The sequence below is a fragment of the Saccoglossus kowalevskii genome, chromosome 2 (genome assembly GCF_978046115.1).
Source record: "Saccoglossus kowalevskii chromosome 2, keSacKowa6.1, whole genome shotgun sequence".
Lineage (NCBI taxonomy): Eukaryota > Metazoa > Hemichordata > Enteropneusta > Harrimaniidae > Saccoglossus > Saccoglossus kowalevskii.
This window is the reverse complement of record NC_140642.1, coordinates 181,521-325,699: the sequence shown is the minus strand read 5'-3', so window position 1 is coordinate 325,699 and position 144,179 is coordinate 181,521. Positions and strand designations below refer to the sequence as shown.

Genomic DNA, 144,179 nt, shown 5'->3' with positions numbered 1-144,179 from the left:
ATTTTAACTTCTTAGTATATCTGTTAGGTGTTCATCGTCCGTCCTAAAGTTGATTTTATTGTATTTAATATTTTAATCATGATTATTTCGTTCCTCCATGTATAGATTACAATTGAGAAGTTGTTTTTCGTTCTCAATTTTCTAGTTGTTACAAACTGGGCAAATTTAGTCTTCAGCTATAAAGTTATTATATCTACCCCTTTCCATTTTTAGGGTATGAGCCCTTATTCCAAGTTTCGCCTTAGCGCAGCACTATGTTTTAGATTTTTGATTGTGGTGATATATTTTTTTATATGCAAGTTCTGTTTTAATTTTTCTGTAAGTTCGTAACTTGTTTTTATGATGTGTACTTTTATTTGCATCGTGTAATGTTTCTGTGCTATGAATTTCTAAAGGATTGTTCGAATTACCTGTCAATATTTCAATGATTTTCTTTTTTGTCATCCTGAGATTTATGTGTATTCCAAAATATTTTTTTTCCATAGTCAAATTGTCTAAAATCTGATTCATGTCTTTTACAAGGATATTTTCTCAACTCTAGCAGGCTTGCCAAATTTCTTGGTTTGCTATTTACTTTGATTCATGTCTTTTACCCAGTTGTCTTTTCCCTTTTCGTCAATATGTATTCCAAGTTTGTGAGCTTCGTGAACTAGCGAGTTTGGGTTAGAATTATTTATTTTGATCCAATATTTCAATCTAGTTGCTATGGGGGAGGATATTTTCCCAACTCTAGCAGGCTAGCGAAATTTCTTGCTTTGCTATTTAATTTTAGAAGGTATTTGCAGTAATATATTTTCATTTTTTTTCCATTGGTCTAGACAGATTTGCCATAAGACGGGATTTTGTGTGTGGATGTTCTCCCTCGTACAAATTTCATTTTTATGAAGCGAAATTTTATGCTGATGGGGGAGAACTTGAATATACAAAAACCTACATATACCTACATACTAAAAACACACAAATCAGGAATATTCATCGTAAAACAAGAATGGAATACATATTGACGAAAAGGGAAAAGACAACTGGGTAAAAGACATGGATCAAAGTAAATAGCAAACCAAGAAATTTGGCAAGCCTGCTAGAGTTGAGAAAATATCCTTGTAAAAGACATGAATCAGATTTTAGACAATTTGACTATGGAAAAAAAATATTTTGGAATACACATAAATCTCAGGATGACAAAAAAGAAAATCATTGAAACATTGACAGGTAATTCGAACAATCCTTTAGAAATTCATAGCACAGAAACATTACACGATGCAAATAAAAGTACACATCATAAAAACAAGTTACGAACTTACAGAAAAATTAAAACAGAATTTGCATATAAAAAAATATATCACCACAATCAAAAATCTAAAACATAGTGCTGCGCTAAGGCGAAACTCGGAATAAAGGCTCATACCCTTCAAATGGAAAGGGGTAGATATAATAACTTTATAGCTGAAGACTAAATTTGCCCAGTTTGTGACAACTAGAAAATTGAGAACGAAAAACAACTTCTCAATTGTAATTTATACATGGAGGAAAGAAATAATCATGATTAAAATATTAAATACAATAAAATCAACTTTAGGACGGACGATGAACACCTAAAAGATATACTAAGAAGTTAAAATGACAAAATAATCATTGAGCTAGGAAAATTCGTCCACATCTGTTTCAGGTTACGACAAGAAAAAAACTAAAATACCAGATGCCTAAACCAACCACAAAATAATTTTGTTTTTCTTTACATTCAAATGTTTGTGATTTTATTATTGTTACACATTGCTTATTTTTCTTACTTTATTGTATATAATCTTATAGTTGAAGACTGAATTTGCTCAGTTTGTGACAACTAGAAAATTGTGAACGAAAAACAATATCTTCTCATTTGTAATCTATACAATAAGAAACAAAAAAATCATGATTAAAATATTAAATACAATAAAATCAACTTTAGGACAGATGATGAACACCTAACAGGTATACTAAAAAAGTTAAAATGACAAAACAGTGAACGAAAAACAATATCTTCTCATTTGTAATCTATACAATAAGAAACAAAAAAAAATCATGATTAAAATATTAAATACAATAAAATCAACTTTAGGACAGATGATGAACACCTAACAGGTATACTAAAAAAGTTAAAATGACAAAACAATCATTGAGCTAGGAACATTCGTCCACATCTGATTCAGGGCACGATAAGAAAAAAAAAATCCTAAAATGCCAAATGCCTAAACCAACCACCAAATATTTTTTTTTTGCTTTACATTCACATGTTTGTGATTTTATTATTGTTACACTTTGCTGGTTTTTTGTTACTTCGTTGTATTTCCAACCAAGATCCCACGCATGAATACGGTTTCAATTTTAATTATTATTGTGCAAATTAGATGGTTGGATATTGACATCATGGTCAGTTTACCACCTCAGTTATCACATCGTGCTTTGTAAATATTTGAAAAGCTCAGTGGTCACAGATAGTGTTGCTAACGCAGCACACGCACGCACTCTTTCGAAGGGGGAACTAGCCATGTTGTGTACGGCCGCAGTGAGTTGAATTGAAAAGCCCGCTTCAAGTTGTGTACGTAGAGTAATAGATTATTATAAATTATATTAGACATAATCATAATCGCAATCAAGAAGCAGACCTTTCCTCACCGATAAAATAGCTACTTATTGCTGACCCGTGTTTACCATGTTGTTAGGACAATTTGATTCATGGCATTATTCAATACAGGAGTTATGAAACGCGATCAGACCCCATTAAAACAATATCACGCGTCGTGCGTTACTTCAATAATAACACCCAGCTGATTTGAAGACTATATAGTTGTGTCTTCAATTATTATTTCAAAGGCGAATATCTTTCACGTATACACTATAAACATTACAAACGGTAACATCGGTGTAAAGTATTTATTTCGAGAGCAAGTCAACACTGTTCATAATGAAAGAATCGACAAAAATGGCAAAATAAAAGAAATATCTAATCATTCGAACTACAACGTGCATACATACATACAGTATTTTGAGGATCGTCGATTGATATTACGCCATATTGCAAGTGATACTATTATGAATGAAAGTGTTAACGAAATGTAATGTACACGCACGCATTTCTCGTCCACCGGTGCCCCAGTCACGTCAAACAGTCGATTTACGAGAGTTTAAACAATGCGGTCAGGATATTATAATTGTATAGTGGAATCTGTCTAATGGATAAGCGAGTGCTCTCTGTACATCTTGGGAATAATCAAAACTTAGCGCATTTTATTAAACATGAATTAGCATACAAAGTGTATGCCATTATTACTGGTCGATGTTCGCCATTGAAAATGCGTACGTGTTTACCGTCAAAGAACAAACTACGCACCATCTCTATAATATGAAACATTTACGATTTCTTGACCCGCTTCCAGTTTGCTTATTGAATCTACAATGATAATAATAAAATTTCATCTCATTCTTTCCAATATAACTGTTTATTTTAAATTAGTGGTAAAGACATAATCGAGTATAATTTATAAGCGGAGTCTGAATTTGTCAATGGTATACGTTATTATACGTACTGTGATTCAGTAGTTTGTTGGTAAAAATAACAAGTTTGGTATTAAAATATGTATAATTTCAAAATTTGGTTAATTTTGTCTTAGAAATATGGGTCAATTTCTCGAGCTAGTAACTACAATTGTCTCTTTGTAGCCAAGCCAAGGCCGTTACCTTGAACAGGAGATCGCCTATAATGTTTCTTTTTTGTCGTTGATCGTGGAAATTTGAATCTGGTGGTGAGGTTAGTTGAGTGATTTCTTTTGCCAGGCTGCTAAGGATGTCAGCGTAATTTGTGACGAATCATAGTGCTTCATTTAATTTGGTTTTGAACCATTTGAAGAGAAACTCGTTGTTTGAAGCATCGGCTATGGCTCTCAATGTTTTGAGGTTGACTCTGTTTTTCAAATGGGTCAATGTATTTAATACATTCTGTTGCACGTTCGAGCGGGGTCAGCCCCTTGTCATTTGACCATTCAAATGTAACGTTCGTTCTTGCCTCTTCTAGTATTTCGAAATCGTGGATACTCGAAATGATGTTTAAAAAAACGATGAATGATAGTTTGCTGAGTACTGCCATTTTATTAGTGAAGAGAGAATGAACTGAATACTTAGTTTTGATGTTTGACTGAGTAAAGATTGAATCCTAAAATTTCGCGATTTCGGTCGGTTTTCCAGTTATTGTAAAATAAACCTTCAAAACTAAACTATTGATTGATGCATTACATTCGAGCGGTACACTGAATTACCGATGATATAAAAACGATCAGAGTGGTGGAATGTTTCTCGTCTACATCGATCACAGATATAGATCGACGGCGTGCACAGTCTTTGATTCGGCCTGAATTGAGACAAGGCGTCATACACCCTTGGGGTGTGCCTTTTCAGACAAGTGAATTGGTGACGGACTGGAATCATCATACTGCCTGGGTCAGATTCATGTTGACTGAATCAAGTTGACCCAGTTTTTATCCCCCAAATAGTCAATTTCGAGTATAATCGTAACATTGACACGGAGAACGCGTCATTACGAGATTGAACGTGTTTTATTTCAAATCCCTCCGCTGCGGGCCATGTTTTTTTAATGACGTGGAAAATGACGGTTGTATTTTAGCAAAGGCTAATTGATAAAAATAATTTAAGCACAGTCACTCTACTAGGAGTCACTCTACTAGGACGGTTAGGAAGCTCTATTGGTTAAAGGTGTGAACGAGCAGCTTCTGAGAACCTATGCTGGTCTCAAAACTATGACGTATTTGTCATTGGAATGCACTATTTTTCACCATTATTTATTGCGTTCGATGTTGCTCGAGAAGACCCTCGAGAAGACCGTGAACTTTTTTAAATTGTACTTTATTTTTACATCAAACTACAATCTCAACTGAACTGTGACTAGGAGTGATATTGTATTTTTCAGATGAGCATTCTTTTGCAATCTTGAAGATGCTTTACTCGAGAAAAACGGTGTTTTGTTGACAGTCTCTTTGTCTTGATCTCTAACAGTCTTTCGGTCCATAAAATAAACCCCTCACTCAGTTTAGAAACAATTTTATCGCTAAAAACATTGATGTCTGCAAACCTTTACAATATTCCTTTGTCCATTCTCGTATTTTTTGTGTGTTTTTAGAGTCACTTTATGGCGAAGTTTTGCATGTTTTCGTCTATGGAGGTGGTCGCCGTGTTGCTTTATTGCATAGTTTTCATAGGAGGTAATTGGACAAAAGAGATTTTTGATTGTCGTGCTTTCATATCCCTCCATTCGCTTTATTTGACGACTGATACAAATCCCGTTCAACATGTTTTGATTCAGTCGAGACAGGGGCGATTTTTGGGGGAAATTCACTAATATAGTATTCTATTAACTATTTATAATTTCAGAATGCCATACAAGACAGCAAGATTTTCTCGCGAAAAACGTGTATATACAAAGCATGTTCATTTCCGCATTTGAGACTGCTCTTCGTTGAAAGGTCAAAGTGCCATGTATTGCAATGCTTTGTGGGGGAAAATGACGCAACTCTCGCACTGTCTCATGATTTATCGCGTGTTTTCCGTCGCCTGTTTAATGCTAATGACTTCTTAACTCGTTAACACCTCTCTTGTTTCAATGTTTATGGAGACAAGGGTGGGTACAATAGAATGACGCGGCGCTTCCTAACCGTCCTAGTAGAGTGACTGTGGTTTAAGTCAGTGAATTGACTGATAGTGCCGGGGTCAACAGAATGTCGAGTCATGTTATCAGTATCCCATACACGCAGGTCGAAATTCACGCTTTCAACTTGAAACTCGATATCCCTCAGGCTGTTTGTGAGTGTTCATGTTTTAGATAACATAAATATACCAACATCTGTTGTTTATCATCTACGTGGGAGGTCTATTTCACGTTGGGAACACTTAGGACTAGACACGCCTTACATTTAATCTTGTGATTGAGTTCAGACTGGCATTCACAAGTGTGCTTCGGAATGATACACATCGCTTATATCAAACACCGTTGATATTCGCGAGTGGAACGCGTTGGGCCACTTTCTGTCTGAAATACCCTTACCACGAAGACTATTATGACTCGTACGGTAGTCATGTCATGGAATTTATAAGATTTCACGTACGTGGATCTACAATCATCAAATACTTTCAAGCCATGTGTTGCCAATACGTCCTGTATGACTCGTAGTGTCCATGAGATGAACTTTTCACGGAAGGTCAAACTTGGTCTACCGCCTTTGAATCTTTGGCAAGAAGCGAGGACATATTTTCTTCGTCGAGGGAAAAACGAAAATCGCTACGTTACACCGTAAACTCATTCCGTGTGATGATTATGTATGTCAAAAGTTATTCTGTGAAACGATCAGGTAATTATACATTTTAACTCATAGTAGCGTAGTCCGCCATTTTTTTGAAAAACAAACTGTACGTCGATCAACCGATTTTGCATACTTTGCATTTTAGCGGATTGATGACCGCAGTTTTACGGGATAATTCATACTATTAAATTTTCAACACATAACTTATACTTTCTTTATATAACTATCGGTTTTTAATATTATCCTCTCTCTCTCTCTTTCTTGTACGACAGATGAGCGATTCTGATTATAGTGATGGAATAAAAAAAAAAAATGTGTACAGACTGCTTGACTCATTGAAAGGAAGTAAGAAATGTAAAAATAAACAACATATGTATATATAGAATGAATTATTTTTTATTGATCAATGTTTACTATTATTGGCTTTTCTCGTTTCTGTGTTTTAATCGAATCGTTTATGTACTCGTATTTTTTGTGGCATTAAAAATAAATTTAACCACGCCGCACATTTACATGTATCTACGTATTTTTCGAGGTGTTAACAAAGAAATATTTAATCACGCTAAACATTTATACACTACGCAACTATTTTCCTTACTCACATCGTATGTTTTTTTGTGACGTTAAAAAAATACTCAACCATGTCATAAATATATACTCCATGTCAATATTTCATTCTTGTTTACTTCTTTTGTGCAATAAACTCCATTAGTTTTCAAAATGACGTGTATTTATTAACGTGTGTGTGTGTGTGTGTGTGTGAGCGCCCTCTACGAAACATTCTGAAAAATCTTTCGTCCACGCCTGTCCAATTAAAAAATAATTAAAAATAATTAAAAATAATTAAAAAATAATTAAAAAAATGATGGTAATTTATGCAAATGTATTCACGATGACCTCGACACGACCTCGTATTCACATCAATTTTATGTATGCAAATGTATTCACAATATCCCATTGTGACGTCATCCTCATGAAAAATCTTTCGTCCACGCCTGTCCAATTAAAAAACAATTAAAAATAATTAAAAATAATTAAACAAAATAATTACAAAAAAAATTGATGGTAATTTATGCAAATGTATTAAAATATCCCATTGTGACGTCATCCTCATTCAAATGATCCCCTTTACGGCATTGGTCCTCATTTATGCTAATTTATGCACGAATTCCCATTGTGACGTCATTATTTATGCTAAAGCTGGACTATAGGTACGACCATGAGGGCGCTGTTCGTATGACGTCATCGCATCCGATTATGAACAGCGCCCTCATGGTCGTACCTATAGTCCATCTTAAACTACTAGTATAGAATTTAAATTATTATTGGCCGTACCTGGGTACTTGATTTTTCAACGAGACACGGTGCGGTATAATTATTTTCCAATGTAACAATAGCCGGAATGTAACTATCGTAGACGTGAGCGAAAATATCGCGTCGAAATAAATATCGGAACGCCCATAACAACAGTTCGTACGCGAACACACACTTCATTAAATTGGTACCACTGTAAGATCCGTTCGGCTTAACTAAATCCGTTAAAACAGGATAGTTTTTCATCATGAAATGAACGTCGCACGTGTGAGATATAACCCCAGTTAAGTTTAATAATAATAACGCCAAGTCGTCGTCGTCGGTGGGAATTTTCCCACTACTATAGATTTCAGATGCTACGAATAAACAAAAATCTAAATGAGACAATAAATCGTCTATCGTCCACCTCATTTGGGATCGTATCATTGCCAAATACGGAATTCCCCACGACGGCCAGATACCGGATGAATGAGTCGGATAGTATTGATTGCATCCGCTCAAGTTTTTTTCATCGTACCATTTCTGTTTTTGTTCAATTTTACGAATACATTGAAGAGCTAATGTTTTGGATTGTATCGTAGATTTTTTTTTTTTCAAATGTATACCGGAACCTACAAACAAAATAGTGATTTCCTGAGTATTCACTCCTTCACGATCTGCTGCTGATGCTGATAATATCGACGCATTAGTGTTATCTGAAGAGTAGGCTTTCACTACACCATTCTTAACAAGTGTTAAGTTGTCTAAAATAAAAGAACCTTCACATTTCATGATGTGCTCATCGGAATATAAATCGCAGTATATGGCTAGTCTGTAATCGAATTTGAATCGCATATCTACGTCGTAGGCATACGGTAATTCCTCAATCCCTCTTTTAGAGAAGGATGGATTCAACGCGTACATAACAGGCAATGGGAATTCTGGACCGTAAGTTGACATATGTGACAGTGGGGTACGAGATGCTACGCTTAATCTGATTCTACGGCAACACATTTTCGTTATGATCATTCGAATGAATATAGATAGATAGATAGATATACGTGTGTGTGTGTGTATATATATGTATTTAAATACCTGTAAAATCTTATTTGCTGCAATGCTATATCATTATTACTGTAATGATTTCAGAGCTTTTCTGATCGAAAAAGCGAGACCCGATAATAACCATCGACGTTTCCAAATAATAGCTGAAAATAAATGTGAAAATTGGGAACGCCCTAACAAAAATAACGAAAACATATACACGAGCACTACGGGCTGTATTAACCATGATCATCATTTAAATGGTGATGGTGGTGGTGTGATAATTATTACATGTACTGCAGATTTTCCTCGCAAAGGTCATTTACGTTACACGGGCATATGTAACGTACGTGGTTTAGACCGACAGTTGATTGACCAGAATTTTTACGATGCTTTAGAAAATACCATGATGATATCGCCGTCGGACAATGAATTACTACTGCTACTGAATAGTACTAGAGAAGAATTGTACCGTAGACAAAAACCGGTGCATGTATTTTCACCCATCGCCGCCGCGGCCGAGGCTGAAGTGAAGAAGTTTTCCATACATTTCGAAGACTCGTCCATCGGAAAGGAGACACCACTACTCGACATGTTTTCCACCACTGACGACGACGAGAATAACAGTTGTGCTAGTAGTAGTCGTCGTCTACTAAAAATGATGGCTTCCGGTAAACCGGTAGCTAGTACACCGATTAAAGATAACAGCAACGTGACCATACATTTCGACGATTCGTCCATCGAAAATGAACGGCAACGGCCGAAGGACGTGACGTATATCAAAACGCCAATGGAATTATTGTTTTGTGAGTTATACTTCACCATTTCAAACCTCCTCGAAGGAGTACAACAACGCCGTGGCGGCGGCGACGACGACGATGACTCTCTCTCAACTAATTTAAAACGCATTTCAGATTGCACGAAAAACTATTTCGGAGAACGTTTTCAAAAAAGTATTGAAGTTTACGAGTTATGTGGCAACGAATTAAAAAATCAATTCCATAACGAGACTACGATTGATTATGTCGTATTTGTTGGGTTGCGGCGTATGTTAGTGCAGGCAGTTACTGAGCAAAATAACGATTGTATAGTATTCGATAATGAATTGACTTGTTTGCATACAATCATCACGAGTCTTACCTATCTACAATTAACAAATACGTGTTCACGTTTACCCGATGGCTACCTCGAGACGGTGAAACATCGACTCCAAACTAAAAACCCGACCCTCTTACACAATCTGAACAATGTGAACGAAGATTCTTCCCGCTTATACGAATATATCGACAGAACGCCTATCGGTTTAATATACCTAATGAAACTATTACTCGATAAAGTCAAACTGATATTCGAAAAACATTTGAATTATCGACAACTATCATCCGCTAACAGAGTAAAGAGAGTATGGATCCATTCATTCAATGCGTTTTATACGATCGTACCAATTTGGAATGGATTTAAACAGAATTGCGTTTATGCTTATTTGGAAGCGTTAGTCGCATTAGAAAACCAACTGCAACTTGATGTCAGCAGTCATCCTGACGGTAAATGTAATGACGAAATGAGTGTATGGACGGAATCCCTGAGTAAATTTAAATCTCAATCGACGAACTACCTAAACCGTATACAGATGAAATTTCTAGATTCGGTGCATACATTCGTAAATGCAAATCCCAGTTGGTGGTCAGTAGAGATCCCTCTATTAAAAACAGATCCCGCGGCTGTGTCTTCCCGCGTAAATAAAACGAGTGACGAGGAAGTTAATGAATCGTGGTGCACGGACGTATTCAAATCGTACGTGATGTTATTTCCCAAATTACTTTACGCGTTTTGTCATCCCATCGAAAATGGAATTTACGCATCTATTTTCATGAACGCTTTCGACAGTGTAGCTCGTGAAATGATGCTATCTCTCCCGCTGGACTTAAAGGTAATGAAATTTGCTGAAGACGACATTGTCGGAACCAGCGAGGAACAACAAGAAATTCAATATAGAATATTAGTTCCAGCATGGATGGCCTATCAGAATTTATTAAACTATTTATTATACGTACAGAAAGTATACAAGAATATTCATACGTGGGTGATAACGTCTTCTAGGCAATTAGATTATTTGCAGGCGTTAACAAAATATGATACTCATATGGGACGGCTGCCGGTACCCCACTTAGCGACAGACTTATCATCGGAACAGGCAGAACGATTAATAACGGCCGATTTTAGAATAGGTGTCGAGTCTACGAAATATGATATCGGTGGTGAAGAAGAAGATGTTTATGAGACGTTTACATCGTGTCTCGATATGGTTAAGATAGTCCATACGTCGCCCATTTTCGGTTCGTTGCCTTTATTTTTTCATAAGCAACTTATGATGTCGTCGTCGCCGTCCTCCTCCTCCTCCTCCTCCTCCTCCTCTACATGGTATAACTCCGTGATAACATTATACCACCACCACGACCACCACCACCAAGACGACACGATCACAACGTGGGAAGAAACGTTACAGATATTTTCAGTCTACGTTTGTAAAAATATCACGTATATGTCTCGACAAGTACCAGAAATTTGTTCAGAGAATGTAGTACGGGTGTATGTGCCTTCACTTTTAATAAAGAATCAATTACAAATAGAAACCACGAACGAGAGAGCTGTGTTACAAATGTTTTATTTGTACAACAGAGGATTTCCCGGTATGAACGACGATTTTGCCAACTGGTTACATACTCTATGGGAAAACGTGAATCAATCAGTTACATTTTAAATAACAATTATCTCTGCACCATTTGTTCGGTTTGTGTAGAGCCTGCGTGAAGTAATAGTGCAATTCATGCTCGCTTCTTTTATCGTGATTACGGGATGGACATCTTCTCGCTTTGTGACCCATTTCTCCACAGTGCCAACATACGTCCAGACGTCTGCATGTATTTGCCGTGTGCCCATGTTTTCCACAGCATCGACAGTATTTCTTCTCTCGGTATGTACGTCTATTAGAACTGCGTCTCGGTGGTGGTGTCAGTGGTGGTGTTATCGGTGGTGGCGAAACTACGAGTGGCTGTTTATCGTCGTCATCTTCATCATTATTATTAGACTGTAGATTGACTATTTCTCCTTCCTCCACCTCGAAATGGTCACTGATTTCAAGGTCCATCTCTTCCAGAGGCTGATACGCACAGTTCAAAGACATGACTCGAACTGAATATAAAATTCATTGACGATCGGACGTTTATATACACTCTTGTTCACCGTCGTCAACGAGACTTAATAACTGAGATATGACATCGTCTGAATCAAACGGAGTGACTGTGTCTTGTAGCGTCGACGTAGACCAGTCTGTAATCGAATACTGATGCGTCGTAACGACGTTTTTCATTTCAACCACGTCTTGAAACAGAGAAGTATATCCATATACATCATATATGAACGAATCGAGATTCTCCGTAGTCCAATTTGTCAGTGACTCGAAATTTGACGGACAATTGAAGTACTTTGAAAAGTATGTGGGTAAACACTCCCTGATCTTAATGAAAGTCGTACCATCGACGGGTGGTATGTATCCCTTAGTTTCGATTAAACCGCATATTGTTACTAAAATTTCAAACTGATTCATCGGCGAGGTTCTGGAAAAATCGCAAATGTCATAAAGTGCGTTTGAAAAAAACAATCCGTCGTGCATAGCACGTTCGAAATACACTCCGTCGATGAATATATCGCCACCGGCACCGTTGCTACTGCGGCTGCACATCAAGGATGCAACAAGTTCTGGTGTTTTTTTTAAGTGTGCTAAAATTAACGTTTTTTTGTAACTCTCCGTTTTCACGAAACAACACAGGTACGAAGAACATTCGACATCGCCGGCAATCAGATTGACTTTTGTTGGCGAAGAGACGTAACAACTGTCGTCATCATCACCGTCTCTGTATTCGACTAATGCACTCCACCAACATAATTTTTCTTGAATAAATTCTTGGAAAGCAATTGTTTCTATTCGTTTTAAACATTCTCCCCGGGTATCGCTTAAGGCCATCTCGATTTTGTTAAGAACTAGTCTGAGAACGGGTTATTCGTCTATACGACCACAACCAAATTTTTGATAGGTCGAATAGATGAAGGAGGTTTGTTGAAACGGCAACAGGCTACCCCAGTAGTGCGAAGCTACGTGGGCGTAAGAAATACACGCAAAAGCATCTTCGAAACATTCGTCTAATTCTATACTTTCCATATAGACTGGATCACCGCTCGTGCATGGTAGTCTTTGGGTGACGTAATCTAGATGTTGATCAAACTCGAGTTTGTTGTTCACTGCCGCATACGATTCTGGTATGAAGTTGAGTGATTGACATCGGCCAGTCAATCTAGAGATGGCTTCGTACAACGAGTAAAACGTGACACCGTTCGACCGATCTAAGCACGTCAGTAGACGTGGGAAAGCCCCTTTACACCAACCGTACATGTACAGCGTACACACTGCGTCGCATATATTTGTGGCGTAAAGAACTTCCGTTTTATCTAATCTGTACGTTAGATTTTAATTCGATCAAAACGTAACCGCATCTGCCACCGATGCACGGATTTTTCTCTTCGTCGTTATAGATATGAATTGAAGTTTGATCACCTCTATCCAAAATCTCTTTTTCAACCGTGCACCAAGTTTCGTTTGTCAAACGATTTAGGTACATCATTTCGACATCGGTAAACCACGTGAAATCGGTATTTAAATGACATTTCTTAGCCAGAGCGTCTTTCCAGTATCGGTCTTGCCCTAACCCAATACATAAAATATCACGAACTGCACACACTTGTTGAAATTGATTCATTTGTTGTGTTTCGTTTGGTGGTGATGATGATGCAACGTCCAACCATCTAGTAGCGTGATTGCGAAAAGTGTGACTTTCAATAAACGTGGGTAACCTTCCCCCTTCGTTCGTCGTCGTCGTCGTGGGAAGATCTATTTGACATATGTAAATGGGAATAAAACTCGGTGGATCGCGTGCGTAAACTGACACACTGGTTCCGGCGTCGGCTTCGTCGTTGTCGTCACGAATACAACAACAACAACCCATGTCGGATAATACAATTTTCGCACCCGATGTCAAATAGGCATTTCTATTTATTTTATTTTCCACTAGCACGCTAGCGCCACCACCACCACTACCACTTCGATGATAATCGTCCATTATATTATGCAATACTTCAGTCGTCGTCATTGCCGCCCTTCCCCTTCCCCGCATCATATGTTTTAAACATTGTCCCCGGGCGTACGCATTGACCGGCCAATGTAAAAACGTGGCACTTTGTAATAAAGCGCTCGAAAGAAATAATTCATTTCCTTTCGGTAAACACGATCTGATAGTTTCTGTAGCTCGTATCGCCCATAATAAATAAAAAATATGTGGATTATCTCTATCCACGGCATACACGAGTAATACATTCGAGGTTTGACGACATCCCCATTCGGACACTGCTCGATAGTTATTGTAGCGTCGGTTTTGATCGGCACCTTTAATTAGTATCCGCTTGGCGTTAACTTTTATCAAAACACACCAGTTATTTTGATTACACGCGGCCGTTTTAGCCTCGTCTTTGTTTACTGCCATCGATACGATTAGGGACGGTCCACACGAAGAGGCATTAGGAATTCCCGACATGCACGAAACGTGTCTAGATATTGGCAGAAGACGTTCACTATCCTCTCTATCGATACTACCTGCAATTTCGTCAAGAAGTATAATTTGAAGGTCGTTCTCGATTAGATAGTCTACTTTTTCCTGTATCAACACGTGCAAATGACCCAACCTTAAATCGAAACCTTTCTGGTGATAAATGTAAGCTATTGCGAACACAGCTTGAGTGTAAGTCATTTGATTCGATTTGTTTTGTTTTTCTTTAACAACAACACCACCACGACGACGACGACGACGACGACGACGACGACGACGACGACTGTGACTATTGTTTTGCCATTGGGCTTTCGTTTTAAGTGTATTTTTCGATATCAAAACTTGACCGGGAAACGTCGGGTGAGTATAAATATCTTTCGGTGACATACACACTTTTGCAAGAAGTCTTGGTACGGGACACCACTCCACCACAATATACGCGTGACAAGCGTCGTTGCCGCCGCTACCCCCCAGTACGGCGGTGGACCCTTGATTTATCGAGTAAAGCACGTTTAAAAAATCGGAATCGTCGCGGACGATTCCCTGTATTTAATTTGTTGCGAACGGTATGGCAATAAGATGGACCAATTACTTTCAGAGGTATTAACCGAAGACATCGTTTGTAAAATATGAGCAAAAACTGTATTCACTATACTAATTTATATAGTACGTTTATTATTACGAACGTACATTGTTGCTTGGCGGTTATCCAGCCATACAGAATTGTTCGGGAAGTAAAACCTTCATGTATATTTTATCGTATTTATACAATTTAAATAACACACCCCACCCCCACCCCCCACCGAATGAAAACTACTGTAATAGTACAAATCTCCGGAATGTTGTGCACGACCACTCATCAGTATATCGATGATAAACACTCGAGACGTTCAAGACTATGTGATTTGTTTTTTTCTATGCGATGCATGATTTTATTGAAATTATAATTGAATACACTCGTGGAATTAATTCGTAACTAAATCGCTGTCTATCGGTTGTTCGTCGGGATTACTGCGTTCTTCCGAATCTTCTAATAGTACGCGTGTTAAAGTATTCGTGAGTTCAATACGTCGACGTCTTTCTTTGTCCAGTTCTTTTTTGTATAATTTCAGTTCAGTCAATTTACGTTCTACAAACTCGTCGTATTTGGATTCCGTATCAATCTCGTAACATTCGTAACAGAAGCCTTCCGAGTCTTCAAAGCCAATTCTTTGACAACCGGTCGTTTTACATTTACTAAACCGTTTAGCTACTCTAAATCCGGGACGACAGCTAGAACAAAAACCGAGATTTTCTCGGGATCCGTACAAGTCACACCCTTGACGTTTACATTTCTGTGAGTTCTTTTTAGTCGCAGCGTGTAAACTTGCCGCGTAACAACGTGTACAGAATCCATCCGTATTCGATGATCCGAAATATTCGCAGCCTTGTCTTTTGCACGTTCGCTTCTTTTTCTTGGAAGCTGAACGTTCGTAACATTCGTGACATAACGAACCCGTTGCTATAGATGTGAAATAATCGCAACCGTTAGTAGAACACTTCACGGGTAAGATAGAACTCGCCATGATGATTTCGTTCACGAATGATTTTGTGTTGTTAATACGAGTTCTTTTTTATACGTTTTGTTTGCAGATACGACATCGACGACGATGCATGAGTTCATCGTGACCGCACGACAGTGATTTGAAGCGTTCGTAATCGTGCAGACCGGTCGCCTGCACACATCGGAACATAAAGAATACCACTTCTTCCATGGGATCAATGTACTCAATCCTCCGACGACGACGGCGGCTTCTCACGGTCGTCTGTAGACGAAGTCCCGGGAACTCTTCGTTAAACCAATTGACAAGATCGTGATGTAATTCTAGAAGGGATGTATTGCCGTGTAAACTGCGCCTACATTTCAGTATCGCGGCTACAGTTCCTTTCATGCGCGAAAAATCACGCAATAAGTCAGTTCTCGTGGCCAGAGATAATAAGAGAGTTGCCACCAGAGTTACACGTTCCACGTCGTCGTCGTCGTCACTATTGTTATCGCGGCGATCTATCTCGACGTGAACTATTTCACGGAGAGCTGGATAAATTGTACCGTTATCTGTCATGAGTCGTATTAAATCGACCGGCGGAGAATGCTGCGACAATATCTTGTTCAATAAAAATCTCCCCTTCTCTAAGGACATCATCGTGATCTATAAATATCCAACCAAAAAGTGAAGTTAATATTCATTCACGGGATGGAACGCTACGTTACTCCCCCAATAAAAAATTCGGATCTTTACGATCTGTGGAAAAAACACGTACGTTGTTTCTGGACTAAAGATGAGATTAACATAACTTCTAGCGACTTGCGAGAATGGAAAGATTTAACGCCCGACGAACGTCATTTTTTTAAATGTATATTGGGTTTCTTTGCCAGCACCGATATTATAGTAAGCGATAATTTAGCTCTTCGGTTTTTAGCCGATCCAAATATTTCGCGAGAAGCGCGATGTTTTTATAGTTTTCAAATCGCTATGGAAAACATACATTCAGAAACTTACATCGAGCTGTTAACGGCCTACGTACCGGAAGAGAAGGAACGTAACGAGCTCCTGTATTCAATTATTTCGTGGCCGTGTATAAACGTGAAATCTAGATGGGCTGTCAAATGGATGAATGACGAGTTTGCGACTTATGCTGAACGACTAGTTGCGTTCGCTGTAGTTGAAGGAATAATGTTTTCATCGTCATTTGCTGGCATATATTGGATTAAGCAACGTGGACTGTTAGCCGGTCTCACACAAGCAAATGAATTTATTTCTCGTGATGAAGGTTTACATTGCACGTTCGCTTGTACGATGTATGGAAAAATAAAACCGCGTTTACCCGATACCAAAGTTAGAAAGATAGTCTTAGAAGGATGTGAAGTTGAAAAATTATTTGTTAAACACGCTCTGCGTAAACCTCTCTTGGGCATGAATTCTCATTTGATGGAAACCTACGTGAATTTCGTCACGGACAACTTATTGACAGACTTAGGTTATGAAAAAGAATTCGGTGTCAACAATCCATTCCCATTCATGGATAATATCTCTATGCAAGGCAAAACAAATTTCTTTGAAAGGAGAGTCACTGAATACACGCGTCTGACTGGCCATGGTTTTACCACTTCAGTCGAATTCTGATATATTTGTTTCTTTCTTTCTTTCTTTCACCATTTACGAGTAGTATGTGTAACGATTAATGTCACATTGTTAACATGATGATGATGAAATATATTAAAAGGTTTCTCGCAGCGCCGGTGACTTGGTGTTTTCGATCAAAAATACTCCGAATTGTAATCGCACTTACCCTGACATACGCGATACTAGCGTTCATATTCGCTAAATATTATACTGTAGAACGATGGCAGATATACGGTGGTTGTCATAAACGGTACTGGGTTGTGGGATTGAACAAATGTAAACGTAGAACAGAGGGTGTGGACATTTACACGCGATGGTTAATAGCTACGGGTATACTGTCGACAATTATATCTATCGTCGTTCCGTGTGTGGCGGAATGGAAATGGGGAAATATACATTCCGTTCACGAATTGCTTTCATTGATACAATACCACAAAAATATATGTCCGACCAAGCTCGACTGCGTTGACGAACAACGGGTATTAGAATTAATGTTAGATTACCACGACGACGTCGTCGTTGTACGGCGACTAGATCATAAGTTTTCGAAATCTATGCAAATTAGAGCGAGGAGATTGGAAATCGTCAAACATGTATGCTCGTGTCTAGTTGTCGAACTATACATGGCAAAGAAAAATAAACGCTACGTTCTATTTGCGACATTATTGTTACTCGTATTAGTAGGCGGGATATTATTACCTTCAGTATCCGCTGCGATAATTATGCGAGACGCGATGTGGTTCTTTCCCGTGTTCATAGCTACAATTGGAATGTACATATGTCCTCTGCACGCTCTCTGTATAATTATTCCATCGTCTGTTACGTTTAGTACCACATACTCAATAATGTTTCTGTTACCGACTATTTCGTGGGTATCGTCATCTGTGATGGCTATTATTATTTCATACAAACGTGAATGTATAGACGAAATTTCTTTCTTAAAAAAAAATGCAAACGAAATGTTTCTCAATTCGTCTTGAATATAAATATCGTAATTATTTTTCTTAAATTTGATGAGATTCTCATAATCTCGTTTTGTATCCTTGTACAATGCCAAATCATGATTTGTACCACTTTCTCGAAAGCGCCGGGGGCTAATCAATTTGCATGTTTTTGCATTACGACATTCCTGGTCAAACCAGGGTTTATTGCTGCGTTTTTGGTTGTGTATTTGATTTATTCTAGTAGAATGGAGCATATTCTCCCCGGTCGAATTCAAAATTTCAGTAAAACTCTGTACAATTTTATTAATGTTGTCATTGCCAATTTCTTGGTTGGTTAGATTTTTTATGTCATCAGCTCTACCCCAAATTTTTGCACGGAAAGTATACTTATACTTATCTTTTTATTATTAAATGCTTCCTTGCTTTTTAATGGTACCGCATTTACTTCTACGGTGTAGCACAATGGAAAATGGTCAGATTCTACCCGAACGGGGATTTCCAAATTATTCACCATTTCAAATAGATCTAGCGAGACAATGACATAATCAACCACACTTCTACCGTCGTTTGCAACACATGTAAAATCACCAACAGGCACATCTGTTCTGCCATTAATAGTGACTAGAGATACAACTTTACACATTGATAATAGTGACTAGAGATAACACTTACACATTGATAATAGTGACTAGAGATAACACTTTACACATTGATAATAGTGACTAGAGATAACACTTTACACATTGATAATAGTGACTAGAGATAACACTTTACACATTGATAATAGTGACTAGAGATAACACTTTACACATTGATAATAGTGACTAGAGATAACACTTTACACATTGATAATAGTGACTAGAGATAACACTTTACACATTGATAATAGTGACTAGAGATAACACTTTACACATTGATAATAGTGACTAGAGATAACACTTTACACATTGATAATAGTGACTAGAGATAACACTTTACACATTGATAATAGTGACTAGAGATAACACTTTACACATTGATAATAGTGACTAGAGATAACACTTTACACATTGATAATAGTGACTAGAGATAACACTTTACACATTGATAATAGTGACTAGAGATAACACTTTACACATTGATAATAGTGACTAGAGATAACACTTTACACATTGATAATAGTGACTAGAGATAACACTTTACACATTGATAATAGTGACTAGAGATAACACTTTACACATTGATAATAGTGACTAGAGATAACACTTTACACATTGATAATAGTGACTAGAGATAACACTTTACACATTGATAATAGTGACTAGAGATAACACTTTACACATTGATAATAGTGACTAGAGATAAAACTTTACACATTGATAATAGTGACTAGAGATACAACTTTACACATTGATAATAGTGACTAGAGATAACACTTACACATTGATAATAGTGACTAGAGATAACACTTTACACATTGATAATAGTGACTATAGATAACACTTTACACATTGATAATAGTGACTAGAGATAACACTTTACACATTGATAATAGTGACTAGAGATAACACTTTACACATTGATAATAGTGACTAGAGATAACATTTTACACATTGATAATAGTGACTAGAGATAACACTTTACACATTGATAATAGTGACTAGAGATAACACTTTACACATTGATAATAGTGACTAGAGATAACACTTTACACATTGATAATAGTGACTAGAGATAACACTTTACACATTGATAATAGTGACTAGAGATAACACTTTACACATTGATAATAGTGACTAGAGATAACACTTTACACATTGATAATAGTGACTAGAGATAACACTTTACACATTGATAATAGTGACTAGAGATAACACTTTACACATTGATAATAGTGACTAGAGATAACACTTTACACATTGATAATAGTGACTAGAGATAACACTTTACACATTGATAATAGTGACTAGAGATAACACTTTACACATTGATAATAGTGACTAGAGATAACACTTTACACATTGATAATAGTGACTAGAGATAACACTTTACACATTGATAATAGTGACTAGAGATAACACTTTACACATTGATAATAGTGACTAGAGATAACACTTTACACATTGATAATAGTGACTAGAGATAACACTTTACACATTGATAATAGTGACTAGAGATAACACTTTACACATTGATAATAGTGACTAGAGATAACACTTTACACATTGATAATAGTGACTAGAGATAACACTTTACACATTGATAATAGTGCCAATGTTTTTGTTCTTTTCACTTGAGGTAACTTTGCAATTTTTCAGGAGGGTTTTTCTTTCATTTTCAAAATATGAGCAGCTCAAAAGAAAATGTTTTTCATCTTCAATATCGCCTTGATCACATTTTTTCTGCTGCCGCTGCTGCTTTCCACTCTTTCTGCTGCCGGTAATTTTGGTTTTCTCCTTCTCCTCAGTTTAATTTCCAAAATGTGATCACTAAGCCTGAATTTTGATAACATTTTACGTAAGCTAAAGTTATTTATTTCATTTAGGTAATTTTCAAGTTCATAGCTATTTTAAATTGTTTATATGTCCTAAGTTTATTGCCATATTACTACTAGTGGATGAGTTTAGCTGTCCTTATCAAGACTGTTTGTATTGGTCTCTTAATTTCACTTTCATGATGTTTGATACCTGGCTAATATTATTACATTGTGCTGTTGCTTTGCTTCATCCAGTTCCTCGTGACCAATAATATTTTCAATAAGTTTTATCCACTTTGATTTAATTGCTTTTTTTTCATTTAATGTACATTTTAGAATATTATTGTCAGCAAACATGCTAAGTCTATACCAATATTTAATTTTTGCTAGAGTTATTTTTATTTTAATTCGAAAATATACCTAACTTTGCTCTTACACCAATAATCTTACACCAAGTATAAAGCGGTAAAACTGACTACCCACTTGCTATAACACATTGTTGTCATTTGATATCTCGTCAGATAAATTTCAGCACCATACATGTTGTCTATTAGGTGTAATCATTATACTCAAATAGCAAAATTCTGTTACTGCTGTTATGTTTTTGTCATCTAGTGTGATATTAATTTTTGTATCATTCTGTTCTAGTGTTGAAAGCCATTACTTTTGTTTTATTTATGTTTACAACACGATTCCATTGGTTACAGTAATATGACAGTTTGTTCAAACAATGTTGTAACCCATCTTGAGTTTCTAACAAAAATACAAGGTCATCTGCATACAAGATTGAGTTTAGAGGTATGTCGCCAATAAAAACAGATTTATCAGTGTTTTCCCTGGCAAGTCATCAGGAATATATTAAACAGGGTTGGTGACAGATTTCAGACCTGTTTAACTCCGCATGTTGATGAAAACCCCTCAGTTATTCCTTCTGGCAACTTTACCTTACATTGTGTATCCTTGTACATTGACTTGATAATATCATGGAAATTACCGTTTATGCCTGAATTTTGTAATTTTAGAAATAGTGCATCTTGCCAAACAAGGTCAAATGCTTTTCTGAAGTCGATGAAGCAACTGTACAAGCATTTCGGATTGTTTTCTACATTCTGACTGTAAAGTGACTTAACAATTGCTGTTCTTAATGGAAGGATAGCATCAGTTGTTCTTTTTTGCTTTCGAAAACCAAACTGTACTTGGGTTAGTAAATTATTACTTTTTAAATAAGAAATCAGTCTTTCATTCATTACACTTGTGAACAATTTTGACAGACAGCTTGACAGTGCAACAGCTCTGTAATTATTCGGATCACATTTATCACCTTTTTATCTAATGGTATCAACATTATTGATTTCCATTTTTTCCGGAAATTTCCCAGTTTTCATGAAATTTTTTAAAGATACAGCAGATTTGTTGCACTCATTATTTCCTTTTTTGTAATGTTTAAAAGAAACATACTTCTTTAAAGAAACGTGGTGGCCGATAACAAAGCCGGCTCAGTTTAGTCCTTATACACGTATGAACACAGGACCAAATAAAACCACTGATAACGATTGTGGGCACACGTGTAAGCAGGCCCGTAGACAGCACTTTTGAATAGGGGGTTCGAAAACAACAATTATATATTTGATGTGAAATGTGTGAATTTTATAATATTCAAAAAGTGTTTTTGAGTTCTGTTACAGACATTTTTATATTATCGGTTTTAAATTAAATTTTATTGGTAAGATATTTCACATAACATCTTTGAACTATTTTACCATTTTAGAGAAGGGGTCCTGAGCCATTCCTCACCTACAGACAAACACATCCACAATATTGATCCACTACGGCAAAATGTTGTACACAAAAAAGACAAGACTGTATTTTAAGGCTACTTACGAGTTTTTTCGCTCTTCGCAGATGTCGAAATCTGTCTACAATTATTCATTTTAGTATTAGTCAATTTTGTATTATGTAATTTTATTTCTGTACAGGGCCTCAGCCTATCGTACAAAATGTAATGGGTAGAAAAGTGCGTAGCACGTTTTAAACACAATACAACATCCATGTAAACATATGGTACTAAGTTAAGCTGAATTCATATTCATCTCGTCGCTTGAAAACTTTTAAAAGATATAGAGCTATTTGATATATGGTGTGGCAGTTTGTGTAGCGACGACGTAAGCCTGGATTGTCAGTATTTGCACAATTGCATAGGGTTATTGACAAAAGATCAGCCCTTAGATCATTATAAAATGGACATATAAAAACAAAGTGAATTTCATTTTCTACCATGCTAAATTCGAACGTATCACTGCAAAAACTAAAAAAATATTGATCTAACTGTATTTTTGTGTGTCTGCCTAATTCAACATTATGTTTATGGCCAAAACAGCGAAAACTCGTCAGTATATATTTTGGTCTATAATTGCTTGACAATAAATCTCCCAGGTTATAATACTACTTTGATTTTTCCAAAAGTACACAGCCTGGATGATTGTGAAATTGAGGCATGCCACTATTTTTTTTTATTTTTTGAGTAAATATCCCTAAGAAATTTGCAGTATCTCCAACTTGTTTTTCAAAGCAGACAATGCCGAAACTATATTTGAACAGTAGATTTTTATGTGGGTTTCCCAAGCAAGTCTGTCGGTCTTGTCCAGTCGTTTAAGCATGATATAACATGTTTTGGAGTTTCAGTAATTTCAACCAATATGAGATACAACGCTTGAAATAATGGCAGCCCTCCACATTCATTCGTTCCTTTGTACAACTATTAATGCTAAGTACCGGGTAGATATCTGCAAAATGTTATCTGTACCCTCTCGATTTCTGAATTTACGTACCCGCATATCGCTACCATAAGAAATAGTTGGCACAATGACTGCATCAAACAAATTAAATGCACTAACCAATGGCATACTATCAAGTTTCTTACAGTATGTAAATATATTTGGTTCACTGTAAATCTGTTTTTAGAGGGCGGTAAAATAATATGCATACAGTGGCAGTTTAGCAGCGGTCTCAATAGACTTCAATGACTTCAACTCCTTTTATGAGCCCACTAAAAATATAGTAAATTTTCTGAGACATCAAAAAAAAACGTGTAAAAAAATATGTTTGCAATTTATGATTGATCGCATAGTTTCAGTGCTGAAGCAACACTGTGCGGTACATTGTTGGCTGTATGATGAAATTATTTGCACATATCTGTTAATCGACTTAATTAGCTGACTACTAACGAATGGCTGTGTTATGTCTGTCATCGTTTCGGCCCATTTGAGGTTCTGGATGGAACTCGACTCAGTGATTTGGAACTAATTACGAGATAACCGTCGCTATTTGGACTACTATTTCTGACAGTTAGTATTCGCAGATATTAATGTAGTGAACGATTAATCAAAATATATGACGTGTTCAGTACTTAGTGTGATTGGCTGTATGATTGAAGGTTACGCTCTAGAGTCTGTTTACTGCTTTGTAATTGGTTAAGGTTTTGAAAGTGAATAAAGTTGTTTGAGTTGGTCTTGGCGAGTACACGAGGAGAGACGCAGTCCTGGAGAGTCTTGGGGTGAGTCTTGAGACGCAGTCTAGAGAGAGTCTTGGGTCAGCCTTGCGATAGTCTTGGGGACTTTTCCCCAGGGCGCAGTGTCTTATAGAGTGCTCGACTGACCGACTAAGACGAAAGCTGAAATGTATTTCGTTGTGCGTGTCTTATTTTACTGTAAAGTTTAAGTGACGTTCCCGATCCCGTACCTCAAGGGGACGCGATAGAGAGACGAGACGATATTCCCCCCTGGCACGTGTGGAGAACTCCTAGGCCGAAGAATTACCCCCTGATAGCTGCAAGAAGCTCTTCGACCTATACAACTCGTGATAATAAATCTTCGGCATTTTTTTAATGATATGTTCAACCCGTAGCTGTACACTATTGCCAATAACACAGGCTACACGTACTAATACAATAAGTTAACTACATTTGGCTGATACACTTGGAACAAAACAGTATATATGCCATCATTAACTTGAAGAATACAAAACTAATGAACCAAACTAGGAAAGTACAGAGTTGTGTTGTCGTGTCAATCCCGTTCGATCCCCACACTTTACTAACTGAGCGAACATTAGCACAAGACAAACTGCCCTATTCAGAACCACCCCATCATTCAGAAAGTGACTATCATTACATTATTGTTTCAATGTTGTTTTAATATTTAACATCAGGTGCTTGAACGCGATCTTCATTACACCATCGCGGAAAAAAACGAATAAAAGCTAGCCTATTTATAACAACCTGTTTGGGTTGGCTGCTGTTGAGCTGAGACGGCATAACTTCACGATTGACATTTAAAGCTCGTTGCCACCTAAATGCTCATTACTATGCATTACTCAGTACATTACTCTGATAGTTACCTCACAGAGTCAAGTGATTTAAACAATGATAATTATTTTAATTAATACTGTTTGTTTTATTATGTTCTAATCTACGATCACAAATCTATTCACTTCCAAAATTTAGGGGGTTCGACCGAACCCCCCCCCCCCCGCCCCAAACTACGGGCATGTGTGAGCACGATCTACTTTTAAATTATCTCGTCTCAGCAAACCATCTTTGAAATGGGAATCTTAGAGTGCATGGACCCGGCCAAAATTTTAAGTCGGGGCTGGCAAAAGTTAACTGTTCAGTCAAAACCCAAGCAGTTTGCCGATTCGCTGGCGAGTTTCCAAATTGACTGCCTTACATTTATTTATTTATTAACACACAACATCCCCCCCGGAGGGGATGAAAAGGGTTACAAATAAAATATTAGTAAAAGAAAAATAACTACATGAAAAGTAAGGGAACAAAAAAGCATTAAAAAAAAGAAAGATAAAATTGTATACGAGGAATGTGTTACTGGCTTAGTTTATGTAGGTGCTGCTGTCTTGTATGAAAACAGTTTTTTAAATATTGCGCTAAAGGAATTGACATTTTCTCGTTACTTAGTAATGATATGAATTTATTTTCATTACAATGTAAAGTTTTGATCTTATTTCGTTGTAATGAGGACAATTTATGACAAAATGTTGTTCATCTTCAACATGGTCATTGTCGCACATATTGCAGACTCTGTCTTTAAAATCCAAACCTATATGCCGGCCTGTTTCAATTTTCAGACAGTGGTTGCCAAGTCTAAATTTTGTTAAGGATTTGCGAAGTTCATTGTTTTTCATAATTGTTAAGTAGTTTTCTTGTTCGATTTTGGTTTTAAAAAGTTTGTAGGTTCTTAGTTTATTTTTAGAATTTGATTTTTTCCTATTGTCATTATTTATTTCATTTTTCCACTCAGTTGTAAACTCTTCTTTTAATTTCTCATCAATTGTTTTTAGTTTTGATAATGAGATAATATTTGTTTCATTTAAAAGATAAGAATGGTTTATATATTTTAATATCAAATCAAGTCTTTAAAACCATTTACTTTTAATAATTTTATTGACATAGTATGCTTCTAGAAGTAGAGTATTTGTGGAATTTGCAATACGATTGGCATATTTTATCATTTGTTTCTTAATAAAAAAGTCAAGAGGTAATTTTCCCAATTCACTATAAATTGCCATAATTGGTGTATTTTTTGAGATACCAAGCATGTACCGATATTATGTAAGCTGGACATCCTCTACAATTGATTTTGTAGAACGTTCTTCTCCCCAAATGTCACTCCCATACACAATAACTGGTCTGATAAGTTTATCAAATAGTGACAGTAGTATGGACACGTCCAGATTACCAGATCCAATTTTGGTCTTTAATGAGAATAAGGCTTTTATTCCTTTTCTTTTCAGGTTTTTCATGGCATCTTTAAATTTACCATGCCTTACAATGTAATACTTCCGAGACTTATAACTTGACCCGGCTAATTACACCCTGTGTTAGTAGAGCGTATCGAACTATCATGAGTGCTGGGTTGAAAGTTCAGGCCAGGTCTCATTCGCTATTTGATGCTTGATGGCGTTCTTCAGTCTGGTTTTCTTTGGGTGACCGGAGTGAAGTCATCCGCCAGTCGCCATCCGCCAGCCAGAATATCTCACAGTAAAATATTTGTTCTGTTCATACAAAATAAAAATGTTACCTACATTTATAATCGCTGTTTTATACGGAAGCCTAATAGGGCCACGCTTTGTAAAAAATTAAAAAATTGTATCTCGTTATTACGATGTAGCGAAGTTCGTCATTGACGCTGCAGGTCGGCGTCTTCTACACCGATCTGACGCATATCGCGCTAGGTGTGCCAGGAGTGTGTTCGAAATTTCGAACGTTTCGAAGTCAATTGTCGATTGCCACGTATTTTACGGATATATTAAATCGTTTCAGAGACCTATTTACTAAATAATGATAAATGAAACTTAGAAAACTTGTAAGAACAAACTGGGCCCAAATTGCGCAAATTGCAATAAGTTTACGCTGCTAGAGTCTGGTTCGAATGGAGTTTTACGCGTGATTTTATTGCGCTCAAGGACGTTCTATTTTCGAACTAGTTGAAACCGGAAATAACGCAACTACTTTCGAACTTCAAACCCAAATTTGATTATCGTTATTATGTGTTAGTTTCTGTTGTTTCAAAGATTGAATTATGTATGACAATAATATTTCACTCTATAAACAATATTTTACTAAAATATGTGATTAAAAGGCAACCCAAATTGTAAAAAGCAATATCAAGTTCCGCGTATAAACACTGTTGTAAAGAGGCGGCGGAGCGGAATTTTAGCCAAAATCGGCTAGTAAGGCGTCATATGACACAGGTTTGTGCGAACTCCGCACAGTTCGATGCGCGTTACTTATCATCACTGCACAAAGCAGCTTTGCATAGAACTCATTTGCATATTCGAATATGTTCTAACTACAAGACCCTGTCGGTTAACAAAATTATGCGTAAGTCACTGGGTTACTTTAATCACTTTATTAAGAGGTTTCACGCCCTGACTCTAATAAAATGTTCAGTTATTTATACAAAATATACATGATTTGCGTTAGAAAATTACAATCCTTTCCTACATGCCAAAGCACTAGTTTCTACTATAAATGACTAACTTTATAAACTTACTAGAACCTGTGTGTTCTATTGCTGTTAGACGCGCAAAATCGAACCCGTTCAAGCCAGAAATAGTATCCTCGGGACCCGCCCCCCCCACTCCCTATATTTAGGGGGGGGCCTATGCTTGTTCCCTCATTTTTTTGACCCCCGTTATCTAGGGAAAAGAAGAAAATTAAACCCCCCTTTCACGGGCTTTTCCGATGAATTTCACCCCCTATCTAGGGAAATTTTCAGTCTAGAACTCCTTTCTAGGGAACTTTTCATTCTAGACCCCCCCTATCTAGGGAACATTTCAGCATAGACCCCCTTTTAGGGAAGTGTGTTTTTGTGCACTTGCAGTGCAATGAAGTATGTAATCAAACAACCTATTTGTAAATAAAGCTCATTGCACATTTAATTACCACAAAATACCCCTTGAGAGTCAATTCACCATTCCATTAAGAAGGTTTATAAGCAGGTTTTTTTTGTATATCTCGGGAAGTGTTTTGAAATACACCCCCTATTTTGAGAATCTCGGGAAAACAAGCAAAAAATACCCCCTTTTCTACGATTTTCTCGGGAAAATGTTCCCGAGACAGATCGTCAAAAAGTACTCCCTTTCCCGAGAAAATGGGAACGCGCATGCGGCCCCCTATGGATCCTGAGTGGGGGGGGGGGGGGCTCGGGGGCGGAGCTACGTCACGGACGTTCTGCGTTGCTAAGACGCGCACCACTGTACCACGTATTTCTATGGGCTTTGTGCGCGGTACTGTGGAACGCCGGTGGAGCCGGTGAAAACTCGAGAAAACAACACAAACTCAACTTTGAAGTAATCCTGAACAACCAAATTTATATATGTTACACACGTAGGACTAATCTTGTTACACTGTTCAGGGGAGTCTCAACAAACATCCCAAAGTACCGTTTTCTGCGAGTTTGTGGTCTTTGTTTTCACCGCGAGGGTTGCCAGGCGGTAGAAATTGCCCGGATGTCCGCACCCCCGAGGATTGATATATTCACCAGAATACAAGATGAACGGAAATGTTAGGAAACCCCTTTCAGTGAAATTAGTCTTTAATGTTTCTTTCCCAACTATATTCGTTAACAGAACGTTTCTTTCCTCCAAGTTTTAGTGTATCACGTGCGCCATTTCACCACTATAACATTACCTCGCAAAACATGCATAGTCCGCGATAAAATGGTTCGTATTTACGTTTTTACTGAAGTCTGACATTAATAAATAGTTCGGATGTCACATACGTTTTTTTCCCACTTTTTGTAGTACGTTTTTTTCAGATGTAACAGGTACAAGAAAATGGCCGTGCGTAGTGAGGTGATTGGCCACAAAATATGAAGGCTGCCTGTGGCAGAGGCACTATTGCGTAAAGCGCAAAGGCCTCTTGGGAAGGAGATTGAAGTTTGTGCTGGGACAGCGCTTCCGGTGACGACACAACGGAAGTTCGTTTTTCGAGAAAAAAAAAAGGGCCAGTGTGTACCGTCATGCATTTCGTGTGAGTAATCCGCATGCGCACCATTGCTCAGGCGTGTTGGTGGCGGTTCGTCCAAACCTGGTTCTGTTTCACTTGTTGGCAAGTTTTAATTGGTAAGTATTATACCTACATGATTCACGTTTGACTTTGACAGGTTGAGAATATGAAAAAATACGTCTATATGGCAACTGACGGAAAAAATAGCAGTCTCGATTGTCTGTTTCAAAGCACAGGCGCTCGGAACGTTTCTTGGCTAATAAAAAATGATCTAAAGTGGGATCGGCATATGTCGCACCCATAGTTTTCTCTTGTAAACTTTGGGGCAACAGTCGCTTCCTGTCCCTTGTTGTGAGATTGTGTAAGTTGTTGCCACATTTTTTGTAAGTTTGTATGCTGTGCTCAACCTTGTGTGATAGTGACATCCCCCGTTTTCATGAATGGTCTCGCCCATCATCGGTTGTTTACTTCTAGAACACTGTCATGTGATCATGGCGAACCTCGTAGGAAACAGTGGAATCTGTACAAATAAGCAAATAACACCGAATAAACGGCAAGGTAAAGACTATGTCTAATTATAGTAAATACGTACTGCGTGCGTGACTCGAACCGGCGCTCGCGTACGGCACCTAATCGCCTAGCTTCACGCCACTACACGTCTTCCCCTCGGCCACCGGGCATCCCCAAAAAAGGATGCCTAATAACCGAGCTTATTACGTGCAGAGAACGTGAAACCCGTCCACGCGATACGCGCCACACAGCATGGCCAGAATGCGGCAAAGGCCTTCAGATCTGGCTGTAGTAGGATGGTGAAAGTAATGGTACAGCATTTTAACAGTGAATAAGTACTGAGAAATAATTTTAATCTGTACGAAGTTGTTATGAATGATGTGACTCGCGCATAGCAATGGGCTGAGTACGCTTCAACGCTAGATCAGAACTTAGCGAGAGGGACGAACAGCGCGAGAATGAAGGAACGAACATCGCGAGGAGGAGGAAACAGGAGAAACAGCGCGAGGAGGAAAATACTTGAACAAAAAGGAAGGACGGGGAAGCAACGGAAACGCGGTGGGGAAGAGTGAGTGTTGGACAGGCTTATCGTGACACGAACACTGCGCAGTACATGATTTGTATAGCTGCGGTTCCGTAGCTCTTTGGTGCGACCTACAATCGAATTTCGCCCTAACAATTTCATTTGGACGTCTTTTTTTTAATTTTGTAGTTGTACGTCGAACATAGAGCTACGGGATCTATCACAGTTTAATAACAGAAATCTGGCATACGTAAATTAAATCGCTTTTGCTTTCGATTACTATGGTATGACGTACCTTTATTGTGAATTGATTGCTGGATGAATAACATACAAACTTTTGTTTGCAATTTGTGTTTATAAATAAGCAATAATTTGTGATATTTTACAATTACCGCGGAAACCAAGCAAATTACGAGAAAACGGCAGCCATTGACATCCCACACTCCCTAGCACAGAATAAATGTAATCTCGTTTGGCGGTCATGTGATACAGTGGTGGAAGAATAAAACTCACTCTTCCCATTATTCTAATTGTTCCAAGAAAGCAATCACATACAGTATTTATAATTGTATGATTTTTGTTTAATAATAGAAACTACATGTAGTTGCATAAACGCAATTTATCTACTGATTTCGGTCACGTGGTACAAAATTATAGGTCTCGCGTAATTTGCTATAAACTCTGAAATACAAAATGGCGTCTTTCGTCTTGTTATTTTCCTGCGACTCGGTGTACGGTAAATAAAGTCAATTTTTTATGACCACCGTCATCATTTCACAGCGCAAATAGGTTCTGGTCATTGTTTGGAAGTAAATAAACATAGTGAGTACTTTCGAAGGTCTTAAAATGTGATTTTCGCGACGACCAAATTTGGCATGTGGATTTTAACCGGTATTCAGTCGCACAAGGCCCCATAGCCCTATGGGCCGGCCAGAGTCAGTCACGTAAATAATGCGGTCGGCAACATAGGGCTATGATTCCACAGCTAATGATTTGTATTGTTTGCGACAAGTGCTTGTAGGAAATTGAGTCGGACTTGGTTGTAATACAGCGCAACGTATGTAAAGTACTAGCTGCAGTTCTGTAGCTCGCTTGGTTTCGCTGTCGGTTATTTTGTTCGTCGTGGTGTTAACGCGAAACCAGGGAGCTACAGTTCCATCCTATGCGAGTTACCATATTTTACCGACCTGAAATCAGGTCGGGCGGTAACAGCCGTTATTTTTCATTATTTTCGCCTCAAGTTTCTACTTTTCTACTGTCGATGGGTCCCGAAACTGTTTCATCAATTATTTTGAGGGCGATTGTCCGAAATTGGTCGATTTCACGACGAAAATCGCGGAAAACTACAGCGAAATCCCCGCGTTTGCCGCCATCTTGAATAAGTTATCGTGACGTCACAAGGCGTCACAGTTTTCCAATTTCACGCAGTTTTCGTCGTGAAAACGACCAATTTCGAACAATCGCCCTCAAAATAATTGATGAAACAGTTTCGGGACCCATCGACAGTAGAAAAGTAGAAACTTGAGGCGAAAATAATGAAAAATAACGGCTGTTACCGCCCGACCTGATTTCAGGTCGGTAAAATATGGTAACTCGCATAGGATGGAACTGTAGCTCCCTGGTTTCGCGTTAACACCACGACGAACAAAATAACCGACAGCGAAACCAAGCGAGCTACAGAACTGCAGCTAGTAAAGTACGTGTGTATGAAGTCTAGTGTGTGAAATCTTGCTGTTCCTGTGGTGCCGTATATTGTTGTTTTGCCTCGCTGTGACAGAAATCCCCCAGGAAATCGCCGTTTATGTGTTCTGACGTGGAAAAGCAGCTAAAGACCGAATAGTGAACATTGACTTGTGAGTTATTTATCAGTGCACTTATTTCTGTTTATTCAGACTTTTCTTGGGTTGTTTCCCCTTTTTTATTTGTCACTGTGTGTATCTGTGTATGCGCGTGAGAGACGTCAGTGTCTTGTTAGCTCAAATGTCAGTTTGTTGTTTCTTATTGCTTGCATTTAGACGTTGTACTAATATTTGGGGTCACTTGTGTTAGGTGGTGACAGTATTTGAGGAAATTTTACCCATTTGTGTTTAGTTGGGTTTCTCTTAATATATTTCTGTGCCGCGCGAATTTCCTTTTGCGTTTATCGATTCTACTTTTAGCCAGCTGACATTATACGTAGCAAGACTATGCGTTTGTGTGAGTGAGTGGCAACAGGTTGCACGCTATTCTAAATAGTGTGATTTTCTTTATTTATTGACACAAAAGTAATTGTATTTCATTCGAGTGTGGCAAGTTTACTAGTTTGAACATAGCCTATTTATGTGTACCTTGCCTACATTGATATTATTGAATATAGCCAATTTATTGTGTATCTTTAGTGTGTATTTCTTATTATATTGTCACCTGTGTTATGTACTTATAGCAGTGCAAGGCTTGTTGAAGTGCATTTACGGTGATATTGAACTTGGATAGTTGTTATATTATATTGCCAACATAGTTATTATTGACTGCTGCATAGTATCTAGCTATGAGCTGAGTTTTGCTGTGCATTTTTATACAACGTTTGTGTACTATTGTGTATGAAATTTAACACATTTTGTTGATATTTTGCCTTATTTATTAAATGCTCATGTTGACTTGTAACTGAGACTTTGTTGTCAGCCTATTGCTTCCTGTGCTGTCCTGTATCTGTTTTGAGTCATCACCTCAACCCATCAAAGCATTTTTGAACATAGCCTATTTATGTGTACCTTGCCTACATTGATATTATTGAATATAGCCAATTTATTGTGTATCTTTAGTGTGTATTTCTTATTATATTGTCACCTGTGTTATGTACTTATAGCAGTGCAAGGCTTGTTGAAGTGCATTTACGGTGATATTGAACTTGGATAGTTGTTATATTGTTATATTATATTGCCAACATAGTTATTATTGACTGCTGCATAGTATCTAGCTATGAGCTGAGTTTTGCTGTGCATTTTTATACAACGTTTGTGTACTATTGTGTATGAAATTTAACACATTTTGTTGATATTTTGCCTTATTTATTAAATGCTCATGTTGACTTGTAACTGAGACTTTGTTGTCAGCCTATTGCTTCCTGTGCTGTCCTGTATCTGTTTTGAGTCATCACCTCAACCCATCAAAGCATTTTTGAATACCGACTCGTGACACCACGAATCGCCCCTGAAGATAAAATTCTATCGTATACTCTCACCAGTGGGGTCCCAGAGCTAGCTGGCCCTACACCAACAGCAGAGGAAAGAAACGAGAGGTGCAACACATAGTTAGTCAGTCGCCGGTAAATTCCCCTACTACTCATATAATAACACAAGGTAGGAAAGCGTTGACACCATGACATCGAAACTTCCCGAAAATAACACGATTTTCCAAATTATATTTCGATCCGCTTCACACAACTCAAGCATGATATCGGTAGAAACTATCGATCGACTTACATTTCCTTTATTCGAACTAAAATGGGTTAAATCCTGTGAAAATCGAAACACCAGAGCAATATGAATCAACCCGTCTACGCGGATATTTTGAAGCAGAGGCCCGAGCATGCGTAAATGTTTGGAACTGCGCATGGGTGGAGCTGCGCATGCACGAGCCTCTGCTTCAAAATATCCCGTAGACGGGTTGATTCATATTGCTCTGGTGTTTCGATTTTCACAGGATTTAACCCGTTTTAGTTCGAATAAAGGAAATGTAAGTCGATCGATAGTTTCTACCGATATCATGCTTGAGTTGTGTGAAGCGGATCAAAATATAATTTGGAAAATCGTGTTATTTTCGGGAAGTTTCGATGTCATGGTGTCAACGCTTTCCTACCTTGTGTTATTATATGAGTAGTAGGGGAATTTACCGGCGACTGACTAACTATGACGATCCCACTTTAGGTCATTTTATATTATCCAGGAAACGTTCCGAGCGCCTGTGTTTCAAAGCACGACTGACTTGCAAGCGAGGCGTCTGCTAAGTCTTGATGGCACAAAATACATTTCAGTCTGCTGGTATTCGGTAGCAGATGGTCTTATTTTTGTCATGTCAATTGGTACATCCACAAGTACAGCATCACGTCATGTAAGTTTTTGTTGCACCCCATATCTGATATGCCTGCCCATGTAAAACGTGTTGAGGATCTTCGACTGCCGGGAAAGTGGTACATGTAGAATGCTAATGTATGCTGGCCCAGCTATGACTTTATATAATTTTATAATTGTGTGTGTGTGTTCCACGGATATGAAGAACCGATCTACGGATTTCGATGAAACTTGCTACATTCACAGTTACTCTTTTTTAGTGACATTGCTGCTTGGGGACAATGCACAAACCTTATCGCTTTGGGGTTAAAATCTGAATTTTAATTGTCTAATTTGCTTAATAAATAGTCAATATTTGGCTTTTTCACTGATATCTAATATATTAATCATCACATTTAATGAAACTTGGTACATATATGCTCAGGGACTATGTACAGACCTAATAAGCTTTGGGTTAATATTTTATTTTATAATAATAAGTTAATTTTCAGCTATTCCATGAATGCTAATCATCAAGTACTAATCAACATCAACATATTAAGTACGAATCATCATATTCCAATGAAACTTGGCACTAAGATGCTCAAGGACAATGCACAGATCGGATTGGTTCAGGGGTAAAGCTCAGACTAGTAATACAATATTATATTGTATTACTAGTCTGATATTATATTGTATTACTAGTCTGAGGTTAAAGTCTGCATGTACTTATTAATCACCTAATTTGCCTAATAATTAGTAAATTTTCACCTGTTCCACAGATATCTCTAATACTAATTCTATCCCAATGAAACTTGGTACATAGGTGTCCATGGACAGACCTGATTAGTTTTGAAATCTGTACATACAACACCTAATCTGCATGATAATTGATCAATTTTCCACAGTTATCCGTAAAACGAATTGTTACATTTCAATAAGACTTTGTAAATAACTGCCTGGGGACAATGCTAACATAATTAGTTTTGGATTGAAATTCAAGCATAATAATTTGCATACTTATCACAGTGCAATGAAACCGTAGAAAGAAGGAAAAAATATATTATCAAAAAAACTATTACAAAGGTTGTCCAGGGAAAATGCCCAGAAAAGGTGGTTAGGTACAGTAAATTGTTCAATTGCCTTTGAAGGCTAAAAATTCATGTTCTGTCATCTACTGCAACGGGCAATTTGTCATTGTACCGGTGGTACTGACAAGTTCTTGATCATATTTTCTTGCACATAACATGGCCAGACGTGTACCATCTAGATTGTCATTAAATTGTTTTATTTCAAAATTCCACACCACCACCACCACGTCAAAAAATATCAGTTATTGGCGAGGATGATATCAAGTGTTGATGAGCTGTGAGAAAGTGGCAGTTTCTCGCTCTAGTATAAATTTTTACTCTACAGGCAATATTCCTGTACATTATATTTTGCCCAACAATTCATGTACAACTCAATAAAATTGACCAAAAAAATTATTGCCAGATCAATTGCCATGTGTTCCAAATAAGAAGAAATATTTTATTTCAACTCAGTTACTTAAAGCGAGAGGGTCGTCACCTGCGCATGCCCGGGAATTGAGTCCCAAGCGATGATAACAACACATGCTAAAAACGCAAAGGCTCATGGGTATATGCTTGTTAGTAAACAATGACACGTTATGCCATCTGATGCATGTGCTGGTTACGACTCCCCAGCTATAAATATTATTTAGTTATTGTACATTATGAATATTTACAGCTACGGCTTTAATACTGTAGACTATCACCCGTCTCCAGGGCAAGCAACCGGAAAAAGTTACTGGTGTTCAGTACAATAAAATTTATATGAGGTATTATAGACTTCAATACTGTGGATCACATTGTTTTCATGTTGTGTATCTGTCATAATTCTCAATTTTTACTTTTAAGTTTTTTTCCAAGCTTCTTAAATTTTTGTCTGATACAATATCACCAAGTCCGGTTTATTTTGAGGCATATTCATCCAACGCCACTATGTGTGTTTATTGTATTTACGATCATGTTAACGCCCTCTTGTGTTCGCTTTACATTTTGCTACGCATGCTCTGTTCTCATGTTGTGTTTTCCCCGCCATGTTGGTTCTGTTTTCCCGTTGAGAAATAAACAGAGTTACTCGCTCATTAGCGCTCCAACCGAAGTGTCTGGTTGTAGTCCAAGCTCTGTATACAACAGGTGTGTGTCCATACTGGCGTGGTGGCAGCATCCTTCGGATCTACATGTCATTGAAAGGTAATACGGACATCGTTAACTCGCAAGCCTGCTATACATGTACGAACTTTACACACGCATATTGTGTACAGCCAGTCAGTCATTATATCGACTGGATAATACCGACGTTGATTTTGTTAATCAATACTAATCATTATGGCCAACCAACAACGGGCGCCCAAACAGTGGTGTCTGTCAAAATCAGAAACAATTACTTCGTTTGAAAGCTGGCGTCAGAACCTGGTCTACACACTCTCATTAGACTCAAATTTTGCACAGTTCCTCGGTGAGGGCGTACAGTGGACAAAGCGAACCAAGGCTACACCGCTGAGAGGTTTCACAGATGATGGGGAAGACATCCAGGCCGGCAGAAGACAAACTGCCCAGCAGAAGGTCAGTGCCCTAGAACTAATGTTGGGGCAAATAGCCAACTTCTGCCCAATCATATCTCGCAACATGATAGTCAAAAATTCGACATCTATGAGCAATATTTGGCAGGTAATCCGTCTCCATTTTGGGTTCCAGTCCACTGGTGCACACCTGCTAGATTTTTGTAATATACACCTTGAACCAGGTGAACGCCCAGAAGATCTCTTCCAACGCTTAACAGCATTTGTTGATGATAACCTGTTACGCAGCGACAATGGTATTTCACACCACGGTGAAACAATAACTGACGATGAGGAAATTTCCCCTTCACTTGAGAACTACATTGTACTCACTTGGTTACAACTAATTCACAGTGACCTCCCCAAACTGGTTAAACAGCGGTATGGGACTGAGCTGCGGACACGGACTCTAGCTTCTATTAAGGTAGAGATGCAGGTTCGTGGGCATTTTTCGTGATTTTTTTTTTTTTTTGCTTTTTCTCACCCAGACAGTCTTGGCTAGATAGTGTTAAAATTTCGGAGCATTGTCATTGTTGGAACATACTCAAAAATCAATTTTAAAATATAGGAAACCGAGGCACGCGTATGTGATTAAAAGTCCCGAAAGTTTGTTTGCGTTGCTCTTTGATTGACAAGTCACTGTTGATGTTATATGCAAATGATAGCTGGCCCCAGTTACGGAGCAGCCGGTGTGCGACTTCCTGTCCTGGCTCTCTGTTTACTTACCTCAAGCGCGATCAACTAGCAAACTACAAAAAACAGACAAGACGTAGACGCTTCCAGCATGCAAGCGGAATGAAACAAAACATACACTTGTAACTGATAAGTAAACTTTTTCACCCTTAAATAAATTGGTTTTTCATTTATTTTCATGTAGGAGGTAGCGTCGATAGGGCGATTTAATTTTCGCGCAAAACAAGGCCACAATTTTTCTTGTTTTCTTGGTGCATAGATTTCAAGCTTTTTCGCATTGTGGGCGAAACTAAAAAATGTTTCCACAAATTTTTACTCCAACGGCATTTCAAAACTGAAGTAAACATTTTTCGTTTCGATGTAATGATTATCGTGCTGATAGAATTGTGATGCAATTGACAAACAACATAGCTGTTGCTGTCATCGATAACTAACCTTTCAGTGTCAAAATACACAAACATAAAATGCTCGGTCAATTAAAAATAAAAAATAAATACCCAGGAAATTACCGAAAAATGCGTCATACAAAGTATTTTTTAAAGGTTTGAGGGAAGGTAAATTTAGACTCAACCCACCCAATGGCGATCGCTATGTTTATATAACTGTATGAATAAGTCATCGGCTTTACGTAATCCATTGTGTCCCTCCCTCAGTGGAATTGATAACACGACGCCATGACAGTTTTCACGCTAGGTTGAGATTTCGCGGACGATTTTTTGTCCGTTTCCCTCGAATTGTAAATGTTTTTATTAGCTCCGCTGTCGACTTTGTCGAGCGGAGCTTATCATATGAGTGATTGTCCGTCGTCGTCGTCGTCCGTGGCAATGTTTTACTTTTTCGACTTCTTCTTGAAAACTACAAGCCTAAATGCTTTGATACTTGGTGTATATGTACCTTGGGTAGACCTCTCTTAGGTTTGTTCATTTCATGTTGATATCTTTAATTCTCTAATTTTGGTGAATATTTTTGTCATTTTTGGTAAAAACTGATATTTTCGACTTCTTGTTAAAAACCGCAAGTGCAATTGCTTTGATATTACATATATAGGTACTACATGTGGACCTCTCAGATTTGTTCATTTCGTGATGATATCTTCAATTCTCTAATTTTGGTGAATATTTTTGTCATTTTTGGTAAAAACTGATATTTTCGACTTCTTGTTAAAAACCGCAAGTGCAATTGCTTTGATATTACATATATAGGTACTACATGTGGACCTCTCTCAGATTTGTTCATTTTGTAATGATATCTTTAATTCTCTAATTTTGGTGAATATTTTTGTCATTTTTGGTAAAAACTGATATTTTCGACTTCTTGTTAAAAACCACAAGTGCAATTGCTTTGATATTACATATATAGGTACTACATGTGGACCTCTCTCAGATTTGTTCATTTTGTAATGATACCTTTAATTCTCTAATTTTGGTGAATATTTTTGTCATTTTTGGTAAAAACTGATATTTTCGACTTCTTGTAAAAAACCGCAACCGCAAGTGCAAATGCTTTGATATTACATATATAGGTACTACATGTGGACCTCTCTCAGATTTGTTTATTTCGTGATGATATCTTCAATTCTCTAATTTTGGTGAATATTTTTGTCATTTTTGGTAAAAAGTGATATTTTTGACTTCTTGTTAAAAACCGCACGTCCGATTGCTTTGATATTACATATATAGGTACTACATGTGGACCTCTCTCAGATTTGTTCATTTTGTGATGATATCTTCAATTCTCTAATTTTGGTGAATATTTTTGTCATTTTTGGTAACAAGTGATATTTTCGACTTCTTGTTGAAAACTGTAAGTCCGATTGCTTTGATACTATTCATATTGTTCATTTTCTAATGATGTCTTCAGTTCTTTAATTGAAATGTGCATTGCTAACAGCGGAGCTATCTCAGCCAATAGGCTGCTTGTTTTATTTTTTTTACCCGACGATTTAACATCGGCAAATTACGGTGTATGGTGTATTTCTAGGAGTTTCTGTTACACATATGAAGCTAATGATTTGTTTTAAAACTTTTTTTTTTACAAAATGGCGATTATCTCAGTTTCATTTTTTACTCCAAATTTCAACTTTAAAACTATTTAACTTCTAGACATTTCATTTGTTTTCGATGAAATTTTCAGGGGTCATTATTCAGGTCTATCCTAAGTAAATGGCTTTGTATGGTTTCACTGTCTTTACTGGAACAGAAACAATAGAGCTGCCAATTAGCGGCTCTGTTAACTGTGGACGATTTATACAATGTGAATGTTTCAAAGAGCACTGTGTAAAAACTTTTCAATGGAAGCACTAATAAATAAGCCATTATGTTCCTAGTAAACAGAAGTTTTAAATAAGTGTTCTTAAATTAAAATCAGGGTATGCATTCAAAAGTTAAATAGTTTTAAGTGCACTTTCACCTAAAATGCATGATTTTAACCCAAAATCAACACCACTTAATATGGTATCATAGTACATTATTGTAAACCATAAAACTCAAAAGTTTAAATAAAACTCTTTCGAATGATATATAACTTGATTGGTAAAAAGTATATTTTACTCATGTAATTACAGTAATTAGAGGCAATTAGAAATATAGTCTCCCAACCTGCATCTCTACCTTAAGCCCGAGATCTCGCAAGCATTGAGCTCACTTTTAGATGAAATCCACATGACTGAGGACGCCACTGTCATGCTCTCTGCTTCTTCAAGGCCTCAGAGGGGATGCATCACACCCAAACCAGTGAGATATCAAAAGTATCGGCCCAGGGAACGCAAAAGCCGCTTATGCCCATTATGTAAGCAGGCCAGCCGTCCAGACAACCATTTCCTCAGCGAGTGTGACTTCCTGCCGGACCAAGATTGTAAGTTCATGACCATGGCCCGACAGATTGTTAATATACTCGATGAAGTTCCCCAGGACACCCAACAGGGCAATGATGATCTCAGTGACTCCGACACTGCGGACGTCCCTACTGCCCTTAGAATACAGGTTCGTCAGTCACCATATATTGATACATTTTATGGCCACCAGGTTACACGTCTTACCATCGACAGTGGTGCCACTGGCAATATGATTCTACTGGCCACCGCAAAACGTCTTGGCATCCCAATAAAGTCTACCGTTAAAATCCTATTATAAACCGCGGTTTATATTACAATGTATCAAATAAAATGTATCAACAGCTCAAGTTGGGGTGCGGTTTCTATTACGTACATATTGCAATCACTAAATGGGCGTGGTCATTTTTTCCCACATCACTCGCACAAAACAAACAATACACCGTACAATCTTTTGAATATAAGCGTAACTCCAATTTAGATGTCGGGGAAGAGTGATAAGCGTCACGTCACAAAAAACTGTTCACATGAAAAAAAATACTCAGTATATTTAATGTAATAAGCATTTTTTTTTATTTTCTGACAGGAGTTTCAAATAAAAACAAACATTAATGCATTGCTTAGTAGAAAATGATCATGGTACGGCACTAAAAAAGTACGGTACTTTGGGTACGGTAACGCAATCCGGCCATGCTTCGGCTCACAAGTGAAACTTACTTGTTTTCGAACTGTAGAACTTGTTGATTATTACTCAGTAGTGATTATAACAACGCACGAAAAATAAACACGCTGAGTTATCAAATGCAAGTAATATTCAACTTAGTTTCACCGTAAGCGAATTATTTCGGTCACATGTAAACGATCGATGCGATGGGAGACAACACTACATATACATATGGTTCATCGCCAAAGGGCAGCCATCGCATTCGCCGGACACTCATACTACGCGCACCACCAAAGTCAACAACAATTTGGCCCGGTGATTTCATTGAACTTGACTTGCCTAGTACAGAAATCAAAGACTCAAGCAAGGCATTTGCACTTGAACCACGAGTAGAATCTCGCTCGCTCTCAGTCATATCATCTGACAAGCCATGGCCTGCTCCAAACATTTATTCAACCATATCGGATAAAATTCGGATTCCGAACCAGACTAACACACCCCAAAATTTGAAACGCAGTGAACATTTTTGCCAAATATGTCCTGTCTTCGTACCACCGACAAACAAAGACAGCATAGACACTACACTTCATGTAACATCACCACGCAAATCAGTTCTTTCAGAAAAGAGCTACTCAGATTCGGTTAAAATTGACCCCGACCAACTCCTCTCTCCGTCTCACCGAGCAAAGTTCGCAACATTACCCCATGAATATGATGATGTCTTCAACACTGCAATCAAGGGTTATAACGGTGCTTCTGGCCCATTTCAAGCAGTCGTCAATATGGGTCCTGTCCAACCACCGCAGCGCAAGGGCCGTGTTCCCCAATACTCCCGTGACAGGTTGGCCGAGTTACAACAAAAGTTTGATGAACTTGAAGAGCTAGGTGTTTTCGCTCACCCGGAGAACCTACATGTCAATGTGGAATATGTAAACCCCTCATTCTTAGTCAAAAAACCAAACGGTGAATTCCGTCTTGTCACCGCTTTTGCAGACGTTGGCCGCTACAGTAAGCCACAACCCGCCCTCATGCCAGACATCGACAGCACACTACGCACAATGGAAGAATATCATCACTACCGATCTCACTAAGGCCTTCTACCAGATTCCCCTTTCACACGAGTCACAAAAATACTGTGGCGTTGTAACCCCATTCAAAGGTGTCCGCGTATACGTGCGTTCAGCCATGGGAATGCCAGGCTCTGAGACAGCGTTGGAGGAGTTAATGTGTCGCATACTTGGTGACATGCTTGAGGATGGTAGCATTGCCAAACTCGCAGATGATCTGTACTGCGGTCAATCGAGGACCTTCATGTAAATTGGAGACGTCTCCTGTGTAAGTTAGCAGCCAATGACTTAAGACTGTCACCATCAAAAACCGTCATCTGCCCTGCAACAGTCACAATTCTTGGTTGGGTATGGAATGAGAGAACCATTCGCCCAAGCCAACACCGCATCTCTACATTGTCATCATGTTCTCCACCAGAAAAGTTACGCAACCTACGATCATTTATAGGCGCATATAAGGTCCTAGCTGGAGTGTTACCAGGCTGTGCTTCTCTTGTTGCTCCACTAGAAGATGCAACTATTGGACAACAATCCCAAGATAGAATTCAATGGTCGGATGAGCTTCACGATTCCTTTTGTGTTGCTCAGGCAGCATTATCGTCAAATCGCACGATCACACTCCCCAGACTCACAGATAAGATATGGATCGTCATTGATGCAGCCATTAAAAAACAGTGTTGGGTCCACCATGTATATCTCGCGTGGTGACAAGCTCCACCTTGCAGGTTTCTTCAGTGCCAAGCTTCGAGGCCGTCAGGCAACATGGCTTCCATGTGAAATTGAGGCCCTTTCTATTGCCATCGCAACAAGGCACTTTGGTCCATACATCATTCAGTCCCACCATAAACCGTGTATTCTTACCAACAGTAAGCCATGTGTGCAAGCATACGAAAAACTTTGTCGGGGTGAGTTCTCAGCAAGCCCACGCGTAACAACATTCCTCTCTTCTGTTAGTCGTTACCAGGCCAACGTGCGCCACCTGGCGGGCAAGGACAATATTCCATCAGACTTTGCCAGCCGCAATGAGTGTACCACCCCTACCTGTCAGATATGTTCGTTTGTAGAACGTGTGGAAGACTCGGTTGTCATGAACACATCTGTTGAAGACACATCATCAGGAAATAAACGCCTACCATTCACCAATAGGGCTGCGTGGCAAACTATCCAGTTAGAATGCGCTGATTTAAGACGCACACATTCTCATCTCACCCAGGGAACTCGTCCATCTAAAAAGCTAACTAACATCAGAGACGTCAAACGCTACCTCAATACCGTACCGTCACTATTGCCAAAGATGGTCTACTTATAGTCAAGCGTACTGATCCATTCGCTCCATCTCGCGAGTGCATTGTTGTACCTCGACAGGTGTTAGATGGCCTCCTGACAGCAATTCATATTCGTCTCAGTCACCCGTCTTGTTACCAAATGAAGCAGGTCCTCCATCGTTATTTTTTCGCACTGGACATGGACAAAGCAATCCAACACGTATCCACCTCTTGTCACCTCACACAAATGTTAAGCAATCAACTTCAGATCCACCAGAATCTGTGGGCAGTTTATATGCAGCAGATGTAATTAAACGTGAAAGACAATTAGTCCTGATCGTCAGAGAATGCGTCACGTCATACACCACAGCGTGCCTCATAGAAGACGAATGCAGTGAAACATTGCGCAACGCCCTACTGCGACTTTACATTGACCTGAGCCCCCTTGATGGTCCACCCGCAGTTATATGGACAGACCCAGCTCCAGGTTTTGTAGCTCTATCTAAAGACAGCCTTCTTCAAAAATACCGTCTGAATATTGAGGTTGGCTGCATCAAGAATCGCAACAAAAACCCTGTCGCAGATAGAGCAATACAGGAAGCTGAGGATGAGATACTCCGTCAGGATCCACTGTGCGCAGCTATTACACCACTCTCCCTCTCCATAGCAATCGCTCATGTTAACTCTCGCATACGTTCAAGTGGCTTATCGGCACGTGAAATGTGGACCCAAAGAGACCAATTTACATGTATGTAAATGTGTCGAAATGGGCATAGTGCGAGTAGCTAGTGCTAGTAGCACTAATCCGAAAAAGTACTAGATCTAGTGCTAAAATGGCACTAGATCTAGCGCTAAAATGGCACAAGATCTAGTGCTAAAATGGCACTAGATCTAGCGCTAAAATGGCACAAGATCTAGTGCTAAAATGGCACTAGATCTAGTGCTAAAATGTGCACAGTGCGAGTGGCATTGTTATCGCATTGTCAACGACGTCGAATAATAGGAGGGGCATCAACAACCACTTTCATATGAAAACTACAAACAGTATAAAACATCGGCAATATGCGCGAGATGTCCATAATAATACTTTTTTTATATAATACGGGATTCTGCCGTAAATTCGGCCATCCGAAAAATTGCCCTGGGGATTTCACGGGTGATGGGCGCTTATTTGGGGTTCAAAATTTAAAAGAATAATTATCAAATATTTTGCTGTGAAATTTTCATTGTATCCAACTACACAGACTTTCTATGCTGTTGGTTGGGCCACCCAAGACGAAAACTATTGCAGAATTAACAATAATTAATAATTCTTGCTGAATTAAAAAGTAGGCCACCTAGAATGTCATTAGTGTCGCCCAGTGTCATTTTTCAAATACATTTGTTTTTATTTTATTGGTAACAAAAGTATATTTTTAAACTACAAAAACGAACACAACTGCATTGCGTAGCAGCAAGCGATCACAGATGCTCAATCCGGACATGCTACGTTTCACAAACGTTGAATATTACTCAGTAGTGATTAAAATAACGCACAAAAAATAAATTCGTTGATTCAAATAAAATTCAACTTAGTTTCATCGTAAGCAAATGATTCCGATCGCATATAAACGCTCGATGCGGTAGGGTATCCGCCATGTTTCTCTTGCGTGAGTTGAGCTAAAAGGTCAAACCGCTAATTAACCAATCAAATTGCTGCATGATGCCAACGCGTTCAAATCACCATAGCTCATTTAAATATGTTAATGTTATTGAACGCAACACGGAAGAGATTTGCCGATGTTGTAGTACGCTCTTTTGGCTTGGATTTTGAAGGGAAAATGGCATGATTTTTTTTAAATAAAAAAATAGTTGTTTTCAAAGATGAACTTAGCATAAGAAAAATACTTTAACATTGTTTACAGTAATAACAGCTCTTTGTCCAAACAGAGCTTACACTAGTCACAATAAACACGCTCTTGAATAAAAACTTAAATAGACAGATTTAGGCGTCAGGAACGATTGAAATGTCCGATAAATTACGACAAAATGTTTTAAAAAATAAATTTAAAAACTGCCGAAAAATCGCTCTGGACGATTTCTTGGTCCCATTTTTTTTAACGCGACCATACACTGGGTTTGTTTAGCTGTGAAGGGTTAAAATACGTCTTTCAGAACCGGAAATTCAACAGACGAACTTGTTACTTCACATGTTTTAATTATTAACAACTGTAACAAGAACAAGATTTCGAGAGTCTACAACAAAAAATCCTAAGGGCTCCTAAAAAATTTTATTGCAGAGAAAGTGTCTAGACATGTATAATATGGTCACGTTAAAAAATCTGCGAGGTTACATCATATTCCGTTAGTTCCTCCATGATACAAAGTACAATGTAACAACAGGATTGCGTGAATATGTATATGCCCATTCACAGGTCGCAGTACACACAACATCCACCGAGCTTTACAGGGACCCGGGACTTAGACTAGGAGTATACCAATTTTTCATTTAGTTCACATATGGCATCATAATTTCATTTTCGAAGATCTATTTTCATTAAGTGTGGCGCCGACCAGAAATAAAACGGCACATCAGCGATTTAAAAAAAAAATCAACGCTGACCTCCACCATTTACATAAAGTTTCCATTCGCCAAAGTTGAAAACACAAACTTCCTCACAATACCATTTCATACAGTACAAATGTATATCTATTCACAATTTGTAAAAATTATGAAGTTCGACCTGCAGTTTAACTGTTTCAGCTAGTTTCCCGGCCGATTGCGTTCCAACGGTCTATTACGACAAGCGTGGACAATGACATTCTTATTTTTCCCACTGTAGCACATTTCCAATGAATGAAAGATACAACAATTTTACGTAAATATTAATTTATTTTCAGAGAATTACGGGATGTCTTGACGTCGTTGACAACGCGGTATCAATGCCACTCGCACTATGTACATTTTAGCACTAGATCTAGTACCGTTTCAGCACTAGATCTAGTGCCATTTTTGCACTAGATCTAGTAGTTTTTCGGATTAGTGCTACTAGCACTAACCACTCGCACTATTTCAAAATTCATGAAATTTATAGTCTTTGTGAACTCATTCTAAGTCGAAAGCCAATGTACAAGTAAATGACATGACAAGGTATTTCATCTATCATACTTTTTTTAGATATATACATAGGAAAGTTTTTCTTCATTGCCCCAAGTTACTAACTAAATATTCACTGTAGTACTTACCAATCGTTTTTTTTGTTTCTTCAAATTTTAATTTGTTACCATTGTTTTTTTATCAGCTGCATTTCCAGTTTATTCTTTTTTTTTTCTTTTTTTTATTATATGCAGCTTACCTATTTTCCTTTTTCCAACTGTTATTTACAAAATGTCTAACATCAGGTTAGGCAGTTGGAATATTAATGGCTTGAGCAACAAATCGCAAGATATTGATTTCAGAAAACACATCACGTCACTTGACATCGTGTGTGTTCAAGAAACATGGCTCAGCAGTTGCAGTAGTTTTAGTTTACCAGGTAGTTTAGATGATTTTGACATGATTCGCCATGACAGAAATGAATGTGTTAAAAACCCTAAAAAACAGAGGGGAGGGGTTGCTGTTTTATTTAGAAATAGATATAAAAAACACCTGACTGAAATTAAAGGCTGTACAAATAACTTTATTTGGTGCAAAATCAACAAAGCAATACTCAATTCAGACAAACATCTATTTGTTGGTTGTATTTACACTCCCCCTGAAAATTCCTTTATTTATAAAAACAAAGATCTTGACCTATTTAGTCTCTTAGAAAAAGACATCTTAAAATTCTCATCTGAAGGTGACATCATCCTATTAGGTGATTTTAATAGTAGAATTGGCAACTTAGATGATGTAGTGGATGACAGTAAAAACCAGCATTTCCCCTTACCAACTCATTATATCAATGACAATTTTCGGAAACGAAATAACATGGATGTCCACTCATCATACAGTGTAAACAAATTTGGCAGGAAACTAATTCAATTATGCATTGACTGCAACCTAATTATTTTAAACGGTAGAAGTGTGGGTGATTCAATAGGTAAATACACATGCCACACACCAAGAGGTAGCAGTACCATTGACTTTGCTATTACTTCTAAACCATTATTTGATAAAAGTAATTACTTTAAAGTGCATGGTCTCTCATTAATTTCAGACCATTGTTTAATAACATTGTCCATACACGCAATAAAAGATAGTCTTCTCAAAATAAATAAAACACCAAAAACAAATATATTAGACCCCCTGCCATCTAAATATATATGGGATAACCAAGCAAAACATCATTTTGAAACATCACAGCTATTACATAACAGTGATATCGAATATTATCTCAACAGATCCTATAGTGACAATGATACAGACAAGGCAATTATTGACTTTGAAAATTTAATCACCTCCATTGCCGACAGAAGTCTAAAAAAAATCACCCCCAAAATAAATAAAAAAAAAGAAGAAAAAAAAGAAAAATTGGTTTGATCAAGATTGTTGGTCCATCAGAAAAGAGCTGAGAAGCCTTTCAAATTTGCTGGAAAAATTTCCCCAAAACCCAAATATACGTGGTCGTTTCTTCCAAACAAGAAAACTGTTCAAAAAAACCATCAAAGAGAAGAAAAAACAAAAAAAAAGCTCTACTACTAAACCAACTTGAAACCTCAAAAGAAAACCCTTCTGAATTCTGGAAAACATTGCGTGAAATGAATAATGAAGAATCGCACAACGAGTGTAATAACAATATAAAACCAGTTGAATGGCTATCATATTTTAAAAAGTTATTTAATGCAAATTCCACATCCCACAGTGACGATTTAACTACTGAATTAAAGAAAAAAGAAGAACACATGGCTCTTAATTCTGACTTGAACGGTCCAATTCTAAAAGATGAAATTTTAAAAGGAATTAACCTATTGAAAAATAATAAAGCTTGAGTCAAGATAAAATTTGCAATGAAATGCTAAAACACAGCCAAGCCAACTTACTGAAAGCCATACATAAGCTTTTTAATATAATTTTTAATTCAAACCACTTTCCAGATTCTTGGAACCTCAGTTTTTTTATACCAATCCACAAATCCGGCTCCAAATCCAACCCATCTAACTATAGAGGCATTGCCATTTCTAGTTGCCTTGGCAAATTATTTACAAGCATTCTAAACATTAGACTAACCACATTCTTAGAAAAAAAGAACATACTTTCAAACAAGCAATTCGGATTCCGAAAAGATCGACGCACAACAGACAATATCTTCATTCTTAAGACAATAATTAACAAATATCTTTATAATAGCAGCACTGCCAATAACAACGAAAATATTAAAATACAAAAAAATAATAGTAAAAATACAAATAAAATATATGCGTGCTTTGTTGACCTAAAAAAGGCCTTCGACAGTGTCTGGCATCAGGGGTTGTATATTAAATTGTTAAAACTTGGAATATCGGGTAAAATCTATAAAATTATAAAAAATATGTATAGTAAGGTAAAATATAAAGTTAAGAGCAAAGAAGGATTAACTGAACACTTCACTTCAAGGGTGGGTGTAACTTAAGCCCAACCCTATTCAACATCTTCATAAACGATTTACCTGATGTCCTTAATAAACCTAGATGTGACCCACCCAAACTACAAAACACACCTATTAACTGTATAATGTATGCTGACGATCTTGTAATACTTTCTGAATCAAAAACAGGATTACAAACTTGCCTTGATAATTTATCGATATACACTAAAAAATGGCATCTACATGTTAAAATGGAAAAAAACAAAAATTATGATCTTTAACAGATCAAACAGACTTCTAGAGAATGATATTTTCTTCTTTGAAGGTTGTGAGTTAATTACTGTAAAATCAACCAATTACCTAGGATTAATAGTAAGCGCTAATGGAAAATTCAAGGAAGGCCTGGAAAGCATTTCCTTAAAGGGAAAAACAGGCAAAAATCTAAGTATACCACTGTCACTCTCTCTGTTTGATAAACTAATCAGACTAATTCTCACATATGGTAGTGATGTATGGGGAGATGAAATTTCACTAAAATCACCAATTGAAGATGTACATATATATTATCTTCGTTTTCTTTTGGGTACATCCAAAAACACTACAAGAATGGGTTTATACGGCGAACTTGGACGTTACCCGTTGGAGACTTTTATCGAAAAACAAATGATAAAATATTTTAATCGTATAAAAAACTCGTCAAATCCATTACTAAAACTAGCTTTCCAAGAAAATAAAGAAATTAACAGTAAATGGTACACCAATATAGATTCCCTTTTAAATAACATCAACCAGTCTTACCTGATCGACAGCGATGAAACTCTAACTGCAAGGGAATTAGGACAAATCAACAAAAATATACAAACATCATTCATATCAACTTGGAAAAGTGAATTACATAATGACAATCGATCAAAACAAAATGAAAAAAATAAATTAAGAACATACAGAGAATTAAAAAACAATTTTGCTTTCGAAACATACCTTGTTACCCTGAAAAACATTGATATGCGCGAAAATTTAACTAAATTCCGCCTCAGTGACCATAACTTGAAAATTGAGACTGGCAGACACAAAGGAATACCCCTTGCTAATAGATTATGCAACCTTTGTGATAAAAATGAAGTAGAAGATGAGTATCACCTCATGATGTCATGTAAAAGATATACCCCCGAAAGAAATGTCCTATTCGAAATAGCAAAAACCAAAATCCAAAACTTTAAAAATTTGCCGCTAAAGACTCAATTCATAGCCTTGCTAAACAACAGTGGCCTAACACTCCCCGTAGCAAGGTACCTAAAGAAGTGTTTTGAAATAAGACAGCAACCCCAGTGACAACCTTCTCTCACTATTTGAGTTTTGCATTTTGTTTTCTATCTATCGTACCGTAGTATCATAATTTTATACTAGCTATTATCTGTAATGTATTAGCTTAGATTGTTTTTTTTTTTGTTTTTTTTTCTTATCTATTTTCTGTTTTGTAACCTTTTATTCCTTTTATTCCTTTTTAAACTTTTGTAACCATTGCCAATCCCTCCGGGGAATGTGTAAGTGTTAATAAAATTATTATGTCCATTTCGACACATTTACATACCTCCAATTTACCAATTATCAGCTTTCTATTAGCGACCGTAAACTTATTTTAGACCAACACACAAAACTTTTGGCTAACCATAAAGCTAGCGAGAAGTCAAAAGCTCCTACAGTAAAAGCCACCAGTGCACCCAAACTTGAAGTTGGGGACCTCGTCTATCTGCACTGTGACCGCAATAAGTCTAGTGCCCGTGATCGCTACTTAGTGACTGGTATTGATGGCCAATGGCGCAACATCCGCAAGTTCCGCGGTAGTCAACTCAGGCAAACGTTATACCGTGTGAATGAGTCGGAATGTTATATCGTGTACCTTCTCCGAAAGACATCGATCAAAACCCTATGTCATATCATCCGGACGAAGACGACACTGCACTATCTCCAACACATCCACCAATACCACCAAGTATACCTTCTGATCTAACACCGGCAACAGGTTGCACTGACACTCCTTCAGAAACTGAGTCGCAAAGTATTGGCTCAGTCGACCCAATAATGTTGACTCCTGGAGACCCGGCACCAACATCCCTGGCTGACGATACTCCAATAGTCATGCAGCCCGTTCAACATAGACGATCAAGCCGTAATCGCCAGCTTCCCGAACATCTAAAAGACTATGTCATGGACTTTTAAGTCTGTATTCAGTTAGATTATTTTTTTGTGTCTTTCCAACAACAATTTTGTGTTATCATGTAGCGAGTCATTTTTCCTCATGCGTTTTTTTTAGACTTTTCGAAAATGGTGTAAGTTAAAGACAATAAGTGGTTACGCCACTATGTGTGTTTATTGTATTTACGATCATGTTAACGCCCTCTTGTGTTCGGTTTACATTTTGCTACGCATGCGCTGTTCTCGTGTTGTGTTTTCCCCGCCATGTTGGTTCTGTTTTCCCGTTGAGAAATAAACGGAGTTACTCGCTCAATAGCACTCCAACCGAAGTGTCTGGTTGTAGTCCAAGCTCTGTATACAACAGGTCTGTGTCCATACTGGTGCAAAATATTTGTAAATTGTATCCACATATTCACAGGTTCCTTTAATGGCTGAGAGTAGCAACATTTGTGATGAAGAAGTGCTGGAATTTCTTGAAAGCAGGGGTGTATCTGGGGAAGGACTAAATCTGTGTAAGGAAGATAAGGTGTGTAATGCTTTGAAATTACTGAATTTATATTGTGTAGTTTAGTGGCTGTAAGTGGTCGATTGAGTAAGATCAGTGCCTAGACAACTGCCCAAACACATTTCCTGTTTACTTTCATGTGTGATACTTCCGTGCACACATTTGTCAAATTTGAGCTGACAAATTGATACCAAGGGATTGACCATAAAAGCCTTTTCAAAATGTTGATTTCTTAAATATAACTTATAAAGAAAAAGTATCTACTTCACAGTAAATGCTTATATACTACTAACACTTTTGCAACCTTTTTACTGGACCTTAATTTACAGTACAACCTGGTAACAACATTTTTATGCATACTTCGTGCAAGAACAATTTTCATGCTAAAAATTGCTGCATATGAGCCTTAGTTTACTTGTGTTTTTATTTAAAGATACAAAATCAAATTTGGTTTACATAACTACATGTACATCAAATAACACTAACCAACTAGTGAGTGACTACAGTACCACTTGCAAACTCGCTTGTTTTTTGCCATGTAGTATGTGTGTGTGTTATAAATAAAAAAACTTGAGCAGTTGTATGCCATAATGGTTCCCCTGAAAATTGCTGAAATATTTTATTCTGCATGCAAACAGCAGATGTTGCCTGATTGACCCAGGGAAGGTCAAGTATTTTTGATACTGTGATAAATTGGTTATTTTTTTGGGGGGGGGGGGCGGGGGGGGGGCGTTCATTTCAATAAAATTGCTCAGGGTATTTAAAGTGGAACTAAATAGAGCCTATTTTGGTGTTTGTATTTATCAAGTTATGTATATTGATTATAAATTTGAAAAAAAAAATTAAAAAAAATGATTATCTTCAGAGTTATGATTTAAATATGAGAAACCATAAACCTGCGAAGGACTTCCGTTTGCGCCATCTTGCCATAAAAAAACGCCCTCATGAGGTATAAACAGGTAAGGTAACAAAGCATGATGACGAAATAGTATCTGATTAAATATAAGCAACTTAGGGAGCCATAGCTGGCTGGACTGGTGAATTGACTTCTAGTCTAGGTTGTTTCGACTTTTACAAGCATATCAACATACAAACATTATGGATGTGCGATTGATTGAGACAGGCATTTTGTTTTGTTTTTTGTCTAACTGTCTAATAAATGCTGTTTCCAGTACTGCACTGTGCGGCGTGCAAATTATTCAAAGTATGGATGCTGGAGTATGCAATCTTGAGTTCGTAGGGTGGTGGTGGAAACATTTTCGTCCATGTATTCACGGGGCTGCACTGGAAAATCATGGGACAAGTGTCACAGGAACACCAAGCAGATTGTTCACAGACTTCCGTGTAATTTGAAATAAAACTTTCATCTGAACAAGGGGCATCGTCGACGATATACTCTCATCACTCACTGACACTGGACTGATCTGAATCGTCACAGTATACCGTACTTCCCTGATCATAAGCCCGGAGGCATGAACACGTAAAGGAAAAGTAAGGGATGAGCTTGTACTCGAGGACCAACTCAGAAAAAATGCTTTTGTTTTGGGGTTAAACACTGTAACCATCTTGCAAACAACGAAAAATTATCCAAAAAAAAATATTCGTTCACCACGCCGGGCTCGGGAAAATAATACTTATTTTTGAAAAAAATGCGTCATTGATTTGAACGATACTTACAATGAAGAAACAAACATGTTCATAAAAAACACACACATTTTATTACAATACAATTTACATACCGTCTGAATTTACGGTGAAATAATGGGTAGGGTCTGTGAGGAAACAGTGGACGATGGCATTTATCATTATCTTCGTTTTGGTATGTTTTCGATCGTACGCAAACTCTCGACGCAAAACAATTTTTCATCATGAGGTTTTTCAGCACGATTTGACCTGGAACAACTTCCTTTGACATAACAGGTCATGTCTTTCATTAACCAATCAAAATGATGTGTCGTAATGATGAAATTTTCTGATTATTGACGATGATTTTTTAGCGCAATGCGGAAGTGAATTACCGCAATGTTAAAATGCGATCTGTAGCACTGATTGCAACAAAAAAACGATGATTTTTTTCCCTAAAAACTGGCGATTCGCAATTTCCGAAATATAAACGACTGTTAATAGTAACCGTGGGTAAACTGAGTGTAGAGGAAGAATTTAAACACCTTTCTCGGTCGCCAACATGTCTCATCGTTCAAACTTTAACTTGAAATTAATGCGAGTTTTCTCATAAAACTAAAAGCATGAACTAAACTAACATGCCAATCACGATTATTATGAAATGAAACACACCTTTTACACGCATATTTTAAAGAATATCGTCGACGCCCAGTAAAAACACTCTGGGCTTATAATCGTGAATGCTCTCAACTCGATAAATACCAAGTAAAAACATAGGGATGGGCTTCATACTCGGGAGGGGCTTACGATCAGGGAAGTACGGTACTTTAACGCAATTGGGCTTTCACTCTCAGAATACTGTGGTTCAAACGCATAAGGCTCTAACCCAAGTTTTAAAAAGCACATTGTGCATATAAAAGTTGAGTTTATACTAATAGTACACAATGCTTGGCAGCATGAACGGCTATGTACAATGGCGTATACGAATGCAATCAGATACTAAAACGTCATAGCTTTGAAAAGTACCCGGATGTTAAATATGTTCGTTCGTTAATTATTCCCCTCCATGAATGGCCTCCATGGCAAGCACTTCAAATGCCTATCCAAGCTACAGTTATAATTAAAACAAAATTAAACCACTGCAATATTATTTCGAATACAGTTTAGAATATACACAACTATAAATTAAGGCCGCATTTAGGTTCGCTTTAAAGTCTAAGTTAGTTTGGACCCTTTTGTTTTTGTTCGGGTTTTTCTTGGAGTTTAAAATCAGCAGGGCTTGGGTTCCATTTGTTATTGTTCAGAAACCAATGAACAGAACCTTCTCAAACATTCTATGGCAATTATGAGTTTATTAGGTTAATGTGAACTGGTGAACCCAACTTTTAAAATTTGTATTTGTCCACAAATTTGGCAGCCATATTGGATTGTAATTAAACTGGAAGTGGCTATTTGACTACTTTCTGAGGGTTTAGGCGATCTAAACTTTTATGGCATACATGTATACTACAATTTGTGTGCAGTAGATGTAAGCAATAAAAGCTTTAGAGGTCACATGAATTTTTCGTCATGTTTTATACCCGAAAAATGGAAAAAAATGCTTGAACATCATCTTCATTTGGAACCGTTAGTCTGAAATTTGGTTTTTAGCATTTTTTAAATTTTTGTTGGCACCATTTTGGATTACCCGGTACTTCCAAACATTTGATGCCATTTTTATGCAAGTATTTTGAAATTTGTTATTCTGTATTGAACTCTTTAAGATATCTGATTAAAAATTTAAATCAGTCAGTCACATGGTTTGACCACTATCTTGAATTTTTGGCAAAAATGATAAAAATTTTGTGAATTTGCTTCTCATGAATGCTTCTGTCGCGCGCAGTTATCTGACATGAAAAAAATTCACTTTCTTTATGATGTTCTCTAAGTTAGTTTGTAATTCCAGACATTGTTTTGATAACCACGAGTTGAGCCCTGAGAGACTAGATCAGTTTCTGTAGCAACTGTGACGCTATATCCAAACGTTTGCTACATTGTTTCCCATTGCGTTCTCGCGGTACTTGTCTGTTTACTGCCCAAAATTCCCACCAAAGTTCTGCCTCGTGTTAGTCGCGTGTCACTCCTAATATGGAATGACAGCGTTATGTTTCGTTTGTATGTGCCAATCATTAGCGTTGTTTTATTTTCGGAACGTTTTGGCATGATATATTCTAGAGTACAAACACGTGTTTGGCACTTCTCCGATTAGCTGTCACCAAGACAAATGCCGTTCTAACGTTGACAATTACATTAACCAGGCAAAGCGCTGTCATGAGAAATCCGATTCAGGCCGTCGCTGTAATTCCTTCTATGGTAGCTTCGCAACTTGATGCTCGTTATGCACACCCTCCTTTCTATGCTCTCTACGATGTCAATGTTGCAGGTGTCAATCAGGCGTCAAAACACGAAAGCAACTCAGTCAAAAACAGGTTCCTTTAATAATCGTGGACTTTCCAAAGAAAACTTACAGTACTGTTAAAAGATGTTAGTTCACTGGAGTCTGCCTAGCATCTGATTACTTACTCAGTTAAAACAGATGGTATCAATTACCAGTTACTGTCATTGCATATCTTGACTTTGAATGTCTACACTTAATAAGTAGTACCAAGGTCATATCTGTACTTAAGACTTAAATAACTAATTAACTATAAACTTGGCATGTAATAAAACTCTGCTAAATTAAATAACAATAATTATAGTATTTTTTTGGTATGTGAAATTATACTGAGTTAAACATATCATTTATTTCTACTAACTTTTTAACACTAACTACATTTACCATAATCATGTCATCACTGACTATCCAAGATGACCATCTTGAGGGTGCCATATCAACTCCTCATGGAGCTATTATTTAGCGATCTATATTTTATACCAAGAAGTATTTGCTGTACAACATATTGATGTTCATGTTGAGTACAAATAAACAAGTTTGAATTATACCTCACGTCTGTTCAACTCAAGAAAACACAATGCAATCGATGTCCGTTTCAATAACAATTCCGCATGTTTAATCAGTTCGTTTTATGTGACGAAAAGAACACCCCAACGCCTAGTTTTGCGATATAAACTTACCCACCACAGCTTCAACTGATCACATTTTGCATGTAGCATGTATGACCAGAGTATCTTCTGAACAAAATGTTCATATATCAGCAAGTACATATTAGGGCATATTTAAACTTGAACCCAACAAACCTGCAGCTTTAATTAATTAAATTTGGCGCACATGAGCTTTGGGGTATTCCCTAGACCTTATTATTTTTTTGGACTAATTAGCTAATTTGCATATAAATAGTTACACAATTTGGATTACCGTACCGTAACTTACATGTACCGGGAATGGATTTTGTTTTAGTCAGCTGAAAATGTTTTGGTGATTGAGATTGTATCATTACAGTTTAGATAAATGACAAATTGTTTACTTTAGTTTTGAAGCAGAAAAAAAACATTATTAGAAAAATGTTTTCTATTATCATCAACAATGTGGAAAGCAATGAAACCTATGCAGAAAAAGAACAAAATAAAGTGTTACACTGCTTTACATGAAAATAAAATTGCCCTATCAGACAAGTAAAAATGAAATATTTCACAGTATCTTTTTTTATAAAAGTACATTGAGATTAATACAGTATATGTAGTATTAATTGAGGATCACATTGCCTAGTACATTGTATGTTTTTTGCCAAATTGTGTTGACTCCCGTGTACAAAGCACAAAAAGGGCGTCTTTGCAGTTAGTGTGTCTGTCTGTTTGTATGTCGGCTTTTCCACTGATATCTCAAATACTAATCATCACATTTCAATAAGACTTGGTACATAGATGTCATAGGACACTGCACAAACCTGATAGTGTTTAGGGTAATATCAGTACATATTAATTACATAATTTGCATAATTAATTTTCAGCTTTTGATATTTCGAGCAGTAATCATCACATTTTCAATGAAACTTGGTACATAGTTACTTAAGGACTATGCAGACCCCTGATTAGTTTTGGGGTAAATATTTGTGCATATTAATTACCTTATTAGCATAACTAGTTAATTTTCAGCTTTTTGCCTGATATCTCAAGTACTAATCATCATATTTCAATGAGACTTGCTACATATATCTTCTAGGACTATGCAGAGACCTGATTAGTTTTAGGGTAAATAATTGTGAATATTAATTACCTAATTTACATAATTAGTTAATTGTTTCTATGAATGTTTCACTGATATATAAAGAACCACGAATTGGATTTCAATGAAACTTTTGAAGAGTACTCATCACATTTCAATGAATCTAGAACTATGCAGAGACCCAATTAGTTTTTAGTAAATATTTATGCTTATTAATCACCTAATTAACATAATTAATTAACACTGATATCTCAATTACTGATCATCACATTTGAATAAAATTTGGTACATAAATGCTCTAGGACAATAGACAGGCCTGATTAATTTGAGTTAAAATTTGTTCATATTAATTCTCTAATTATCATAATAATTCATAATTTTTTTGTTCTGTTCTGTTCATATTAGTTACCTGATTTACATAATTAGTTTTCATTTTTTTCCATCAATATCTCAGGTACAAGTAATTTTGAATTAATTTATAATGTGTCTTCAATACTCTCAGCACACAGAAGTTCTTTCTAAGCTTTCTTTGATTTAGATATGTTGCTGAACTATTATTGTTTAAGAACTTTTATACAATTCAAATGTATTAATGTATGCAGGCTATTGAGATTAATACAGTACATGTTGTATTATTTGAGGAACATGAACAGTAATTAATTTGTTTGTATAATTATGATGTCTTTTTGGCCTGCATTTTTCACGCAAAGGAATTTTGAACATCACAAATCAGTATTTATTTATTGATTTGCATCTGTACATTTATAACCAGAGTTATAGGTGCATACAATGTATTACAGTATGACATGGTGGGAGTGTGTACAAATCTTTTGCAATCTGAGTGATCGCTGGGTTGGTGTGGCTTCTGTATATATCTGGTATGGGATTCGAATATGAACACATCATTACCTCGCATAAAACGTAAACTGCAGTTGACCTCACTGATGACGCACATGTTGTGGAACGAATACTGAAAATGGACCAAAAGCATGTTCACTGCATATACAATGTGCTAATAACTTAACAAGGTTATGACATACCGTTAAAGTCCTAATATAAACCGCGATTTATATTACAATGTATCAATTTAAAAATTGGGATCAAAAGCTCAAGTTCGGGGTGCGGTTTCTATTACGTACATATTGCAATCACTAAATGGGCGTGGTCATTTTTTGCCCACAACACTTGCACAAAACAAACAATACACCGTACAATCTCTTGAATAGGCGTCAGGGAAGAGTGAGAGGCTTTACTTTGGTTCTAAAATAGGCGTTACGAAATGTTACAGTTACAGTCAATCAAAAAAACTGTACACATGATAAAAAAAATACTCACTATATTTAATGTAATAATTTTTTTTTTTAATTTTCTTGTTAACGAAAAGTATATTCTAACAGAAGTTTCAAGTAAAAACAAACACGAATGCACTGCTTAGTAGCAAATGATCACAGAACGGTAGCGCAATCCGGCCATGCTGTGGTTCACAAGTGAATAACTTACTTGTTTTCGAAGTGTTTAAATTGGCAATTATTATTCATTAGTGATTATTACAATAACGCACGAAAAATAAATCCGTTGAATTGTTATGAAATGCAAGTAGTTTCGCCGTAAACGAATGATTTCAGTCACATGTAAACGGTCAATACGATATCGGCCATGTTTTTGAATGCACACGTGACGTTTTATTGACCAAATAGGTCATGTCGCTAATTAACCAATCAAAATGCTGGATGGTGCCCACGTGTCTAAATTACATAGCTCATTTAAATATGTTAATTAAAGTTCAGCGACCTCAGGGTGAACACGGAAGAGATTTACCGATAATGTAGTGCGATGTCTTGGCTTTGATTTCCATGGGAAAACGACATGATTTTTTTGGTAAATCAAGAAATTATTTGTTTTCGAAAGATAAACTGAGCATTGAAGAAGAATTTAACACTTTTACGGTGATAACAGCTCATTGTCGAAAACTTACGAAACACAGACGTATTCAGAAAGAGTATTGACAGAGGTTGCCGCCAGAACAAAAGCAGTTTCGTTGCATGTCTGATATCCTATCACCGCTGAACAATAAATAGAAGTGAATATTTTTAGGCATGTTGTCGAAACAAATGAATAGGTTTAGGAACAATGCCGTTTTGGACCAGCTGGTTGAAACTATGAAGTCAGTCACGGTCTTGTTGAATTGGGGGTGCGGTTAGTAATAGGTACTTTTCAAGTTTTCAATTTTTGTTAAGAACTCTTCAACCCTGAAGCCGGAATTGGGGGTGCGGTTACTATTACGTATGCGGTTTATATTAGGACTTTAACGGTAGGCATATTTCATGATATTATTTTAAAGTGAAATTATTAATAGAAAACATTTATTATGAAACACTGGAATCATGTATCGGTCTTGACCCCCACTCTGTCTACTGTGGTTATGTTAAGACTGTACACGCTTTCTATAATACAATGTACTAAACTAGTCAACAAAGTGTGAATGTTGTCAAGCCAAAATAGGTTTTAATTGTATACAGCACCGCCAGTGGCTGTTCCTGGCTCCATGCGTCCAGTACAATAAATAATTCAGTAGTTTAGTAATAACAAGCACTTTTGTAGTCATTAGGAACACTCACATTTATATTTGAGTTTATATGTCTGTCTAAGCAGATTAGTAGCAATATCCTAAAAATAATTTGTTGTCATTTGGTGAATAACTGACCAACGTCATTAATCTTAATCAATGCATTATGATTTTAGTGAAATGTTTGATATACAATAAATAAAATGCATAATTATTGCATATTGTTTCATTATAGATTGATCGTCATGTGATTCTATTGATGACTGATGATGAATTGAAAAAGTACATACCAATATATGGGGATTGCATTGCAGCATTGGGATACTGCAGAAAACTGAAAGCAGAAAAGAAAAAAAAGGGGCAAACCTAATAGGAAAAAAAAACTTCTCAAAACATTGTGTGGTAAATTGAAGACAAAGACAAAGGGTGCTTCTTCTAGGGAAGAATAAGAATCTGAAGTTGAATATAGCAAAGGGACACATAAGATGCATACACGATCTATGAAAGCACTGGGCAATAAAAATGCTATGAAGTTCAACAGAAAAGTAGAGCTAGATTGGATCAACTATGATGATCAAACAAAGAGCTTCAAGCAAATCAAAAAAAGAAATGGTGGTGGAACTAGAACAGTGTCACTTAGCAAATCAACAAGAAAGGCTGATCTTATGAAGTTATTGTTATCTCTTTACTTTCCAAATGGATCTTCCTCTAAGGGAAGAGCTGATGACTATGAGTTTGATGTGAAAGACTTTCAAGAGAACACGTTTGATGAAGTAACCACCATAGGTGAGCTATCCGAGTCAACTAACTCACAACGCTGAGGTTTTATTTGTCATCTGTCATGAAGGATGAATCACCTCCACATGACAATTCACAAGGAACAACTGTGTCATCTGCTTCATCAGATGAGCATGGCAGTACTGGTAAAGTACTATCAGAGATGAATGATCAAACAACTGTCTCTCCAGATCCTGTAGAACAAATGCAGTCTGAGATAAGTGATCGAACAACCGTTCATCCAGACCTAGTAGAAATTGACACACAACATTCTATTGCTGAACATGCTGGTGTGCCTGTAATAGAATCTGTAAGTGGCTTTGATACTGATTCCATTTCTGCAGATCCTGACATTAGGTTTGCACAACCAAGTTCATTCTCAATGGCATCCCAGCTGGATGATACACTCATCTACGAAGAGTCAGAACAAAATGACTTAATGGATGTTGACTTTCAACCTCCCCTTCCCATGGTAACATTGCAAATAAAAAGATCAAATACTATGGCTGACATGTTAGCTGCATTTTCATTTCATTGGAAATTACAGAAGAGGATAAGGTTCCCTGAAAATATTGATGGTGCTGATCAAGAAACAGCAAAATTTCTCAAAAAATACATCAATGAGTTAGATTGTGCAATGTTGAAAAAGTTCTTGCGTTTTTCTACTGCCTCAGATGTGATACCTGCAGGACATATAACAGTAAATTTTGTTAATCTTGTGGGTTTGGCGCAACGTCCAGTTGCGCATACTTGTGGGGATGTTCTAGAATTGCCAAGAGCTTATGATGATTATCCTCAATTTCGATCAAAATTTATTTCCGTACTTAACAGTGGTGTATGGGTTTTCGATATTGCATAATAGTATTCTAGATTATGAATCACACATAGATGTATCTCCAGATTGCACCTCACTTGTGACTTGTTGATTTGAACTTGGGAAATGTTCTAAAATAGAATTTCAATTTTCCTAACCTCACGGAAATATTAAAATCATGTTATTTCTAAAGCTATGACTGTGAATGTAGTTTACATATATTGTATTCAAGTATGTTGTTTATCTATTTTATTTTGCCCGAACCTACCTTAGTAGATTAGAAAGACTGACATTTAGACATTTTTTGTTATAAAAGCAAAGTTGCATTTGTTACCATTGTTGAGGAGACCGTTATCATGTTTTGTTGCACATATGTACCCTATGTAATCCTATTTGATAAAGTTGCATTTTGATGTTATAAAAGCAAAGTTGCATTTGTTGCCATTGTTGAGGAGACCGTTATCATGTTTTATTGTACATATGTACCCTATGTAATCCTATTTGATAAAGTAGCATTTTGATGTTATAAAAGCAAAGTTGCATTTGTTACCATTGTTGAGGAGACCGTTATCATGTTTTATTGTACATATGTACCCTATGTAATCCTATTTGATAAAGTAGCATTTTGATGTTATAAAAGCAAAGTTGCATTTGTTGCCATTGTTGAGGAGACCGTTATCATGTTTTGTTGCACATATGTACCCTATGTAATCCTATTTGATAAAGTAGCATTTTGATGTTATAAAAGCAAAGTTGCATTTGTTGCCATTGTTGAGGAGAACCGTTATCATGTTTTATTGTACATATGTACCCTATGTAATCCTATTTGATAAAGTAGCATTTTGATGTTATAAAAGCAAAGTTGCATTTGTTGCCATTGTTGAGGAGACCGTTATCATGTTTTGTTGTACATATGTACCTTATGTAATCCTATTTGATAAAGTTGCATTTTGATGTTATAAAAGCAATACTTATAAATCAGTTCAACACACTGCAATTGTGACAGTCTGTCTTAATATTACATGTACTAACATAATATGGTTTCTATGTATTGGAAAGACCTAAGACTTGTTGACATTATGATGCAGAGTTGCACAATAACTGGTGGCTAATTCTTATCTGTGATTATGTTAAAAATATTGTGGGAAAAGTACACAGTATTATTTAGTGTCTATGTCTCACTCATGTAGATTCTACCAATAGCTACGATCGTCCACTTGTTTGCATGTCTATGTGTATATCGACATCTACGATTAAAACTTTGATTGTTTTGGTTAGGCCATTCATTTTTTGTGTTACAAGCAGGTCACACCTGCACTCAATTGAGGTGAACAAATTTAACAAAAATATCATGTTCTACTGTTGCCAAGGCAACATCTAATGTAATGATTGTTTGTGCCTTAGAGGATCCGCCTACAGACCTGTTTGTTTGTGTCAATCATTATATACCATAATATAATGCATCATTATTGCAGATAGAGTTATGCAGCCAGTGCGATATTGAATGTGTACGAGTAACCTATCACATGACCATATACGGTCATGTCCTCGTTAATTAGGCCAGGTAATCATATTCACAGAAATTGTAGATATACATGTGTAATAAACTGGCAATTTTGACATTGTACAAATGTTTCACCCCTTAGAGGTGGACAAACAGTTCCAGCCTGCGTTCTCAATGAACTCTAAGAGTCTTTAAAACTGTTTGTCAGGATAGTAGTATGTTTGCTTTGGCAGACAACCAGTAATTTGAATATTATGCACAAAGACGAGTATATGTTCATTGGTTCAATCAGGGTGTAATTGAGTGCATAGACTTTCTGAATTGTCGTGCTTTGTTTTCACATTAGCAATTAATCTCTGTACTTCTGACCAAATCTATTTTCATTCAGGTATTCATAAGTATGTTCAAATCTGTATTTTCTTGCATGGGAAATAGCGGAAAAAATTTCTGGATGTGCATTTTAAGAATTGACTCCTGGATATTGATAATATAACTGTGGAAAGTGTTACCTGACAAGAATATAATGTATCTTAGACATTGTTGTTATATATTGTGTCTGGTATTTAGTTCCTGTTTGGACGCAGTCCGGAATGGGAACTTATGTTTTGACTATAGCACGGTGTCTGCACTGCAGCTCAAATTTCCCATGAACAGTAAAGAATAAAATTGAACAAGAATTTTACGTACAAGAACTGTTATATGATAATTTTTCAACAGAACATCTCACTGCTACCTGTGAGAGTGATGTGTGCAAAGAACGTATAAGAAAATGTATCAGAAAAAACAGTATTCAAAAATTACCTCCACTATTAGTGTTAAACATAATGCGATACACATAAAATAAAAGAATACAGAAAATAAATAGCAATCAAGTCAGAATTGATAACAAATTAGATATTTCAATGTTTATCGATAACTGTGATCAACCAATAGTATACACACTACAGTCAATAGTTAATCACCATTGTATCTCTGCGCACTCTGGGCATTACACTACAACATTACTGCTCGATGACCATGCTGTATCTTGCAATGATGAGAGCATACTTTGCTCGTCATCTTTTTCAAAAATCAGTAAAACATTATTGTGACCGTGGATACTGAGCAAATGCATGAAATATGCAACCAGGTAGCCAAATGTTTCATCAATCAACATATTAAATAAAATAACAATTAACAAAGAATCAATTAGCTAATATATCAAATTTACATTGAATACTTTACACAAAACGAAACAGCAAAGTGAAGTTATTGATCCTAATGGGAAATTTCCATCCATTGCAAAGCCACTACTCTTTACATTAATGAAATCTTTGGCTGTCTTTTTTTTTTTTTTTAAATAAGAAGCACTTTGAATTTAAAGAATGGAAAATTCACGTTTCATCAGCGGATAAGGAATTTCCCAAGCAAAAGGATGATTTTAATTGTGGTGTAATAATTTCTATATGTGCAAAACATATCATTTATAAAAGTAAATATACATTCAGTACACGGAGCTAAATGTTAATGCTTCAAGAGCTGTTGCAAAATCGCGTATTGCTATAATAAGCCAACAAATAAACAGTAACTAGGCTAAAGAGGCCCTCTTGTGAAGTGAATTCAACATTCTTAGATTACTCAACCTGAAACCATTTTTTATTTGTCGCTCCATTTATTGATTCGCGAGTAATGATACATCCTATTTTATCCCATTTGATTGAACTTTATTGTACAAGTATAATTGCAGTTAAAATTATTTTAATTGAAAGCAAAATAAACTACAATCGATACATGCAACATTTTTATAAACCATAAACATAATAAACAAACCGAAAGTGGATAGTTATTGTAAACATCGCTTAATTAATAAGCAGATCTAGACTGCTGTTATTATTGGTGATCGTCTTGGTGGCATTAAAGGAACTTCAATTTAATCCACATAGTTTGTTGCTTTAGTAGTATCCATTTTCCCACCGTCGATAGGAATTGCATGACAGTACCTAACTGTCCTCTTATGGACGTTTATATCTAATAATATAGGATGTTTCCATTGGATACTGAATTGAGTATAATTATATGTAGTTAAGAAAATTGTAAATCGGCAAGTTAAATTTATCATTTGACTACTAAAACAGTGTCATTCTATTACAACCAATACATTTGCTACATTTTCTGGATTTTTTTATTTTCGAATTTAATATTTACTCGTTAATTTAAGTTTGTAAGTATTTGATTTCTTTATATTTTATACGTTTGGGCAGGGAGGAGCGAAACCTTTAAAGCCCGATACTGACTGGCCTGCCTGTAGGGTTTCTGCTTAATATACTTTGTTTCTTTTATTTTCACCGACAGTGATGGTCATAAAATAATTCACTTGAATCAAATCAACCGGATACTAATGACAAAAATGAAATCTGCATATGGAGTTTGTTTTCATATTTGAAAGTATTAGTCACCGCCGCCTTTCAACTACGACGATTATTACAGCTAATCCATACATTGTCTACAATTAGTTTTGAAAATCAAATATGACTACACATATAATAACAACCATTTATTTTGCATACTAATGTGTTATTAATGTTTGAAACAACTCTTAAACTCTAAATTTAATTTTATGACCATCGATGTATTTTATAAATTACACTATTGTTTATATTTTGTTTATGTTACCCACAAATAAAAAATGGGTCACGGTAGCACTGTATGTTTGTACATGTATAACCAAGGGTAAGTATATACAAATTGTCTAGTGTTCAAGTATTGCTGTGCTAGTTTATTACTATCCGGTAGTTTAAATATTTCGTGTGTATCGGTGGTTTATGATCGCCTCAACTCGGGAGGAATGTTTGGCGTGTTTTATGAATATGATCTAAAATCGTCAATTTGACCCTAAATTCAAACCAAAATAATGATTGTGCAAAAGGTCTAGAATAATTTCTATACAATATGGATACTGGAGTTAATTATTACTAGCTAATTAGTGTGTATCGATTTTCAAACTGGTTATTATCGCCTCAACTCTGAGGGAATGTTAGCGTGTTTTATGAATTTTGATCTAAAAATCGTCATTTGGACCCAAAATATTTTTTTAATGGTTTCCACAGCGGTATGAACCAGCGATTATAAATGGAGGTAGCTTTTTGTCTGGCGGATGCGACTGGCGGATGACTTCACTCCGGTCTTGGTTGAATACAACCGAACTCGGCCGAGTTAGAATCTGGCCGAATTCGGCAGTCACTTTTGGGGTACTAAGAGACTGTGGTAACAGAGTGTTCGCCTAACCACTGCCGCAATAATCCACACAGGAAAACGGCAATTAACACGTTAAACTCAGGTTTATTCTGTGGAGCTGCAAACTACAACTTGGCAAGCTTTGCCGCCATTACAAACTCAAAAGTGGTCATGTGACTACTAACAAAAGAACATCTAGCGTACTAAATATAGATACGAAGTTATCACAGAGACCGTGGACAGGCTGCTCGTTCCGTACTCTTTTTAGTAATCTGACTCGAAAGGCATGGGTGTCTCCTCGATGATTCCTTTTATAACAACATACTGGCCACACGGTCTGGCGTTAGTCGCTGGCTTTATTATTTTCCGATTTATGACAACAGTTTACTTTGAAAAACGTTCCAGTAATGGTAGCCTCGTCAGGAGGGATATCGACGACGTATACGAACCGATGACGGAACACGAAATGAACGATACTTTTGGTTGCGATGACTTCAGAGAGAAAGAGGGAACGATGCACTTTGAGACAACACGATACGACGAGAAAGACATGATTATCCGTAGCAAAGGATTCTATCTCGACGTTGGTCGACGAAGAACTGTCAGAGAATTTAGCGATAAACCCGTCCCAATTGAAGTAATCGAAAATATCATCAAGGCAGCAGGTCAGACTAATTACTACCTTATACTTACATTCCCCTGAAAATTCTGTTATTTATAAAAACAAAGATCTTGACCTATTTAGTCTCTTAGAAAAATACATCATAAAATTCTCATGTGAAGGTGACATCATCCTTTTAGGTGATTTTAATAGTAGAATTGGCAGCTTAGATGGGGCACAGTCCCTCTATCACTACTGTGGATGGGGGTTATCACAGTTGTTCGAAGGTCGACGAGACCGGAGGTCGACGAGGTCGAAATTGCAAAACAAAAGGCATTGCTTCTATGCGGAAAACAAATACTAGTAATAAATCAACTTATGTTGCCTCAATTGATTTTTCTAAGGCCTTCCATAGAGTCTGGAGAGATGGGTTGCAAGATTGTTTATGGAATGCAGGAATCAGAGGGAAGCTATGGGATATGTATGACAATGTTCTAAACAAAATCAATTTTAATGATATTGAAACAGATTATTTCAAAACTAATCAAGGGGTTAAACAAGGGTGTGTACTAAGTCCTTTACTATTCTCAATTCACATTAATAAATTCGCCAAAATGATATACAAATCTAAACTAGGGGTACAATGATTGGAGCACAATTAATACCTGGTCTATTCTGGGCAGATGACATAGTCCTCATAGCAAATAACGTTGAACTGCAAAATATGTTACATATTGCATCAACATTTGCAGGGCAATGGAAATTAAGCTTTAATCAATCTAAATCCCAGATAATGTATTTTGGAAAGAAGCTACATAAAAAAGAAACAATTTGGAAATTAGAAAATTTGACACTTGAAGAAACTAAAACATACAAATACTTGGGCATTGGGCATCATTATTTCAAAATCATTGAAGGATCATTCACATTTTATGGAAACTTGTAAAGAAGCAATATTAGCATACAGTAAATCAATCATAAACCAACATAACAGTTACATGTTTGTACAATAGATTTGAATATGGGGGTGTCCTGTGGCAAAATATAATCATGCTATCAATTAACTATGGATCTAGTGTATGGCTGTCAGAAAGTACAGTGACTAAAAACCAACTTAAAAGCATTCATTATCAATTTGGCAAGTATCTCTTTAAATTGGGAGATTTAGGATGGCAAGACATCAACTTTATTCACGATAAATCGCGAATACAGTATTTCAACAGATTAGAAAAGATGAATGATACCAGGTGGACCAAAATAGTTTTCTCTAAACTACATGAATCATATCAGAACAAGGCTAAACTTGCTTGGAACTGGCCAAAATATATCAATATCCTAATTCAAAATGGTATGGATCATGTTTATGGCCTAAAAAGACCACAGAATATTAGTTGGATTAAAGTTTCGATAAAATTAGTGAAGAAAATGAAATAAAGCATTTTGTTGAAACTATTCAAGGCATGAAATCCCTAAAGCACTATGGTTGGATTAAACACAACAATAATGAAAAGGGAAATTATATAAAGGATCCCCTTGATCATCATGGCATCTCACTCCTCTTTAAAGTGCCTGTGCAATGCCCACCCATACACTTCCCATTTTAAATCTGTGGCCCACTGAAATGGGCAATTATTGATTTTTTTGCTGAAAATGATTACCCGTATCCAAGTAAATTTGAGATATTTCCCGTGCTGTAGCCACACCCACTTATCCTGAAACGGTCGACTCTTTCCGGATTTCCGACTCTCGCCGAAAGTGCGCCACCAAATAATAAAATATGAGAAGAAGCCATACCCCTGGGCCGTACTTTTATATCACTGTGTCATTCAACATACTTTTAAACGATATAAATTTTTTGATCGGTGTTTCTTTTTTTGTCTATTTTATTTTATTTTTTGAGAGAGCAAATTTTTAGAAGTTGTTTTCATAACAAACATTTATGATGGTTAAACATTGTGTTGTGGGCGGTTACAGTAATGCGTATAGTCATAGTGTAAGTATTTACATGTTTCCACACAATCCGAAGGTGCGAAATCGATGGACGAAAGCCGTGAAAATAACAAGAAAAGGTTGGGGTGGACTTCCTCCTTACAGCGTCATATGTAGTGTCCTTGTCCATGACAAAACAACTAGGTTTCAACGAGAAACACCGATAAATTAAACCTGGCGCAATACAAAACGTTTTTGAAAAAATAGATTCCGGACCAGCCCATGATCACTGAGGCGGATTTCAGAAGGGAGAGAGACGTCAAGTAAGTGTTTCAAATGATTTAATTTTTTTGCGATCCTGATGGAGACCACCCGTGTTATGTAAAAGGTAGCAGTAATTTTGTTAATAAAACGAAAAACAAAGCGTCGGACAAACAGGAAATTACGCAGCCCTCAGGACGTTTTCATTTTCGGAGGCTAAAAGTTTCTGAATTGTTCGGTGATTGGTGTTGAATGTCGAATTCACACCTTTGTTGCTTTTACTTGCAGCTTGATCTGCGTAATAATTTATGGAATAAGAATCCAGGCTTGGGCTGTCAATGTATTTTTTTAATATGATGTCATAATTATGAAAATCACACTAAATCCACTCTGAATTTGTCTATATGTGAGTCACTCTCAATTTTGTTATCCAATTAAACGCCACCATTCACGCACTTGTCCCCTCCATTACCCAACACGTTTACCCATTACAACAAATTTATTTCCATGTGGGGGTCATTTATTTAGTAACTGTTTTTTGTTAATTATTTCTCTATTTTATTAATCACTATAATTTACTATTTAGAATGTCAAAATATGTTCTCTTTTTATTTTAATTTTGAATGTGTTTTTTTACTCAGACGATCGATGAAATAAAATAGTGTAGTGACGTGCCTAGTAACCTGCTAAATAACAAGACAATTCAGGCGTCAAATTTGATTTTGTCTAATGCCAGAGTCCAGCGACAGTGTACAAACGTGCGCCGGTGACTGTGACGACCACGGTGGCTAGCTACACCAGACCGGACATATTTCGCAACCCCATGCAACAAACTTGACATGTGTTCATTATGGTCCATTCTTCCTCGACGAACAATTACATAAGTGGCAATTTAGTCAAAGACGAGAAAACAGCACAAGAAATTTGCCTTATTTACACGTATCGGCAATGCAAGCTACCCAGCAACTTTTTTTTTTTTTCTTTTTTTTCTTTTTTTTCTTTTTTTTATATTTAATAAACTTTTATGGAGTCTTAGTACAATAGTACAACAACTTACATGTAGCACATACATTGTTTCATGGAAAAATTACATCTTAGAAAAGTAACAGTTCATACACTATGTCAGACATTAAAATGTGATTGATACAATTGTGGTCTTATTACTTTGCCATTACTGCAAGGAACTTGCCCCATTTTTTAAGGTGCTGTTCAAGTTTCCCTTTTTCGTTAGCTATTATATATTCTATTTTTTGTATATTGTGTACAAATGGTTCAAAAGGTCTAAAATAGGGAATTCTATTTTGACATCTACATATGTAAATATACCTCTTTGCTATTAATATTAAAAAATTTAGCAATATTGGGAACAGCGGGTTTCCCAACAGTATTGACATTGTGTTAAGGGAGCTTCTTATATTCCCATTCATGTATTGTCTCTTTTAAACAATCAGCCAAACTGCTTTCTGATTTAGGAGGGATGAAGCCCTGAGCAATAATACCTGGAGTGACCTGCTTTGCAGTACATTGTTTTATATGGATATGACAGTCTGTGAATTTCACCCCTATCATCTGTTTCCCTTGGTTTGTTATATCAAATTTTGACAAATCCACACCTTTTCTCAGCTCATTTGGAAGAGCTGAGATTATCCCATACCATTTCAAAAACAAGTGTTCAGGCAATTTGCTCAAGACTCCCTCTCTCCAAGTCTACCATTGTTTTTAAAGAGATGACCAACAACTTCCCTTTCTGACGTCACGGGGGGGGGGATTTCTGTATGCAAATGAGAAGCTAATGAGGAGCCTTGTTTTAAAATACACAAAATAAAGTTGCCGTAGACTGAGTTTAAAACGCATTTTTTTACTTAAAAAAAATTTATGCTTAGAAACATAAAAATTAATAATATTTATGTACCAATGGATAATTTTAGGTGTAAAAATAGCAGCCATTTCACAGGCACTTTAAGGTGTCAAATGCAATAGACTTGGAAGGGAATGAAACAGGATGGGAAAATTAAAAAGGTGACGGGGTATGTAAGCTTTGTAATGATGGAAAGGAGGATGTTTATCACTTTTTATTTCTTTGCAAATCAACTAACCACTTGAGAAGTAAATTCTATTCAGCACTGATCAATACAATAGTGGAAAGTGGTGGAGAACCAACTATTGTACATAGATTTTTCTCAGGAGGAATTAATTTCAAATTTAATTTTCTCTTCAGTGATGCTTTATAAGGATTTGGGAAATAATACATCAAGTGAAATCCGAAACTTTCTCACCCACCTATGGAAATTCAGAAATGAGAAACTCAATGATTTACATGTATGAATTAATGCTTCTTATAGATTGTTTTTCTTTTCTTGTTGTTGTTGACTTGTATGTTACTTTTTACATCGTTTCAAAGGCTAATAAAATATTATTATTATTTATTATTATTACTTCTTGTAACCGACCGTGATATGAACTAATAGCTAATAACAATAAACACAAAATAGTTTTTTAACGAAAATACTGTGTAGAAAATAAATTTCCCCTGTATTCAGAACACATTTTTACTACATAGTTGTAAACCTATTTACATATATTGGCTCGAGTACAGTCATGAACATGTGTGCCTTAAAACAAATTTGTTTGTTTTTTACTTTGTTTAAATGTCCAATATGATTGTCGTGTTGTTTTGCTTTTAAATTATTATATACTAACCTCCATAATAACATAAAATAAATATTTCCTAACATCGTACTTAACAATTAAATCTGTCATTATATCGGTAACACTACTTACTTTACAGTTAATAACAAATGTTTACTATCACCATAACAATATAACTTGCCTGTCATTTGTCTGTGGCTAATAGTGTGTCACATGTTACTTACAAATACTTCTCTGCTATGAATAGAACAGGTTTATAAATAGTTATAAATATAAAAAGTTTAAAAAAATACAGTTTGATAAACATACAAGACATTATGAGTGTGTTCAAATGTATGAAGATTGATCTTCTAAAGGAACTTGCAGAGCGAAATAATATAGATGATACACTTACTTCGTAATATAATGTTCTACACCACTGTATTACGTTACAAATATAGTGGAGTATGCCTACTTTATGCAAAGTGGAGCTTTTCGTACACATCGCCTGCACCATGTGACTTATACATTATTAAGTGTGAACTATGCAGTATGAACTGCGAATGCCTTTTCTCGGTTTTGTCACATGAAATCCAACTTTGATGATATCACACAATTAAATCCTTAAGTAATGGATTTGTTCTTCAATCCTTTGATTGAATTGTTACCGTATGTACATGTATATTCGGTCTCGTGAACCTTCAGTCTTGTGAACCTTCAGTCTTGTGAACCTTTGGACAACTGGGCTGTAGCCACTTAGATGATGTAGTCGATGACAGTAAAAACCAGTAAAAATCTCCCGTTACCAACTCATTATATCAATGACAATTTTTGGAAACAAAATAACATGGATGTCCACTCATCATACAGTGTTAACAAATTTGGCAGAATGGTATACATTGACTGCAACCTAATTATTTTCAAAGTATGGGTGATTCAATGGGTAAGTACACATGCCATACACCAAGAGGTAGCAGTACATTGACTTGCCATTACTTCTAAACCATTAATTTTAATCTCTCATTAATCTTAGACCATTGTTTAATAACACTGTCCATACAAGTAATAAAAGATAATCTTCTCAAAATAAATAAAACATCAAAAAAAAATATATTAGACTCCCTGTTATCTAAATATATATGGGATAACCAAGCAGGCAAAACAGAATTTTGAAACATCACAGATATTACATAACAGTGAAATTGAATGTTGTCTAAACAAATCATATAATGATACAGGTACAGCTATTATTGATTTCGAAAATTTAACCACCTCCATTGGCGACAGAAGTCTAAAAAAAATCATAAGTTGGTTTGATCAAGATTGTTGGTCCATCAGAAAAGAGCTGAGAAGCCTTTCAAATTTGCTGGAAAATTCCCCAAAACCCAGATATATGTGGTTGTTTCTTCCAAATAAAACCATCAAAGAGAAGAAAAAACAGAAAAAGGCTTTACTACTAAACCAACTTGAAACATCAAAGAAAAGCCTTCTGGAAAACATTGCGTGAAATGAATAATGAAGAACTGCTCAATATAAAACCAGCTAAATAGCTACCATACTTTTTAAAGTTATTAGTCCCCGTTCGGACGCAGTCCGAAAACGGGGACTTATGTTTTGCCCTGTGTGCGTCCGTCCGTCCGTCCGTGCATCCGTGTGTCCGTGCGTCCGTGATCACCTGTATCTCGAACATGCATGGACCGATTAAGTTCAAACTTCACTCATACATCACACATTATATGGGACATATGCACATGCATTTTTTTCATGATCCGATTAACAATAGCCGAATAGCGGCCATTTTAAGGCCGAAAATGCATCAAAATCGCACATTTTCACCATTCCGGACCCGGATCTCAGTTATGCATGGACGGATTTTGTTCAAATTTGGTACATACATTAAACATAATAGGACCTTGATGCACATCATTTTTTTTTCGGATCAAGTTCGAAATAGCCGACTGGCGGCCATTTTGTTTTAAAAAATTCAGTTCTGGATCCGTATCTGAGACATGTCTGGATTGATCAAGTTCAAACTTCACACACACAAGGTACGATCATGTCACAAATATGTATGTGCATTTGTTTCATGATCTCATTAACGATAGCCAAATGGGGGCCGCTTTAAGGCCGAAAATGCATTGAAATCGCACATTTTCACCATTCCGGACCCGTATCTCAGTTATGCATGGATGGATTTTGTTCAAATTTGGTACATACATTAAACATAATAGGACCTTGATGCACGTCTTTTTTTTTCGGATCAAGTTCGAAATGGCTGACTGGCGGCCATTTTGTTAAAGAATTCAGTTCTGGATCCGTATCCAAGACATGTCTGGATTGATCAAGTTCAAACTTCACACACACATGGTACATCATGTCACAAATAGATATGTGCATTTGTTTCATGATCTGCTTAACAATAGCGGAATGATGGCCATTTTAAGGCCGAAAATGCATCAAAATCACGTATTTTCACAATTCCAGAACCGGATCTCAGTCATGCATGGATGGATTTTGTTCAGATTTAGCACAATGTGTTGTACATATGCAGGTGCATTTCGGTCATGATCTGCTTTGAATGTATATGTCACTCAAATATGAACGGAACGGGGACGTGTCATTGACAATGACTTGTTTAAAGCAAATTCTGCATCCCACAGTGATGATTTAACTACTGAATTAAAGAACAAAGAAGAACACATGGCCTGTAATTCTGACTTGAGCGGTTCAATTCTGAAAGGCGAAATATTAAAAAATAATAAAACCACAGCCAAGCCAACTTACTGAAAGCCATACATAAGCTTTTTAATATAATTTTTAATTCAAACCACTTTCCAGATTCTTGGAACCTTAGTTTTTTAATACAAATCCACAAATCCAGTTCCAAATCCAACCCATCAAACTACGGAGGCATTGCCATTTCAAGTTGCCATTTACAAGCATTCTAAACATTAGATTAACCACATTCTTAGAAGAAAAAAAAACATACTGTCAAACAAGCAATTCAGATTCCGAAAAGATCAACACACAACAAATAATATCTTCATTCTCAAGACAATAATTAACAAATATCTTTATCACAGTAGCATGTTAAATAACAAAGACAAAAAAAAATACCAAAAAATAATAAGAATACAAATAAAATATATGTATGCTTAGTTGACTTAGAAAAGGCCTTCAAAAGTGTCTGGCATCAGGGATTGTATCTTAAATTGTTCAAGCTTGGAATATCGGGTAAAATCTATAAAATTATAAAAAATATGTATAGTAAGGTAAAATATAAAGTTAAGAGCGAAGAAGGATTAACTGAACACTTCACTTCAAGGACAGGAGTAAAACAGGGCTGTAACTTAAGCCCAACTCTATTCAATATTTTCATAAACGATCTACCTGATGTTCTTAATAAACCTAGATGTGACCCGCCCAAACTGCAAAATACACCTATTAACTGTATAATGTATGCTGATGATCTTGTAATACTTTCTGAAACAAAATCAGGATTACAAACTTGCCTTGATAATTTATCAGTATACACAAAAAAATGGCATCTACATGTTAAAATGGAAAAAAACAAAAATTATGATCTTTAACAAATCAAACAGACTTCTAGAGAATGATATTTTTGACTCCCGTGTGCGAAGCACAAAAGGGAGTCTTTGCAGTTACCCTGTCTGTATGTCTGTATGTACATGTATGTATGTATGTATGTATGTACATGTATATGTTTGTATGTATGTATGTATGTCACTTTTTTTCTTCCACCGTTATCTCAAGAACCACTAATCAAATTTTGGTGAAACTTGGTACATCGATGCTCTGGGATAATGCGCAGAGTTGATTAGGTTTTGGTAAAAATCTATGAATATTAATTACCTAATTTGAATGATAATTAACTGATTTCAAGCTGTTCCATGACTGTTCCACTGATATTTGAAGAACCACTCATTGGATTTCAATGAAACTTGGCACATGAATGCTCTGAACTAATGCGCAGATTTGATTAGTTTTGGGTAAAAATCTGTTAATATTATTAATTACCTAATTTACATAATGATTAATCAATTTTCGGCTTTTCCACTGATATCTCAAGTACTAATCATAACATTTCAATAAAACTTGGTACATAGATGTCATATGACACTGCACAGACCTGGTATTGTTTAGGGTAATATCAGTACATATTAATTACCTAATTTGCATAATTAATTTATTTTCAACTTTTGATATTTCGAGTAGTAATGATCACATTTCAATGAAACTTGGTACATAGTTACTTGAGGACTGTGCAGAGACCTGATTAATTTTGGGATAAATAATTGTGCCTATTAATTACCTAATTTGCATAATTAGTTAATTTTTTGCTGTTCTATGGCTGTTGTACTGATGTCTACAAACCACTCATTGGATTTCAATGAAACTTTTAAAGAGTACCCATCACATTTCAATGAACCTAGGACTATACACCATATTAGTTTTTGGTAAACATGTATGCTTCTTAATCACTTAATTAACATAATTAATTAATACTGATATCTCAAGTATTGATCATCACATTTGAATAAAACTTGGTACATAAATGCTCTAGGACAATAGACAGCCTGATTAATTTTGGGTTAAAATCTGTTCATATTAACTCTCTAATTAGCATAATAATTAATATTTTTTGGGTTCTAATCACATTTCAATGAAACTTGGTACATTGTGCAAACCTTGTTAGTTTTACACTTAAATCTGTTCATATCAGTTACCTGATTTACATAATTAGTTTTCAGCTATTCCATCAATATCTCAAGTACAAGTAATTTTGAATTAATTTTTAATGTGTCTTCAATACTCTCACCACACGGGAGTTCTTTCTAAGCTTTCTTTGATCTTCTTTGAAGGTTGTGAATTTAAAAATCAACTAATTACTTAGGATTAATAGTAAGCGCTAATGGGAAATTCAAGGAAGGCCTGGAAAGCATAAAAAGAAAAAAGCTTTAAAGGCCTTATTTTCTTTAAAGGGAAAAACTGGTAAAAACCTAAGTATACCACTGTCACTCTCTCTAAACTAATCAGACCAATTCCCACATATGGTAGTGGTACCCATTGGAGACTTTTATCAGAAAACAAATGATAAAATATTTTAATTATGTAAAGAACTCGTCAAATCCATTATTAAAACAAGCTTTCCAAGAAAACATAGAAATTAATAGTAAATGGTACACTAATATTAATTCCCTTTTGAATAACATCAGTTTAACCTGGTCGACAGCAATGAAATTCTAGCCGCAAGGCAATTAGAACAAATTAACAAAAATATACAAACATCATTCATATCAACTTTGAAAAGTAAATTACATAACGAAAATCGATCAAAACAAAATGAAAAAAATAAATTAAGAACATACAGAGAATTAAAACACAATTTTGCTTTTGAAACCTACCTTGTTACCCTGAAAATATTGAGATGTGCAAAAATTTAACTAAATTCCACGTCCATAACTTGAAAATTGAGACTGGCAGACACAAAGGAATATCCCTTGCTAATAGATTATGCACCTTTGTGATCAGAACGAAGTAGAATATCACCTAATGATGTCATGCAAAAGTTATACCCCCAAAAGAAATGTCCTATTTGAAATGGCAAAAACCAAAATCCAAAACATTAAAAATTTGCCACCAAATACACAATTCATAGCCTTGCTAAACAACAGTAATCTAACACTCCCTGTAGCAAGGTACCTAAAGAAGTGTTTTGAAATAAAACAGTAACCGCAGTAACATCGTCTTTCACAGTTTAAGTTTTGCATTTTGTTTTCCAACTTTTTATGGTATAATAATTTAGTCTTAATATTTTTCTCTGTAATGTATTAGCCTAGTTTTTTTTAATTTTATTTTAATTATTCATCTATTTATTAGTCCCCGTTCAGACGCAGTTCGAAAACGAGGACTTATGTTTTGACCTCCATGTGTCCTTGCATGTGTGCGTGTGTGCATCTTTGCGTGCTTCCGGACCTGTATCTTAGAAATGCCTGGACCAATCACAATCAAACTTCACACATACATCATAAATGATATTATACATATGCACGTCAATTTGTTTCACGATCTGATTTAAGATGGCCGAATGGCGGCCATTTTTGTGCTAAAAATCATCAAAATCGAACATTTTTCAGCTGTTTACAGATGGATTTTGTTCAAACCTTGTATATACGTTGAACATTATAGGACCTTGATGCACATCATTTTGTTTTACAATCTGATTCAAGATGACCGAATGGCAGCCATTTTTGTGCTAAAAAATTCTAAAAATTAAGCATTTCTCGGCTGTTTACAGATGGATTTTGTTCAAACTTGGTATATACATTATACATTATGGGACCTTGATGCAAATAATTTTGTTTTTTACAGATAAGATTCAAAATGGCTGTCTGGCGGCCATTTTTTTTAATGAATGTGGTTCTCGTGCCATATCTCTGACTTGCTTTCACTGATTATGTTCAAATTTTAAATATTCATTTTACATCATGTCATAGATAGACAGATATATTGGTTGGACGATCCTATTCAAAATGGCTAAATGGTGGTCATTTTTGTGCTAAAAAATCATCAAATATCAAGCATTTATGGCATTTATGGATGGATTTTGTTCAAACTTGGTACACATATTAGACATTACAGGTTCCTGATGCACATCATTTATTTTTCAGATCGGATTCAAAATGGCTGTCTGGCAGCCATTTTGTTTTAATGAATGGGCTTCTAGACCCATATCTCGGACTTGTTTTGACTGATTATCTTCAAATTTTAAATATTCAATCATCATACATCATGTCATAGATAAACAGATATATTGGTTTGACGATCCTATTCAAAATGGCCAAATGGTGGTCATTTTTGTGCTAAAAAATCATCAAATATCAAGCATTTCTGGCATTTGTGGATGGATTTCGTTCAAACTTGGTACATACATTAAACGAGTTCCTGATGCACGTCATTTTATTTTTCAGATTGGATTCAAAATGGCTGACTGGTGGCCATTTTGTTTTAATGATTGGGCTTCTAGAGCCATATCTCTTAAATGATTACATATTCAAATTTTATATATTCGTTATACATCATGTTATATATAGACATGTATTCAAAATGGCTGATTTTGAATGCTGTTCCAGAGCAATATCTCTCAATATGGACAAGTACCGGATTCGGCTGATACCCCGCCCATTCTAAACCCCGCCCATGGGCGATGTTTCAAATAGTGGGCGATGTTTTGGTCCACACATTGCCTGACTGAACCAACAAACATTTTTACAGACCCCAATTTTCCCGTCCGACATCTTGTATCGAGTGCGATATTTCAAAAATGACGCTAAAATAATTCACTGTGAAGTCGAAAAGCATTAAAACTTCAATAAAACAAATGCTGTATACGAATCGCTGTTGCGTATTAAAATACATTTCACTTACGTTTATTACACTCGAATAAAGTCTACGCTTGAAAAGAATGTTATTTACGAAGTTTAAAATATCCAAGCTTTCCGGATTCGAGCCTCTTGGTTGTTATCAGCAATGTTTAATCTTTGTCTGTATCGCATTCCAGACAAAATGTCGGTAAACAAGAAATGGGCGAACTAACTTATCTCCTGCGTTTCACATGCGACATGATTATTAAAACACCAAGTTAAGCAGTCATGTACGTTCTATAAATCTAACCTTGTACACATAATCTTGTACTGACGTGTTTTTTGTCCAAACAAGACGTTCCCTTTTAGTTAACCCCCAGTTAACTCTTCGCGTTCATGGTATTTGTGAGAGTTGAACGATTTTTTGAACACATGGCAAGTAACTATATTGATTTGCGTCAAGCTGGCTGGCCCGAATTTAAATATCAGTGCGTGAACTCTTGAGGTCATTGCCCAATGCCGCACGTAATTCAAACGCATGGTTATTAGAGTTCAGTGAGGGGAGGCAAGGGGGGTAGCTGGTACGGTTTTACGGGAAATAAAAAGACGTTTTTACAGTTTACAATGTTAAAAAATGGAACATTGAATGGTCCAAAAAGCTCTCCGACTCAAATGCTCCGCCATTACTGCGCCGTGTGTAGAGACGCATGCGCATATTACCCTCATAATGCTCTTCATTCAGTTAGAGGGCCTTTTACGTCTTGGACAGTCAATTTTGTAGTGAATTGTGTCATCTAGTCGTTTTACAGTTTCTGAAATGTAATTTCCCTGGATTTTTTTTACGATTTTTTTATTTGGATGTAAATTCTTGTACGTAACGAGAAAAATGGCACATTTTTACAGTGTTCGAAAAAAATATTTGATTGATTACGTTGTACGTCTATCCGGTGATTACAGAATTACGGAATTTATTTTTTCTATTTACGTTGTACGAACAAAAAAATATTGCAATTACGTTGAACAAAAATAACCCTTGCCCCCCCTCTTCAATCGAAATGTACGTGAATATTGCGATTGAAGTGCGCTGTCCAGAGTTTATTACATCATAGTAAAATTTAATTTAACACATGGTATGGTTTATATTACATGTTCACTTCATTTCGAATAAAAAAATCACCATTGGAACATCGATGAATCACAAGTATTTTAAAATATTTTCTCGACTTTCCGTAGATACCCGACTACTCTATCATTTTTAATGATTTAAATGCGCCCATGTTTATGTTTGCGTAATTATTACGAATGCAACGCATTATCAAGTCGGTGTATTGAAATATTCAAAGACCCAATACCCCGGGTCAGCATCCTAACAATAGTAAAAATTAACTTGAGTTTGCGTAATTATCATGAAAGCAATACATTACAAAGTTGAAATTTTCAGAGCTGGTACAATATTGTAAACAAATTTGCGTAATTAGAAAAGCAGTGCACTAAGTAAACGACGTTGATATATTCAAAGCCAGTACAGAGTTGCATACAAGTTACAGTACCGTCGGATACAATAACAATTTTACTAGATCGACGCGCGGACCACAAAAGAAAAAGGTTGCTAAGGTAACGCGCCAGTTCAGTGCGTGACTTTAGGGTCAAACTTCGGTCAATACACACTTGATGTCAGCATCGTCGCGCAGCAAGTTTCGCAAAGTACTTGAAGTTCAATTGCGTCCCAAAATGATGTCGCTGATCACCCAATTGTCGCAGCGTGTGTTGTGTCACGTCCATGATGAACCCCGTTTTGACTTTGACTTGCTTTTCCTTCCTAGTGCGTGTTCTTGTTCACGTAAAATGCGACCTCTCACCAATGTATAAAAATACTTTGAATTTATACTTTGTATGATTATATTTGGTCAACGCGAAACACTATTTTTTCTAGACCATTTTTTTCTAGACCATTTTTATCAACGCAGGGTTATTTTTCCAGACAAGATTGGCCTCGTAATATCTGCCAAAAGATCGCCCGGCCGATCTTTTGGTCCACATTTTTCTAAAAAAAAATCGAATCCTCCATAAGATCGCCCAGGGCGGGGTATTAGCCGAATCTGGTACTTGTTTGACAATCAGATACAAATGTCAATCATTTTAATGTTAAAAAATCATATTCCTGACATGGTTATATTCGGGCTATATTACTATAAATAAAACTATATATCTTAAATTTTGTAACTAACGGAGACTGTGCCATGCATGGCTTGTTTCTTATTTTTTTGACCTTATTTCTTACACATTTGTAACCATTGCCAATCCCTCCGGGGAATGTGTAAGTGTTAATAAAATTATTATTAAAATATGTTTGGATATTTAGAGTAGTAACAAATTCTCACTTCCGGTCCCGTTAGACTTAAAATATACCATGAATATTTACTTTTGAGATATAATTTTTAGTAAAGAGGAGAAGCAAATAGATGGAAATACCATTTACATCACTCATGAAGATTGAATTTTAGATTACTGGCCAGGATAGCTGTATTTAGTGTTCATTTTGATGTAATCTGGCCAAACTCGCCATTCTCAATTTCTATATGATCGCTGCTGTGGACGTTGGGTTACAGGTCGATATTCCAAGGGTTCAATAGTCTGATACCCCAGGCGCTGGAAGTTGTAATGTTCCGCCTGCCCGGTAGGATAATGCTACTCAAACAACACTGCAGTCTGACCTGATAGGGTAATATTAGTACATATTAATTACATAATTTGCATAATTAATTAATTTTCAGCTTTTGATATTTCAAATACATTACATTTCAATGAAACTTGGTACATAGGTGCTCTGAACTTATGCTCAGATTTGATTAGTTTTTGGTAAAAATCTGTGCATATTAATTACCTAATTTGCATGATAATTAGCTAATTGTTATCTGTTCCATGACTTTTCCACTGATATCTAAACAACCACTCATTGGATTTTGATGAAACTTGGTACATAGATGCTCTGAACTAATGCTAGGATTTGATTAGTTTTTGGTAAAAATCTGTGTATATTAATTACCTAATTTGCATAATGATTAGTCAATTTTCGGTTTTTACACTGATATCTCAAGTACTAGATGTCATAGGACACTGCACAGACCTGATAGTTTTTAGGGTAATATCAGTACATATTAATTGCCTAATTTGCATAATTAATTAATTTTCAGCTTTTGATATTTTAAGTACATTTCAATGAAACTTGGTACATAGATACTCAAGGACTATGCAGAGATTGATTGTTTTGGAATAAATATTTGTGCATATTAAACACCTAATTTTCATAATTAGTTAATTTTCAGCTTTTCCATGAATATCTCAAGTACTAATCATCACATTTCAATGAAACTTTGTACATAGATCCTCTAAGACTATGCAGACTCCTGATTAGTTTTAGGGTAAATAATTGTGCATTTTAATTACCTAATTTGCATAATTAATTAATTTTCAGCTTTTCTACTGATATTTCGAGTACTAATCATCACATTTCATTGAATCTAGAACTATGCAGAGACCCAATTAGTTTGCAGTAAATATTTATGCATATTAAACACCTAATTTGCATAATTATTCGATTTTCAACTTTCACACTTGATATCTCAAGTACTAATCATCACATTTAAATAAAACTTTGTACATGGATGCTGTAGGACAATATACAGACCTGATTAATTGTGGGTTAAAATCTGTACATATTAATTACCTAATTTGCATAATTGACCAATTTTGAGCTATCATACTGATATCTAAAGTACTAATTATTCCATTTCAATGAAATGTAGTACAAAGATGCTCTAGGACAATGTACAAAGCTGATTAGTTTGGGATTAAAATCTGTTCATATTAATTCCCTAATTAGCATAATAATTCTTAATTTTTTGGTTCTAATCACATTTCAATAAAACTTGGTCCATAAATGATCTGATCTAGTTCATAATTAGTTTTAAGCTTTTCCATCAATATCTCAAGTACAAGTAATTTTAAATTAATTTTTAATGTGTTTCCAATACTTTCAGCACATGGGAGTTCTTTCTAAGCTTTCTTTGATTTCTATTGTCATTTTTCCATTGTAACAGGTACATATTTTTCACTTTTTCATTGATTTGATTTATTTCTAAGGTACTGAAATCTTGTCTGTGTGAATTAAATCACTCTGATTGATTTTTAACACTGTTTCTACAGTCAAACCTGTGTTAACGGCCACCTGGATAAGACGACCACCTGCCTATGGCAGTCGCAACCGAACAGTCCCTACGAAATTTACATGTAAAGTACCCTGTATATAGCGGCCACCTGTCTAACGCGGCCAACGGCCAGGCTTCTGCGGCTGCAGTGATCAGTTGAACTGCATATAACTGACATAGTTCCTGGATGTCTTGCAGAGTATTGCCTTAAACCTCAGACAACGAATAAGCTCCAAAGATCACAAAAGACAAAGTTAGCACATTTTCACACCTTTCATTCAACCGATGGTTTCGGCAATTATGTTTTATTCAGTTTACCACGGCCAGCACACCGTACCGATGCCAAAAACATAATTAAAAATTTGAAAGTGTCCTGATAAAAAGATGCTGTCATTAAAGTGCCTGTGAAATGGCTGCTATTTTCACGCCTAAAATTATCCATTGATACATAAATATTATTAATTTTTATGTTTCTAAGCATAAATAATTTTTTTAAGTGAAAAAATGTGTTTTAAACTCAGTCTACGGAAACTTTATTTTTGTGTATTTTAAAACGAGGCTCCTCATTAGCTTCTCATTTGCATACAGAAATTCCCCTTGTGACGTCAGAAGGGGAAGTCGCTGGGCAGCTTGCATTGCCGATACGTGTAAATAAGGCAAATTTCTTGTGCTGTTTTTCTCGTCTTTGACTAAATTGCCACTTATGTACTTGTTTGTCGAGAGAGAATGGACCATAATGAACACATAGTATCAAGTTTGTTGCATGGGGTTGAGTCAGATACGAAATATGTCCGGTCTGGTGTAGCTAAGTCACCGTGGTCGTCACAGTCACCGGAGCACGTTTGTACACTGTCGCTGGACTCTGGCATTGGACAAAATCAAATTTTACAGCTGAATCGTCTTGTTATTTAGCAGGTTACTAGACACCATTGATTTATAAAATAGAGAAATAATTAAAAAAAACGACAAAACACAGCTACTATGAGGGGGACAAGTGCGTGAATGGCGTTTAATTGGATAACAAAAATAATTGAGAGCGACTCACATACAGACAAATTCAGAGTGGATTTAGCATGATTTTCATGATTATGACATCATATATTATTAAAAAAATACATTGACTGCTCAAGCCTGGATTCTTATTTTGTAAATTATTACGCCGATCAAGCTGCAAGTAAATGCAACAAACGTGTGAATTCGACATTCAACACCAATAATCGAACAATTCAGACACTTTTAGCCTGCAAAAATGAAAATAGCCTGAGGGCTGCGTAATTTCCTGTTTGTCCGACGCTTTGTTTTCGTGTCATTATCAAAATTACTGCTACCTTTTACATAACACGGGTGGTCTCTATAAAGCGATAATCGGGATCGCAAAAAAATCAAATCATTTGAAACACATACTTGACGTCTCTCTCCCTTCTGAAATCCGTCTCAGTGATCATGGGCTGGTCCGGAATGTATTTTTCCGAAAACGTTTTGTATTGTCGGCGTTTCTTGTTAAAACCTAGTTGTTTTGTCATGGACAAGGACAGTTTTTCAAAAAAAAAAGAATCTGAGGAGAAGTGGACACTGCATTTGACGCTGTTAGGAGAAAGTCCACCCCAACCTTTTCTCGTTATTTTCACGGCTTTCGTCCACCGATTTCGCACCCTCGGATCGATTGGAAACGTGTAAATACTTACACTATGACTATACGCATTACTGCAATTGCCCACAACACAACGTTTAACCATCATAAATGTTTGTTGTGAAAACAACTTCTAAAAATTCGCTCTCTCAAAAATAAAATAAAATAGACAAAAGAAACGCCGATTAAAAATGTATATTGTTTAAAAGTACAGTTGTACGTTGAATGACACAGTGATATAAAAGTACGGCCCAGGGGTATGGCTTCCTCTCATATTTTTGCATTTAGTGGCGCACTTTCGGCGGGAGTCGGAAATCCGGAAACAGTCGACCGTTTCAGGATAGGTGGGCGTGGCTACAGCACGGGAAATATCTCAAATTTACTTGGATACGGGTAATCATTTTCAGCAAAAAAATCAACAATTGCTCATTTCAGTGGGGCACAGATCTAAAATGGGAAGCGTGTGGGTGGGCATTGCACAGGCACTTTAATGTTTTGTTGAAATATGTATACCACAGGAATAACTTGGACAGAAGTGCTTTGTACCAGGGGTTATGTTCAATGAATCAAGCAACCACAACGATGACGACTCGCAAACGTTTTGTGAATCGCTGGGGCACAGTTCCTATGTGGCCGGGGTGAATCAGAATGTCGACGGTAAATCCCCAATCGAATTGATTACCAACAAAAAAGCATAACAACTCACTTGTTATTTAGTATTGATATTTATTCACTTTGAACTCCTATAAATATCAACAAATACGCAAGTAACTGGAACTGATAGCAAAAGGAAAAAAATCGACGCAACGGCCATGTCTGGTGTTTTTCCATCCAAATAAATTATGCTAATTAGCCTTGCTCATGTGCATTCTTGTTCATGTTCGGAAAACTACAGCGTAATCCCTGTGTTTGCCACCATTTTGAATAAGTTATCGTGACGTCACAAGGCGTCATAGTTTTCCCATTTCACACGGTTTCCGTCATGAAATCGACCAATTTCGGACCATCGCCCTCAAAATAATTGATGGGACCCATTGACAGTAGAAATGTAGAAACTTGAGGTCAAAATAATGAAAAAAAACACAGCTGTTACGGCCCGACCTGATTTCAGTTCGGTAAAATAGGATTAGGAATAGGAACTGTAGCTCCATGGTTTCGCGTTAACACCACGATGAACAAAATAAGCGACAGGGAAACCGAGTGAGCTGCAGCTAGGAAGTCACCCAGATTTCGATTGCGCAAAGTGATGTTTTGAGGGATCAATCATTTTGCAAGTGAGGTAGGTCAGGACGATTTTAAAAAAAATTAACAAAATGTTAAGGGTTATGTGATAGGGGAGAAAAGTTTCAAGTTGTCACGTAACTGGAAGGAGATCCATCACTACAATAGATCAGTGTTCTTTTTGTATACGTTGTAGGGATAAATAAAGCATTGCTAACTGTCCCTCTCCTTTCTTCTTGAAAGAATTGCTATAGCCCAGAGACATTCTGATTTATTAGTGTACGAGACACAATAAATATTAAAAGAAACATACAGATTCAGAATACCTAAGCAAAGCAAGCTGAGTGATTTTTTTAGTAGGACATGATACTAAAACTGCTGCTGAACATGAACTTAACTGTACAAATCTTCAAACATTTAATTTTCGATACTACTCATTATTGTGCCATGGTCGACTTTTGTGAAATAATTTTAATTTACATAATACAATTTAAAATTGAATAAAAAATCAACATTTTTTATTTGTAATAAAGTGTTTGGAGACTGTGTACAGTAGTGTGACAGTGTGTCAAATGGGGTTGCCAGATCTGTTTTAATACATTGATTCAATGCCTAATTAATATTCATCAATAAATTAGTGAACCTGTATAGAAAGGCCACCTGTCTATAAAGGCCAACATTTTTACAAACGTTTAAATCTGCAATGAAATCAGGAAGGAAGGATAACAAAGACATTAATGTAATCCTGACAAACTTCTTGTTGTTTTACCGTTGCGCAGTACATACGGTAGTACAAATGGAACCAGTCCATCAGAATTATTTTTTCAAAGACAACTGAGGACCAGGCTAGATTTATTAAAACCAAATATACAAGGTCATGTAGTACAACGTCAAACCAATCAGAAATCCTATCATGATAAACAAAGAAAGCATAAAGAATTCAACATTGGTGAATGCCTCATTTAGTATATTTTTGGTATTGGCTTTTCTATTGTAATACTTAATTACTTGTTTCTGTAGAAAACAATGAATTGGATATCTTCCTCGTTCACTCATTTCTTTTTTTTAGTGCAAAAGGTGTTATTGAGAAGCTTAGTTTTTACGTTGCAATATGTAGTTATGGAGAAATCGCTCATCACTCCAAGTCTGGTCCCAGTAACCTCCAATGTTGACATCTTCTATGGTTAATGGTATTGGCGGTATTTCTTCCTGTTTGGCCCGTCCAAGTGTAGACCCTGTTCTGTGAAATTCATGAACAGGGACCTCCCCGTCACCACTGCCCCCTGGATTCTTCCGAACTTCTGCATTACATATTCTACGTATAGGACATGATGGATCTGCTCTCACAATATGCTCAACTTTGCAAATGGCGTATATGAATTTGAACATTATTTGATTACATCATAGATTTCTTGTACTGTAAGGACGATTAAATGTCAATAAAGTATGACGCTTGAAAACATTGTTTCAACTGCACATAAACAGTGCCAGATTATCCCAGTAGCTAGAGCCCAGCGCTAAGCTATCAACAATGTCTGGCTGACCATTGCAAAATTTTATAAAGATAGATTGATTATTTCTTATTAAAACGCTTTTCAAAAGCCTGTTAATCATAAATGTTTTCGCCAGTTTCAGTAGTTTACCCCTAAATAAAATGTAAAATAATTACCAAATCATATCCAAAAGATCTGATTAATTGCCTTTTATCTTGCGTGTGACAAGTTTTCATGAATTTCGTGAGTTGTTTAATTTAGTGAACTGCTGACTGAATTTACTTTTCTGTGGCATTTTAAAATGTTTAATGTACACTGAATGTAAATTTGTTCATTTTATTGTATTGTTGATGAAATTTAGATGATAGCAATTTTGATGAAATGAATTATCAAGGTACAAAAGTTTCACTTGGGTTTATTCAAGGGTGTAAATTTTTAACAATCACATTTTACATACATAGTTTGACACACAGGGAATTTTTTTTTTGGCAATTTTAAATGTGGAAATTTCAATGACTGAAATTAAATTGCAAAAAATAATCCTCACAAACTATCATCGTCAGCATATTTCCTAGCAGCATAACTTTAACAGTTTACAGAATTTGTCACACATGGTTACCAACTGCAGCGAAGAACACTCACTTTCACAACTGACAAGTTACTAGTAAGTAGTAAAATTTAACAAATTTGGTTATGCTGAATCAAGAGAACGTTTTAAATTGTAATTTCATTTTGTAAATTTTGACATTTGAAACTAATACCTACACATAAGTGATACTATTATTAACACGTATTTCATGTTCTTGACTGTATATCAAATGAAAACAAATTGTCTTAATCCTTTTTACCTTGCCAGTACAATCAAAGATGAAAGGGAAAGGTATATTAAGGGACAATTTCTGTCCGGTGTTGTCGTTGTCGTCATCGTTAATAATTGTTATTGTGTGCATAATAACTTTACTAATTCTATTCCACTCTTCATCAAACTTGGTCACCTTATTCATCAGTATAAAGTCTTCCCTGAGTATGAACAACAGATGTCCTGTATGAAAATATCCTGCAAAAATTGAGAAAATCTGGTAAAATATTTTGACTGTTTCTACTTGACTGATCACTGGTGATACACATTCAAAGGTTACTGATCTCAATGTAAATATGAATTGTTGTGTTCAATTAAGCAAATCATTTATCTTGTAATAATATCCTTGGTAATGTATCTCCCAAATCCCATGGGAATACTATACTGGGTTTCAAAACCAACTCATGGAGAGATTTTTAGCTCTGCTGTGGACTTTGTCCTTGGTCAGTGTCAATGTTTTACTTTTTCGACTTCTTCCTAAAAACTACAAGTCTGAATGCTTTAATACTTGGTGTATATGTACCTTAGGTAGACCTCCCTTAGATTTGTTCATTTAATGATTACATCTTCAATTCTATAATTTTGGTGAATATTTTTGTCATTTTTGGTAAAAAGTGATATTTTCTTGTTAACAACTGCAAGTCCAATTGCTTTGATATTACATATATAGGTACAATGTACTACATGTGTAACTCTCTCAGATTTATTCATTTTGTAATGATATCTTTAATTCTCTAATTTTGGTGAATATTTTTGTATTTTTTGGTAAAAAGTGTTATTTTCAACTTCTTGTTAAAAACCGCAAGTCCTATTGCTTTGATATTCCATATATAGGTACATGTACTACATGTGGACCTCTCTCAGATTTGTTCATTTTGTAATGATATCTTTAATTATCTAATTTTGATGAATATTTTTGTCATTTTTGGTGAAAATTGATATTTTTGAATTCTTGTTGAAAACAGTAAGTCCAATTGCTTTGATACTATACATATTGTTCATTTTCTAATGATATCTTCTGTTCTTTAATTGCAATGTGCATTGCTAACAGCGGAGCTATCTCAGCCAACAGGCTGCTTGTTTGCACAGTCTGATAAGCCTACCAATAACATCTAGTTCTAGTGCCATATCTCTTACTTGCTTTGACTGATTATGTTCAAATTTTAAATATTCATTATACATCATGTCATAGATATACAGATATATTGGTTTGACGATCCTATTAAAAATGGCCGAATGGTCAAGCATTTCATCGAGCATAAATTCTCGGCTGTTACAAATGAATTTTGTTCGATCTTGGTATATATGTTGGACATTATAGGACCTTGATGCACATCATTTTGTTTTTCAGATAAGATTCAAAATGGCCGACTGGCGGCCATTTTTAGTCGTCCGAAAACAGGGATTTATGTTTTGACCTCCGTGCGTCCTTGCTTCCATTCGTCCGTGCGTCCGGACCTGTATCTTAGAAATGCCTGGACCAATCACAATCAAACTTCACACATACATCATACATGATATTATACATATGCACATCACTACAGTTCTATCACCTTCATCATGAGGTTGCAATAGACGAGGCCATTGTAGGTTACAAGGGCAAGTATAATGGTATACCAACAGTGTTTATCCAGGGAAAACCAAGGGCCAAAGGATTTAAGGTGTATGTACTTGCTGACAGTCACACAAAGCCTTAAATTCATGACTAGCACAGGAAGTCATGAGGAAGATATGGTGGATGTATCCAGAACAACTGGTATATGCGAGAGTTTGATTGCGCCATTCAGGGGACTGCACCATGTAGTTTACACTGACAGTTACTACACCAGCATAGGATTGGCAAATCGTCTACTGGATCACCACCACACGTACTTGATTGGAAGTATGAGACAGGATCGAAAAGGCTTCCCTAATTCACTGCGCACTAATCCCTGTAGAAACCCCCCTGCAAGTGATACCATAAAAAATCTCTGCAGAGGCCAGCTTGCATCAAGACAGAAAGGAGATTTAGTTGTTGTAACATACAGAGATTCCAGTACACTGAATCTGCTGTCAAATTGCTCAGAGGGGTTTAGAGATGACAACACAAGAATTAGCAGTACATAAAGAACCCTGTGACACGCCGAAAGACGATTTACAGCCTTCCAGCTCAAGATATTGTTGGAGATTATAACAAACACATGGGAGGTGTTGATCATGCCAATAAGCTGCGATCATATTATTCATCACAGCGTCAAGCCCACAAGTGGTGGAAATATGTATTCTTTTACCTTATGGATACAGCCATCTGCAACATTTGGATTGACTATAAGAAACTGGTTGATTCGAAAAAAAGTCACAAGATGTTCCACTTAGATGCTGGTTGTGCATTAATTGGTGGGTTTACCTCCAGAAAACAAAGGTTGTCAACTGATGAACCTGTTTTGAGCGCTAATAAAAATCGTTGCTTAGTGAAAGGGTATGGCAGAGGAGCAAGCTGTCGGATGTGCATTAAGGTGGGACGGAAAAAACCAAAGGGCCATTATAGATATAGCATCTACAAATGCAATGACTGCAATATATATCTTCGCAAAGATTGCTTTCTTCCCTACTACCATGAGGCAACCTGCAGTACCAGCAAGCATGGAAAAATGACAGACTGAAGTTGCAGATCAGGCAGAGGCAAGGTACCTGTAGGACGGTAGACGTCAAAATGCTAGAGATGACAGACAGCAACACAGAAGAGTAGCTGTCCGAGGCAGAGGAAGAGGACCCGTAACCCAACTATAATTTACTTGTAGTACCCATAACCCAACTACAATTTACTTGTAGTACCTGTAACCCAACTACAATTTACTTGTACATGTTACAGCTCAAGTCCAATAAATTTGTAGCAATGGTTACCTAACTTAATTAAATTAATTTGTAGTTACTTGCACTCAAATGAAATTAGGTAAGTTGTAACGTAATACTCAAGTACAACTTAGTATGCAACTTTGCACCCTTGGTTAAATGACATTTCAAACGAGTCACCATAGAAAGTTTGACTTGGGATAAAATGTGTGTATATCCCCCTGGGAGAAAGAGGATTAATATTATGAATAGGGGGAGCTCTTTGTTTTATTGTGGGAATACAAACCACTAGTCCATTAATTTATATACACATGATTAAGCAAATAATAAACCAAACATCCATGAACAGATTACTAATTAACTGCTAATTATGTTAAAATGTGATTAAGCCTGCTTATAACAATATCAGCATTGCCCATTGTGATTTCATGTTCACATGTGTTGGTTTCTATCTATTTGTCCATGTTTGTCTAGAACTTTTGGTATTTTCATCGTCCTAAACATCGACCACGACATTCTTTTACAAAAACTGGCATACTATGGTATTAGGAGTTTTCCTTTTCTTTGGTTTCGTGATTATCTTGAAAACCGTCAACAGGCTGTAAATATTAATGGTACCTTGTCATTCTCCAATACAGTCAAGTGCGGAATTCTCCAAAGGTCCATCTTGGGTCCAATACTTTTTTTTATTTATATTAACGACAACAATAAGGCGACTGACGCCTTTAACTTTCGACTGTTCGCTGACTATACAAACCTGTTTAAATTCCTGAAAAGCCAGACTGTTGACCTCGACATAATAAATGAAGACTTCAACAAAGTTGTGAAATGTGGCAGAAGGGCGCATGCGCGACCTAGAGTAACGTCACCCAAACTTCGGCTCCGCCAAATAAGTGAATTTATTACGTATTATTAAATAGAGTAACTGGCTTGAAAATGTCGACAACTAAATCTACAAAAAGGTCAAATGACAGAAAGGTGGATCAGATGATGGCTGGGACTGGAAGAACAAGGAATCGTGGAAACTCAGAAAGAGAACTTCAAGATGGCGGCGGCCACGGGGAAGACACACTGGCGGCACTTCCAAATGACCAGAAGATCACGCAGATTTTGAAAAATATTCTCGAAATTAAAACCCAATGACCGAGAAGTTGGAAGGAATGATGAAGGCTATAACCGAAATAGAATAATCTGTCCAGAATGCGCACGATAGAATTGACGATGTAGTGAAAGATATGGTGAGCGACTCGGATATGGAAGAATTGCACCAGAAATTGAAAGACGCAGAACAGAAATTACACCGTATGGAAATGAAACAAGATGATTTAGAAAACAGAAGTCGGCGATCGAATATAAATTTTCTGAACATTCCAGAAGGTGCAGAGCGGAACAGTCATAATTGTGTTGATTTTATTTGGGAATTTTTAATCGAGCACATGGGGATTCAACGCGCTCACAGATGTCCTCCTGAGTCGATATACCGGCGCAGTGCCAGTGTAACCACAGAAAGAAAACGTCAAAGACCGATAAAGGTATCGTTCGTCAATGCAGGGGATGCTCGATCTATCCTGATGTCTGCACCGAAGCGACTGAGGCGTCACCCATATCAAGGTAAAGATGTATTTATTACGGACGATGTTAGCCTTCCGGTGCAGGCAGACAGGAAAAAGCTTATTGAATACAAGAACAAATTTCAAGAGGAAAATCCCGGTAAAAGATCTTTTGTGGCGTGGAAGGTACCAGCGACTCTGATGATTGAATCTAAAGACGGAAAACTACAGGCGATGACAACAAAGGACTTGTGAAATAACGGTCGTTCAGAGAATTCTACAGACTGAGGGCGATGTGAGACTTTTAACTTGAGACTGACCATGTGACTGATTTTGTAAGTAATAATGCCCCAGAAAAAGTTAATATTCATAGTTCAATGATTATGATGGAAACATTTGCTTATTGACGGGGATTAATGAGGAGAGAATTGTAAAACAACAGTCATTTTCTAAGTATGTTTAATAATGATAGGAGGGGGATGTTGGTACTAAGGGATCAACTGATTATAAGTGAGTAGTGAAGCCCCTGAAAGAATTATTCCTCTTTGTGAAAGAATTATTGTTGATGTTTATGTATATTGGTGGAGCTGAGGGTTAGCATAGCATTGCACGCTCTACATCCCAACTGGTGTTTTTGTGCCTCTCTTAGCTTTTCAACCAGCAGTGATATGTGGTACTGCATGCCAGTTGAAGCTGGCTTAGTTTTTCACTGTTTTCTTTTTTGTTTATTGCATTTGTCATTTTTATTTTTTTCAATCCTCATTCTTTATAACAAAATAGGTATCATTCATATAACAAAAGTGCTGTATGAAACAATAGTTGTACATATGTATAAGAGGTATTCAGGTTAAAAATTCTTTCGATTAATGTTCGTGGGTTCAGAGAATACAAAAAGAGGAGAAAGCTCTTGGAGTGGATGAAATTTAAAAAGCCCAACATAGTGTTTTTACAGGAGACTCGTAGTATTCAGGCAGATGAAAAATATTGGTCTAATCAAATACAAGGTGGTCACTGTGTCTACTCTCATGGAAAATCTAACAGTAGAGGAGTAATGATAATTCTAAAAGATCTTAGGTATGTGATAAATTCTGTACAAGTGAGCGATGTGGGACGGTACATAATACTAGATATAAGTATTGATGAAAAACATATTTTATTGATTAATATATACGGCCCGAATGATACCAAAATGCAAGGCCAATTTATTGATGAAATTTCTGAATTAATCACATTATGTGATGCGGCTCCAGATGTAGAAATAATTGTAGGGGGTGACTTTAACTTTACCTTGAAAGCACAGGACAGATTTGGCTCACACAGTGCAACAAGTAAACAAGCAGAGCAATCGATGATGGAATTGATGGAGAGACATAAACTAATTCATATATGGAGAATTAACAATCCTTTGGTAAGGGGTTATACATAGAGAAGGAGAAAACCAAATATTATTCAAAGTAGAATTGACTATTTTTTGGTGAGTGATACACTTCAGCAAGACATTATAACAACTGAAATAATATCATCGATTGCCTCTGATCATAATGCAATTACTTTAGTACTCGAGTATGATCATACACCATACGGTCCATCCTACTGGAAATTAAACAGTAGTTTAATAAAAGATGTTAAATACATCGCTCAGGTCACAGAAAATATTCCAATGTGGATTCAGAATTATGAAAATATAGAAGATAAAGGACTCAAGTGGGATTTAATTAAATATGAAATAAAAAAATTCTCCATGGTCTTTAGTAAAAAAAAAAGCCCAAACAAAAACGAGAATATATTCAAAAACTTGAGAACCAAATGTCAGAGCTAGAAATCAAGCTAAATATAGAACCAACTGAAGAGAATTATGAAGAATTGGAAAAAGTCAAAAACAAACTTGATATTGAACACGAATACATCACAGAGGGAGCCATTATTAGATCAAGGGTTGCATGGCATAAAAAGCGTGAGAAGAATAATAAATACTTTTTAGGACTAGAGAAATGGAGAGGAAAAAAATCGAATATTACTAAAGTTAAATCTTCAAAAGGAATAGTTACCAACCCAAATGAGATTTTAAAAGAATTGAAAGCATTCTATTCTGACTTGTATAGTACAAAAGCTGACCCTAATAGAAATATTAAAGCACACCCTCTCCTGCATAGTCCAAGTATTACACCCTTAACAGACATTATGAGAAATAATTGTGATAAGGAAATAACTCAAAATGAAGCATTCAATATAGTAAATGGTATGGCGCGGAACAAAACACCCGGTAATGACGGAATCCCAGTTGAGTTTTACCTTCAATTTTGGCCTTTGGTGGGGGAATTGCTCACTGCATCCTTAAATTTTGGTTATAAAACAGGTGAATTATCAAACTCTCAAAAACAACGTGTCATTACATTGATTGAAAAAAAAGGCAGGGATTCAAAATTTATTAAGAATTGGCGGCCCATATCACTTATAAATGTTGATGCAAAGATTGGGTCTAAGTGTCTCGCAAAGAGATTGGAAAAAGTATTACCTCATATTATTAACGACCTCCAGGGAGCATTTGTTGCGGGGAGGGACATCAGTGACTGTATTAGACTAATTGAAGAAATACTTTGGTTTACAGATGAAAATAAAATTCCTGGAATGCTAATTGCAGTGGACTTCCAGAAAGCGTTTAATATGCTTGAATGGGATTTTTTGATGGAGTGTCTGGAAGCCTTTCAATTTGGTCATATCTTTCAAAAATGGGTTAAAACACTGTACTCTGGCACACAAGCGTGTGTAATGAATAATGGTTTCACTACGGGCTACTTTTCATTGAAGCGAGGAGTGAGGCAGGGCGATCCCTTGTCACCCTATCTCTTTATTATAGCTTTGGAAATTTTACTAATTAATAATAATAATAATAAGTATGCACTTATATAGCGCCATATATCCAAAATAAATGTTCATAGGCGCTTTACAAGACAAAAAATAAAAATAGAAATATTAAATCATGAATAAAACATTAATAACAACAACAAAGAAAAACTACTGAGTTTCAAAAGTCTGTTTAAAAAGATGAGTTTTAAGTTTCTTCTTAAAAATGTCAATATTGTCAGATAGTTTGATATGTAGAGGTAGTTCATTCCATAAGGCAGGTGCAGCATGGCAGATGGCGTGTTGACCGTAAGATTTAGTATTAATTTTCGGAACGTTCAGGAGAAGATTATTAATGGAGCGTAGACTGCGCGTAGGTTTGTAAGATGCAAACAGTTCACAAATGTATGATGGTAGGGTGTTGTGAATTGCACGAAAGGCGATTAACATGATCTTGAAATTAATGCGTTGTTGAACAGGAAGCCAGTGTAAGTTGTAAAGAACTTCAGTGATATGTTCAAATTTCTTGGTCCTTGTGATGAGGCGTGCCGCAGTATTTTGAACGAGTTGGAGCTTACGAATGTTCGTCTGGGCAATGCCGAAGAGGAGACTGTTTCCATGGTCAATCCTTGATGTAACAAATGAATGTACTAAATGTTTTGTGGTTACATTAGTTAGGTACTTCCTGATGGAACTAATATTGCGTATATGAAAGTATGATGATTTACAAATACTATTCACAAGATTTTCCATGGTCATATGCTTGTCGAACTCAATGCCAAGATCACGAGCAGATGTTGTTGGCACAATGGTACAACCCTCAATCTGTATAGATGGTAAATTTAACTTGGCCAGATTTGGTCAAGATCCAAAGAGTAACAGTTCCGTCTTGTCCGAGTTGAGTTTTAAGAAATTCGATGTTAACCAATTATGAATATCCTTGATCGCACTTTCCATATGTTGAATGTTGATGTCAATATCTTTGGTCTTGAAACATAAATATAGTTGTGTGTCGTCAGCATAGAGATGAAAGTTAATGTTGTGATGCCGGATTACGTCACCAAGTGGTGATGTGTATACAGTGAAAAGGATAGGACCCAGTACAGATCCTTGGGGCACGCCATACTTTAGCTTGTGTATTGATGATACTGATCCACGGATGCAAACCTTTTGTTGTCGATCTGAGAGATATGATTCAAACCAGGATAGCGCAGTATCTGCCACACCCATACCACTTGACATACGTTCTAGAAGAAGCGAATGGTCAACCGTATCGAAAGCGGCAGATAAGTCCAATAAAACAAGCATCACAATTTTCTGTTGATCAAGTGCCATGAGTATGTCATTTTGAACGCGTATTAGAGCTGTTTCTGTGCTGTGCGATTGTTTGTATGCTGATTGCATAGATTCAATAAGACTGTTGGAATGCAAGTGAGAGATCAATCTTTTAGAGACAACTTTCTCTGTGACTTTTGAGAGAAATGTAAGGTTTGAGACAGGGCGATAGTTCTTCAAGACATCAGGATCAAGATGTGACTTCTTGAGAAGAGGAGAAACAAGAGCTAGTTTAAAAAGGGCTGGAACGTGACCTGTAGAAAGCGATGAATTGACAATAGTAGTGATACTTGGCAGTAGTACATCCAGGGATTTCTTAACGAGAAAAGTTGGTATAGGATCAAGTCCACATGATTTATTAGGTGAATTATTTACAATATCTTTAACTTTATCTCTGGTGGCAGGCTGGAAAGTTTTTAGTGGGCTGATGATTGTTCTGCATTGTTCTTGTTGTCTATTGTTTGGCTGACTCTTTTGCAGGTCGGTCCATATTGCCTGGATCTTCTGAGCAAAAAATGTAGCAAACCTATTTGTAAGTTCTTGGGTTGAATCGTGATTTGGTAGAGGTGATTCGTGTTTCCTGTGTAATAGAGTGTTAATTATGGTGAACATGGATTTCTGGTCGGATTGTTTATCTTCTAACAATGTAGAGTAGTATTCTGTCTTTTTGGAGTTGATTAATCGATGCAAAGATTTACATTGACTTAAATAGATATGTTTGTGCACTGTCAACTGTGTATTACGCCAGCGTCGCTCAGCCTGTCTTCTTTCCCTTTTCATAGATGCAACTTCTTCTGTAAACCATTTGGTATTTTGCCTGATTGTCACAGTTCTTCTTATTTCTGGAGCATGACGGTCCAACACATTTAACAGTGAAGAGTTGTATTGAGTAATAAGAGCAGATACAGTTGAAGCTGGTGATGTAATAACTGAAGTAGTACAGAGATCGTTGTAGAATTCTGTAATGTCGATGTCTTTGTATTTACGTGATGTAACACTTTTCTTTTCGGCACAAGGTTTAGTCAGGGGAAGTTTGAATATAACAGCATAATGATCAGATATGGCAGGGTCGCTAATAATGATGTCAGTGATGTCATTGGACGAACGAGTTATTATTAATTAACCCCAGAACCGACCCCATTATAACAGGTATTTCTCTGGACTCACTGGAAGTCAAGTATTCTGCATTTGCAGACGACTTGACATGTTTTTTAAGCAATGAAGTATCATGTACTGTATTTTTTGAAATGTTGGACAACTTTCATCTGCTCTCTGGACTCTGTATCAATATGGAGAAAACTGAGGGCATGTGGCTGGATCTTTGGAAGCAGAGAAGAAAAAAGCCTTTTAAAATTAAATGGCCAGAAAATCCAATCAAAGTTCTCGGAGTATATATCTCGTACAATGTGAAGAACAATGTCAATATGAACTTTGCATCACCTCTGAAACAAATGGAAAAAACAATTAATTGTTGGAGAAATCGGTCTCTCACTCTAATTGGCAAAATTCAAATTCTTAAGACCCTTGCCATATCGCAAATGAGTTATATTATGCGAATGACATATGTGCCTTCAGATATTCTTGACAAAGTTGAAAGGGCTGCTTTTAAGTTTCTATGGAATGGTCCGGACAGGGTGGCAAGGCGAGTCATGGTAAAAGATATTGGGAAAGGAGGGCTGAATGCTCCAGATGTAAGAGCTATGCACAAGATGTTTAGAATTGGTTTCTTAAAGAGATTTTTGGATGAGACATTCAACACCCTTGGAAAACATTTCTAAATAAACGTCTTAGACAAGTGGGTGGTACATTTTTATTCAAGTGTAATTTTGAGACCAAACTGCTTAACCTGTCCTTGCCACAGTTTTACATAGAGGCATTGGAAGCTTGGTCGTCATGTAATACAATTAATGATAAAACTATTGAACTTAATTATGTCCCTGAACAAATGATTTGGAATAATAGGCACATACTAATTGGAGGCACATCTGTGTATTATAAGGATTTAATTGTTAGGGGATTTAGATATGTTCATAACTTGTACCGTAATACCCATCTAATGCAGTGGCAAAACCTTCAGGTTAGGGGATTGAGTCAAATTGATATACTGAAGCTATATGGAATTATTCAGAGTCTTGCACCTGAGTGGAAGACTTTGGAATGTGAAGATAGTTTTGAAGAATTAAATACAGACCAGTATTATTTTGATAACGAATATATTAAAATTTCCAAAATTACAAAACTGAAAATTAAGAAAGTTCTGCAAAGTCAAAATGACTCTGTTCCTATCAGTGAGGGCTACTGTGAAAGAAAGTTTGAACCAACTAGAGATTGGAAAGCCACATATAACTTGCCATTTAGAGTGGCAATAGATGTTAAGACCAGAGAATTTCAGTTCAGATTACTCCACCATATTTTATATACTAATTATGACCTAAAGAGAAGGGGGGTACAAATATCTGAATTATGTACATTCTGTGGAGGTGAGAGTGAGACACTTGAACATCTTTTCTTTTCATGTGATGCAACAAAATTATTCTGGTTAAAGTTCCTCCAGTGTTTCAGAGATGCATTAGTAATGAGGGAAGTGCCAACTCTTGGTGAAATTTTATTTGGGGAAGTGACTCTGTCTACATGTAGGTTGCACAACCACTTACTGCTTCTGGCTAAAAGACACATTTATCTTATGAAAATGAGAAACCTAAAACCCCACTTTCCAATTTTTCTAAACCAAGTCAAGTATAACTATCATCTTGAATACAACATTGCTGTGAACAAGGGCAAAATTGAAACACACTGTAATAAGTGGATTAAAATCCACCAAATTGTTATGTCTTGAATGCACTTGTATATTAGTCTGTATATGTACGCAGTGTATTCTGCTTACTGTATGTATTATGAATGATTACCAATAAAAAACTTATAAATATAAAAAAAAGTTGTGAAATGGTCCAAGGCCAACAAACTTACAATTAATGTGCAAAAAACAAATTATATGATTTTGAAAACACCCCAACACCATATTAATAATAGTGTGTTAAACATGCTTTAGTGTCTGCAAGTGTTCCCTATTTGTGTTGTTACTCAATTGTGATTGTAGATAGTTCTATATTTTAGATAATTTGTTTAAAATAATTAATAATTACTGGTAATACAAACTATTGTCTAATTAGTAGTATGTGTTGGACTTAGTTATATTTGAAGTTTTTTTTGTATTATAAAACACTGTTTTGAGTGCACCACAATCCCTGGCTGTGAGTCATGTTTATGTTTTGTACTGCCTAGTGTGTACATTAATAAAGGGCTGACTTTGAATCTGGCTTTAATGGGACTGAGATCAAGTGTTTTCTGCACATTGACACTACCTTGACCGTTCACAGAACCATTTAGGCCTGTTTGGTCTCAGTGCTTGGCATGTGCAGTGATCTTGAACTTGAATGTACCACGGTTAAAGGTTTCTAATTGCTATTGCTTTGATATTACATTTATAGGTACTACATGTGTATCTCTCTCAGCGTAATTCAGTCTCCGTCCGTTTGTGCGTCTGTTCGTCCGTTCGGAGTCGTATCTCAGAATCCCTTGGACCGATTCCGTTCATTCTTTGCATGTGCCTAGTACCTAATATGGAACATATGCACATGCAGTGATTTAGCGATTCGATTTAAAATGACCGACTGGCAGCCATCTTGTTTTTAGCTCCGCTGTCGACTTTGTCGAGCGGAGCTTATCATATGAGTCCGGCGTCGTCCGTCATCCGTCGTCCGTGTCAATGTTTTACTTTTTCGACTTCTTCTTGAAAACTACAAGCCTGAATGCTTTGATACTTGGTGTATATGTACCTTGGGTAGACCTCTCTATCAGATTTGTTCATTTCATGATCATATCTTCAATTCTCTAATTTTGGTGAATATTTTTGTAATTTTTGGTAAAAAGTGATATTTTCGACTTCTTGTTAAAAACCGCAAGTCCAATTGCTTTGATATTACATTTATAGGTACTACATGTGTATCTCTCTCAGATTTGTTCATTTTGTAATGATATCTTCAATTCTCTAACTTTGGTGAATATTTTTGTCATTTTTGGTAAAAAGTGATATTTTCGACTTCTTGTTAAAAACCGCAAGTCCAATTGCTTTGATATTACATATATAGGTACTACATGTGAATCTCTCTCAGATTTGTTCATTTTGTAATGATATCTTTAATTCTCTAATTTTGGTGAATATTTTTGTCATTTTTGGTAAAAAGTGATATTTTCGACTTCTTGTTAAAAACCGCAAGTCCAATTGCTTTGATATTACATATATAGATACTACATGTGGACCTCTCTCAGATTTGTTCATTTCGTGATGATATCTTAAATTTCTTAATTTTGGTGAATATTTTGGTCATTTTTGGTAAAAAGTGATATTTTCAACTTCTTGTTAAAAACCAAAAATCCAATTGCTTTGATATTACATATATAGGTACTACATGTGGACCTTTCTGAGATTTGTTCATTTTGTGATGATATCCTCAATTCTCTAATTTTGGTGAATATTTTTGGTAAAAAGTGATATTTTTGACTTCTTGTTTAAAACCGCAAGTCCGATTGCTTTGATATTACATATATAGGTACTACATGTGGACCTCTCTCAGATTTGTTCATTCTGTGATGATATCTTCAATTATCTAATTTTGATGAATATTTATGTCATTTTTGGTAAAAAGTGATATTTTTGAATTATTGTTGAAAACAGCACGTCCAATTGCTTTGATATTACATATATAGGTACTACATGTGAATCTCTCTCAGATTTGTTCATTTTGTAATGATATCTTTAATTCTCTAATTTTGGTGAATATTTTTGTCATTTTTGGTAAAAAGTGATATTTTCAACTTCTTGTTAAAAACCGCAAGTCCAATTGCTTGGATATTACATATATAGATACTACATGTGGACCTCTCTCAGATTTGTTCATTTTGTGATGATATCTTAAATTTCTTAATTTTGGTGAATATTTTGGTCATTTTTGGTAAAAAGTGATATTTTCAACTTCTTGTTAAAAACCAAAAATCCAATTGCTTTGATATTACATATATAGGTACTACATGTGGACCTTTCTGAGATTTGTTCATTTTGTGATGATATCCTCAATTCTCTAATTTTGGTGAATATTTTTGGTAAAAAGTGATATTTTTGACTTCTTGTTTAAAACCGCAAGTCCGATTGCTTTGATATTACATATATAGGTACTACATGTGGACCTCTCTCAGATTTGTTCATTTTGTGATGATATCTTCAATTATCTAATTTTGATGAATATTTATGTCATTTTTGGTAAAAAGTGATATTTTTGAATTATTGTTGAAAACAGCACGTCCAATTGCTATACATACTTATACATATTGTTCATTTTCTAATGATGTCTTCAGTTCTTTAATTGAAACGTGCCTTGCTAACAGCGGAGCTATCTCAGCCGAGAGGCTGCTTGTTTAGCTCCGCTGTCGACTTTGTCGAGCGGAGCTTATCATGTGAGTGATTGTCCGGCGGCGTCCGTGTCAATGTTTTACTTTTTCGACTTCTTCTTGAAAACTACAAGTCTGAATGCTTTGATACTTCGTGAATATGTACCTTGGATAGACCTCTCTCAGATTTCTTCATTTCATGATCATATCTTCAATTCTCTAATTTTGGTGAATATTTTTGTCATTTTTGGTAAAAAGTGATATTTTCGACTTCTTGTTAAAAACCGCAAGTCCAATTGCTTTGATATTACATATATAGGTACTACATGTGAATCTCTCTCAGATTTGTTCATTTTGTAATGATATCTTTAATTTTCTAATTTTGGTGAATATTTTTGTCATTTTTGGTAAAAAGTGATATTTTTGAATTATTGTTGAAAACAGCACGTCCAATTGCTATACATACTTATACATATTGTTCATTTTCTAATGATATCTTCAGTTCTTTAATTGAAACGTGCCTTGCTAACAGCGGAGCTATCTCAGCTGAGAGGCTGCTTGTTTAGCTCCACTGTCAACTTTGTCGAGCGGAGCTTATCATATGAGTGATTGTCCAGCGGCGTCCGTGTCAATGTTTTACTTTTTCTACTTCTTCTTGAAAACTACAAGTCTGAATGCTTTGATACTTCGTGAATATGTACCTTGGATAGACCTCTCTCAGATTTCTTCATTTCATGATCATATCTTCAATTCTCTAATTTTGGTGAATATTTTTGTCATTTTTGGTAAAAAGTGATATTTTCGACTTCTTGTTAAAAACCGCAAGTCCAATTGCTTTGATATTACATATATAGGTACTACATAATCTCTCTCAGATTTGTTCATTTTGTAATGATATCTTTAATTTTCTAATTTTGGTGAATATTTTTGTCATTTTTAGTAAAAAGTGATATTTTCGGCTTCTTGTTAAAAACCACAAGTCCAATTGCTTTGATATTACATATATAGGTACTACATGTGGACCACTCTCAAATTTGTTCATTTCATGATGATATCTTTAACTTTCTAATTTTGGTGAATATTTTTGTCATTTTTGGTAAAAAGTGATATTTTCAACTTCTTGTTAAAAGCCGCAAGTCCAATTGCTTTGATATTACATATATAGGTACTACATGTGGACCACTCTCAAATTTGTTCATTTCATGATGATATCTTCAATTCTCTAATTTTGATGAATATTTTTGTCATTTTTGGTAAAAAGTGATATTTTCTTCTTGTTAAAAACCACAATCATTTATGGTTAAAAATTATATTTTTGAATTCTTGTTGAATACAGCAAGTCCCATTGCTTCGATACTATACATATTGTTCATTTTCTAATGATATCTTCTGTTCTTTAATTGAAATGTGCATTGCTAACAGCCGACAGGCTGCTTGTTTTAACCATATACAGTCAGAATTCTAAGTTTTTTTAGTCATGCTGTTGGAAATCCAACCTCATCAATCAGTATGTGGCGAGATAAACTAGGCCATATTTTATTTAGTAGCCATAACTGCCTGGATTTCCTGGAATATTTTTTCCATACTCGTCTGGATATAAACTGGAATGGCCCATTGTTGGTGAAAAGTGGTATTTTTGACTTCTTGTTGAAAACAGCATTGCTTGGATACTATACATATTGTTCATTTTCTAATGATATCTTCTGTTCTTTAATTGAAACAGCGGAGCTATCTCAGCCGACTGGCTGCTTGTTCAAAAAACTGGTAACTTGCAATTTTTGTAGAAGGTAGTTTATTTACTGTTACCATAGTCTACGCATTCACAACATATTCTAGACGTAGATATCCACGCTATATAATATAAAAACGACTACCAGTATTCATTAAGCAATGATCAAAGACCAAGTTTAGTGGCATTTTAAAGGGGTGGGCACTTTGTCGAATGTGACCCCGAATATAAATATTGTGCAAAAGTGGGTGGGCGCCTGACCGACATTGCCGCTAATGCAGTTTTGGAACTGAAATGAATTTGTGCAGGAGTAATTTGGGATAGTAGTAGAATTGTTTTTGCAGTAATTTGGGAAGAAGTGAATCTTTGCTGCAAAAATTGGAAATGAGTGAATTTTTGCTACAGGAATTCAGGAAAGAAGTTAATCTTTGCTGCAGTAAATTGGAAATGGATAGGATCTTTGATAGAATATTTTCTGCAGTAAATCAGTACAGATGTGAATCTTTTTAACAGTAATATGGATTGCATGTAGATCAAATGTAATCAAATTTTGAAAACAAAGGTATTATTTTTTGTCAACATTTTGTAATGGCTGTAATTCCTACTGACTTCAAATTTGGTGTATAAATAATTGTCAAAAGTTGTGTATGCAAAACTGATGAATGCATTCCTCATATGAATCTTCAGCTGACATAATTCTTGATCTGTATATCTTATGAGTGTTCCACTATAAGTAGGTAGCTCAAATTCATTTTAAAAAGTTGCATCTCTGATCAAAAAACATTATTAAAGATACAATAGTTACTGAGCTCTTTGATAGGAATACTTCATGTTTGTGTTTTGAGCTCTCGTGTTGGAATTGTTTTTGCATATCCAGTGGTTTTATTTATGGTCAATTTTATTTCCCTTGAAAACTATTAGTTAAGCTTCACACATTGTTGCAAAGCACATTATACTTGTAATTCTAATAATATCCATTGATCATATTGTATCATTAATTTTGCATATAGTTTAAAATGTGGAAAGTTTATGTGTTATCAGTATAAACCCAAATGATTATAAATGTTGTTTGTACAAAACACCCACTGATTGACTAGTTTCAAATTGTATCAAATAAACAACACATATAACACAAGTATAGTTTAAACATTGCATGTTACACACACAATTTTATACACTACTATTAAATTAGTGATTATGTCAAATATACACAACTAGTAGAAGGAAAAACATCAGTAGCCAGCAATGTAAATTAGGAGAGATGCATCCAGTTCTAAAACAATTATTGGGAATGTCAGTGACTCACTGGCAAGTTTCTTCACTGCAGTAGACCAAAATTAGCCATTTATCCTTATGATAAACAATCCATAAATGACAATACAAGATTTTGTATGAAAATACACAGTGCATTGTTCTAACATGACTACACGTGTGATGAGTGAATATGTAAAAATATCCCAAACTCCCATGATGCAATATTATTAAATGGGTTACTAGTGATACCTAAGAGATTGAAAATCCATATTATTTAGTCACATATGAACATTCATTTTTCCAGTACTGACTAGAAGAAACATCTCACCATCTTTTTTATCGCCAAAAACAACATTGCCTATCACCATAAAACACCACCATCACAATATAATCATGATTTCATGACAATTTGTTTCCTTTCACAAAATAAACTTGCAGCCAATGGGAAAATTAAATTAGAGAAAAAAAAATGTGTTCAATTCAACATGTTGCATATGATTCTGTTCATTGTAGGCACGTCTCCCAGTGGTGCACACTTACAGCCATGGATGTTTGTTGTCATTCAGGATAAAGATATCAAGTCACTTATAAGACAGATCGTTGAAGATGAGGAACATCTAAACTACCAGAAGAGAATGGGTGTGCAATGGGTCAACGATTTAAAGCAACTGAAAACATCTTGGCAGAAACCATATATCGAAACAGCCCCGTACTTAATTTTGGTTTTTGAACAAGTTTATGGTACAAGGACAGACGGCAGCAAGCAGAACCACTATTACAGTAGAATTAGCACCTCCATAGCATGTGGGATTTTGCTGACTGCTCTACAGGTCTCAGTGTGCAGATTTATTACCAAACGCTTCAGCGTGGTATTAAGAGTTTGTTTTCAGGGGTGGGTGATACCAGGGTGGAAAATGGATGCACATATGGGGTTAATTCCTTGAATTGCAATATAGAGGGTTCAGGCTGAAATACAATACCGGTATATAGTGTTTTCATGTTTCGTCTGATATTTCTGTGGTATTCTGCTGCTGTAAATAATGCACGATTTGTTCCGAAATTCAGTATGTTGTGTGCATTCCAGGGTTATTCGTTTTTTGCTGAAAACACCCCTATTTTTTAATGGCAGTCGAATAGTTTCACTCCCACTGGGAAATCTGCATTGTTGCTTGAATGAGAGCTAATTAAACACATTTTCCAGATAAGCGAAAGAGTATGCAACAGCCAATTTTAACAGCCTGTCACATGATTTTACTATGAATGTCAACATGAAAAGAGGCTAGTCCATTTTACGCAGGAGTAATTGGGAGTAGAATATGTGAGGGATAGTATCAACAGAGATGTGTACAGTGAAAAGTAATATCCATCCTTCTTTTGCATCTCTGAGCATTTCTGTTTTGGTATACTGCTTTGAAAATGTTGAACTTGCATGATTTGCAATGGGTTTTTTTACTGAAACTCCCCTATTGACTGAATTCCTAGTTTGAAGGAGAACGGCACACCACATGATTCATTTGAATACAATGCTGAAGGCAAACATGTCGTGCTACTGTGCTACTCCACTGACGGGATGACTTACTAGTACTGCACGCTACAACTTTGCTTGTGATGTTGCTTGTTAGCCATCGATTAAATGAATCTTGATCACCGGTTAAAATGTTGCTCATTTGGCATTGGTAATCTTTATTTGGAACTGCGTAACGCTGCAACGTCGCCAGCAGAAACCTCCTGGTACTTTGATGTTGATGGTCATGCCTCGATCAATGGTAATCGCTAATTTTACTGTGGGTTGATCTTCCAAGAGCCCTTCAGGGTTTATAAAACTCAACATACATCAAGTTCTCTCAATTGTAGTATTCCATGTGATGTTCACCTAATATTCCAAAAATGTTGCTGAACGATTTGAACTGGATAAAATTTTTTTACAAAATAAAATTAGTTCGGTTGCCAATGAAAACAAGCCGGCAGGCTGGTTGGCGCTCCGCTCCGCTCAGAAAACAAGGTATATGTTATCGGCTGTTGCCAATGTAGGACATGAACGTGAAGCTAACGTCGGTTTATAACTAAAACCGGGCATCGTACATGAAGTTCACAAAAAAACATTCAGTCTTTAGAAGTCACTTTATTTTATTGCTAGGAGTAGGACATATTCTGCCATTAAATTTATTATTTCCAACTGTTTTGCGATAGTATTTTCAAGATCGGAGACAGCATTTACATTTCATTCAAAGTTGCGTTGAGATTACTTTCATACAGTGTAACAATGTCGGCGCCGTTGATCTCTTACCGGTATGCAACATAGCCAAAATAAAAAGCATGATCATTTTAACATTACAAGACTGGTGAGAGGTAATACATTTGGGGCGAAAGTATTCAAAAAAACAATTTTTGACTGTTGCCATGGTAGCTATGGGCCAGGATTGTTTTTCCAATTAGAGACAGTACGACCTGCCTGTCAAGTATGAACAAAATCAGCCAAGCCAAACAAAATCTCAGAGGAGTTAAAAGTCGTTGCTGGTGAAAAGTTACCCCAACGTTGGGTAAATTTTCTCTGTATTGAAAATAGACATAAAAAACAGTGAATTGTTGCCCACATTCAAGCTGATTAGAATGAGCTACGCCCGTGCTTTTTATCATAGAAATGTAGGGTGTGATACGTTTGGCGTGAAGGTATTCAAAAAATCAGTCTTTGGCTGTTGCCATGGAAATGGTGATCATAATTTGTTTTTAGATTTTACAAATAGTAACTTTGTGCCCACACTCAAGCTGAGTAGAATAAGCTATGTCTGAGGTGTTGTATCATAAGTTTGTAGCAGGAGATACATTTAGCACGAAGCAATCCAAAAATATTTTTTGCTGTTGCTATGGCAACTGTGTGAATTCCCCCCCCCCGATTTTTCCTAATAACTAGGATAAAGGTGTGACCTACCTGCTAAGTTTGAGCAAAATCGGCCAAACCAAACAAAAACACAGAAGAATTTATAAGTGAAAACACGGGAAATCACACGCAGACACACAAAAGTGATTTTAAGGGCAATCGTAGTCGAGCTGATCGCCAATACCATGTTCATTTGCATATTGACCGTGAAAAATACCAAAAACATTATTGCATTGGTGATATGCAAATTTGTTTTAGTCAAAATAAATGACTGCCTAGAAGTTCCATTAATGTTGTTCATATTTCATTTCACTTGGCAAATATATTCATGTACGCAAGGGTAAAATATCGTACTTCTAAATATTGTTTATTTCTGCTATGTTTCCAAAAACGCTACTCTTGAACGGACTACTTTATTCGCTCTCAGACCTCATTTGCATATGGGGTGTGGAAGTACCGATTTTGATTTCAGGGACGAATCAAAATAAACTGCAGTACATATGTAATAATATGTATTACATTTTCAATGTAAACATTTTTCCACTAAAATAAATTTCAGTGAAAATTTCCCTCATACTTGTCACAGCACAGTGAAAATTGGATTCACAGGTAATGCTTGAAAACTTTTCATCGAAAATAAATTAAGTGAAATTCTATGCGACTTCATGAGAGTTGGAAATGAACAAATTATATGAAACTCAATCCTACCACTCCATACACAATGTAAACTACACCCCAAAACATTCTTTTACCAGTGTATTCTATTTGACTTCAGGAGAATTTGAAATAAACAAATTATATGACAACGAACTTAATTATAATTTCAGCCTCTAGTTCAGCACTGATTAAAATAAACTATCTTGTCATTATGACAACTTGAAGTTATTCAATGCCTACATCAGTGACTTCAAAATCCATGTTTCAATCCCAGGAATTTCACTTGCTATTAATTGCATGTGCCAGTGCCAGTCTTTTATTTTCTATTGTAATGTCAATTTCTTGCAAAATGAAGCTGTAACCACAAACCGTCTGTGTTGTAAGCACTGGTTAGGTAGTCTTGAACTATGCCTGTGAAGCCAGCTGAGAGATATATCCAATCTTATAGATTTCTCATTGTTTGGTAACTATTTGCAGCAAATGCAACGAAAATCAATATAAAAATTACCCACACAGCATTCTACAAGTTACTTGTTCAATAAAGAGTTTTATAGATAGACGATATCTCATAAGTTACCCTACAAAACATTAATATCAGATTTATTAACAACTACTAATCAAAATCATAATTTATGATTGGGTAAGCAATGTGTATATTTCTTTTTACAGTCTCAGAGATGCTTTAATTTGTTAACATGATTACTAATAATTTTGGGATTTAATTTAATCAATAACCGTTTATACATTTCATGTGAAATGACCACAACTTAATTGTGTGACAAAGTTGAGGTTTTGCATCAAAGATCAATGGTGTAATTAATTTCTGTTCAATTAATGTAGAGATGCAGGTTCGTGGGCACTTGGGAGTGAAATTTTTTTTTTTTTGGCTTTTTATTATCCAAACAGTCTGTTAAAATTTTGTAGAATTGTGAATAGTGGGACATACTCAAAAAACGATTTAAAAAAAAAGATAACAGGTGCAAACATTCTCTCCTTTGAATGCTTAGCAAGATTTAGCAAGGCTGTTAATTAATAATAAAAAAGAAACATGGTGAAAAAAAGAAATGACGGGATCTCCATATTATGCACTATATTTAACTTTTAACAAAAGGATAATACATTTAAATTTGGAACTGTTACAGCCATTTTAATTATGAGCATTAGAAAACTTCTTACAGAGTGAATTGTTATGCAAATACATGTAAGCAATTATCTCGGCTTCTTTTTAGTGCACATCCCAGAACTTTAAAAAAAAAATAGCTCCTAGACGCTTTGACCTTTTGTTTTGAAATTTTCACAAATGATTGACAATGTGTTTATCTTCAAAACGCCGTTGGGGCATTGTTTTTGGTTGAACAGTGTTACAACAATCGTACAGACAACTAGCCTGGGTGTTAATTTATGCATAAACTTGAAGTAGTGAAATTTGGACTGCTGCCCTGCAAAATTGACAACTGGTAGACAGTTTTCAAGACGGCACTTTCTTCATAGTAAACAGATGTACCCATAAACCAATTTTGACAGGAAACAAGCATGGTTTAGGAGCTAAATTTTTTTTTAAATCACTTTTGACCAAAAAAGCACATTTTTGAGCATATTTCAAACTACAGTGTCCATAACAAAAATACTAACAAAATTTTAAAATTCATACAATAAGCTTTCCGAAAATATATAGTTTTGTGGACATGGGAGGTGATCTTGGTTTCCTAATTAACTAATTAAAATACCTGTCAGGCAAACTGCATCTCTACATGTACCTTAAAATAATAATTAATAACAGTGTTTATTCTATTTCTAGAATGTTGGTCTGTGCACAGTGACATCTACTCCACTCAATGCAGGACCAGCGATACGAAAGTTGGTTGAGAGGCCATCAAATGAAAAGTTATTATTACTACTGCCGATTGGTTATCCTGCTGATAATGCCATGGTCCCAGTTCTTCAAAGAAAACCCTTGAATGACATTATGATTGTGATTTGAGAAGAGAATACTAGTATTTCAATGTTGAATTTGTAGGTCTTTTCTTGCATAGTGCTTCTTAAAGATTACTTGTAAAGTAAACAGTTTGTAATTAAACATCTTTCTTTCAACCAGCTCTTTACAATAAATAGATGGGGTATGACATTTCTCAAGCTTACCAATAGGTGTGTGCCATATAGAACACGTAACATACTCTTCTTCACATTATAGTGCAACCTTACTGTTTATAAAACATGATACACCCAATGTTAAATTATTTAAAAACATAATCCACTCATCTTGGCTCAATATTGAATGTTTGCTGTAAATTCCAGAAAATATTTTTTTTTATTTAGTTTTATTTTTTTATTAGACGCATAAAATCCTTAGGAAAGGATAAAAAGGGTCTTACAGAAAGAAATTTAAAAAAAAAACTACAATCTAAAAAAAAAAACAAAAAATAAAAACTTTTCTTAAAAAAAAAAAAAAAAAAAAAAAAAAAAAAGTCAAAAACAAAAAAATACAATTTGCAGCCAATGGTGAATACAGAATATAGAATGAACACAAAATGTGGCCTAATACACTGATAGTTGTTGCTGTTTTGTTCCATAGCTGTTTTTTAAGAAGACAGCTAAGGCTGGTGCTAGAGTATGGTTTGCCATAATCAAAATGAATTTATTCTGACTATTTTCTTTAAATATGATAATCGCTGCTGTGCAATCATGCTGTTCAAAGTTTCTATCATATCGGGCAAAATAAAATAAGAAAAAAAATGCATTGTTATCAACTAATTTATTTTTAACCACTGATGCCAGTGTGTGAGCACTTGGAGAATAGGCTTGAGATTTTTTCACTAAAATAATGGAGACTTGGTTATTCTGTTTTCGACTGTCCTATATAAATACTCTAAATAATGTGCAGGTACAAGAAGTTTGGTAGGGATTGTGTCAGTAAATGGAATGCACTGTGTCATACCCTGTCTATTTTATAGTCCTGATGAGTACACAAACTGGCTACCTACCTCAATTTATAGGGGTGTTAAGCGTACCCTTGGAGACGCACCTAAGCGCAAACTTCCTATCACACCAGTTATTTTGCTTAAGCTCTGTAGTTTAGTGGACTTATCTATGCCAGTTGATTGAATATTTTTGGCAGTATGTGTGCGTGCTTTCTTTGGTCTTTTTAGGCTGTCCAACCTCCTTGTCCCTCCCTGGTGTATTCATTCATGGCAAGCGCTTATCACGCGATGACATTCTTCTCCATCCCCAGGGTTTAATTCTCCAAGTACGGTGGTCTAAAACCATTCAATTTCAGCAACGTCAACTCTCGATACCTACATGTATACCACGTATTGCACCCCACCTGCTCTGTTCTGCCACAGCACTTTTGGCAGCCCTCGCTTCTACCCACAAAGCAAGTGCCCTTGGGCCTGTATTTTGCCACCCTCCTCCCACCCTTGTCCCCAGGTCAATTTCAACGCAGACTATCTACATATCTCTGTTCTCTCCCTCTTAATGAGTACTCAGAGCACAGTTCTCGCAGAGGAGGGGGCTACATGGGCCTTATGCAATGGGATTCCAGGAGAAGTGGTTCGTGTGATGGGTGATTGGAAAAGCAAATTATCACTTTACATAACCAAACTCTTTCTATTAGTAATGCTTTACAGCTTTTTAAAAGTACAGTCTTACCGATCTTAATGTATGGCTCAGAAATTTGGGGGGCTTTTACCTTCAAGATTTACAAATCTAAACAGGATGATCAAATTGATACAAAAAGATTTGTTAATAATCTCTTTAATGACAGATCACAATTTGAGCAACTTCACATTAAGTTCTGTAAAAGTGTATTAAGAGTGCACAGGCATTCAAGTAATATTGCTTCTAGAGCTGAACTTGGAAGTTATCCTGTTATTACTGAAATATGTGCACAATTATTTAAATACAAGAAAAGAATTGAAAACAACACCAGCAATTGCAGTCACTTAGTACATTGTGCTTACATCTCAGAAACCAAAATCAAAGGTAATACATGGGCAACATTTGTAAATAAATTACAGGAGATAACTAAAACTGGTGATGCTGATGACAATACTCTGCTTAAGTCAAAATTAAAAGAAATCTATGTTGAAAAAGTTTGTCTACCAACAGTCCAGACAACCCAAAACAATAAATTACATACATACACTCAGTTCAAACCTACATATAAATTTGAACCATATTTGAATCAAGTAAAAAATGCACAACATAGAACCAGCTTCACCAAATTTAGGATATCCGCACATACCCTACCAATTGAAAAACTTAGATATCAAGGCATACCTCCAGAGGAAAGAAAGTGCCATTTTTGTAACAATGGGGCTATTGGCAATGAAATCCATGCACTTTTAGACTGTAACCATACTGGAATAACAAATGCTCGTACTGAATTTCTGAATGTAGTTAGCATTTATAATGAAAGTGCCCTTAAACTATCAGAACAACAAATGTTTACAGAAATTTTAAGTTCGAGAGATGGGTTCGTTGCCAATAGTGCTAGCAAATTTATTGACAGCATATTATTTTACTATAAGTAATTTTACTTAGACTTTAGTCTTTTATGTATTTTCTTTTGTCTCGTGTGTGTACTTGGTACAAGTTTGGAATCCACTTGGGACGTACGTGAGTAGCAGTGTTATTACATTTTGTATTGGTTGATATATCGACAATTGGGGTTGCATTGGATACATAGTTTGATTTCAAAGTTAAGCATATAGGACTGTGCTACATATTGTTCATTTTCTAATGATATCTTCAGTTCTTAATTGCTAACAGCGGAGCTATCTCTGCCGACAGGCTGCTTGTTTAACTACGGGGTATATATATATCACCCACCCATATTGGTCTCTATGTGTGAGGTGGTGCCGAAAATCAAGAAAACAATATTTTTAACTCAAGCCAATATGTTGTACAGTGTATCTGCTCTATTGGTAGCATACATGTACATGCTTATGTAAATTACAAGAGGTTGACAGATGTCTGGCCTAATTAGGATGGCATTTGCTGGAAATAATTGCCATTCAGAAGAACACCTTAGTTTGAGGTATTTCATTAAAGAAATTAGACGTCAGATCTGTTGACAGTCTAGACAGCTGTGTGTCTACGGTCACATTTAGTCGTATTTTAATGATTCAGCATACACTAAATGGAAGTTTTTGGGGTTTTCATTAGAAATGTGCTTTTAACAGCAAATATGATATATTTATATTGTCAAGGGTCATTAGGTCCCGGTTGGATGAAGTGAGAAAACAAGGACTGATGTTTTGACCACTGTGGTTGCTTGTGTTCTATTCCACTTGTATTTCAAACATGCCTCACTGATCACACAAACATCATGCTTCTTGGGATGTGTCTGTACATCCATTTTAGCTTCGCTGTCAACTTTGTCGAGCAGAGCTTATCATGTAATTTGTAATTTTTGTAATTTTTTTTATTAACACTTACACATTCCCCGGAGGGATTGGCAATGGTTACAAAAGTTTAAAATGGAATAAAAGGTTACAAAACAGTAAATAGATAAAAAAAGCAAAAAAAAACACAAAACAATCTAAGCTAATACATTACAGATAATAGCAAGTATAAAATTATGATACTACGATAGTTAGAAGACAAAATGTAAAACTCAAAATAGTGAGAGAAGGTTGTCACTGGGGTTGCTGTCTTATTTCAAAACACTTCTTTAGGTACCTTGCTCTACGGGGAGTGTTAGGCCACTGTTATTTAGCAAGGCTATGAATTGTGTCTTTGGTGGCAAATTTTTAAAGTTTTGGTTTTTGCCATTTCGAATAGAACATTTCTTTCGGGGGGTATATCTTTTACATGACATCATGAGGTGATACTCATCTTCTACTTCATTTTGATCACAAAGGTTGCATAATCTATTAGCAAGGGGTATTCCTTTGTGTCTGCCAGTCTCAATTTTCAAGTTATGGTCACTGAGGCGGAATTTAGTTAAATTTTCGCGCATCTCGATGTTTTTCAGGGTAACAAGGTATGTTTCGAAGGCAAAATTGTTCTTTAATTCTCTGTATGTTCTTAATTTATTTTTTTCATTTTGTTTTGATCGATTGTCATTATGTAATTCACTTTTCCAAGTTGATATGAATGATGTTTGTATATTTTTGTTAATTTGTCCTAATTGCCTTGCGGCTAGAATTTCATTGCTGTCGACCAGGTTAGACTGATGTTATTCAAAAGGGAATTTATATTAGTGTACCATTTACTATTAATTTCTATGTTTTCTTGGAAAGCTAGTTTTAGTAATGCATTTGACGAGTTCTTTATACGATTAAAATATTTTATCATTTGTTTTTCAATAAAAGTCTCCAATGGGTAATGTTCAAGTTCGCCGTATAAACCCATTGTTGTAGTGTTTTTTGGATGTACCCAAAGGAAAACGAAGATAATATATATGTACATCTTCAATTGGTGATTTTAGTGAAATTTCATCTCCCCCATACATCACTACCATATGTGAGAATTGGTCTGATTAGTTTATCAAACAGAGAGAGTGACAGTGGTATACTTAGATTTTTGCCTGTTTTTCCCTTTAAGGAAAATAAGGCCTTTAAAGCTTTTCTTTTTATGCTTTCCAGGCCTTCCTTGAATTTTCCATTAGCACTTACTATTAATCCTAGGTAATTAGTTGATTTTACAGTAATTAACTCACAACCTTCAAAGAAGAAAATATCATTCTCTAGAAATCTGTTAAAGATCATAGTTTTTGTCTTTTCCGTGTTAACAGTTAGATGCCATTTTTTAATGTATATCGATAAATTATCAAGGCAAGTTTGTAATCCTGTTTTTGATTCAGAAAGTATTACAAGATCGTCAGCATACATTATACAGTTAATATGTGTATTTTGTAGTTTGGGTGGGTCACATCCAGGTTTATTAAGAACATCAGGTAAATCGTTTATGAAAATGTTGAATAGGGTTGGGCTTAAGTTACAGCCCTGTTTTACTCCCACCCTTGAAGTGAAGTGTTCACTTAATCCTTCTTTGCTCTTAACTTTATATTTTACCTTACTATACATATTTTTGATAATTTTATAGATTTTACCCGATATTCCAAGCTTTAACAATTTAATATACAACCCCTGATGCCAGACACTGTCGAAGGCCTTTTTTAGGTCAACAAAGCACGCATATATTTTATTTGAATTTTTACTATAATTTTTTTGTATTTTAATATTTTCTTTGTTATTGACAGTGCTACTATGATAAAGATATTTGTTAATTATTGTCTTAAGAATGAAGATATTGTCTGTTGTGCGTCGATCTTTTCGAAACCCGAATTGCTTGTTTAAAAGTATGTTCTTTTTCTCTAAGAATGTGGTTAGTCTACTGTTTAGAATGCTTGTAAATAATTTGCCAAGGCAACTAGAAATGGCAATGCCTCTATAGTTAGATGGGTTGGATTTGGAGCCGGATTTGTGGATTGGTATCAAAAAACTGAGGTTCCAAGAATCTGGAAAGTGGTTTGAATTAAAAATTATATTAAAAAGCTTATGTATGGCTTTCAGTAAGTTGGCTTGGCTGTGTTTTAGCATTTCATTGCAAATTTTATCTTGACTCGAAGCTTTATTATTTTTCAATAGGTTAATCCCTTTTAAAATTTCATCTTTTAGAATTGAACCGTTCATGTCAGAATTAAGAGCCATGTGTTCTTCTTTGTTCTTTAATTCAGTAGTTAAATCATCACTGTGGGATGTGGAATTTGCATTAAATAATTTTTTAAAATATGAAAGCCATTCAACTGGTTTTATATTGTTGTTACACTCGTTGTGCGATTCTTCATTATTCATTTCACGCAATGTTTTCCAGAATTCAGAAGGGTTTTCTTTTGAGGTTTCAAGTTGGTTTAGTAGTAGAGCTTTTTTTTGTTTTTTCTTCTCTTTGATGGTTTTTTTGAACAGTTTTCTTGTTTGGAAGAAACGACCACGTATATTTGGTGTCACACGCAACGTAATATTACCGTAACTGGTATAGTACAGGTGTGATGGTTCAAATACCAAAATGGCAACAGTAACAGAAAGACTTCCCTGGCGGCGATGATAAAATACGAACACAGAGCCAACAGATGAGGTTTCAACTGGTACTGGTATTATTATACTCTGCAAACATCAAGTACAATAACGCGGTAAAACTCCACTACTCCAATAACTAGATACTTAAACTCCAATACAATTCAATGAGATCTCCGATCTGATCTCACTGCTGAACAACTCCCCTATATATACCCATATATACCCTATATATAGTTCCATCAGGAGTAACAAATGCTGTCTTTGGTATATCTTCTTCAGCTACTGGTATCTGCCAATAACCCTTACTTAAATAAATTTTTGACAGGAACTTACTATTATGTAACCTCTGAAATATATCCCCTGTTGTTACCATTGGCTCAGGGTCGGTTACAGTGACCTTATTTAATTTCCTATAGTCTACACATATGCGATTCGATCCATCCTTGTTTACAATCACCACCGGTGACGCATAGGGTGATGTGGACTTCCTGATTACTCCCATTTTTAACATATCTTCAATATCTTGCCTAAGGTTCTCCTTTATTGCATATGGTAGTGAGTATGGCTTAGATTGTATTGGTGTATCATTAGTCAGGTCAATCTTATGACTGATTATCTTGGTCTTTCCTGGCAAGTCAGTAAACACCTTATCATAGGTATTGACTAAACCCACCAGTTCTTTTCTCTGGTGTTCTGTCAGGTCTGTACCAATTTGAACATCTTTACCTGACTCCTTGGGTTTACAAGTTCCTAACTCTAGAAGATCATCTTCGTCTACAGCATTGTCTTCATCTGACTCGTTGCACCCCGCTGTAGCTGCGCGCACAGTATTCATTCATCAAGTCCATGGCCGTATTTGGTGAGTAACTTGTCTCACTTCCATCTGGTTGAGGTGACATCTCCCGCTCAACATACAACTTTAACATATTTACATGATACGTCTTCACTTTGTCACCTACCCTCACTCGATAATTGTTTTCGCCTATTACCTGCTCCACCACATAAGGACCCTTCCACTGCATCAATGGCTTGTTGTTGTCAGTTGGCAGCAAAATTAAGACCTTATCTCCTTCCTTAAGCACTCGTTTTTTCGTTTTACGATCATAGTAACACTTGTATCGGTTCTGTGCCTTTTGTAATTCCTCTCGAGCAATCTCTAAAGTCTGTTATAACCGATCTCTCAACTCAAACACATACTGGTAACTATTAACTATCTCAGGAGTATCGCTCTCTTCGGTCCATAACTCTTTAAGGATCTTCATTGGGCCTCTAACCGTTCGACCATATAACAGCTCAAATGGAGAAAAAACAGTTGTCTCCTGTGGTACCTCTCTATATGCGAAGAGTAAAGCACTAATATACCGATGCCATTGCCTTGGTTGTTCATGGCACAACCGCTTTAACATCTTCTTCAAAGTACCATTAAACTTTTTCACCAGTCCATTACAAATGGAGTGATAGGGCGTAGACGTCAGTCTCTTAATGCTGAGCAATCTTGATACTTCTTGCATGCATTCTGACACAAACTGAGTCCCCATGTCACTTAGTACTTCTTCTGGAACCCCCAATCGGCTATAAAAGTCAATCAACGCCTCGGCTACAGTCTCTGTATCTATATTTTTAAGTGGAACCGCCTCTGGATACCGTGTAGCATAGTCCACCATAGTTAAGATGTATCAATGACCCCCGTCACTGGCTGGCGTAATTGGTCCAACCAAATCTATAGCCACACGCTTGAATGGCATATCAATTAAAGGCATCTTACCTAATGGGGCCTTCACAACTGATCCCTTCTGGCACACATCACACGACCTACAAAAACTGGTAACATCTTGATGTAGCCCAGGCCAATAAAAGCTAGTCACAATCCGGTCTTCTTTATCCCCATGTGTCCACCAAATATTGAATCATGGGCAATCTCCATAACACGAGTCCTCAACAGTTGCGGCACAACCACTTGACGTACCTTCTTGCCTCCTGGAACTGAACGATCCCGATACACACGATATAGCAAGCCTCCATATACCTGGAACTCGGTTGTATGGTGCCCTCTCACTTCTGGTTCTCTCTTATTATAATACTTCTTCAACGATGTGTCTGCTTGCTGCATCTCGATTAATTTGTCTTTTGTTGCATGTGCTCCAGTCTTTACATCACACACTTTGAGCGGCTTCAACTTACCAGATTTCTTCGCTTGCGCTCTGGTTGTTACTGCTCCACTCACATTCCACACTGGATCCGGGTCATCTGGTGGTCTTGCTCCGGGCACATTCCCAACAATTAACTCATAGATTGGGTCCTGCACACATAATGCTTCAACCGTGCCTCTCAAATATGGCGACTGGAACCCTTCTTACAGTACGATCAACCATCAACATATGACCCATCTTTTTTGTATACTGGTCATCTGGTACCAAGCTCTTCTTGACTATAATGCCATTACACCCAGTGTCTCTCAACATGGTCACAACTGTGTCACCAACCTTCCCTTGACCCACAAGCAAAGTCCTGTCCTCCACAACGCCACTCCGTTCCATACATGCACCATTCACAACCTTTAACTGCTCCCCCGATGCTAACAACAAATGGTCCTTCTCAATCATTTTAGGCACATCACTGGTAATTTGAACAGCACAGCTAGCACTGATATTAGACTCCTCTTTAACCACTGCAGCTGCACCAGTAGTAGTGCTGGGTTTGACACTCTTTCTTTCTTGACCCTTGTGTTGTCCACTACGGCAGAACTTAGCCACATGTCCTACGGCACCACACTGAAGGCACTGTTCACCTTTGTCATGGTTGACATCAGTAACGCGGGATGGACATTGTACTGCTCGATGACCAACACCCTGACATACATAACACCGGATACTACTACCCTGTCCCACATCAGTATTTCTAATTGCCATCTTATTATCGTTACGCCTCACCTGGTCCTTTGTGGATAACTGTTGACCATGAGCCACTAGGTACTGCTTTGCTATTACTGCCAACTCATCTAAATCTTTGAGTGCTCTTTCTTTAAGATAAACTGCAAGATCTTGTGTACAGGCACCAATAAACTGCTCCTTCACCATCAAGTCGGTAACACCATCATATGTTGCTGCAGTGCCTGACAACTCAACCCATTTAGCAAAATAATTCTTAAGCCGCACAATTAACTGGTCAGGACTCTCGGAACTTTCAGGTTTAATTTCACGGAATCGCTTCCTGTACCATCCTCTGTGAAATCGTATCTTGTCAACAGCGCCACCTTCACACAATCATAGTCAACTGCATCAGTGTCGGACATCCTGGAATATACTTCCAGTGCTCTACCAGTCAACAGCGCACTCAATTTTGTGGCCCATCCATCTCTATGCCAAGTCGCATTCGTTGCAAACCTCTCAAACCGCAATAAATAACTATCAAGTTCGTCCTTACCATCAACAAATGCAAGCAACTTTGGTGACTGTGCATCACTGACCAAATTTCGTTGACCACCAAAATCAGCCTGTTGAAACCCCGGCATTGCTGCTTGCAGCTCTAATTTCCTCAACTCAAATTCTCTTTTCTTTTCTTCCGCTTCCAATCGTAACTTTTCCCTTCTTTCCTCAATCTCCCTTTCCTTTTCTCGCTGTTCTGCTTCCGCTTCCAGCCGTAACTTTTCCTTTCATTCCTCAATCTCCATTTTCCTCACCTCTGCTTCCCTTTCCTTTTCTCGCTGTTCTGCTTCCATTCAAAATTTCTCTCTTTCGCCTGCTTCCGCTTCCAGCCGTAACTTTTCCTTTCTTTCCTCAATCTCCATTTTCCTTACCTCTGCTTCCCTTTCCTTTTCTCGCTGTTCTGCTTCCCTCGCCGCTTGTCTGTCAGCCCGCTGAGAACTCAATTGCTCCAAAATAAATTTCCTTTTGTCTTCTCCAGTCATTTCCAGTTCATCCGCCCATTCCATCAACTCTTGTTTCGACATATCTTTTATCTTGCTGGCCATGTTGTCTTCTATATGTCTTCACTGTTCCCGGACGAGCCCCCAGATGTCACACGCAACGTAATATTACCGTAACTGGTATAGTACAGGTGTGATGGTTCAAATACCAAAATGGCAACAGTAACAGAAAGACTTCCCTGGCGGCGATGATAAAATACGAACACGGAGCCAACAGATGAGGTTTCAACTGGTACTGGTATTATTATACTCTGCAAACATCAAGTACAATAACGCGATAAAACTCCACTACTCCAATAACTAGATACTTATAACTCCAATACAATTCAACGAGATCTCCGATCTGATCTCAGTGCTGAACAACTCCCCTATATATACCCACACTGTCTATAAATAGACCATTACATCAGCATACATAATGAGTCTGGAACTTACTACAAATTTCTAGAATGTTCCATTACCTTCTATTGCCTTCTACAGTGTCCTATTACCTATTCAACCAACTTCTAAAAATTCCACCCAGACACAGTACGGTTCTAGAACATTCTCAGCAAATTTGAAAGGCCTCTCAGCTCTTTTCTGATGGACCAACAATCTTGATCAAACCAATTTTTCATTTTTTTTCTTCTTTTTTTTCTTTATTTTGGGGGTGATTTTTTTTACACTTCTGTCGGCAATGGAGGTGATTCAATTTTCAAAGTCAATAATTGCCTTGTCTGTATCATTGTCACTATAGGATCTGTTAAGATAATATTCGATATCACTGTTATGTAATAGCTGTGATGTTTCAAAATGATGTTTCGCCTGGTTATCCCATATATATTTAGATGGCATTTAGATGGCAGGGGGTCTAATATATTTGTTTTTGATGTTTTATTTATTTTGAGAAGACTATCTTTTATTGCGTGTATGGGCAATGTTATTAAACAATGGTCTGAGATTAATGAGAGACCATGTACTTTAAAGTAATTAATTTTATCAAATAATGGTTTAGAAGTAATAGCAAAGTCAATGGTACTGCTACCTCTTGGTGTGTGGCATGTTGAATCACCCATACTTCTACCGTTTAAAATAATTAGGTTGTAGTCAATGCATAATTGAATCAGTTTCCTGCCGAATTTGTTTACACTGTATGATGAGTGGACATCCATGTTATTTCGTTTCCGAAAATTGTCATTAATATAATGAGTTGGTAAGGGGAGATGCTGGTTTTTACTGTCATCGACTACATCATCTAAGTTGCCAATTCTACTATTAAAATCACCTAATAGGATGTCACCTTCAGATGAGAATTTTAAGATGTCTTTTTCTAAGAGACTAAATAGGTCAAGATCTTTGTTTTATAAATAAAGGAATTTTCAGGGGGAATGTAAATACAACCAACAAATAGGTGTTTGTCTGAATTGAGTATTGCTTTGTTGATTTTGCACCAAATAAAGTTATTTGTACAGCTTTTAATTTCAGTGAGATGTTTTTTATACCTATTTATACCTAATCATATGAGTGATTGTCCATTGGCGTCTGTCGTCCACGTCAACCTTTTACTTTTTCGTCTTATTCCTGGAAACTACAAGTCTGAATGCTTTGATACTTGGTGTATATGTACCTTGGGTAGACATCTCCTAGATTTGTTCATTTCGTGGTGATATCTTCAATTCTCTAACTTTAATGAATATTTCGGTCATTTTTAGTAAAAAGTGATAAATGTTTGACTTCTTGATAAAAAACAAGTCTGATTGCTTTCTTACTATACACTTGGTACCTCAGGTAGACCTCTCACATAGATTTGTTCATTTAGTGATGATATCTTCAAATTCTTGTTGAAAACGGCAAGTCAAATTGCTTTGATACTATACATATTGTTTATTTTCTAATGATATCTTTGGTTCTTTAATTGAAATGTGCATTACTGACAGCGGAGCTATCTCAGCTGAAAGGCAGCTTGTTTTGATCCAATTCAAGACGTGAAGTCACACCTATTGTTAATGGTTTATTTTTATGAAATTATATTGTTGGCAATACATCTAAATTATGGTTAATGATTTATGGCATATTGATAAATATAGCTACATGTATTATTATAATAGAATTTACAAAGAATTTCATGATATTTTTTGACACCTGGATTTGCTGCTCAAGATTCTGAATAGACTACAAGTGAAGAAAATATTGTGCGTTTTACAAAAAGAAATAATTCTATTGACATGTAAATACTATTAAGCCCATTATAGCAACTGATAGCATACGTGATTTATTTTTTCAGTTTAACTAAAATGTAAAAATGTGTTTAATACTCAAAATGCACACTTATTATTTGCAGCAAACAACTACATTTGCCTGGGTATTGCACCTAAAATTTCAAAGACACGTACCCCATTCTGTTTAGTAGAAGCAGAACACTAATACTTCCATGATGGTGTATTTTCCTGTTTACCAATGTGTGTGCTGTAGGTTTCATTTCTCTTATTTTATTTATATACGATTTGAATTTTTCACTTCATTTCTGCATGTACAATTTATATAGTACAGTAATTGGTTTGTGGAACTAGTCTACATGCTAGTATGTTTTTTTTAAACATAAGATTAACGTCACATGTACAATGTATATACTATGTCTTGTGGGTAGCATGCCACATCTTGAATGGGAAGACCAATGCTGAAATATTGCTGAAAATATGTTGCTGAAATAACATATAAACCTAATATGGCCTACATGGCTAGATTCAGGTTATTACTACCTTATACTAAAATATATTTAGAGTACTAACAAAGTTACACTTACGGTCCAGTTAGACTTAAAATACACCATGAATATTCACTTTTGAGATATAATTTTTGGTATATGTTGATTCTTTGATATTTTATCTTCGTCGTCCTGTACTTCGTTTAATAATTTTTCCAGTTTGCGTAAAAAAGGCGAATTTTGCGTTTTCGACATCGAAAATTCCTTTGCTTCATTATTTGCTGAGGGACGGTCGCTTTGGTATGTGCCATGTAACTTGCATCACATGAACCTAAAAACCTTAGGTAATCAAACAAAAATGACGTAGTAATAAAGTCCAAAAAGTATGTTCAAGGTCTGCATTTTTTTGTAGCATAAAAACGATTTACTCCCTCGCTTATTGTGACACCCTCAAATCAACTGATTTCCATTCCCCTCAAGAGTCAAAATGGATTGTGCCTCCATTTTAGTCTACGACTCGAAACAGTCTTATTTTGCCTGACGTGTTCATTTGACTTCAATAACGTTTCAGTGGCTGTCGCTGTCGTATTCTGATAACATTTTGGTTCAAATTTCCGTAGATATCGCCGAGAAATTCTAGAAATTTCTTTGTTCAACTTACATGACGGAAATCAAATTAGCATAACAATCCATTTGAAGGTTATCGCCATTTTTTCCGACATTAAACCATTCTTATCTTTTAAATGAAACAAATATTATCTCATTATCAAAATTAAAAACAGTTGATGAGAAATTAAAAGAAGAGTTCACAACTGAGTGGAAAATGAAATAAGTAATTACAATAGGAAAAAATCAAATTCTAAAAATAAACTAAGAACCTACAAACTTTTAAAAACGAAAATAGAACAAGAAAACTACTTAACAATTATGAAAAACAGTGGACTTCGCAAATCCTTAACAAAATTTGGACTTGGCAACCACTGTCTGAAAATTGAAACAGGCCGGCATACAGGATTGGATTTTAAAGACAGAGTCTGCAATATGTGCGACAATGACCATGTTGAAGATGAACAACATTTTGTCATAAATTGTCCTAATTACAATGAAATAAGATTAAAACTTTACATTGTAGCTAATAAATGTATCCCAAATTTTGACAAATTTAGTAATGAAAATAAATTCATATCATTACTAAGTGACGAGAAAATGTCAATTCCTTTAGCACAATATTTAAAAAACTGTTGTAATACAAGACAGCAGCACCTACATAAACTAAGCCAGTAACACATTCCTTGTATACAAATCATGTGACTTCTGATGTTCTTTTACCTCATGAAGGATAGGTATGGGCTACAGGTGCAACACAATTAAAATTGGGACTTCTCGACAGCCACAAAGCGGTCAAAATGGCCGCTTTCGTTTTTCACTAAATCCAAGATGGCGACCAAACCACGTGACTGATCGAAAATATATTACAGTATTTTTCTCATATGCAGCTATGACTTGACATGTTATACGATAAATACCCAGGTAATCGAGGTATGTACGGTACCCTCTAGAAGGCTTTTGAGACCAGTTTTGAGACTCTCCCACAGAGGAAGATGCCATTTGAGACCGTGTTTGAGACCGATTTAGAGACTCTCGGATGCCACATAGACCGGGAATGAGACCGTGTCTGAGACCAGCTTTAGAAACCGTCAATTCGCGCAGTCTGATTGGACAACCATCTGACATCAGAAAATTGTATTCTACTCTTTTCACCATGAATTTAGGAACAGAAACATTGTCGATAGATTTATTAGCGTACGAGAAAATTAAAACGCTAAAAAAAGAGAAAAGAAAACGTGACAACAACATGAATATCTCATCTGGAGAATAGTTTGACGACATACAAGACTGTATTATGATTTAGTGTATTCTGAAATATGAAGCTGGGAATATTTAGTAACTGTGTTAATTGTTTGTAGCAATTGACGTAATCGTTAACAAACCCGATATCATCCAGAAAAACAGGCGCAAAATTCACCCAATTAGCCAGTTAACGGATAGTAACAATGATCTGTGGCCATCGTTAACGATCGTATTTGAGTTGCAAGTGTTTCTTTATTTGTCAATGCTAGGTTGGGGCGAAATAAAAGATTTTTAGCTCCATGGGTGAGTGGGAGTACGTCATAATTTAGAGAAAAGTTCCGCGATTTGCGTTACGCCGTTAGTACCAAGTATCAACAGAGGTGCGTAAAACCGCAGCTACCATTGGCTGGCGGTGCCCAAAAAAGGCGGCGTCCTGGCAACCAGGGAGACGGCTGTTCATTTCCCTTTAGCTGTATCTAGTTCTTGGCGCCAATGAGCAACGAACGAGATTACGTTTGTTGAACGTTGGGTCGCACGAGTTCCTGTTTAGCGAGTTAACGTGTTTTTACCGATGATAACTACACTTCTGTGATTATTTCAACGCTGATATGCCCATTCTCATTTTAACGAAACATATTACTACTGGTTTATATTTTGTGTCCATCTCTAATTTTATTTATACAAGTTAAAATGGTTAGGTTGAAGTGCTCGGGCTCGTACTTCTATTTACCCCTAAACCTCAGACCCAATACGCAGCCCCTCTATCCCGGTCAAGCAACGCCAACGCCAGACATTTTTTTTTTCAATCTGGGTTGCGGTTAAACAAACTTCTTGTCCACGGCAGGGATAGAGGAACTTGTCACAAAACATGTACTTTATTTCTCCACATATTCTATGCATTCGTGTTTATGGTTTCTATCGGAAAATAACTCTGTTACCGAACTACATCAGTAACAACCATTGTAGTTTTCGTGTCCATTGTGGAAAATTTAACACCTCTGTGAGGTGTGACAACTTTTGAAGCCTTCTATTGTTTTCACTACGGTTACAATGCAAATCAATCTTATTACTAGTATTATGAACTCTGGTAATAATCTCGCCATGTAATTGTATTAATATTAACGTCACTATTTGCATATACATGTTTCAGGTTGAACGCGTTCGGTGTCTGGGGTTTTCTAAAAGGTCGTGTTTAAACTTATAAAGACCGACATGGTATATAAACAGGTGCGGGCGGAGTTCATTATTCGAATGAGTCGCCCTCACCCACATCAACAACGGTGACTAAAAGTTCCACAAAACACGAGAAACAGTGATTCATTGCATTATATTTTCTATTTTTCAAACGTGAGTGGCACCGTGAATGTCCAGGGAAGCCATAAATAAAAATAGTAATGAATTTTACAGCTAGAGCATTTACTTTTGCCGGAGAAATGGGTTTCAAAAGCGTTGAGTTTCGAATTTGCCGGCACTGAAAGCTCCACCCACACTGTTTTCAAAATGCCTACCGGTACTTTGCATATTTTTTTAAGGATATTTTTATTTTATTTGGAACGTACACAAAAACAATGCTTGAGTAAAGTCCAACGTAAGAAACATACAGTATCACAACTAATCTAAAATAATTTTAAAATCTGAAAAACAAAATTAGCTAAAATACTACAAATATATTTGTCTACACTAGAGAAAACATTAATAAACAATTCTCCATTTGGTAATGTTTGATAGTCAGGTGAGTATTTGAACAATGTATAGAGGAATTTTTTTCTGTGTTCTGAAAAACTGTCACAATGAAAAAAGTAATGTTTTTCATCACCCACATCCTTAGAGTCACATTTGTTACATACCCTGTCAATTTTATTTATTCCCCTGTGACGACCTATTTCAATTGGCAAGAAGTGGGCTGAAATACGAAATTTGGTTAATGCTAGTCTGTGTTTTTTGTTTTTTTATATCATCCAAGTATTTTTCAAATTTATAATTATTTCTGAATGTTTTATAAGTACTTAGTTTATTATGACCAGTTTTGTTCAACTGACTTTCCACATTTGTTGAGTAAATTTGGTTTAACCTTTCTTTAAACAGATTGCAAAAATTTGTCTGATTAGTATCCGTGTTTGTCATATTTGTAATTTGTAGAAGTTTTTGGACAAATTTATACCAGGGATCGTATTTAATCCCACTACTTTCTTTAAAAGCAGCTTCGATAATTATGTTGTTTGTTTTCTTACATGACAACCTTTGATAAAATTTTATGACAGTAGTACAAACATAAATCACAAGTGGGAAACGACCTAGTTCACCTCTACAAGCAATATTCGATGCCTTCCTATGTACTCCCAAAACTCTCTTACAAAACTTTATATGAAGTTTTTCTGGTAATATTTTGTCAGAGAATAGCTTTGATACAAAAACAGTATTATCAATCTCTGATTTGCTATTGCCAGTTCCACTAAATAGATTAGTCAGAAAACTACTCCAGACTTCTGACCCATAAAGAATAACTGGTTTAATAATAGAATCAAACAGTTTACAGGCTAGATTCACTGAATGACATTCATTTGAATCCCAAAGCATTTTATACATTTTAAATGATGCTTTGTGAGCTTTTTCATATAACCTTGCTGTGGCTGCACTAAATTTCCCATTTGATTGGAAAGTGATGCCAAGGTAGTTATAAAAATTCACACATTCAAGTTGTGTTCCATTAATATAGAATTGAAATTTGTCTTCAAGGTTTTTACCAGTGCTGTTGAAAACTATAATTTTAGATTTGTTTATGTTAACCTTTAATTTCCATTTCTGGCAGTAATTTTGAATGGCATCAATGCCCTTCTGTAGACCATCATGACTAGTAGATATTAACAGAAGATCATCTGCATATAAAATACAGTTAAATTTCACACCATTCAGATCCACTGGGTCAAAATTGTTAACAACATCACAAATACCATTGACATAAATATTAAACAACTGGGGACTTAAGTTGCAGCCTTGCTTCACACCTCTATTAGAATCAAAGTATGGTGTAATTCCCCTATTCATTTTTATGCTATAGTGTGTATTTTTATAGATTGACTTAATTGAATTATAGAAGTTCCCCCCAATGCCTAAATGCAGAAGTTTATATAGTAAGCCCTCACGCCAAACCGAGTCAAAGGCTTTGGAGAAGTCAATAAAGCATGAAAATAAATAGTTTTCTGTTTTTTTATATTTGTTGTTTACATATTTCGTAATCAAGGATCTCAAAATATAAATGTTATCCGTTGTCCTATGATTTTTCTTAAAGCCAAACTGGTTATCTCTGTTTTGATTGTTTTCATGCAGATAGCTAGTTAACCTGCTGTTTAATATCATGGTATAAAGTTTGGATAAACAGCTGGAGATGGCAATGCCTCTATAATTATTGCAATCCGCTGGGTCTCCTGATTTAAAAATAGGGATAATTAAACTGCAGTTCCATAATGCAGGAAATTTGCCTGACTTTAAAACTAAACAAAATAATTTGGCAATTGAATTAATGAGATATGGTGCACCATGTTTTAACATTTCATTTGAAATCATGTCATTACCTGAGGTTTTACCTAATTTAAGTAATTTAATATGCTTTTTTACTTCATCGCTTGAGATTTCATAATCAAGATTAATTTTATTTACATTCTCCCTCTCCAGTTTACTAACACTATTCCTAACTGTATGGGTAAAACTACTCTCATCAACATTAGATTCACTGTTTAGACTTTTAAAGTGATCTAACCAATCGTTTACATTAATGTTGTCACTGTTACTATTTATTTTGTCAACATTTCCAAGTTCCTCTAACAGTTTCCAGAATAATTTAGGATTTGTTTGTTTAAGTGCCATAATTTTGTCACACAACTTATCTTTATATTCTCTTTTTTTAATTTTAATTAATTTTTTGTACTTTTTGTTGATGCTGTATCTTTCCTGTCTAATAAGGTTATCTCTTGGAAATTTGTCAAGTAAGCGTGAGCAATGAATTAATTTTTTCCGCATTGAGGTAATATCGTTATCAAACCATTTTTTATTTTGGGGTTTATTATTCCTTTTCTTTACCCTGGGATGAATTAGCGTTAATGAACTTTTGGCTGCACTGGTTATAATATCATTAAAATGACTAACAGCTTCATCTATGTTTTCATAATCATGAGACTGGAAGGCATCAATTTTCTTTTTCACAGTGTTATTTGAGATAGCTTTGACAAAATTTTCACACCCATTTTCATCCCAGATAAATTTGCCTGGTAATGGGGAAATGTTGCTATAAGTATTTTTAAAGTCATGATTGAAGTTTGCAGTGAGAGACAAGGAGATAGGACAGTGGTCTGAAAGGTGGTTAAGTGGCCAAACTTTGAAATACTGTACATCTCTAAATTTTCCCAAGGAGTCACCTGGAACTCTCCCATTCAAAATGAGACAGTTACTATTACGACATAACTCTACCATTGCTTTACCATAGCTGTTTATATGGTTGTCCATATTGTTCCTTTTATACACATCATCAATGGGAAAATGGTCTGGTAATGGTAAGTTATTATTACTATCATTATAAATGAAGTCCTTCAGCAAGCCACTCCTTGCATTCAGGTCACCCATTAACACAATATCTCCAACTTTGTTAAATTTAGCAATATCCTTTTCTAAAATATCATAAATGTCAAGACCCGAGGTTGTAGATGCGTTATAAACACTTGACCCCTCTGGGGAAATATAACAAAAACAGGCATACAAGTCATTTTTTAGCCCAAAAAATGATTTTTGCATTTTTATCCATAAGAAATCGCTATGAGAACTGTTAATTTTGGTGATTCCTTTTTGGAGTTCTGATTTAAAGATGACTACAACTCCACCTGAATTTCTACCTCTACATCTACGCTTTAATCTATCACTACGGAAAAAGTTAAATCCTGGGAGATCTATTCTACAATCCTTATCTAACCATGATTCAACGAATCCTATACAGTCATGTCCTTTAATAAAATTTAGTAACAGTGAGTCACTTAATTTTCCACCCAGTCCATGGATGTTCCATGAAGCAATCTTTAGTCTTTGCATTAAGTGTTAATATGAATGGTTTATCTCCTCCAGGTAACGGTTATTTCTTTGCCAAGGTGGTGATTGACCATTGAAATTTCCTCTTCCATGTGAATTCTGCTGGTACTGTTGTTGGTTTTGCTGTGGTGAATACATGTGTCGTTGATACCCTTGTTGTTGGTAATTATTTGGGTATTGCTGATCGCGCTGTGGCAGCAAGTACTGCTGATCTTGCCAACTTGTGGTATTATTCCACATTTTTGCATTGTAGCCGAAATCAAAATTATCATATTTGTTGTAGTATGATTGGCTATTCCTTTTGTTGAATCCTCTTGGTTGTCTGTAGTAAGATCTGGCAGTATTCTGTTGAGGCTTTACTTGTACATGTCTGTTGTGATGTCTTGAATAATCGTTTCTTTTTATGGAAACAGATTTCAGTTTGCTGATATAATTTGCTGCAAGAACACTTGCACCACCATGATGTAGATGGATACCATCTCTGGCATATAGATTCCGAGCATTTGTTAATTTATGATGATAAAGGAATTCCACTTTGTTTTCCTGTTCGCAATAAGATTCTATCTGACTGTTAATCATATGTATACGCTCATTCACTACATGGTCTTTATTACGTGGTAGTATAGAGGACACAACAATTAATGCATTTGGATGCATTGCCTTTGCCTTAACAATAAGTTCTTTTAAATCAGCAACAACAACCTCTACATTATTGTGTACTGCATCGTTGCTACCTTCATGTATGATAACTGATGAAGATTTCTTTGATTTTGATTGCTCCAAGGCTTTGTGAGCATCTCTTATGTATGTAGCCCGATATTTGATGGCATGTTTAGTTAAGATAAGTCTTTCTGGTACAACATCTTTAATTAATGAATTTCCAACCAAAATTATGTCGGTAACAATTTCTTGTTTTTCTGGTTTCTTGCCATTATCATTGTGTTCATCTGGCTTATTGTCAGGTGGACTATTTTCATTTTGACTACCATCATTTGTATTTGTTTCATCTTCTTCCTCATGGGTAATATCTGTGCCCAGTACGTCATATTTATTTTCTAGTGGCAGGGATGGAACTAAATTGGCTTTCCTTTGTTTAAAGACATGAGTAGCCAGCTAATAATGAGAATCTTCGTCAGATTTTTTGACATTGTTAATAATGTCATTAAAATCCTGTTTAACTGCAATAAGTTCAGCAGCCGTGACTTCATATTTCTCTTTTAGATAATTATTTTCTTGTTTTAAGGTATTAATTGTTTGTTTCATTTCCGTTAGTTGGTCTCCAAAAAACCTTTCTTTTTCTTCTTGCTGCTTATACTTTTCTGTCATTTTAGTATCCATTTCAGCCACCTTTAAATCCCACAGGCTTATCTTCCTTTCGTTTTTAACTGTTATGTCTTGCACCAGTCCATCACATTTTTCTGATATTTAATTCAACTTTTCTTTGAGTGTACTTGCACTGAGATCTTTTACACTATGTTTGTCTTCAATTAACTGCAAGTACTTGTTATCTAATTCATGAACAGAGTTTTCAACTGCATCAATCTTAGACTTGTAATTACTCATAATTCCTTCTGTATATTTATAGTGATCTTTTAAAATCTTTGTAACTGAAGGTGATTTCTGCAGAGATGGTGAGTTCTGTACAGCCAGAAGTAATGAGTCATTGTTTTTATCATTATTAACTGTATTGTCAGTTACAAGTGATGTTGACTCTGTGTTAACTTGAAGGTCATCCTGCACATGATCACTGCTGCCACATGTTGTCTTTGTTTCTGGTTGTTTACACAAATCATCAACTGTACTCTGTAAGTCAATAAAGTCATTTTCTTTCCACTTAACAAATCCCCTTGACTGAACTAAAATTCCTCCACTATTGTACATGTTAATGTTCAAAATTTTTCCATCAGTTATATCTGCAGCTCTTGCATCAGAGATAGACAGTCTTCCCACTTCACTGTCTGTGCCTGCTTCCCATTTCACATTCACTACATTGGATTTCTCATATGCTGAATCATACTTTAATTTAAGAGCTTCAACCCACCTTAGTAAACGTGGTTTGCTAGTTTTGAATTTAATATTGCAGGGTACCAAGTCACCTCTTTCAAATTTGTGATCAGTAAATACCTCTTCATTAGCAGGAATACTCTTCATAGGGATATTTCCTGCCTTCTTGTTTTTCTTCTCCTTCTCCTTCCCAGTGGTGGTGACCTTGTCCATTGTTTCCAATTCATACACAAAGTCAGGATCAACATTTCTCTTTGACACTCTTTTCTCCACTCCTTCTAAGGATGACATCTTCAAACTTCTTCTGAGTAATCACTTAGGACTTATGTACGACTTAATATAGTCCTCTATAAGTTACAATACCGCCTTGGCATTAAAATACACCGTTACCCTGGAGCTCTGTTAATTGTGTGCAATCAACATGGCAGCCATAAGTAAATGCATATGAGGTGAAAAAACGCCACGAGTGCGTTGTTTGTGTTAGACAATACAATGAAAGGAATCACGGGAAAGAAAACACACACGAACTTCTTTGCAACGTCAAAACCAGACAGAATATAAAGTGTCTGTTTGAAAACACAGCCGGCGGTTGAAATCAACTTGTCAACGATAAACGGCATTCAGAAGCCGTAAGCCGTTCCCAACAATTTTGCCTGTAGTTATGATATACATAATTCTGAATAAATAAGCGAAAGAGATTCGCTGCCGCCGTGCTAGTCGGTAATGTTCTATCTCATTATTTCCGGATCGTAGCGAGAATGATTATTTTTATAGTGATCAACCCCAGTCCCCCTCTATCCCTCTAGAGGGACTGTGGATCAACGAAGCACTACAATAAGACATTCACGTACAATTTCGTATGCAAAATGAGTAAGGACAGAGTACATTTTGTCGTGATATTGCTCGACCAAGTTTTGCCGTGATTGCGTTTCGGGCCAAATTGACATATATCCGATAAAAATGCACATTTACGCATTCTTGCGTTTGACTAGATCGGCATAGTTTGTAATTCTTTCTAGTTTGTCAAAAAATAGACGATAACCTGTGGCTGCGAAAGAAATCTTAAGCAGTTTCACAATTCGTATTTCTCTGCCTGATGTCCGTGAACGACCTATCAATCAAATTCAAAATTGCGTGGGAACCTAGATGATACTTTGTAGCAAGTTCCAGTATAAATGTAAACAATGTCGCCGCTGATGTTCTTTCGTCGTTGCGCAGCCTAGCCAAAATAATAAAATGAGGCATGGGCACGAACACGTACGTGAATACGATAAAAAAATATTACGACCCGGTAATCGATTCAAGACACTCTTGCCTGTGAGGTTATGGAAGATAATATTATTAGTAATAATATAATAATAATAATAATAATAATAATAATAATAATAATAATAATAATAATAATAATAACTTTATTACACTACTATGCCATCAAAGGTCGCAGTATAGTAAAGAAAAGAAAATACAAATCATAAAGAATACAGCAGCTAAACTATGATAATACATGTAGGTCAAATCCGTGAACGAATGCGTTTCATTTCACCTGGGTCTGAGATGATGCAAGGACAATCAACATAAATATTATTTGAATATACAGTTCTCTTAGTGGCATGGAGGTAAAAAGAGATCCTTTTCTAGCTCCATGTCTGGGGTAAAATGTGGTCGCTCAGAGACAAGAGATTTACTCTACGCAACGTAATTTATGTAAGTGAATATATATATTGAACATTGCAGCATAGATCGTGTCACTTTAGAATGAACTGTGCATACTAGTATACCCGACTTGAATACGGATTCCAACAAGCTGCCTCGTCACCGAAAATGAATTGTTTATTTCACTTTACAGGGCTCAAATCAGTAACTATACACATAAACAAAAGATTAGGACTATCTACATTTAATGAACGATTGACAGTTGCTGTCGTTGAATAATCAGTCAAATCAGAATACTAAGCTCCGCCAAGCCCATGGTTAGTAAATTATGTACTAGTATTCTCCAATAACAGTTCGATGACAATTGTTTGCTTCATTGTTTAATGGTGGAGTTAGTCTGTCTCTTGTTCACTAACAGTCACACACTGTTAACATCTGAACGTGTGAATAATTGTCATAAATTCAGACAGCCATGGTAAATATTTTATTTTACGTTAGTAAAAATACGTGGTCACGCCTGTAAAAAGGTTATTCCTGCGTCACGCGCCGCCGATTACGTGAAAACACGGTTACAGTCTCTTTTAGTAACCGTGGTGAAAACAATAGAAGGCTTCAAAAGTAGTCACACCTCACAGAGGTGTTAAATTTGCCACAATGGACACGAAAACTACAATGGTTGTTACTGGTGTAGTTCGGACACAGAGCACACATTTCCGAGATAAACCATAAACACGAAGTCATAGAATATATGAAGAAATAAAGTACATGTTTTGTGACGAGTTTCTCTATCCCTGTCGTGGGCAAGAAGTTTGTTTAACCGCAACCCAGATTGAAACAAAAAAAAAATGTCTGGCGTTGCTTGACCGGGATAGAGGGGCTGTGTATTGGGTTTGAGGTTTAGGGCTAAATAGATGTACGAGCCCGAGCACTTCAACCTAACCATTTTAACTTGTATAAATAAAATTAGAGATGGACACAAAATATAAACCAGTAGTAATATGTTTCGTTAAAATGAAAATGGGCATCTCAGCGTTGAAATATTCACAGAAGTGTAGTTATCATCGGTAAAAACACGTTAACTCGCTAAACAGGAACTCGTGCATATGCTACCCAACGTTCAACAAACGTAATTTCGTTCGCTGCTCAATGGCGCCAAGAACTAATTACAGATAAAGGGAAATGAACAGCCGTCTCCTGGTTGCCGGGACGCCGACTATTTTGGGCACCGTAGCTGCGGTTTCACGCACCTCTGTTGATACTTAGTACTATTTAAGGAACGCAAATCGCGGAACTTTTCTCTAAACTATGACGTACTCCCACTCACCCATGGAGCCACGGACTCGCCCCAACCTAGCATTGACAAATAAAGAAACACTTGCAACTCAAATACGATCGTTATCGATGGACACAGACCATTGTTACTACCCGTTAACTGGCTAATTGGGTGAATTTTGCGCCTGTTTTATTGAATAATATCGGGTTTGTTAACGATTACGTCAACTGCTACAAACAATCAACACAGTTACTAAATATTCCGAGCTTCATGTTTCAGAATACACTACATCATAATAATACAGTCTTGTATGTCGTCAAACTATTCTCTTTGTTAGCGTCTTAATTTTCTCGTAGCTAACAAGTCTGTCAACAATTTTTCTGTTCCTAAATCTATGGTGAAAAGAGTAGAAAATACAATTTCGGATGTCAGAGGGTTGTCCAATCAGACTGCGCGAATTGACGGTCTCTAAATCTGGTCTCAGACACAGTCTCATTCACGGTCTATGTGGCATCCGAGAGTCTCTAAATCGGTCTCAAACACGGTCTCAAACGGCATCTAGAGGGTACCTGTTACCGACGCGCTCGCGAGACTGCGTGGTTGAACAAGGTGATGGATCCCTACGGGTCTCTGCGTTCACGTGGCTAAGTTTCTAATAATACCACAAGCTCCGGTTTATGGCCTTTACTACCAGTGCATTCTAATCGTGAAGCAGTTGTCGTTATCGCTGTTATGCTTGATAAAATATCTGAAGACAGTTCATCAATTTCTGTAACTTTATTGTCTCCTTTACCAAAACATGAGAATAACTAAATAACATGTAACTCAACTTCACTAGATAAAAACACTACTTAGCTGCATTGTCCTGGTTCACATTCAAATGGGTTGTCAATCTGTTGTCATGAGTAGTACTGGCGTATTCGTAAAAAACGTATATCCCTTTGCTTGGTGTCCATCCAAAATACATGTGTTTTCTGGTTGCCTGCTTGTGTTCAACTAAACTCACTAACCTGACCTAATTATATTACAACTTAGTTGCTAAGCAACAGTGACTGTTGCTGGGCAGACATTCTATTTTGTCCTATATGTAAATTAGTTGGATTTCGTGGTCAGTGACCTAATTGGTATACTAAATTTTATCAGCTCACAATATTTTAGTCCATGTCGGTCTTTAGACGGCAACAACACCAGCCCTCAAATTGTCTTTATAAAAACTTAAAGCAATTTCCAATCTACTAACAATTACAGGTCCAACAAATTACGAACTATAAACTTGAATGAATGAAAGTACAGTACAAAAAATCATGTAATTCGAAAGTCAAAAAACTATACTGCAAATGTCTTCGAGTCTTTGTCTTGAGTATAATATATGATCTACAGGTCTTCTGCCAAATATGACCATGATATGTTGATCTTCATTCACTGCCAAAGCTGAACATAGTGGGTTTAACTGTCCACTACTTGAGAACGTTGTTCACTGCCAACGCTGAACATAGTGGGTTTGACTGTCCACTACTTGAGAACGTTGTTCACTGCCTACGCTGAACATAGTGGGTTTGACTATCCACTACTTGAGAACGTTGTTCACTGCCTACGCTGAACATAGTGGGTTTGACTATCCACTACTTGAGAACGTTGTTCTTCAGCTTCCAGTAATGTGCATATTTTGTCATATGGTCTTGATACGATCTTGCTTCGAGTTTTCACTAACACCTTTCTTACCAATCCTCTGGCGTCAGGTATTACTTGTACAACCTTTCCAAGTGGCCACAAATTGCATGGCGTATTTTCATCTTTAACCAACACAATGTCGTTGATTTTCAAGTTTGGTTTCACATTAAGCCACTTTTGTCGCAGTTGAAGCGATGGTAGATATTCTTTGATCCACCTCCTCCAGAAAATGTCAGACATGTACTGCACCTGTTTCCATCGGCGTTTAGGGTGTGTGTCATTCTTGTCTATCACACAAGCTGGTAGCTCGGTACTTGCCATGTTCAGCATCATGTTTGGTGTCAATGCTTTGAAATCTCTCACGTCGCCTGAAGTTGTAGTTATGGGTCGACTGTTAACTGTCATCTCCACCTCACACATGAAGGTTCTCAAGCTTTCATCAGTCAGTATTTGTTGACCAACTAATACGCTCAGAAGCTGCTTGATCGTGCGTATCTGTCTTTCCCAGACTCCTCCGAAGTGTGAACCATAAGGTGGGTTAAACTTCCAGTTGATGCCCTTACGTAGTAGCCCTTCGCTTATCTGTGCATGGTTCCACTTGCTAATTTCTTCTTGTAGCTCTTTGTTAGCTCGAACAAAGTTGCTGCCATTGTCCGATCCCATCTCTTTAACTTGTCCACGTCTTGCTGCAAATCGTCGCAGTGCATTTATGAATGAGTCTGTGTCCATTGAGTCTGCAATTTCTATGTGAACTGCTCTTATTGTTAAACATGTAAAAATCACACCATAGCGTTTGATTCGACTCCTCTTTAATTTCACCTCTATTGGGCCGAAACAATCTACGCCCACTCGTGTGAATGGCGGTTCACCAATAGCTAGTCTGTCCATCGGTAGATCTGCCATCATTTGTTCTCGTGGCTGTCCACGTTGCCGCTTGCACACAATACATTTCGATATTAATTTTCTTGCTGCCGAGTTGGCATTAACTATCCAGTACTTTTCTCGTAGCTGAGACAGTATGTACGAACGGCCAAAGTGTTGCCCTTGTTCGTGTATTTGTCGTAGTATTAACTCTGATATTATTGAGTCCTTCGGAAGTAGTATAGGATGTTTTGATTCATCAGGTATTTCCGCAAATCGCAATCTCCCTCCTACTCGCAACAATTCGTCAGTTCCAATAAAAGGATCCAATTTTCTAATGTTGCTTTTCTTTCTGAAGCTGTGATCTGAGTTGATGTGCGTTAGATCATTGATTTCTTCTGAGAATGCTTGGTGTTGCACCTTCTGTATAATCATGCTCTCTGCAGACTGTAGGTCTTCTACTGTCATCGATTTGATGGTATATTTATCACCTTGCGATTGTTGTAGTTGTGCATTCCTGATTTTCTGTATCCATGCCACAGCTTTCTTTAGCCGATGCCAACTTGAGTAGTGCTCGATTAGCCTGTCAATGGGCTCTCTGAAGTCTCTTGTGCCCACGGGAGCATTCATCTGCAGGATTCTCAGCAGTGTTCACATATCTCCACTGGTCTTCAGTTGATCCTCCATGAATCACTGCCAATCTGTTAGCTACAAAGGTGTGAAATCTCGTAGCTTTATTCATGATGTACCTAAGAACAGTTTTACTGTCTGTCCAGAAGTATGAGTTATCTACAACAACGTCTAATTCTCTTCTCAACATTTTGTCCAATTGTATAGCTACTGTAGCCGCAGTTAATTCCATGCGCGGTATTGTTATTTGCTTGAGCGGTGCAACCCTAGCCTTTGACATAAGTAAGGCACAGTTGACCTCATTGCTGTGATTGATTATTCTAATGTAAGAGACAGCTCCGTAACCACTCTCGCTTGCATCTGAAAAATGGTGCAACTCAGCATGTTGTGCTCTGCCGAAGTCTAATGGTTTCATGCACCTGTTGATTCTGAATTCTGATTCTAGTTGTGGTAGGCTTTCTAACCACTTCTTCCATTGTTTATGCTGTTTTGGTGGTATGTCATCATCCCACCCTATCTTGGCCTTGCATAATTCTTGAAAGGTTCTTCGCATTGGTAGTATAGCAGGTGCTGCTAGCCCTAGTGGATCATAGATGGTGCTGATAGTGCTCAGCATCCCACGTTTTGTCGCTGATTTCAGTTTGATTCTAGTGCGAAATCTCAATTCGTCCGATTCTATGTCCCACTGCATGCCCAACGCATGTTCTGTTTGCAAGTCATCAGGGTTAAAATTCAAGTTTTTGAATGCTTGTGTTCTATCTTCTTCGGGAATAGCTTCTAATGTTGAACGATGACTACTTGCCCACTTTGTCAGCTTGAAACCTCCAGTCTTGCAGGTTTGGATCAGGTTGCCTGCGAGTCGTTGCCCTTCATCTATGGTCGCCACTGATTTTAACATGTCATCGAAGTAGAAGTTTCTTTTGATGGTATTCTCTATTGCCTTCTCATTGCTCTGTTCTGCTGTCATCTTTAATGCATAGTTTGCACAAGATGGTGAAGACGTTGCTCCGAATATGTGCACTTTCATGCGATATTCCCTCGGTGGATTGTTAGTTTCACCATTGGGCCACCACAAAAACCTCTGGTAGTCCATGTCATTCACTGGTATTCTTACTTGTGAGAACATGGCTTCAATGTCTGACATCACTGCAACTTTCTCTTCTCGGAACCGCACAAGTACCCCAACTAGCGTATTCGTCAGATCTGGTCCTTGTATCAATTGGCGGTTCAATGAAGTCCCTCCATACTCAGCAGCACAGTCAAAGACTACTCGTAGTTTTTTTCTTTTGTGGGTGATTAACTCCATGGTGTGGTAAATACCACTTCTTTCCCTGGTGACCCTTGACAGCTGAGACTGGTATCATTTCTGCATAGCCCTTATTGATGGTACTTTCCATGAAACGTGTGTATTCTTCACGGTATGGTGTATTCTTGTCAAACTTGCGTTTTAGTTGCTTAAGTCTCATTTCTATATTGGCTCTGTTGTCCGGAAAATTTACATTCTCATTTCTGAATGGCAATGGAACATTGTAGTGTCCATCAACATATGTGGTTTTTGTCTTCACTATGCTCAGGAAGCGTTTGTCCTCAACCGAATATTCTGGTTTGTCATCAACTGTATGTTCACTGAATTCACGATTATACATGTCTGCTATCATCTTTTCCACAGTCGGTTCTACCCGAATATTGTGGAATGCTGCTGCACTGTGATTGTCACCAGCCCTCATAGACATTCCCTTTACTGACCATCCTAGCGGTGTACGAACGGCATATGGTTCATTGCAGTCACCAAACTTAGTTTCTAGTGGTTTGAAGACTGTGCTTACGTTGCTGCCTATTAGCAGTCCTACTTCATCTGTCTCTATCCTAGGTATGGGTACTTGTTGTAGGTGTGGCCATTTTTTTAGATCCTTCTCTTGTACAGCGTGTGTTGCCGATACTGGTAGTTCATTTCGGGTATAAACCCCTGGTAGGCTTATAACATTCTCGTCATTCATGTCCGACACTTCTAGGCCCTTGATACGTTGGGTATCAGTGACTTTGCTTCCGCTTACCGTGTGTATAGTTAGTTTCATTTTTTCTCCACGAACGTTCAATGCTTTCCTAACACGTTCTGTGCATATCACAGAGTCACTTCCCTCGTCCAGGAACGCATATGTGACTATGTGACCACCTGTAGCTTTACATCTTATTTGAACTGGTATCAATATTGGTCTGCCTTGCAAGTCATCATTGATTGATTCGTTTGTATTATAACCCACGGTCGTTGACGCGATGGGTGTGTTATTGGTCTTAGCAGGTTTATTACGTTTTTCGAAGTGTAATGCAGTTGGGTGTTTTTCTCCACACTTTTCACACACAAGTCTGCTATTGCAGTCTTTAACCAGGTGTTCTGCTTTGGTAAGACATCCAAAGCATAAGCCTTTCTTCAGTGTCAGTTCTTTCTGTTCCTTGTAGCGTTTTTTGGCAAACATTCGGCATTCTGCTAATTGATGTGAAGTGCCTGAGCAGCATAGGCACCCAGTTGTACCTTCTTCTGTCGCAACGGCGTATGATGCAGCTTTCCTTCTGCGTTGTCCTGTTTCATTAGCTGTTTTCATGGCTGAAGATTTTGTATTCAGTTCCAGACAGTTAAATGTTTCTTGACACACTTCTGATGCTTCTTCATTCACAAATTCAACAAAGTTGGTGAATTCCACATCTATGTTATTTCGCTCCATTCGGTTAGAAATCTTTCGCCACCGTGCCCTCTGTTTATAGGGCAACTTCTTTAGTAATGTTTCTATAGTTACCGGGTGCATCATGATTTTCCTAACATGTTTATCACCTTCCATTGCGTCTTCACATGCTGTTAAGAATAATGCCAAGTCATCAAACGCTTCTTTATCTTCTGCTTTGATCATTGGCCATTGGCTCGCGGCTTTCCATATTTATCTTCCAGTCGTTTTCTAGCGGCTGTATACCCCATTTCTAAGGGCATGGAGAAACATCCCTGGATTAGCTGTCGCGGCTTTCCTCTGGTGTACCGCTTTAAAAGGTGTAGTCGGTCTTTTGGGTTATGCGTATGCGTTTCTATTGCATATTCAAACTCTGCTACAAAGTCTCGATATTCGACTGGGTTGCCATCAAATATTTCTATTTTCACCCCTGATAGTGCTGCGCGGTTGCTGTGTTCAATCAATAGTCTTTCAGTGCATGTTAGCGTGTCGGGTTCAGGTTGCATGGCCTGAGATTTGATATTGTCACAGGGTTCAGAGATTTGAAATTGTAGTGGTGCTTTTTTGCTGTCACAATTGTGTTCATCCGTGTGTATTGATGTTACATTGGCCTCTTTTGTGACCGCCTTTGCAGATGTCACAATATCCTTTTGTGCATTTACTGTTTCATTGACCAATACAGGCTCTTTGAACAAGTTTGAAATGCCAGACATTCCGCTTGCGCTTTCAAAACTTTTACCTAAGTATGCTTGCTCCTTGGCAGTTTCTTCTGCAATGCTTGTCTCGAGTTGAAGCTCTTCTCTGCATCTTCGGGCCTTCGTTATCTCTCGCTCGTATGCTAATTTCCTTTGGCGAGCTTCTCGTTCCTGCTCAATTTGTTCATCTTCATGCCTCATGATGATTTTAGCTTCCTCATCGTCAAGGACACGTTCAAGTTGTAGGCCCTTCAGACGTGCCAACTTGGCTCCTTTACGTGCTAATGCACTACGCGCTGAAGCGTCACTTCTTAGACTCGAAGTACAGGACATGACACTGCTGTGGCTTCTCGATGTCCGCTTTCCTACATTGGAAGCGCTGTCTGTCGGGTCAATGCATGGTTCATCATTGTTTAGTAAATATATGCGTACTCTCTCAACCAGTTCTTGCATGCTCTTTTGTTTAAGTTGCGACCATGTTTCATATTCATGCGTGGCTTCTTCTTTGGACAGTACGTCACGGTATTTTTTATCGGCACGCTCCAAATTCTCTTTTGCTCTTTCATATTTTTCCATTTCATTTTTTACCTCTAGTACTTTTGTTGGGTCACATAGTAGCGGTTCGATTCGGTTTGTGATACGAGTTATTACTCCGCTTTCGGCTTTGCGTGATAATTTCAACCCACGAACACGTTTGTCTTCGCGTGACTCCTGTAGAAAGTCCCTCACGCTAGATGTGGATGGTTCGTCTGTCGTCTGTTCACCTACATTATTTTTGTCAGCCATTTTCTTTCGACAGGGGAAATTCTGGTTGTTGAGTAGGTCAATGATAACTGTTGTTACTGAATATTATTAACTTTTTGGAGATCAATGTTGTCAACAGTCTTTTGTCACAGATTTAATGATAATAATCGTGAAACAGACAAGGTTTCTACAAGTCGTTATTTATGGAACGTTTTTTACTGTTACCGACGCGCTCGCGAGACTGCGTGGTTGAACAAGGTGATGGAACCCTACGGGTCTCTGCGTTCACGTGGCTAAGTTTCTAATAATACCACAAGCTCCGGTTCATGGCCTTTACTACCAGTGCATTCTAATCGTGAAGCAGTTGTCGTTATCGCTGTTATGCTTGATAAAATATCTGAAGACAGTTCATCAATTTCTGTAACTTTATTGTCTCCTTTACCAAAACATGAGAATAACTAAATAACATGTAACTCAACTTCACTAGATAAAAACACTACTTAGCTGCATTGTCCTGGTTCACATTCAAATGGGTTGTCAATCTGTTGTCATGAGTAGTACTGGCGTATTCGTAAAAAACGTATATCCCTTTGCTTGGTGTCCAATACATGTGTTTTCTGGTTGCCTGCTTGTGTTCAACTAAACTCACTAACCTGACCTAATTATATTACAACTTAGTTGCTAAGCAACAGTGACTGTTGCTGGGCAGACATTCTATTTTGTCCTATATGTAAATTAGTTGGATTTCGTGGTCAGTGACCTAATTGGTATACTAAATTTTATCAGCTCACAATATTTTAGTCCATGTCGGTCTTTAGACGGCAACAACAGTACCGTACATACCTCGGTAATCGGTTAAAGCATCATAGAGAAACAAGTGCCCAAACTTCTCGTCCCTTTTGTCTCAAAATCCAAAATGGCGGCCAAACCACATGACTGATCTGAATTTTTTTTTAGGTTTCTGAAAGAGTTCAGTACAGAGATGACGATATAGAGATAATGCCTTAAGTGTAGCTTGAGCAAAAAAACTGCTTTCTGTTTAAGGTAGCGGGACTATTATTTGCATACTTTTTTTCATCTTCTAATTGTGACCAAATGACTACAAATAGACCCAGGAAAG

The 144,179-nt window shown here is 36.4% G+C and overlaps 6 protein-coding genes and 1 pseudogene across 11 annotated transcripts; 4 read left to right on the top strand and 3 right to left on the bottom strand.

The window, feature by feature from the left end:
- The first annotated feature begins 16,572 nt into the window (after window positions 1–16,572).
- Window positions 16,573–17,502, top strand: LOC146748035 (ribonucleoside-diphosphate reductase subunit M2-like). Its single transcript, XM_085496059.1, has one exon. The coding sequence runs from the start codon at window positions 16,573–16,575 to the stop codon at window positions 17,500–17,502; it is 930 nt and encodes a 309-aa protein (XP_085352185.1).
- Window positions 17,503–29,448: 11,946 nt separating this feature from the next.
- Window positions 29,449–61,086, top strand: LOC146748034 (uncharacterized). 5 transcript variants are annotated; one of them, XM_085507660.1, is made up of 3 exons: window positions 29,449–29,541; window positions 51,771–51,878; window positions 60,444–61,086. In XM_085507660.1, the coding sequence occupies exon 3, from the start codon at window positions 60,694–60,696 to the stop codon at window positions 61,027–61,029; it is 336 nt and encodes a 111-aa protein (XP_085363786.1). In that variant the 5' UTR covers window positions 29,449–29,541; window positions 51,771–51,878; window positions 60,444–60,693; the 3' UTR covers window positions 61,030–61,086. The 5 variants fall into 5 exon arrangements, with proteins under 5 accessions (XP_085363786.1, XP_085363797.1, XP_085363793.1 ...); XM_085507671.1 differs by having other exon boundaries at window positions 60,444–60,818; XM_085507667.1 differs by lacking the exon at window positions 51,771–51,878.
- LOC144359629 (uncharacterized) lies at window positions 41,506–51,376 on the top strand (annotated as a pseudogene).
- A 5,618-nt stretch (window positions 61,087–66,704) lies between the features above and the next one.
- On the top strand, window positions 66,705–111,349 carry LOC100378150 (iodotyrosine deiodinase-like). Of its 2 annotated transcripts, none has more exons than XM_085507650.1 (3): window positions 66,705–67,181; window positions 106,234–106,550; window positions 111,054–111,349. In XM_085507650.1, exons 1-3 carry the CDS (start codon window positions 66,803–66,805, stop codon window positions 111,234–111,236), a joined length of 879 nt encoding a protein of 292 aa, XP_085363776.1. In that variant the 5' UTR covers window positions 66,705–66,802; the 3' UTR covers window positions 111,237–111,349. The 2 variants fall into 2 exon arrangements, with proteins under 2 accessions (XP_085363776.1, XP_085363783.1); XM_085507657.1 differs by having other exon boundaries at window positions 106,234–106,612; window positions 111,054–111,265.
- A 25,976-nt stretch (window positions 111,350–137,325) lies between these two features.
- On the bottom strand, window positions 137,326–138,741 carry LOC102806335 (uncharacterized). Its single transcript, XM_006822028.2, has one exon. It carries the CDS (start codon window positions 138,739–138,741, stop codon window positions 137,326–137,328), a length of 1,416 nt encoding a protein of 471 aa, XP_006822091.2.
- Window positions 138,742–138,859: 118 nt separating this feature from the next.
- Window positions 138,860–140,047, bottom strand: LOC144353154 (uncharacterized). The gene has a single exon (XM_078009778.2). It carries the CDS (start codon window positions 140,045–140,047, stop codon window positions 138,860–138,862), a length of 1,188 nt encoding a protein of 395 aa, XP_077865904.2.
- A 115-nt stretch (window positions 140,048–140,162) lies between these two features.
- LOC146748033 (uncharacterized) lies at window positions 140,163–141,806 on the bottom strand. Its single transcript, XM_085496038.1, has one exon. It carries the CDS (start codon window positions 141,804–141,806, stop codon window positions 140,163–140,165), a length of 1,644 nt encoding a protein of 547 aa, XP_085352164.1.
- Window positions 141,807–144,179: the final 2,373 nt, after the last annotated feature.

Coding starts and splice junctions, on each gene's coding strand:
- LOC146748035 (XM_085496059.1), top strand. CDS start 16,573: ATGGAACGCTACGTTACTCCCCCAATAAAAAATTCGGATCTTTACGAT.
- LOC146748034 (XM_085507667.1), top strand. CDS start 60,694: ATGCATACACGATCTATGAAAGCACTGGGCAATAAAAATGCTATGAAG.
- LOC100378150 (XM_085507650.1), top strand. CDS start 66,803: ATGGGTGTCTCCTCGATGATTCCTTTTATAACAACATACTGGCCACAC. Junction 67,182..106,233: donor AAATATCATCAAGGCAGCAG/GTCAGACTAATT, acceptor TGTTCATTGTAG/GCACGTCTCCCAGTGGTGCA. Junction 106,551..111,053: donor TTTTGCTGACTGCTCTACAG/GTCTCAGTGTGC, acceptor TTCTATTTCTAG/AATGTTGGTCTGTGCACAGT.
- LOC102806335 (XM_006822028.2), bottom strand. CDS start 138,741: ATGACAGTAGAAGACCTACAGTCTGCAGAGAGCATGATTATACAGAAG.
- LOC144353154 (XM_078009778.2), bottom strand. CDS start 140,047: ATGTCAGACATTGAAGCCATGTTCTCACAAGTAAGAATACCAGTGAAT.
- LOC146748033 (XM_085496038.1), bottom strand. CDS start 141,806: ATGATCAAAGCAGAAGATAAAGAAGCGTTTGATGACTTGGCATTATTC.